The 108632-nt window shown below is 39.6% G+C and overlaps 6 protein-coding genes across 10 annotated transcripts; 2 read left to right on the forward strand and 4 right to left on the reverse strand.

Annotated features, from left to right (window-relative positions):
• Positions 1 to 11382: 11382 nt before the first annotated feature.
• Positions 11383 to 33177, forward strand: erich3 (glutamate-rich 3). Its single transcript, XM_061738950.1, has 14 exons — positions 11383 to 11526; positions 12906 to 12999; positions 13990 to 14115; positions 14229 to 14300; positions 15286 to 15414; positions 19053 to 19208; positions 20107 to 20313; positions 22990 to 23170; positions 23269 to 23455; positions 25514 to 25722; positions 25847 to 25987; positions 26194 to 26529; positions 29600 to 29704; positions 29787 to 33177. The coding sequence occupies exons 1-14, from the start codon at positions 11507 to 11509 to the stop codon at positions 33092 to 33094; spliced, it is 5271 nt and encodes a 1756-aa protein (XP_061594934.1). The 5' UTR covers positions 11383 to 11506; the 3' UTR covers positions 33095 to 33177.
• Positions 33178 to 33611: 434 nt separating this feature from the next.
• Positions 33612 to 56504, reverse strand: tnni3k (TNNI3 interacting kinase). The gene is made up of 25 exons (XM_061737628.1): positions 56369 to 56504; positions 55223 to 55331; positions 55011 to 55096; positions 54599 to 54696; positions 53508 to 53618; positions 53334 to 53432; positions 53047 to 53185; positions 52697 to 52841; positions 52507 to 52611; positions 52327 to 52421; positions 52088 to 52237; positions 51923 to 52006; positions 51782 to 51838; positions 50901 to 50993; positions 50755 to 50812; positions 50466 to 50660; positions 48021 to 48125; positions 47877 to 47929; positions 44165 to 44217; positions 43510 to 43642; positions 43053 to 43162; positions 38363 to 38422; positions 38093 to 38262; positions 34962 to 35041; positions 33612 to 34695 (listed from the first exon to the last, which is right to left on the reverse strand). The coding sequence occupies exons 1-25, from the start codon at positions 56406 to 56408 to the stop codon at positions 34616 to 34618; spliced, it is 2508 nt and encodes an 835-aa protein (XP_061593612.1). The 5' UTR covers positions 56409 to 56504; the 3' UTR covers positions 33612 to 34615.
• A 540-nt stretch (positions 56505 to 57044) lies between these two features.
• Positions 57045 to 62389, reverse strand: fpgt (fucose-1-phosphate guanylyltransferase). Its single transcript, XM_061737629.1, has 4 exons — positions 62186 to 62389; positions 61930 to 62097; positions 61755 to 61847; positions 57045 to 60116 (listed from the first exon to the last, which is right to left on the reverse strand). The coding sequence occupies exons 1-4, from the start codon at positions 62256 to 62258 to the stop codon at positions 58702 to 58704; spliced, it is 1749 nt and encodes a 582-aa protein (XP_061593613.1). The 5' UTR covers positions 62259 to 62389; the 3' UTR covers positions 57045 to 58701.
• On the reverse strand, positions 60391 to 73185 carry acot11b (acyl-CoA thioesterase 11b). Of its 2 annotated transcripts, XR_009783919.1 has the most exons (17): positions 73002 to 73185; positions 72128 to 72326; positions 71413 to 71482; positions 71226 to 71286; positions 71045 to 71146; positions 70820 to 70955; positions 70587 to 70740; positions 68939 to 69058; positions 68685 to 68823; positions 68539 to 68594; positions 66093 to 66159; positions 65925 to 66008; positions 65683 to 65816; positions 65248 to 65379; positions 64041 to 64167; positions 63568 to 63955; positions 60391 to 60954 (listed from the first exon to the last, which is right to left on the reverse strand). XR_009783919.1 is itself a non-coding variant. In XM_061737630.1 (16 exons), the coding sequence occupies exons 2-16, from the start codon at positions 72315 to 72317 to the stop codon at positions 63797 to 63799; spliced, it is 1731 nt and encodes a 576-aa protein (XP_061593614.1). In that variant the 5' UTR covers positions 72318 to 72326; positions 73002 to 73185; the 3' UTR covers positions 62779 to 63796. The 2 variants fall into 2 exon arrangements, 1 of the variants encoding a protein (XP_061593614.1); XM_061737630.1 differs by lacking the exon at positions 60391 to 60954 and having other exon boundaries at positions 62779 to 63955.
• Positions 73186 to 75215: 2030 nt separating this feature from the next.
• Positions 75216 to 92016, forward strand: ssbp3b (single stranded DNA binding protein 3b). Of its 2 annotated transcripts, XM_061737632.1 has the most exons (18): positions 75216 to 75387; positions 76053 to 76125; positions 76288 to 76349; positions 76437 to 76521; positions 85144 to 85233; positions 86374 to 86448; positions 86679 to 86741; positions 87477 to 87540; positions 87623 to 87696; positions 87870 to 87934; positions 88018 to 88066; positions 88331 to 88366; positions 88464 to 88518; positions 88606 to 88670; positions 89986 to 90064; positions 90255 to 90283; positions 90376 to 90477; positions 90622 to 92016. In XM_061737632.1, exons 1-18 carry the CDS (start codon positions 75332 to 75334, stop codon positions 90649 to 90651), a joined length of 1152 nt encoding a protein of 383 aa, XP_061593616.1. In that variant the 5' UTR covers positions 75216 to 75331; the 3' UTR covers positions 90652 to 92016. The 2 variants fall into 2 exon arrangements, with proteins under 2 accessions (XP_061593616.1, XP_061593617.1); XM_061737633.1 differs by lacking the exon at positions 86374 to 86448.
• A 2486-nt stretch (positions 92017 to 94502) lies between these two features.
• Positions 94503 to 106515, reverse strand: dio1 (iodothyronine deiodinase 1). Of its 3 annotated transcripts, none has more exons than XM_061737635.1 (5): positions 106350 to 106515; positions 100115 to 100338; positions 98901 to 99044; positions 97808 to 98007; positions 94503 to 95631 (listed from the first exon to the last, which is right to left on the reverse strand). In XM_061737635.1, exons 1-5 carry the CDS (start codon positions 106379 to 106381, stop codon positions 95566 to 95568), a joined length of 666 nt encoding a protein of 221 aa, XP_061593619.1. In that variant the 5' UTR covers positions 106382 to 106515; the 3' UTR covers positions 94503 to 95565. The 3 variants fall into 3 exon arrangements, with proteins under 3 accessions (XP_061593619.1, XP_061593620.1, XP_061593618.1); XM_061737636.1 differs by having other exon boundaries at positions 106310 to 106424; XM_061737634.1 differs by lacking the exon at positions 106350 to 106515 and having other exon boundaries at positions 100115 to 100697.
• Between the last annotated feature and the right edge of the window lie 2117 nt (positions 106516 to 108632).

Below are 108632 nucleotides of genomic sequence, written 5' to 3' on the forward strand. Positions count from 1 at the left end.
GATCTATGGTGGAGTGTTTATCATGATGCTGCTTAGCTCAGAAACAACAATCTGCGTGCGCTCACTTACTTTCTATTTGTATGCAAACCATTTTCAGTGTAGCAGCTCTATATGGAAAAGGGATTCTGCTCGTTCTCTCTGCAGGGACTTTGCAGGAGGGGCAGCGGTCTTAAATAAAACAGTTTGGGCTGCTTTGCAGTAAAAAGCACCCTAGCCTTCTTTTTTTTTCTATATTCCAGTATTTTTTTTCACTTGTTCAACTATTCAACCCTTTTCAAACAGACAGACTGTACCCCCGCCCAACATCCCCTTGCAAGATCCAGTCTACTCCCACTCACATACACAAACACACAGAGCAAAAGGCTATTTTCTGTCTTGGGCTGTTGTGGCAGGATGAAAGTCGGACCTGCCACAGCATGAGCCTTCAGCAGTATCGCACCATCGCAGAGGGATAAAGGAGTTAGCGTGCCTCCATCGAGATGTGTCTTGTTCCACCTGGTGGAGATGAATGCTCTTCATCAGATAACTCAGCTCAAGCATTGCTGCAGAACAGACTTCTCACCATATAGAAGGAGACTTTGAACTCAGTAAAAAAAAGGTCTGACAGGCAGCTCTGTTTTACCGTTGGTGCCGTGTCCAAATGGGGAGGTCAAAGATGTGCAGATGGAAATTATACTATTGATATACTACTATTTTATCTAAGAAAACAAATGATCTTCCAGACACCCCAGCGCACCATCTGAAGCAGAGCAGATATAGATGCAGACATTGGGAAAGATTTAAATCTTAAGTGTGTAACAGTTACATGTTTTCATTTTTAGTGTTGTACGGCTGATTTCTTAAATGTTTCGAGTGATGTGGACCAGACAAAAACAATGCCTGAGCTGTCAACACACAGACTAACTTGTTCTACTGCTTCGCCTCTTAACATCTGACTGTAGGAGGCTGGTGAAGGATATACAACACAATCCATCCTCATATCTGAGAGATGAAGTGATTTCTACCTACATGCCTGCTTTGACTTTTGGGCCACAAGTCTGAAGTATTATGAAAACAAAACCTGAACTAAGACGACCACGTCTCTGTAGCACATAAAAAAAAAATATCTTGAAGGCTCCTAACTGAGTGAAATGACCTGGAAGCACTTACATGGTTCTCATGATAACAGCTTTTAAATGCTTCCTTTATTGTTTTCCTTAACATGGGAAACACTTGGGAATCCTATACGAAAGGGAAAGAAGATACTTCTGCATCACAATTGATCAGGGCCACATCATTCAAATAATCCAACAGTTCTTTTAATTCAGTTGTTTTAACAGTGCAGTTCCATGTTGGTGCATGTTGGACTCTGGCAGGGCTGCCATTTGTCACCGGTCCTGTTCATAATTTTTATGGACAGAATTTCTAGGCGCAGCCAGGGGCCGGAGAGGATCCGGTTTGGGAACCACAGGATTTCATCTCTGCTTTTTGCAGATGATGTTGTCCTGTTGGCTTCATCGGACCGGAACCTTCAGCATGTGCTGGGGCGGTTTGCGGCCGAGTGCAACAGGGATGAGAATCAGCACCTCCAAGACCGAGGCCATGGTTCTCCATCGGAAAAGGGTGGCATGCCTTTTCCGGGTGGGTGGAGAAGTCCTGCCTCAGGTGGAGAAGTTCAAGTATCTCGGGGTCTTGTTCACGAGTGAGGGAACGATGGAGCGTGAGATTGACAGACGGATCGGTGCAGCGTCCGCAGGTATGCGGTCGATGTACCGGACCGTCGTGGTGAAGAAGGAGCTGAGTCGAAAGGCGAAGCTCTCGATTTACCGGTCAATCTACGCCCCTACCCTCACCTATGGTCATGAACTTTGGGTAGTGACCGAAAGGACAAGATCGCGGATACAAGCGGCCGAGATGAGTTTCCTCCGCAGGGTGCCTGGACGCTCCCTTAGAGATAGGGTGAGGAGTTCGGTCACCCGGGAGGAGCTGGAGAGACTATGTCTCTCGGCTGGCCTGGGAACGCCTCGGACTCCCCCCGGAAGAGCTGGAGGAAGAGCTGGAGGAAGTGTCTGGGGTGAAGGAAGTCTTGGCATCCCTGCTGAGGCTGCTGCCCCCAGACTCACCCCACCAGACTCCTGCTCCGATCATACAGAGACCGGACAGCCCTTAGCAGAGGACCCCGGACTCCATACTCACTGAGCACCCCCCACAGAATGGCACGAGGGACACGGTCAAATTCCTTCTCCAGATCCACAAAGCACATGTAGACTGGTTGGGCAAATTCCCATGAACCCTCGAGTACCCTGCGGAGGGTGTAGAGCTGGTCCAGTGTTCCATGGCCGGGACGAAAACCGCATTGTTCCTCCTGATCCGAGGTTCGACTATCGGCCGTAATCTCCTCTCCAGTACCCTGGCGTAGACTTTCCCCGGGAGGCTGAGAAGTGTGATCCCCCTGTAGTTGGAACACACTCTCCAGTCCCCCTTTTTAAACAGAGGGACCACCACCCCGGTTTGCCACCCCAGCGGTACTGTCCCCTTCCTCCATGCAATGTCGCAGAGGCGTGTCAGCCAAGACAGCCCTACGACATCCAGAGACTTGAGGTACTCAGGGCGAATCTCATCCACCCCCGGTGCCCTGCCACTGAGGAGCTTATGAACCACCTCAGTGACCTCGGCTTGGGTGATGGATGAGCACGCCTCCGAGCCCCAACCCTCTGCTTCCTCAGTGGAAGGCATGTCAGTCGGGTTAAGGAGATCCCCGAAGTATTCCTTCCATCGTCCGACAATATCCCCAGTTGAGGTCAACAGCTCCCCACCAGCACCATAAACGGTGCCGGCAGAGTACTGCTTCCCCCTTCTGAGGCGCCCAACGGTCCTCCAGAATTTCCTCGAGGCCTTCCTCCATGGCCTCCCCGAACTCCTCCCAGACCCGAGTTTTTGCCTCCAGGACTGCCCAAGCTGCGGCTCGCTTGGCCTGCCGGTACCCATCTACTGCGTTAGGAGTCCCACAGGCCAACAAGTAGGACTCCTTCTTCAGTCTGACGGCATCCTGTACTTCCGGTGTCCACCACCGGGTTCTAGGATTGCCGCCACGACCTTGCAACCACAACTTCGAGCCGCCGCGTCAACAATGTAGGAAGAGAACATGGTCCACTCGGACTCGACGTCCCCCGCCTCCCCCAGGATCTGAGAGAAGTTCTCTTGGAGGTGGGAGTTGAAGATGTCCCTGACAGAGGGCTCAGCCAGACGTTCCCAACAGACCCTCACAATCCGTTTGGGTCTGCCCGGTCTGTCCAGCCTCCTCCTCCGCCAGCGCATCCAACTCACCACCAGGTGGTGATCAGTTGACAGCTCAGCCCCTCTCTTCACACGAGTGTCCAAGACATGCGGCCGAAGGTCAGATGAAATGACAACAAAGTCGATCATTGACCTCCGGCCTAGGGTGTCCTGGTGCCACGTGCACTGATGGACACCCTTATGCCTGAACATGGTGTTCGTTATGGACAAACTGTGACTAGCACAGAACTCCAACAACAAAACACCGCTCGGGTTCAGATCGGGGAGGCCGTTCCTCCCAATCACACCTCTCCAGCTATCACTGTCATTGCCCAGGTGAGCGTTGAAGTCCCCCAGTAGAACAATGGAGTCCCCAGTTGGAGCACTATCCAGTACTCCTCCCAGGGACCCCAAGAAGGCCGGGTACTCTGCACTGCTGTTCGGCCCGTAGGCACAAACAACAGTGAGAGACCTTTCCCCGACCCGAAGGCGCAGGGAAGCGACCCTCTCGTTCACCGGGGTGAACTCCATCAAAGTTTGAAATTCTATTTCCAAATAAAGAATATTGAGCCCTCTAGGGTGAAATGAGGCCTGTAATCAGCCTACAGTTTACCAGACATCATCCATGAGAGTGTGGGTTGGTACATTAATGAACTTCCCATGAGAAACTTGCAAATCATTATTGCTCTGGATGTGAAACGCATGGTGAAGAAAATGTCCAAGTTTTGGAGCAACTTATGCAGCCATGAAAACTATTTCTTCCTCTGGAAAGGCCTTACTCATTTAAGAATGAGCACAAAACTATATTCAAGGGTCCAGATGCTGCAGTCTACCCAGTCAAAACAGTACGTCCCTGAACATTTTAATAGCAAATATTGTAGTTTTTTATTTAAGTATTGAGTTTATCCAAGCACCAATCATTTAAATTCCACACTGAGGCTCCTGCCGAACTAGGACTGGTTGCAATTCCCTATAGGGAATAGATAGAGTCAATCTCCATTGACTCCCATGTTAAAAAGTCCAACTTTAGAGTAGAAATAAACACATCTACAGCCTGGTTGCAAAACCGTTTTGGTCTAAATCGTTTGTTTTCACGTTCATGAAAAGTCTGACGGAGGTAATTTTTAAAAACATTTTTTTGTACCACGCTATGAGAGTTTATATATAGCATTATTTAGTTCTAATGTGATTGATTGACAGTCGGCTCAGCCAATGGCTAGCCACTGTCACTTCCTCACCGTAATCATCATGCGAGGGAACCAGCTGTTTGTATTAACTTATCTTCGGTTAAACGAGATGGTCATTTCTGATTTCACTGACACGTCAACAAACTAAATGGTATATCCCGCTGTAAATGTCTGATGGCAGCTCTGCAAGTATTTTGGCGGGGTTTGGCTAAAAGAGCTAGGAGCAAAGCCAACTTTGATTGACATATGGTGGGCGTGTTTCTGCAGACCTTTAAAACATGGGCTTAAAAACCGGCCCTCAGAAACTCATGGGTCACGTGGCCTAATGCTTTTTTCCATTGTTTTATACAGTCTATGGTTTAAACAATGCAAAAAAGTTCAACAAGAAGTTTAATTGATGAAGATGCCGAGCATCCAGCATGAGTAAGTAATGTCATCCAAAGAAGTGAGGGGCATTTGGGAAAATCCTCTAATTTGCAACTTCCACATGGACCTTTGCTTTCATAAGGGCTGCAACTACTCATTTCTTACATTGAAATCAGTCCAATGTGAGGTGGTTTACAATTGACACAACCAGTTTAGCATGACCTTTTCTCCTTGCTGTAAATGGGCACTCATTGATTCCAGAGGCGGAGGAGTTGAGCTGGAGGAGGGTAGAAGTTGAGTTGGGAGGTGGGGATGGTGGTGGAAGGAGGGTGGCTGGGTGAAAATCACAGCGGTGGAAATGGCAGTGCGGTGAAAGAGGGGCCTGATTACACTGGGACGGCAGGCGAGAGGGAGCAGCATGCTCAGCCCAATCAGAGTGACATAAGGAAAAAGTGCTCTTATCAACGAGTAATGGCCCACTTGACAATCACACAGGCACAAAACTGCTCTATTTAATGCTGATTGCAAAAACTGCTCCCCCTCGTCACCCCCTCCGCCCCCAGCTCCCCATCTGAGAACGGCATGACTCCCCCGAGATCTCCCTGCCACCTCCCAGTTTACAGCCAAGACCTTTTCCTGAGTGGAATTTATAATTGTGCCTCCTCCATTTCCACACTAATTGTTATTGTAAGACGTGCGTTGTGCATCAGGTATTAAGCGCTGGTGAAATGTCTTCCTTGATTACTTGGTTTATTGTCAGCAGCACCTCTAGCTCTTCCCTGCCGGTGTCTCACCTACCTGGTTGTTCGTGTCCACTGGTCGGTGTGAGATTCCTGCAGCAGCTACACCTGTACAAAGAAAGGTTACTCAGAAAATCCCACAACAGATGCGCTCTGACTTTCAAAACATGGCCTGTTTCAGTTCCAGTCTGCTTTTAAAAAAAGATAATTAACAAGGACCTAAGGGTCATAATTCATTTAGTAACACTTTAGCACTAGAAGCAGTTTTAGGATGTAAAATGGCAACTTTAATACCCTTCAAATATTGCACATCTTTTTATATTTTAAAACTTTAAAATTTAAGTAATCTTAACGTGACACTAAAGAGTTATATCAAGTTTTACTAATTTTATTTAATGTTTGTGTATTTTTTCACTTGAAAATAGTAATAATGAAAACATAAAAATACTAGTTATGACGGAATAAATCAAGCTTTCTTTTCTCTGTTTAGGTAATAGCTGTGCTAATTGCTGTTTAATGTTTTAGATTTTACTTTTTGTACCTTCCATGAAGGGTGGAATTGAAAAAAGATTGTTGATGTTGTAAACAGAGGTTTCTGACTGATTGATAAGAAAGATGGACTCAACAAGCAAATAATAAAAAAAAGGATATTCAAACTGATTCAAGAAAATTAAAACAGAGAGTGTGATAGTCCAAGGAAGGCATTAGAGCATGATGACAGAAACATTAAAGAAACAGAAAAATTACAGGAAAAGAAATTACAGTAAAACCAAAAGAGGAGACACAGAAGCCAATGTTTGTAACAACGCTGTAAAAAAATACGCTGAAGAAAGTAGGATTTATGTACAGAAAAGCCAAAAAGCAATACATTATATAATATATATATTATATTATATTATATTATATTATATATAATGCATAGCTAAACAGAAGAGAACAACATTATAGTGTTTTCAAGAGAAGCAGTCATTTTTGTGGATTTTAGAAGATAACCACCATAAATTCTGCAGCAAAAACGTTGAACTTATTTACTCATTGTCGTACCCTTTTACAGGACGTATCAACTCTCACATATTGCCAGAACAATTATAAAAAATTGGAAGTTGGGCAATATATATATATTTATTTTTAATCCAAACTAAGGCCTCTCATAAACCTCTCTTAAAAGCTGAACAAGGGAGAGAAGGGTTTTTTTGGTCATATTTTTTTAAATTACAGAGTACATCAAAATAAACTTTTTGTCAAATGGATCAGAAAAAAATGTCCTTTCAACAATTATTTTATATGTTTTGAAAGGTTTTAGTTTAGTTTTGTTTTTGTACTTTTTTTTTCTAGGGATTTGATTCATTTTACTTTTTCCTTGGGATTTATTTGTATCAAATGATAGAAATCATGCTTTTTGCAGTTATAATGACTCTGTAATGTATGCCCACACATCTACTTTATAAACCCACATACAAGCAGGGTATATATTCCTCACCACATAAATTATTGTTGGGTTTTAAAGCTGATTCAACTGTGTTATCAGAAACTTTGATCAACATAATTCAAATACAACCATGGACTCTGTCCCTCGTCACTGACTCAAATCAAGTACAGCCACGTTTTTAATTCTGATTGAAAACTGTGATTATATGCTAAGAAAATACAGTATGATCATATTTCTTTTGTGCTTACTGATTTCTGTTAATGAGGAGTCCCATGACAGATAACTTATCTTATTTATGTCAAGACATATGAGGAAGGTTGAAGAAATGAAAAGGCTGTTAAAGAAGTGAAAAATGAAAAAGACACCAGACACTTTCCAGACACAGCAACAGTTCACATATTGTGTTGATCAAAATCCCCTCTATATAAGGTTTCACCTCTTATACCACGTGAGTACGTTTAAATTGTAAATATCAGGACATCATTTAAATCATTATATATTTTGAATATGCATCTCTGTTTTGCGACTTCGATATTTGATCAGGATGGTGTGCCAAATGACAATAGATTCAATTCAATTCAATCTTTATTTCAGACTCAGATAGGTCCATATAGAATAGAGAAATTATCTGATTCTACAAGGAATTCAAAGACATGGAGCTCTCTCTACTGGCCAATACAGGTAACAACTGTTTAAACATATGGGAGCTAGATATATAATCACAATCAGAATCAATGTCAGAATCAAACGAAGCCACCACAATGAAGTAAATGAGAAATATAAATGATATACGTAGAAATAATTTACACAAATGCATCAGTCAATCTTGTCTTGCAACAATAAGTATGTCCCAAATATGTTTATTTGCTATAATGTAATGTAAATGTTAAATGTACCCACTACGGAAAAAAGAAAAGCTGTAGTGTGTATACAGGTACGTAACCATTGGATGATAAGTCATATGTTTTCCTAGAATCATGCAAAAGTCTCAATAAATAGAATTGACACCTTTATAGGATGACAACCTTTATTTATTTACTCATCAATGTCATCAATCCCCCACGTAACACATATTGTGAGGTTCTGTGAAGCACAGGAAGAGAACATCTGCCTGAGAAGATAAAAGAAAATATAAAAACAAAAACAGACACGGAGCTAACTGTGCTGCTGAGTATAAACTAATATCTTTACATGCAATAATAATCAGGAAAAAATCCAAAACAAAACAAAGACATTTGAGCTGGTCTAATCAAGAAATCCAAACATCCACATCTGTCATTGTTCAAACCTTGAAATAAGACTCACAAATGTTTCCGAACCTCGCAAGTGCCCCTTTGAGGTGTTTAGCTTTACTAAGCAATACGCCCTCAGCACAACAGAGCTGAAGGGGTGAACTGATCAGCTTCAGGCCAATTTGCTGATTATTACTGAGCATTAAATACTCTTCTAAATATACATTTTGAAGCAGGTTTTACATGTAGAAATATCAGTATTACTACTGAAGTATCATTGTGTGTCTTCAGAGTTGTACACAGTGATTGTAGCTTCGAATAATTTCTTCACTGAAAATAAGTTGTCCTCAGACTACAGCTAAACTTCAAAAGTAATGAAAGAGGTATCATTTTTGTACAATGAGATTTATAAATGAAGACATTAGTTTGTCTGTGCCCTTCAATGGGTTGGTGACCTCTCCAGGGTGTACCTGCCTTTCACTAGAAGAGAGCTGGGTTTATCAGTTTGCTCAGGTTATATGCAATAATAAATATTACCACAAGGGGGCAGCAGTGCTTTGACGGATCACCGATAGCTAAGGAAGCAGCTAAAAAAAAAAAGAAAAAGAAAATTATAATCTGATAAAATCTCAATCTTTTCTCATTAAAATCTTAAAATTCTATTAATAATATTAGCATCAATACTAGTGGTAGTAGTATTACATCGCTCCCTATTCTTAATTTGAAACAAAACACATTTTAGACCTCTTAGAGAAAACATATTAAACAAGATTCCATTTAACATGTGTATTCACCAAGAAGGTCTGAGTTACACAAACCCGCGGTGAAATAAGTGTTGTTGGTATTTTTTTTTTTTTTTTTATTTTTTATGTTAAGTTGATGAAAATCAAGAGCAAAATTATGGAGCGCTATCTTAATGATTATAATCAGTAATGATTGTGAGAATTTACATATAAGAAACAGAGAAGGCAGCAGTTTATCCCTCGGTCTGCAGGAACATGGACAGAGATGCTGACAGAGTAGAAGTGATGTCTGGAATACTCAAATATGAACTTTTTAGAAACACATTTTCATTAAATTATTTTTTGAGAGTGTTGAGAAATAAAACGTTAAGAGAGAGGGAGCTTTGTAGGTCTTTATGAAAATGTGAAAGTAAATTAGCTGACATACCGGAGTCAGCCAAACATCTTGAATCCCTATTACTTGTATTTGAAGAAGAAATCCGGAAATCACTGTTGAAACATTACTTCTTCTTTTTTTTTTACAGAAATTTGTTCAGAGAATTTAAATTATAGCCAAACCTTTTCTTTGTATAGAAGAATATGTAATGAGGGTTTATTATATTAGTCGTTTATTCTATAATAAATAACCAAAGCTATTCTATTACAACCAAAGATTAATTTTAACATTAAAATGCCTATGTAGACAAATCTTCCCAGTGAACATGATGCCTTAAGAAGTGATCTGATTGCATACGATGTTTCCAGTTGATAAAATAAAATAAAAACTAGTTGTATCTAGAATTGATGACTAGATGACTGTTTGTAATCAGGCACGTTTGATGATGTTTTAGGTGTCATAATAGTCTTCAGACTTTAAAATAAAAGTGGAAAGTATTGATAGTTGCCAACCTTCGCAGTAGTGGGGGTCAGAGAAATACAACACCAAAAAGGGGATACATCTAGACATTACTGGGTTCACTGAGCATGTGAAATGTTAGTCTATGACAGCATGACAGGTTGCAAGGAGAAAGCCTTATCTGCCTAAAAAGAGCAAAGAGGCACAACCGAGGTTCACAAAAACTGCATCTGAACAATGATCCCTGGAAAAATGTCCTGTGGATGCAGGAAACCAAAGTGGAGTTGTTTTGACCATAGTGCTCAGAGTCCATTTTTAGGAAAAAAAAAAAAAAAACTCAGCAGGAACACTTCTTACCCACTGCCAAGCACGGGGGTGGAGATGTGATGATTTGAGGATGCTTTGGCACCAAAGGACCTAGACACGTTGTAGTCACTGAGTCGACCATAAACTCGTCTGCACACCAGTGTATTCTTTCAGGGAATATGAGTTGATGCCTTCAGGCAGAAGGTATAGGTTGCCAAGCTGTAAACTTAATAGATTTAAATTCTCTTTTATTCCATTATCATATTATTAGTGTGTGTGTGTGTGTGTGTGTGTGTGTGTGTGTGTGTGTGTGTGTGTGTGTGTGTGTGTGTGTGTGTGTGTGTGTGTGTGTGTGTGTGTGTGTGTGTGTGTGTGTGTGTGTGAAGGGCGGAATGTGCAATAACGTGTGCTGCTGTATGAATAGAGGGATGTGCAATAATGATTATGCTGCTATATGTGTAGAGGGAAGTGCAATAATGTTGCTGTAGCAAGGTATTTTTTGTGTAGAGGTGTTTTTCAGGACATTGCGAGGGGGCATGCAAAGAGCGGGGGGATATGACGATGTGTTTTTGTTTATTGTGATTTTATATGTTTTGTTATATATGTGGTGCCTGGAGTCTCTAGTTTTTGTCCAAGACAAATTTCTCTCAAGAGAGACAATAAAGATTATCCTTATCCTTATCCTTATCTTGAGGTAAATGTGGGGATTTATGTCAAGCATGACTTGGTGGAAATCAGGGCATAGATCCAAAACACACCAGCAAATCTATGGCCCAAAAAATGATGAATCAACATTTTATAAAGCCCCAGTCAAAGCCCAGACCTTAATCCAACTGATTTTTTTTTTTTGATTTTTTTTTTTTTACCTTTTGGTGAGACCTAACAGCTCTGCATAAGTAAAAGCCAAAAACCAACTCATTTGTTGTCCTTATTTATTTAAATTTTTTATAAGAATTATTAGCTACTTTTGCACACAACTGTCCGAAAAATCTGATATGTCAAAGTTTGTATAGCTCAAAATGTGTGTGGTTGCGTGTAGCCCTGTGCGTCTGTGTATTACAGTTTCCAGGCATAATGGCTGATTTATGGTTCCACGTTAAATCGACGCAGAGCCTACGGCGTTGTGTACTCTGCGTTGGTGTAACGCGGAACCATAAATCAGGTTAAGGACCCTGAAAGCGGAAACCAGGCTCTGGCCGCGTCGTGACGTGGTCTCCATGGCAACCGCCAGGTGTCGTCACCTCGGTGGTGGAGACTTGCAGCTCCAGCGCAGCTCACAATCTGCTGCTGCACTTTAACAACTCTACCTGACCTGAGACTGTACTGGCTATCCTCCAACAAGACCAAGAAGAGTCCGCGGTCTTTTATAGTCCATTATTGGGATTATTTCAAGCAGAGTGCGAACTGAAAACCATGAGCCATCACAACCCAGGGTAGGAGCAGTTTAATCTCTTCATATTCAATAACGAAAATAGCCGTAAGATTTCAGTGAAACGATACCACCACCCCATGAAATCTGTTAATATTTACCCTTGTGTTGCTTTTTGTTATTATTAACTTTTTTTCTTTTTTAATTTTCTTTTTTTCTTCTTGCAAACCAAAATATAAATTCACTGATACTTCAACAGCCAGAGGTAAAATGTCCTGCAGTATAAACATCTCTGACTGAAGGTAAAACAAAATCTCTAGGCTAATACTTAGGGTATCGTGTGTATTGATGAAAAGCTTTTATTAAACTTAAAAAAAAAAAAAAAAAGTGTGATCACTATTTTGAAAGAGACTGCCTGCCAATAGGTATTGTATTTGTTGTTGATTTATTTGTTTAATTATTTGTGCTGCAATGTATCTACGTTAAAACTGACAAGACTTTATAAATCCATTGTGTTCTGCATTCACAGAGAAACACTGTTTTTTGGTCAAACTGAAGTTGCTGTGCGGCTAAGCATTAAAAAAGTTTTAAAAACCCAGTGGATTTCCTAATTGTTGAATCATAAAACAAGTAATAGTAAGTTGTTAAAATGAAAACCACCTCAAACTCCCAAATTATTTTTCAAATATTATAACATCAGTAATGATGATTCAGTATATTAATAAATGACTTAGGGCTAGTTCTGAAGCATTAAAAATAGCTTTTTACTTTATAACGTCAGTGTATTTTGTCAGTAGTTTTACATGGATGCATTGTTTTCATTGCAGGATTAAGCAGAGTACTTTTACATTGTGACTTTAAGACTTTTACCATGTTAAAGCTTTTATTTTGAAGTCCTCCATCCATTCAGATTTTTTTTATTTAAAAAAATATGTATTTAACCTTTATTTAACCAGGTAAGTCAGTTGCGTATTCACTTGCAATAAATGTATTGATAATAACTATGCATGTATGAGGCAGGTGCTTTAGGTCCAGGGTCAAAACTACAGGCAGATCTGAATAGCACAAGCACCAAACAAGACAGGTGCACAAAGGACAGGCCTCCAGGGTCAAGTGTGCTGTCCCCTCTAATTCCTCTGCGCAATCAGACACCAGTAACAGACTCTGGTTGTAGGATCCTGTTGTGTTGTACACAAATGCTGGTGGAAATCAAATCTGCATTGGGGAAAAAAAAAGCTTCCCTTAGGCATCCTGCTCTCAGACAAGTTGATGTCTTGTTAATGAGGACAAGAGGACAACTGCCAGGATACAAGCATGAGCTGTGTCCCAGTAAACTATTTGATTAGCTGTAATCAAGATAAAGTTTAAAGTCTAGACATTCTTCATGAAACCAGGCAATGCTAATGTTTCTTTTTGTGTTTTCACTGATGTTGTTGTCCACAGACTTATTTCAGCCTACAACAGCCTCACAGACAAACATCTTGCAGAGTACTTTAGCAACAGTCGAATCAGGAGACACTTACAAAGAGCAGGACTGGTAAGTTAACACCGTTATTCAGTATAATTAGCTTTCATATAAGACATTTCAGGATACCTGTACTATTTATGTCAGTAAAAGTCGTCTTGACCAAACTCCGCTTAGGGCAGGGGTGTCAAATGTGCGGCCTGCGGGCCACATGCGGCCCGAGATAGATTTTCATGCGGCCCGCGAGAAGTTTCCAACGCAAAAAACTGAAACGTTAATTGCTAAAAAGGAAGGCATAAATAATTGCCATGAATCGCAGCATATCCGATAATATATTTCTTCTACAAATCCATCGTTATTCCACAAATAGAGCAGTTTTCGCCATTTTTTTAGTTTTCTAGAATGCATTTGCCGATTTTATTTCTTTGTAGATGGTCGTTTATTTTTATTAACTGACTACTATTATATCTTTCACAGGAAAAATATCACTGCTAAAAAAGATGATAGAAGATATTTATTCGGAGAATTTCAGTTTTGAATATGAGGATAGTGACAAAGTAAAACAGTTAAAAGAGAAGTGCTGACTTTTTCGGCACACTGGCGTAAATATTCGCGCCAATTTTTAAAAATAAATACACTTAATTGTACTGGAAAAATCTCTAAATCACAAAGAAACACTCTCGGATGTAATAAGAAAGATTTTGCTTTTAATTAAATTTCCTATAAAAAAGCAAAATATAAAAAAAACATACTTGTTTCTGTTTATATTTGTAAAATTATATTAAAAATATCTTACATAATTTGGAAAAAAAACAAGACATTTCTAGAAAAGAAATATATTTTACATAATTAGAGTGTAAACAAAGTGCATATTTCCTTTAAAATTAACTAAACTGATATTGGATTAGATAACAATAGTAAAAAAAAAGAATTAGAAAAAAACATTTTCGCACCGTTTTTTGTTATTTTGAGCGTGCGGCCCGCCAGAAAAAAATTGGTCAAATCCGGCCCGCCAAGCAAAATGAGTTTGACACCCCTGGCTTAGAGTATTGTTGTCATCAGATCACCAGGAGTGGGCGTATTGTTCCAGACAAGGAGTACAGATACAAGCTGCTTCAGAGAGCCCACCAGAGACATGTCCGAGAATGCCTGGCCCAGGCCATCTTCCACAAGGTGCTGGAGATGGAAGTAGGTTTGTTTCAAAGAGTAAAGCAGTTTGAAGAAAAAAATAATCACTGCCTGCTAATTTGTGATTCTGCTCACATAATAAGTGATGCTAATTTGTCCCACTGCTCCCCCAGCGTCTCCACCAAATCGAGATCAAAAAGAGGCTGGAGGAGTTGGCAAGGAGGGAAAGAATGCACAAGATCAAGGTACATCATTTACATTTCAACAGCCCATGATGATCTGTTTTCTAAACGGTCTCTTAAATTACATGAAAAAATTGTTAAAAAAAAGAGTTAGAATAAATAACAAGAATAAAATGCAGTGTCTTTAACCAGGGGCATCAATTGGGTATGGCAAGGTATGGCAGCCGCCACACCTTGGCTTCAAGGGAAAATGTAAATGTTTGTTTTTTAAATAAATTTATTTACTCTGTGTCTATTTGTATTGATTATTCTATTACTTAATACATATAGAATAACTACAAATGCAAATCAGAACAACATGATCGATTTCACTAGTTATTATACACTGCAAAAACTCAAAATCTTAACAAGAATATTTGTCTTATTTCTAGTTAAAATGTCTAATTTGTATTAAAAAAAAATCTCATTACATTTAAGACGAGACTCAAAAACAACCCTTTTCACCTGTTTCAAGTAGATTTTCACTTAAAATAAGAAGAAAAATCTGCCGGTGGAACAAGATTTCTTTGCTTATAATGAGAAGATAAATCTTTTTCTACTTATTTGAAGTGAAAATTTACTGGAAACAGGTGAAAATTGTCAAATAACAAGTTATTTTTCTGGTGATGACTCTTGTTTTAAGTGTAATGAGATTTTTTGACTAAAAATGAGACATTTTAACTAGAAATAAGACAAATATTCCTGGTAAGATTTTGAGTTTTTGTAGGCTGCATTTGAAAAAGTTCCAATTTCTTGACCACACAGATAAGCTACATAGCAGACTTCTGTGATGAGTATTTGCTGAGCGTGTTGATTGATATTCTAGTTAAGTTCTGTAACCTTGCCATACCTTAGCTTCGACTGAATTGACGCCACTGTCTTTAACAAGTACAAATTCTATACATCAGTGACAAAAATAATTTAGTCTAAATACACTTCAAATTTGATCTGAACTCTTTCAGTGTAGCTACATATATAGAGCATCCTGGTAAATTATCTTGTTTGGTAGGTGGAGCGTTCTAAAAGGTGTGAGGAAGATATTGTTCGCATCCTGTCTCCACACCCACCCACGGGTACCAGGAGTATCCGCAAACAGCGCTCTGGGCTAGTGAGGGAGCCCTCTGAATCCTCTGGTTCTGTGAGTACAAACGTACTTATTTCAGTTGTTTGACTGCATTGCTCTGTAACAATAGGTTTCATATGTCGTAGCCTGTGAATGCAACACTGCAAGTGTACTACAAATGGCATGAACTAGGCTGTCTTCATCACACAAATCAGACTTATATTTTTAAGTGCAATGAAAAGTTAAACATTACTCTTACAGTATACTCTGAGAGTTAAAGATAATTAGAAAAAACCTGACATTTATTAACAGTCTCTTCTAGGGATATTAGTATAATCTAAATCTATGGGTCAGAGCTGTTTACAAGATAAAATATTTTCCTTAATTTGGATAAGGTCACATTTCATCATGAGTCCAAATTTAATCAAAATCAGACATCAAATGTAGTCTGGACAGCCATCCTCATCTTTTCCCTTTTGGATACAAATACCAAGTCTGGTTCCTCTGGATCCAGCTTTGACTTCCAGAGGGCAGTGCCAACTGAAGCAGGAGAACCTGTGTCTGGACGTCATGGATGTAGAAATATAACCAAACAGAGAAACAAACTAGATCTTAGCAAGACTAGTGTCAACAAAAGACACACAAAAATGCCAAAAAAAAGGACAGTTGTCAGTTTTGAAGTAAAAACTTGTTGATCCAAGGTATTATTAACGATTTTGCAGTCATCTTAGTTTTCAACAGGAACTTCTGTATATTATTTGTGAGTGTAGTCAAACATACTGAATTGTACTTTGTGTTCCTAAATACATAGTGTGTGAAGAACAATTGTTCCAAATGTTCTAAGTGTGTGAAGAGTCGTTCTAATGTACAAATGCTATTGTGTTCTTACCGGAAGTGACAAAAGAAAACTTTCTACTTCAGAAACTTTGTCCCTGTTACCACCAAGATTTGACTTTTCATCAATTTTAAATTCCAAACAAAATGAACCCAATTTTCCTTGTTATATGTGTCACAGGGGTGGTTCAAGTCCCCAATTAAATACTTTCGAGGGTGAGCAGCGCTTAGTAACCCACAACAAAAAGCAGGAGTGCAGCAACAGACATTTATTGCTCCAAGACGGTTATAAAATCAGGGGTGGGGGAGTCACTAAAAATAGAACCGTTTCTAAAATGGCCAATCCATAAAAGGTTAAAAAAGGTTAAAGATGAACAGTCTCAGTCTTTCTGGGCTCACTGTCCTCCAGTGCCCTCTCAGTGCCCCCTCCCTGTTGGCCCACGCCAACAGGGATCCCCGGTCCGAGTCCGCCGGGGGCTCCCCAACCACCTGGGCCCCCATGGGCCTCTGTACGTCAGTCCATCTAATCTTGTTCATCAACTCTCGTCCCTCATGGGCCTCTGTCCGTCCGTTCAATCTCCCAGCTTCTTCTTCTTCTTCTTCTTCTTCAGGTTTATTGGCGGCTGGCATCCAGTTCTCCGGTGCATTACCGCCCTCTTCTGGATCATTCTCATGGTCCAGCCTACTGACACTGATTCATACCCTCATTCTCTGTTTGACTATATTCTTTCAAATAATCTAGTGTCTCTCAAAAACTCAAGCAATGCCTTCACATGTTTCCTATTCTTCATTCCTAATATACTTTTAATATTAATTTCCTGTTCTTCCAATTCTATCAGTTTATTATTCATAGTTTCCCTTTCCATCTTATATCTCCCACAACTGAGTAAAACATGCTCTATAGTCTCATCCTCTTGACACTCTTCACACAAATCTCCCAGCTTGAATGTCTGCCTTGAATATATAAGGGGAAGGAAACCCTCCCCTCGTTCACCATTGGTCTGGGGGGGCCAGCCTGCAGTGGTTTATTGGCCACTGCAGCTGTCTGTCAGGATTCAGTTGATTGTGTTCAGCTGTGTCTAATCAACTCAAACAAAAGGTAATTGCATGCCAACTCAAAAACAGAAGAAGTTACATTTCAAACAATAACTAGACAAAGCAACAAAACATGCATGCAAATAAAATGTTACACTAAAATTCCAAAACAATAAAACGATTAAACACAGCCTGACACTCAGCATGACATATGTCTAACCTGTCCCCCTTTTTACAAGCGTAATGCTGCACTTTCATTGGACGTGTGGAAAGTTTTCAGCATTACACACTCAGTTTTCTGATGATTGAGAGTGCAGTAAAGATAAAATTAGTGAAGATAAAATTATTGATGTGAATGCACTCATCTATTCAAAATAGTGAGTGTACAAAACAAGTACGATATGGAATCAGGCAGTGTGCATAAAGCTCACCCACGCCCCGTTGCCATTGTTTCAGTATGTTCTGTACCAGTTAAAACAGCTGTAAATGGGAGGGGTACCAGTCCCATTTCATGGGACAATTTTCATGAGGTGAGTGTGTATAGCTACCCAGGCTGCATCTGATGCGTCAAATCAAATGTCCAGATTCGCAGCTAAACCTGAAAAGTGGGTCACATATTTTTCATAAAAAATTTGATCAATAGAGTGATGTCACTCGCATGTTCGTACAGTAAGCTGCAGTAAGACTGGAAAAAGATGGAGGAGCAAATCTCTGCGTACCAGAATCTCTTTGTCTCACTGAACAGAAGTTTTGTTCATTAAAAGAAAAAAATGCTTGTGTTTTTCAATGTTTATGGAAAGCAATTGTCAAATTCTGGTATGATTCGAATAAAATGATGGGAATGATATTTATTCTTCCATGTAACTCAAATCTGGTTTGATGTTGATAATTATATTTTTGAGGTTAACATGAAAATGAGTAAAAACAATATATAGTATTACATGCAAAATAAAAATCTTTTCTGTCAAAAAATATATTCAGCTTAGACCAGTTTAGACATCCAATTTGTTTTTGTGAGAAAGAGAAGAAACATTTGATCCCCATACACACATCCTGCATTGTTGACTTATGTCATCAATGCTGAATGTCTATCTGCAATTAAAATTATTTGTTCATGCTGCTAGCTGCCGTATTCACACCAAAATTGACGGCTGAGTTTAAAGGCAACATCGGCAGCTGTTTGCTCTTAGGCTGACAAGTGTTCTTAGTGAGGTAGTTGGATTAAGAGCATTTTATCAGTGAAGCATAGAAAGTCACAGAGCTTGAGTCAGAACACACAGAGCCAGTAATCCTGTCCTTGATCTCAATGTTTTCCCCTGAGACATCTTCCACTTCTCAAGTCTGCAAACATCTCACACCTCAGCAGGTTTAGTCTTTATAAACACGTGCCTGGAAATGTACTGGAGAAAATGACAAGATAGAAACACAACTTATGTTTAATTTGCAACCACATGTTGCCGTCTTCATTTATCACTAACTTGTTAAAGGTTCCTCTTTTAAAAAAAAAAATAAAAAAATACTATAGTAATTGAAACTTCATAGAACCTAATTTGAAAACTAGTATGCCACAACAGCAAACTATATAAAGTATGTCACAAGTAATATATATATATATATGTATGTAGCATTTAAGTGTATCATGCATATATTTGCAAAGGAAAAACAGGAACAAAAGATAGTAGAGTAGTATATCAAAACGCAGTGACTATGTTGCTTTTTAGGAACACAGTTGCAGTTATTGTGTCATGTGAGACAGAAAGTCACTTTTACAGGGTTAGAGTGATACAATCACTATACCAGCAATGCATGTAATGAGCAGCCTGCAAACTTTATGGTTGGTATAGCCGAGCTCGTCTCGACCCAATACGGCTCCAGGGAAGATGCAGAGGCCGGTGCGCCTGAAGCCCATCCACAGTAAGAGCACTACAGCTTCAGCTCGACGTGGCTCGTACAGACTGCAAGAGTCCTGCCTTTACAACGACCAGCTGTTCAACAGCACTGTGAGTGTCGCACTGAAAAAAATCTAATTTATTAAACTAATTTTAAGTCATAATTTATGTAGCCAATGTTCAAAATGCCTTCTCGTTCAGTATTTTTTAGACAGTATGGACACATGATCATATTTTTTAACTTCATTGATTATACATTACATTACACATCTGTTTCTAAAAGGCACACTGTGAGACTGCCAAGCAGTCTTACATGTACTGAACAAGTAGTAGTAGGGCTGGGCGATATGGACCAAAAGTCATATCTCGATATTTTCTAGCTGAATGGCGATACTCGATATATCTCGATATTTTTTCTGTGCCATAATTGGGGTTTTCCCCAAAGCATTATAGCATAGCATCTCTGTTAGCTTCTTTTTCTGAGGCAAACCCTTTAAAAAACAGTCAGTTTTAATACAAAGCCTCGTGCCAAATGTCACACAGGTACTTTTATTAACAGAGGTCTGCACAATATTAAAATGTATAAAACAAATGATATAAAAATAAACTGCCTGCATATATAGAATAAAAATGCTTCTTGAATAAAATAAAACAAATATCCCTTTCCTGCATAACAATTAAATTAAAATACACTGTGCAAATAATACAATGTAGACAGTAACAGGCAAACTTTTCCACTGAGGTTGACAGTTGTGCAAATAACAAAACATTTGTGCAAATCTCAAATAAAACATTCAAGTCAATTTGTCACAAAATAAGCTATATCAAAATCATTAAAAAAAATATTTTTTTTTTTTAAATAATCGATATAAACGATATTGTCTCGTACCATATCGCGTTTGAAAGTATATCGATATATATTAAAATCTCGATATATCGCCCAGCCCTAAGTAGTAGTAGTTTTTTATCATTTGCGCACATGTTCAGACTTCATTGACTTCTCTCCCAGATGGATGAGTCCCGCAGATGTTTGGCCACAACGGAGGCCTCCAATGGCACCTCTCCCTACTCCCTCCCAGTCATCAACAACTTTTTAACACCAGTACCTCCAGCCATGAAGAGGAAAGAGAGGGGGGTAAAGGTCACTCCCAGCAGCACCATCAGAGGCCGCCGACTGCGCACTGCCACTGCTTCCACTGCGACTGACGTCAGTGAGGTCTGAAAATCTGTTTGCCTGGAACAAACAAAAGGCGTAGTCTGTGGGGATTTAATTACCGGTAGTATAACAAAGTTGTTTCAAAGGAGTTGACATAGAGTTTAGAGAATGTAATTTATTTTTCTGTGTGGACACATTTGCATGTGTGTGTATGGTAAGTTTGTATGTCTACACTCCTAAAATGCCAAAAAGTGAAAAAAGTACGGAACTACACTGAGGAACATTTTATGTTGCAATGTGTTTTGTTTTTGCAGTGTCAGCATGCAAAATATCAATATCGCAAAAACAAAAACAGTAAATAATAGTCTTATTTTCAAAATGCCTATGCATTCACCCTCTAAATGTTGCTTTTGTATTTGGCCAATCAGGTTAAATGTTACCACCCAAAATGCCAGTCTAGATGTTTAATTACATGAAGAGGGTTATTATTGGTGTTGTTCAGGTTTTGATGTAGGTGCTGTTAACAAAACTATGTTACTAACATGAATGCTGCTGTGAAGTACAGAGGGATTTACACCATAAACTTTGTTTTTACCTGCTGCAGGTTATTTTTTCACCACAGTTATCACATCCTAATATTGTTGCATTTCCCAGTATCATGCAGCCCTATTTTAAATGGGGCTAGATTACTGTTAAGCGTGGTATATTTACAAAATAAACTTAGAGGGAGGGTTAATTTAACAACAACATTCATATTCATATTCATAACAGTCATATCAAGCTATTTTAAAGAACATGTGTGATGGGAAGATCACTTAAATATTCAGTGAAATCTAATCAAAGGAAGTCAACAAGTCAAACAAAGTACAACTGTAATCTTGTAATGTTTGATGTGAACGTGTTTCTTCTCACATAATGCAAAGCGAATGCATGATATGAACTCATAGGCCTACTACTGGAGCCTCGAGAAAACTACTTATCAAGGAAAATTGAAAAAAATAAAGCTCCAGTTTGCTAAGCAACATAAACATTGGTGAAGTGCAAAATGTGGCCTGGGGAGGCCAGATTTACCCCTCATGAGTGGCAGATGAGGGCAGCACGGTGGCTTAGTGGTTAGCACTGTTGCCTCACAACAAGAAGGTCCCCGGTTCGACTCCCTGGCCCGACCTGTCCTCACCTGAAAATAGCTGGGATAGGCTCCAGCGTGACCCTGCAAAGGATAAAGCGGGTATAGATAATGGATGGAGTGAGAGATGAAGTGATGCACCCACCATCGAGCCCCTAGACCAGGGGTCACCAATCCTGGTCCTCGAGGTCCTCGGTGTCCTGCATGTTTTACATGTTTCGCTGCATCATTGCACCGTGATAAAAGTTTAGATTTCATTAAGAGAATTGTGTCAATGACACAATGACCACACTGGTGCAGATCCTGGTGACAAGCTGATGGAGATCGATTAATTAGAATCAGGTGTGTTAAAGGAGAGAAAACTCTAAAACATGCAGGACACCGGCCCTCGAGGACCAGGATTGGTGACCCCTGCCCTAGACTATGCAGGTTCATCATTTCTGGTTTTCAAGGTCCTGCGAGGTCTGTCCTCCATATTTTAGATGCTTCCCTGCTTTAACATACCTAATTCAAATGAATCGATCTCCATCAGCTTGTCACCAGGATCTGCACCAGTGTGGTAATGACCCACTCATATGAGTGAAGTGTGTAAGACCTAGGAAACATCTAAAGCATGCAGGACCTTGAGGACTAGTTGAAGACCCCTGGCCTAGACCATGCCAGCCAGTGGGGGTGGTGTTACTATCTAGGGTTGTTTCAGATGGTTAGGTCTAGATCGGGGGTCGGCAACCCAAAATCTTGAAAGAGCCAGATTGGACCAAAAACACAAAAAACAAATTTGTCTAGAGCCACAAAAAATGAAAAGTCTTGTATAAGCCTTAGAATGAAGGCAACACATGCTGCATGTTTTTATATTATATATTTTTTTTTATTATGCACTTCGAGAAAAAAGTCAAAATGTCGAGAAAAAAGTCAAAATTTCGAGAAAAAAGTCAAAATGTCAAGATTAATGTTGAAGTACAAACTTGAGAGAAAAGTCGAAATGTCGAGAAAATAATCAAAATTTCATGAAAAAAGTCGAAATGTAAAGAAAAAAGTTGAAATGTCGAGAAAAAAGTCGAAATGTCAAGATTAAAAAGGAAAGGAAAAAGGAAGAAAAAAAGAGGAAAAAAGGAAAAAAAGAAGAAAAAAAGGAAAAAATAAGAAAAAAAGAGGTAAAAAAAAGGAAAAAAGAGAAAAAAAAGAAAAAAGGAGAAAAAAAGAAAAAAGAAAGGAAAAAAAAGGTCAAACATTTTTGAAAAAGCTCCAGGAGCCACTAGGACGGCGCTAAAGAGCTGCATGCGGCTCTAGAGCCGCGGGTTGCCGACCCCTGCTCTAGATTCACCAGTGCAACAGACCTCACAACCTGAAAAAAATGAAGCGCTATGTTTTTCCATCAACAGATTTTTGTCATCCACATATATCCACACAGTGCAATCTGACAGTCCCGGGAAGCACTGGGCTCATATTGTGAAAGAGTGGTTCAGGGAGTATGAACCATCGTTTTCACTCATGGATTAGCTGCCATAGAATCCACACTTTCACCCATTTAGAATCTGGAGATAACTTTATTCTGGAGTCTGAATCTCCCATCAATTTTTCTCTCTCTTTTTATTTTTTTTGTCTTTTAGGACCCCCCATGGCTGAGAACCACTGTTCACCAGAGCCGAGTGTGTGTGAACATGGTGTATTTTGGCAAAACGCTACACCTGTCCCATGACCTGAATGACATGAGGGATGAGGTTAAAGTGTTTCAGCAGCACTGTGGAGGGGAAAACCTTTGCGTGTACAAAGGAAAGCTGCTTGAGGGAGGTAAGTCTGGGTCAAATAAGACAAACCATAGGCAGAGACATGTCACAGGATCTGGGATAGCATGTTCGCCTCATTTGTTTTCTTGATCTCGTCCTCAGAGACTTTTAAGTTCATTTCAAGGCGGCACAGAGGTTTCCCCTTCAGCTTGACCTTCTTCCTGAACGGACTGCAGGTGGAGCGGCTGAGCTCCTGTTGTGAGTTCAAGCACCGGAAAGGCTCTCGCCTTGGCGGCAGGCATGGGCACTTCGGGCTTTCTAGCGTGGAGGGTGCATCTCCATGTTACAAGTAAGATGTTAAAGGGGACTTATTATGAAAACACATTTCCTCTTGCTTTAAACTATATAAAGTGGTCTCCCCTCAGCCTGCCAACTCAGAGAAGGAGGAAAGCAACCAAATTCTGCAGTGTCTGTACAGCCGCCTGGATGAGCCGTCCAGTGTGATGTGGGTTCTACGAGCCGTTCTGCTCCCTTTCGTTACGTAACGAAAATGCGATTTACATGGTTACAGCAAAGATCCTCTATACAGAAGATAGCGCATTACCGTTACTGCCAATGGTATGAAATGGTAAACACTTCCTGTCTCCTAAGTGGGCGTGGTCGCCCCTCTCCCCACATCGTTTTGGAACAAACAACACTAGATACAGTACAACTTTCTTCAAAAAAGACTTAAATAATAAAAATAACAGTATTATTAAGCAAAGAAGCAAGTTTTTATTTCGTTTTAAACTTCATTTTATCCGATGGGAAAGCGATGAGAGCCAAATCTCGCGAGAGTGTGTTGCTCAGACAGAGACAGGTCTCAAACAAAGTTCATTTTCTCCTAATCTGTCGGTCTGAAAATTGCCATTTTGGTGTCAGAATGTTCAGAAGGTTTGTGGCTTTTGGAAAATGGGTCCCATATTTACTTAGGTTACTATGGGGCGAAGGAATTGGTAATAATCTGTGCTCACGTTCACTTTTCCCACAGGATTCAATAGACTCAGGACCTACTTCCTGTCTCCTAAAGGGGCGGGGCAGTCACGTGACACAGATACAGGAAACCGAACCGTAGTGGCTGTCTCGTTTATTGAACGTCTCTGGTTACAGGTTGGCCTCCGATGCGTGAAACCACGCCCACTGTCACTACCTGATGTGAGTCCGCTACCCGATTTGAGTCACGCATGCGCAGTCGCGTCCAACATGTGCATTTCAGTGGAGAAGTAGTGTTGTCATTACCCAATTATTGATTAAAATGAGCGACTTTAATGTTTTCCATTATCTCCATGCCTACATGGAATCCGGAAGTTTCATCCTAGTTTGGGAAAAGCTGACAAATGGAAGATTACTCGTTCTATGAGTAATTACATCTTGAAAGGTAATTTGGCTATCATGCTTAGCTATGCTTGCTAAAAATAATATAAATATTTTTTGCCAAAAATAATATAAAGATGTTTTGCATCAATACCCTTATATAGCATAACATTACCTGTTGTTGGACGCAACTGCGCATGCGTGACTCAAATCGGGTAGCGGACTCACATCAGGTAGTGACACCCACAACTAACTCCGCCGGCCAGAGCTTCCGCCATTTTTTCGTAGCGGTGTATCGGGTCATTCAGGCAGCCAATCAGCACAGAGCCTCATTATCATAGCCCCGCCCACTCAGAATTCTGCATGGCTCAGAGGCTGAATTTCTAATTCATTTAGCAAAAACAATCCAAAGCTTGTTTTTAAGACATTCAAGGCCTGTTTAAAATAGGTACCCTTTAAGCTTAAAGGCACATTTAAGCCCTTAAAAAAATTGTAGGATCTGTTGATTATTGTGGTTGTTGGAACATATTCCAGCTGACATGGAGCAAGAGGGCCCACACTTTTGACCTCTGTGGTCATGAGCTGCACTAGTTAATCTAACCTAACGTGCATTTTCTGTCTTGAAAAGTGAAGCCAGTGTAGAATTTGACTGTCTTGGCACGTGTTTTGATCTCATCGCTTGGTTGTAAAAGGCACTTATATACACTTTTAAAAACTAAGCGTACACTACTTGACATATAACTTGACACAACATAAGAGAGTTAGCAGGTTGTAGGTTGAAGAACACAGTGAGGCATTTAGCTGCAAGATATTTTACTCTGGATTAGGTTGAAATTACCATTCTTCTGCTAAAACAGTATGAGACACACAGAAAAAAATGTAACCCCCAAATAAAACCTCTCTAACTTTGTTTAGGAATTTCAAAACATTGATATGCATGTATAGTTTTGTACTGCTGTCAGAATTTTTTTTAAAGAAGTACTTTGTGCTGGTTAATGGACAGAGATGAGACCAGTGTAGATCTGACGTAAGCAAGAGTTCTTGTGAATTTCAGGTGCATCATTGCAATGGGACTGGACAAAAAGCCCACTCCTCCACCAAAGAGGCTCAGAGGAGATTGTCCAGAGGAATCAGCCATGAGCTCAAAACATCCACCTGAAATGGAGACAGAGAGGACTGGGAAGTGTGAAACCAGCCAAACATATGACACGGAGACTCAAGTCCCAGAACAAACAGCACCAGCAGAAGACAAAGTCAGAGATGGTATAATTTCACAAATATCTGTATACAAACTAAAGCATTACTTCCTCATAATTAAAGGTTAGCAGATTGTTTTGCACAACATGTAAACTAATGTGTTTTTCTGTCTATGCTTCTGCTTTTTCAGACTACGAAGAAGACTTTGAAGCAGATGAAGGTCCTTTAGAAGAGACACCGGCTAAAGAAGAGAAATCACCTACTCCATCTAGTGACACTGAAAAGCAGGTTAAAGAGAAAGATGCCTCTGAAACTGAGGACGAGATGGATGGTGGGTGAATTGAAGGCTTCAACACATAAATCCCAGTAAAATAGATCAATATTCAAAATATTTATAGTCATTAAGAAACTAAATGACCAGATCCAATGTTTAATTTTCCTTCTTTGACAGTAAATACTCATTAGCATTAAATGTATATGTTTGAGGTTTGATCATTTTTGTTGTTTTTCAAACGTTTCTTCTTTCTCACACAAAAGACATAGGGTCTGATTCAGGCTCCTCCAGCTTGTCAGGCAGCGATCGGGAGGAGAGCGATGCTGAAGTCATAAAAGACGAGGATGAGAATCAGACTAAAGAGGATGATCGAGAAGAAGCTGCTGCTCCAAGAGACGAGAACGATGAAAGAAATCCTGAAGAAACTACTGCTAGTGGGGCAGAGTCTGCTCTGGCCAAAGCCTCAGAAACCCAGGACAGTGCTGGTGAGAACAAAAAGACCAGCCCCCCCTCTGGGAATGAGCATAAACCCAGTGATAAAACATCAGCAGACCAAAAAACAGTAGAGAAGAGCAAATATTTGGAGGAACAGGAGAAGGGTCAGTATAAACCCATAGATGCAGCTGTAGAAATTCACCAAAGTAAAAGTAAAGGTACAACTTCCTCCTTTATAAGAGAATTTTCACTATTATCTCATCTAGGGCTGCAGTCAAAAGCATCCTATTTGAGTTTGTGAGCTGCAACTACATGTAGATTTGAACATGATTTTAGTAAAATGTTAAAAAGGCCCTGATATAATTGAATGAATAAATGAATAATATTCATTGTCACACAGCAACACTGACCTGTGACATTATAAAACAGTTAAACTAAGGTGATGTTTTTACTTTTTAATCATAGGTAAAATAATTGTGTTACATTGTTTTCTCTTTCTTCATATATGTGGGGATTTTGTGATGGATATTTATGAATCAGGCGTAAAATCTAATATAAAATCTCATGCAGAAAAATATATGTATTATATATTTTGTTGGAACATCTCTTGAAAATATATATTACACATATTTTTCTGCATGAGATTTTTTACTAGATTTTACGCCTGATTCATAAATATCCTTTGCAAAATAATTATGCAACATCGGATAGAAATAAACTTTGTGACATTGCATAATTCTTTTGCAATGCTCACGTGCTGATAATGGAATACACAAACTGTTTTTCTTCCTTTACGATGATGATTTGCATCCTTCCAGGTTGCAGATCAATTATTAAAATAATGCAGTCTTCTTAAGGAAACTGCTTAGTGAATCTGTTTTTTATTTTCTTTATTATTTTTTTTATTTAATGAAGCAATGTAAACTAATTAAACACATATGGGCTTCCATCCATCCAATAATTTCTGCTTGGGTCTCAGGCTCAGCCTGAGCAGAGGTCAGACCCCCCTCTGCCGGGCCTCTTTCTCAGCTCTTCTGAAACATTCACACTCCAGCCAAGAGATATCATCTTTCCAGCGTGTCCTGTGTCTGTCCCCGGGCCTCTTCCAAATTGAACATACCTAAATCACCTGCCCAGGGGTCATCCCAACCAAATGCCTGCACCACTCCAGCTGGCTTCTCTCGGTGTGGAGGAGCAGCACCTGGCCAAACATCTTACCCTGTCTCTAAGGGAGAGTCCAGCCAGCTTTTGGAGAAAACTCATTTTGGATGCTTGTATTCACACTCTCATTCTTAGCTCACTACCTACAGCCAATACTGGAGTTGAGGGGGGATGAGGGGGGATGAGGGGAGATGAGGGGGGATGGCATCCCCCCCTGAAATAAAAACGGTCAAAATCATCCCCCCTGTAAAACTGCCATCCCCCCTTTCCATCCCTTATGTCATTTCATCAATGAATGTGGTTTTACTGCTATTTCAACATTTAGAGTCATCACCAGAAAAATAACTTATTTGACAATTTTCAACTGTTTCAAGTAAATTTTCACTTGAAATAAGTAGGAAAATCTGCCAGTGGGACAAGATTTATCTTCTTATTACAACAAAAAAATCTTGTTCCACTGGCAGATTTTTCTACTTATTTCAAGTGAAAATCTACTTGAAACAGGTGAAAATTTTTGTTTTTTCCAGTGATGAGTCTTGTGTAAGATTTAGAGATTTTTTTACTAAAATGAGACATTTTAACAAATAAGACAAATATTCTTGTTAAGATTGTGAGTTTTTGCAGTGATCCATTTTACTTATCCTGTGAAGGACAGAGTCATATTGATAAGTTCAGAAAAGTGTTTTTTATTGCTGTGTTTTGATGTATTTGATGTAAGCCCAGTGAATATTTAAAGCTTACAGAAGGCTGCATTTAACTGCTGCTATGTCATTCCTGCAGTATTTCTGCAGGTGTTTTGGTCACTGCTATTATTTGTAATATATTATATTATTTGTAATCAGCACAAATTATCTGTCCCCATATGATAAAATCCACCATCCCCCCTGATTTTTTTTTACAACTCGAGTACTGGATACAGCTAATGATAATAGGTGAAGGTTGGCCTTAGATCAACCGGTACAACAGAGAGCCTAGCCTTTTGGCCCCGTTCACTCTTCACCACGACAGATAAGTCCGTATAACTGCAGATGCCGCGCCGTTTCTCCTGTCGATCTCGTGTTCCATTCTCTCCTCACTCATGAACAAAACTAGCCAAGGAATCTAGACATTCCACGAGCAAATGTAAATATGCTTTTCGAGTACATTATTCTTGAAGTGGGTCTGATCTATCAGGCAAGAACAAAAACCCCAAATACTTAAACTCCTCCGCTTGAGGCAACCCCTCATCCCCAACTCAGAAAAGGCATTACACTAATTTCTGATTGAGAATCATGGTCATGTGGGCAAATGGTTCAAAAAGCCAAAACATGCAGTTGTAAAGAACTGCTGAAGCTTCATGTTTTGCATAAACCCAAACAAATATATCTTTATTTTTTATCTACTGTCAAAAAATGAACTCATACATTCTATAAAAATTCGCATGGTTAAATTGCTGTGAGAATTGTTTCCACTGAACTGTTGAGGTCTGAAGTTAAGTGATTCACTTGCCTCCTTTGAATATTTTATGAAAGAGCAGGCTTAATATAAAAGGTTTGCTTTATGTTTCCATTTTGGTAGTGTACTGGTGTCAACATCTAACATTTTGTACGTTAGTTGATTACTTCATTTCAAAGTTTATTTAGACGGAACAATGCATATTCATGAACACTACATTAAGCAGTGTAAATACACCAGGTTTAGCAGAAATGCTAGTTTCCACCCACAGTCCCCACAAACAACCAGACACACTCACACCTACACCTACGGGCAATTTAGAATGATCAATTTACCTAGCATGCATGTTTTTGGACTGTGGGAGGAAACCCACGCAAGCACGGGAGAACATGCAAACTCCACACAGAAAGGTCCTGCTGGGCCTGGGAGTCGAACCGGGGACCTTCTTGCTGTGAGGCAACAGTGCTAACCACTAAGAACCGTGCTGCCTGCCTACTTGTTTTTTTCTGGGCAAATTAGAGACATTAAATGGCTGTGTGTTTCTGCTGTGCCTTATTAATTTAAACTTCTGTATATCATAGATCAGTCTGGTGTTGAAACGTCTGTAATCACATGTTGCATGTGTCTGTCTTTCCTCAGTAGAGTCCATCCTGAAGGCCCAGTGCAGCTCTGAACCTGAACTCAGTGATGCCAGTACTGAGGAGGAGGAGCCCTCACATAAAGGTCCTGGACAGGAAGACAAATGTATCACTTCTAGCTTTTATATTGAATTAGCAATCTACACTTCACCACATGTTTGTATACCAGGTCTTATTTTTGTTCACAGGTGAAACTCCAGACACGCTTGTTACCTTTTCAGAGCAACAGCAGACACCTGTAGAAGAGATCAAATGTGAGGAAACTGTTACTAGTGAAGTGGTGCAGAAACAAGAAGAGAAACACAATGATGCAGAGCAAGAGCCTTGTGACAACAGCAATAGCACCAAAGATGACAAGGTTACGGGGGCCGAGGAAGATGAAAGTGCCGGAGAGGATAAAGCCACTGCAGAGAGAGAGAAATCAGAGGATCAAGGTGAAGCACAGCTTACTCTAAGTGAGGAAAATATGGCACAAGATAACAAGATGGCAGATCCCGTTGAGGAAGCTCAATCTGCTGATGCTGCAGAAGAGAATGCTGAAGAAAGGGAGGAGAAGAGTACTGCAGAGACTGAAATACAGCCCGACAAGACGGGGCAAAGGGCAAAAAGCAAAAAAGAGGATGACTCATCAGTATCAGAGCCGAGTGAAAAGACTGATGAGGCAGTCGTGCCTGATAATGCAGAGGCGGAGGCGGAGGCATTAAGGGAGACAATGGAGATCAAAGCAGAGTCCTCAGAGGAGCAAGACGTCCTCAGCTGTGAAGAGGCACCTGAAGCCGGCACAGAGAAGAGGCTGCAGGCAGACGGCGAGGACAGAGCTGCAACACCACAAACTGTAGTCAACGCAGAGAATTCAAGCAGCTTGCCACAGGAGCATGGAGACAGCACAGTTCAAGAAACAGCAGACACAAGCGAGGAAAAGGGAAGAGATGAGAGAGGTGAAGATGAAAATAAAGAAGCTGCTGAACAAATGTCAGGAGCTAACGATCGTATGAACGAAAGTCGGCAGGAAAAGTGTGAGCCGGGAGAGGAGACGATGGAAAAAGTTGTAGAAGAACATGAAAAGATAAAGAAACAAAACTCTGAGAATGAGGAGAATGAGGAAGAAGAAAAACAAACTCATATCAATTCAGATGAGACAGAAGATGAAAAAACCCAGGAAAATAATAAAGCAGAGGAAGAGGGCAATGATGAAAGCAAGACAGATGAAAGTATTTCAAAAAAGGAAAGCTTTGCAGAGGCAAGTGCAAATGATACAAATACAAAAGGTGAAGAAAATAAAGAGGAAGCTGAGATTACTCTTGATGAGGAAGATAAAGTAAATCAGGAGAACATAGAAGAACAAGAAAAGACTGGCAAAGGAGAGGATTGTGAACATGTTGAAAATACAAAACTGGAACCTGAATCAAAGAGAGATAATAAAAGTTATGAGGGTGAAGAAAGAAATGAGACAAAAATGCCTGCGGATGAAAAAGATGATGAAGTAGAAAAGCCAGAGGAAGATGATAGTGAAGACAAAGTTACAGAGATTAAAAATGATGAAGAATGCGAAGAGAAAAAAGATGCAACCGAAGAGACCACAGGAGAACCTGAGATTACAGAGGAACCTGGAGTAAGTGCAGAAGCAGACTTGGATCAAGAGAACCTGGAATTATGTTCGGCCAATAATGTAGAGTCAGAGGACGCCGGTGGCACTGAAGCCATTAAAGGAAAAGAAACAACTGAAGAGACACAAAATATATCAGAAGTTGAAAATGTTGGCGGAGACACTGAAAGATCAAGTGACAAAGGAGAAATTGATGCTGAAAATGGGGAGATTTCTGTTGGATCTGCAAGCAAACTTCAAGAGGATGAAGAAGAAATTTTAGACAAAGAAAACACTGACTTGAAAACATCAGGTGGAGGTGAAGAAGTGAGGGACACAGAGGAGTTAATTGAAGGTGATAACTCGGAACTTAAAGACGTGATTGTAGTGCGTGGAGACACTGCTGAAAAGCGTGAGGATGTTGATGTTGAGTCGGAAATATCTGGTACAGAATCAAAATTGGACCCTACATTAGGTGAGAGAAAAGCCAGGGAGGAAATGGAGCCTGATAAACGTGGTAATAAGTCTGATCTCAGTCATCGAAACAGGGAGTTGGATTTCATGGAAAATAGCGGCCTCACTGAGAGCATCATCGATGAGGCTGCTCCCTCAGAGGATCTGGAAAAGTCCTCCATGCTCATAGCTGTTGATGTAGGAGGTTCAGCTAACCAGGTAGATGAGAAGACGTTTGAGTCCAAGACTGACAAACAGCCTACGACTAATGAAAATGCAGCTGGAACCGACCTCTCTGCTGCAGACGGAGAAAATCGAGCGGATACAGAGGATGCGAGCAACGCCTCTGAGGAGGGAGCGAGCGTGCTGTTCAAACCTCAGGCACAAAACAATAAGGCGGATGACGCACAACAGACCAACGCTGTAGATGATGAAGAAACTCCAGAGGCCTTAGTGAGAGAAGTCAACATAGATTTGGTCACAAACTGGATAAACACGCACCAAACGTCAAAGTTTTTTGAGACATATGTCGAGCCCTTAGAGGATCTGAGGGAAGATATTTCAAATGCACAAGGATCCAACTCTGACGATATAAAATCATCCTCCACAGAGCTGCCAGGATCAGAGAGCATAAGAAATCGTGCACGGATGTCTGGAGATGAAGAAGAAGTGCACAAGACAGTAGATGAAAAGGAGAGAAAGGAGACATTTCACATAGAAGCTTTGCAGTCAAAGCTTGAAGACGTTCATGGTGACGGTAGACAGTCTGAGATTGACCCCACCGAAGCCACACTTCAGGCGGAGAAGACTGAGGGGAAGTTTCCAATGCTAAATGAAGACACTGGAGACAATGACAAAGAGTGTGTGAAAAGGATGGAGAAGTCAGAGGAGTACAAGGGAAGCAGGGAACCTCTAGGAGAAGACGAGGCTCAAGCTGGACAAACCTCACAAGAACATGAGCGACATGGTTTTTCTAAATCTGATGTACAAAGCTTGCCAGGCTCTCAACATTCTGCAGTCAGTGGAAAACCTGAGAATGTTTTTGACATCCGAGGTGGGGAGAGCACCACCAACACTGGCCAAGACCTGAATGCACAGCAAGCGACAACCGAAGCCTCTTTAAAACCAGAAGGGCATCATGTTGAAATGAGTCCACTGAGAGATATAAATGAAAGCAGCGACAAAACCGACACACAAAGCCAGCAAGTTACACAAATAACCAAATTCACGACTTCTCTATCTCTCGATGGAAGTCGGGATGAATTCCACGGTGAAAAAATCCACCGTAAAGCGTCAGAAGGGAGCTTTATCGGGGGCAGAAGAGACGTGCAGCTGATCCAAGACATCAAACACACACTCAGCAAAGACAGGCTGAGCACGTTCTCAGTGGACGAATCGTTGTTCGGCCACACTTCATATCCTTTACTGACAAGTGCGAGGACTGAGAGTCGGCATTAGGTCTCCTTCGTATAGAGCAGGGGTCAGCAACCCGCGGCTCTTTAGCGCCGCCCTAGTGGCTCCTGGAGCTTTTTCAAAAATGTTTGACCTTTTTTTCCTTTTTTTCTTTTTTCTTTTTTTTCTCCTTTTTCATTTTCCTTTTTAATCTCGACATTTCAACTTTTTTCTCGACATTTCAACTTTTTTCGCGAAATTTTGACTTTTTTCTCGACATTTCGATTTTTTTCTCAACATTTCGACTTTTTTCTTGGGATTTTACTTCAACGTTAATCTCGACATTTCGACTTTCTTCTCGAAATTTTGACTATTTCCTCGACATTTCGACTTTTTTCTTGAGATTTCGCGTTTCACCATTTGCCTTCATTCTAAAGCTTATACAAGACTTTTCATTTTTTGCAACTCCATATGGCTCTTTCAACATTTTGTGTTGCCGACCCCTGGTATAGAGTAACAGTGAGCTACAGTGATGCTTCTCTTCCTTTCATACAAGTTAAAACACTTCAGATGCATAGACAATCAGATGTTTGTTTTATTAGAAGCAGCATTTCCAGTGATCATAAAATGTTTCTCAAACATGTAAATGTATGAATCCATTAGGACTAGTTACATGCGCTTTCAAGTGTTTTTTGTGCCTCTGCATTTAAATGACAACAGCTCCTTTAACAGCCTTTATACTTAATTCACAAAAAAACAATATGAGATTTCTACTATTACATAAAATGTTTACAACAGACCATGTCTTCTTATTGTTAGTAACAACAACACATAGATTGAGTGTGGTATCAAGTAGAGCTGCTGCCATCTATTAGCTGTAAACAGATACTCCTCTAGTCACGCTCAGAGTTGACTGAATAATTCATAGGTGTCAGACTCCCGCATCTTTAGTTTGCCTCTATTACACTTTACATTTCCACCTACTGGATCTAAGCACTCCAGCTTTCAGCAGAGTTCTGTAATTGAAACTGTTAATGAACATTTCACTCAGCTCGCTGACATGATTGTACAGGGACACTATCCGAGCATTAGGCGGATGATGATTAGTTGGTGATAAAATCATGAAATGTCTAAAGACTCTTGCTCCTAACACTACCTCCACTGGAATATTTAATGTTAAATATGTATTGTTAATTAATCTCATGTTTAGGGGTAGGATGGATTTGCGAAGCTTCTTCCTTGAGTGCATCTGACACTTTTGTGTGATTTTGTTGATTATAAAATAAAATAAAGGATATTGGCAGTTTCTTTCTATTTTGTTTTGCCATCCAAATGTATATATTTATGTATTTCATATTAACACAAACCATGTAAATGGAAACAAAAACTAAATTGGAAATATAAATGTGAAGAGAAAATACAAAACCATGATGATGGAAAGGGGGAAAAAGATACTTGAACATGTGGGACAAGCGCATGCTTGTCCCACCTTTTTTTTTTTTTTTAATTACAATGATCTTACAAAACGTAATGGTGTCTGAATGAATGAGGTCACGATGACAAAAGGTCTTGAATCTTCACGTGAGTTCAGGTACTGTCCTCGAAGCTGCCGCCGCTGCTGAAGGAGGAGTGGAATCTCATGGTGCTCATGGGATCAGAAACATACCCTGAGAGAGATACAGCAGCAACACAATCATCACAGTCAGCTTCTCCTGAATACTTTATGGCACAATCAGAGCTATTGCTTAGATATTTGCTCAAAATATATATTCATCCTATTCTGCTGTTTGAGTCTTGCTGTTTCAGGAAATACATAACTACAGAAGTGAACCACACTCATTTCATTGTTGATTCTTGGTCTTGTCAGGGATCTCACTTCCCACGTCTCTGCTTTTAAAAACAAGAACTTTATGTATGCAGTGCGCAGACGAACCGTTTCGATCGATGGGAGAGAACTGCATGTTCCTCCTGAGTTCCTCCAGCGAGAGGCCACCAGAAGCTCGGCGATCCTCGCTGAAAAAGAAAATGAATAACCTTAGCTGCAATCATGAATCGGCTGCAAAACAATCTGGGGGCAGGAATATGCACTGGTGCAGTTACTGTACATGCAGAGAGACAGGTGAGAGGAGCCCAGAGGTGGGTAGAGTAGCCAAAAATTGTACTCAAGTAAAAGTACTGTTACTTCAGAATAATATGACTCAAGTAGAAGTAAAAAGTAGTCATCCAAATAATGACTTGAGTAAAAGTAAAAAAGTACTTGATGAAAAAACTACTCAAGTACTGAGTAACTGTTGAGTAACGTCTGATTTTTTTTTTTTTAACACAGCCATTCAAACAGACAAAAGTACAAAATAATCATCTTCAGGCAAATGAAATCAATAAAATAAATTAAAATTAATAAAAAATAAAAAAAATTGCTTAAATTAAAATAATCTTAAAGTAAATTCAAGTACTTTAATAAATAAATAAAATAACAGAATAAAAAAATAAATTAAGCACAAGTGACAAATGTCAATGTTTGCTGACAAAACATGCAAAAACAAACATTTTTCCCAAAGAATCACTCAGTGATGTCATGAGATTGACGCGTACGTGGATAAAAGGGATAAAAGAAAAGTAACAGCTCAACGTAGCCTAATGTAGCGGAGTAAGAGGAACAGTTTCTTCTTCACAAATCTACTCAAGTAAAAGTAAAAAGTATAGTGATTCAAAACTACTCCTAAAAGTACAACATTTCTCAAAACGTACTCAAGTAAATGTAACGGAGTAAATGTAACTCGTTACTACCACCTCTGGAGGAGCCTTATACAAGCAGAAGACATGCAGCATGTAATGTTCTTCCTTAGTGTCAGACTGCTCTAACTTTGTGCAGGAGTACTGAATCCAAAAATGGTGAGCACAGAAAATAAAAATTGCAAATGAAATAAAAGAAAATCCTTTATGGTCAGTGACATTCATTTATTGGAAATCTATTTAATTGCTCAGAATTTGAACCTTGTGGTAAAAACAGGTCTCGTCCAACTCTCCATGGGGCGTCAGGGAACTCAACAACCCAACATAATAATCCCACTTGATGTTGCTGGGTTCATAGCGACTGTTACCGGGCTCTGGCTCTTTTACACATTGAGCAGAACATTTAAGAGAGGCTTTGCTTCTATGTCCAGTTAGCATACATGCTTTATATTGCATTTACTTTTTTTTCCCTGTTTTGTTTCTTTTTATTTATTTGTTTGGTATCCAAGTGACACCGCTTTTGCACAAATGTAACTTAACCGGTCACTGGGGCAACACTTTTACAACAGTTTGCTGGGACAAAAGGCTTTGTGCCACAAAAAAACCAGACACCATACGTGAGGAATTTTGGTTAGCAAAACTGTAGGAAAAAAGCATGAACCGAAACTCGATCGAGTAAAGCTTTTATTGCCTTTTTTAATTTATTTTCTTCTTTTTATTTTTCTCAGATGATATTGGAAGATGAAAAGATGAATATGTCTGTGATAACAGTGACATTTTAAGTTTAATCACATAAATAGACGCTGTCTGTCTATTGCTCTTGGGTTTCCTGTGTTCTTTTCTTTGCAACCTCTGTTCTTTGTTTTGTTATTTGTGGTTTTTCTGGATGAGTCTTCATACATACATGTTTCTTTTGTGAAGCATCTGTTTTCTGCTTATCTCAGTATACTTATCATCATATCACGCTCTGGTTTGTCTGGTTTGCTTTGTTTTATCGTGTACTGTTTTAAATCGTCCCCACTTTTGCCTCAGTGAGGGCGTGTGTGTGTGTGTGTGTGTGTGTGTGTGTGTGTGTGTGTGTGTGTGTGTGTGTGTGTGTGTGTGTGTGTGTGTGTGTGTGTGTGTGTTATAACTTTTGTTTGAGTCCTTTCAACACCTCCACTTTGACAGTTTGGTCCACAAGAGCAGATTTTTTTTCAGTTAAATCGTCAAATATGTCTAAAAATACCAACCACAACAAGTTGATTAGAAAAAGAGACGGTTAAACGGTTAATCATAAGTAATTGGCCCTTCAATTAACTGGTTTTGGAGCTCTTTCCTTGCATTTAAATTCTTACAGAACAACCATTTACTTCACTTTATATGTGCACCACCAACAACCAGTACTCAAGTTGTAAAAACAAATCAGGGGGGATGGTGGATTTTATCATATGGGGACAGATAATTTGTGCTGATTACAAATATTATAATATATTACAAATAATAGCACTGACCAAAACACCTGCAGAAATACTGCAGGAATGACATAGCAGCAGTTAAATGCAGCCTTCTGTAAGCTTTAAATATCCACTGGGCTTACATCAAATACATCAAAACACAACAATTAAAAACTGTTTTCTGAACTTATTAATATGACTCTGTCCTTCACAGGATAAGTAAAATGGATCACTGCAAAAACTCACAATCTTAACAAGAATATTTGTCTTATTTCTAGTTAAAATGTCTCATTTTAATAAAAAAAAATCTCCTTACACTTAAAACAAGACTCATCATTGGTAAAAACAACAATTTTCACCTGTTTCAAGTATATTTTCACTTGAAATAAGTAGAAAAATCTGCATGTGGAACAAGATTTTTTTGCTTGTAATAAGAAGATAAATCTTGTCCCACTGGCAGATTTTTCTACTTATTTCAAGTGAAAATGTACTTGAAACAGGTGAAAATTATCAAATAAGTTATTTTTCTGGTGTTATTTTTCTGGTGATGACTCTAAATGTTGAAATAGCAGTAAAACCACATTCATTGATGAAATGACATAAGGGATGGAAAGGGGGGGTGGCAGTTTTACAGGGGGGATGATTTGGGCCGTTTTTATTTCAGGGGGGATGCCATTCCCCCTCATCTCGAGTACTGCCAACAACTATCCAAAGACAGCCTGTGTCTTCGTCCAAAGAAACATCAGCCACACTCCATGGGAGCTATAAAGCTGACCAAGACGTCATGTAGAGACTTCCGTTTCTGTGATGTGATATGGCCAATGACCATTGTGCAGTAAATTATTCTCAACCTCTCAACCTTGGGATGTCTAAGGAGGTGCTTGAGCTCTCCTACCTCTGAGTCCAGAAGGCGTAGGCACGAGTGTTGAGAGCGTACTCCAGTTCAAAGCGAGAGCGTAGGGCGGCCACGTGGCTTCGGCCGGGTCCTCCTCGCCCCAGCAGGCAGTCCGAGGAGGAGCAGGGCGACAGGGAGCCGCTGCTGTTGCTGGAAGCTGGAGACATCAGCTGTGGCACACAGCACCAGAAGTGAGAGCATATTATTATAGAGGACTGAGTTAAAGCAGTGAGAATGAGATGAATGGAGAATATCAGGGATATTGCTGACCTCAACGTTGCACAGACATTCCTCCAGGTTGGAAACTACTTCTGAGAAGTCCGGCCTATCCTGGTATTGGAAAAAGCAAAAAACAATCTTTAACGGCATCAGTCAAATCCAGTGGCGTCAATTCAGTGGAAGCTAAGGTATGGCAAGGTTACAAGTCACAGAACTTAACTAGAGTATCAATCAACACGTCCAGCAAATACTCATCACAGAAGTTTGTATGGAGCTTATCTGTGTGGTCAAGAAAATTGGAACTTTTTCAAATGCAGTCTCGCTCACTGCAAAAACTCAAAATCTTACCAGGAATATTTGTCTTATTTCTAGTTAAAATGTCTCATTTTTAGTCACAAAATCTCATTACACTTAAAACAAGAGTCATCACCAGAAAAATAACTTGTTATTTGACCATTTTCACCTGTTTCAAGTAAATTTTCACCTTTAATAAGTAGAAAATCTGCCAGTGGGACAAGATTTATCTTCTCATTACAAGCAAAACAATCTTGTTCCCCTGGCAGATGTTTCCACTTATTTTAAGTGACAATCTACTTGAAACAGGTGAAAATGGTTGTTTTTGAGTCTTGTCTTAAATGTAATGAGATTTTTTTTTTACTAAAAATTTGACATTTTAACTAGAAATAAGACAAATATTCTTGTTAAGATTGTGAGTTTTTGCAGTGTATAATAACTAGTGAAATCGATCATGTTGTTCTGATTTGCATTTGTAGTTATTCTATATGTATTAAGTAATAGAATAATCAATACAAATAGACACAGAGTAATTCCATAAATGTATTTTAAAACAAACATTTACATTTTCCCTTGAAGCCGAGGAGTGGCGGCTGCCGTACCTTGCCATACCCAATTGACGCCCCTGGTCAAATCCCAACTGGACTGTATGTTCCTCTCAAGTCCACCCACGTGATGCAAAGGTGAACTCTGTTTCTAAAAACAGTCCCTTAGATCTCCTGCCTGGCTTTGATCTCCTGCACCCTGACCTCCATACCCAGCTGTTCAATTAAACATGTACAGGCATGAAAAGGAAACTTCACCCTTTATCACTTCTGAGGTTTTATATCTTGTAAATGAAAGATGCGGTGCGTCACATACTTAGACAGTGGCCATTACCTTTCTGCAACAAAATAAAACCAAGATATAAACACACAAGAAAATGGAAAAACAACCTACTATAATTATGGGGTGAACTTTAAAAGTGCATGCTTTCTTGTATTTTTTTATTTAATACTTTAGTTTCTCCAAATACTTTTGCCACAACATAACACCTTTGAGTAAAATGCAAAGGGTTACTTCATTTGATTTAATGCGTCACAACCAGTACTCGAGTTGTAAAAAAAAATCAGGGGGGATGGTGGATTTTATCATATGGGGACAGATAATTTGTGCTGATTACAAATAATATAATATATTACAAATAATAGCACTGACCAAAACACCTGCAGAAACGCTGCAGGAATGACATAGCAGCAGTTAAATGCAGCCTTCTGTAAGCTTTAAATATCCACTGGGCTTACATCAAATACATCAAAACACAACAATAAAAAACACTTTTCTGAACTTATCAATATGACTCTGTCCTTCACAGGACAAGTAAAATGGATCACTGCAAAAACTACTCAAAATCTTAACAAGAATATTTGTCTTATTTCTAGTTATGTCTCATTTTAGTAAAAAAAAAATCTCATTACACTTAAAACAAGACTCATCACTGGAAAAAACAACAACAACATTTTCACCTGTTTCAAGTAGATTTTCACTTAAAATAAGTAGAAAAATCTGCCAGTGGAACAAGATTTTTTTGCTTGTAATAAGAAGATAAATCTTGTCCCACTGGCAGATTTTCCTACTTATTTCAAGTGAAAATTTACTTGAAACAGGTGAAAATTGTCAAATAAGTTATTTTTCTGGTGTTATTTTTCTGGTGATGACTCTAAATGTTGAAATATCAGTAAAACCACATTCATTGATGAAATGACATAAGGGATGGAAAGGGGGGATGGCAGTTTTATTTTTATTTCAGGGGGGATGCCATCCCCCCCTCATCCCCCCTCATCCCCCCTCAACTCGAGTACTGACAACCACTACATTTCTGGATGCTCCGTGGTAGCGGTGACTTTTTCAGGATAACTTTTGCTTGTAATGAGAAGATAAATCTTGTCCCACTGGCAGATTTTTCTACTTATTTCAAGTGAAAATTTACTTGAAACAGGTGAAAATGGTCAAATAAGTTATTTTTAGGGCCCGAGCACCTTCAGTGCGAAGGCCCTATTGTATCTGTAGGAATTTTTTTTCTTTTTCTTTTTCTTCTTCTGACGGAAGGAGGGCCTTTTTTCCCCCTAAACATGCCCAAAAAGTCACCAAATTTTGCACGCAAGTCAGGCCTGGCGAAAAATTTGATATTTAATGGTTTACATTAATGGGCGTGGCAAAATGGCTCAACAGCGCCCCCTTGAAAACTTTGTGACTCAAGTCCCACAATACGGTTTGACGTACATGCACTAAAATCGCTACACACCTGTATCAGTACACAACTTAAAGAAAAGTCTCTTGGCGACATGGCCGAAACCGAACAGGAAGTCAGCCATTTTGAATTAATCGTGTCACTTTGGCGCAATTTATGCCATTCCTTCGGCAGTTAATTCAGCCCGAACCGTAACGTGCACCCAGGTGTGTTATACATCAAAACGTGCGTCTCCATCCTGCGACAACACGCATTACTTTTCTCTTTCAAAAGCGTTACCGTGGCGACGCTATACGCCAAAAAGCGCGCCCACCCTTCATCTGGTTGGTTCAGACCGAAAAAACTTTGCGCCTCAAGCCCCAGAATACGGTGTGACGTACATGAACGAAAATCGGTACACACCTGTATCATGTCGCAAGAAAAGTCTCTTGGCGCCATGGCCATTTTAAACATTCTGAATTAATCGCGTCATTTTGGAGCAATATGAGCCATTCCTTCGAGAATTAATACGTCCCGAACCGTAACGTGCACCCAGGTGTGTTATACATCAAAATGTGCGTCTCTATCCTGCGACTACGCGCAAAATGGCTCAACAGCGCCCCCCGGAAAACTTTGTGCCTCAAGCCCCACAATACGGTTTGACGTACATGCATGAAAATCGGTACACACCTGCATCATGTTGCAACTTAAAGAAAAGTCTCTTGGCGCCATGGCCGAAACCAAACAGGAAGTCAGCCATTTTTAATTTATTGTGTAATTTTGGCGCAATTTATGCCATTCCTTCGGCAATTAATACGGCCCGAACCGTAACGTGCACCCAGGTGTGTTATACCTCAAAATGTGCGTCTTCATCTTGCGACTACGCGCATTACTTTTCTCTTTCAAAAGTGATACCGTGGTGACGCTAGACGCGAAAAAGCGTCCCCTTCATCTGATTGGTCCATATTTGATAGTTCTCCAAAAGTCACCAAATTTGGCATGCAAGCCAGGCTTGGCGATAAATTTGATATTTCATGGTTTGCATTAATGGGCGTGGCCTAACGGCTCAACAGCGCCCCCTAGAATAATTTTCTCTGCCATAACTTTTGAAAGGTTTGACATAAAGAGTCGTGGGTGGTGTCATGGGACTCGGTATTGAGTCCTTGACCATAATTGGTGAAAATTAGCCCCGCCCCTTCTTCTGATTGGTTGTCCCTATTTCCTGCTATAACATTTGAATGTTTTGACATAGAGAGTCGTGGGTGGTGTCATGGGACTCTGTAATGAGTCCTTGACCTTCATTGGCCTGAATTAGCCCCGCCCCTTCTTCTGATTGGTTGTCCCTTTTTTCTGCTATAACTTTTGAATGGTTTGACATAGAGAGTCGTGGGTGGTGTCATTTCTGATATGCTTATGGGGGGCGGTGGCCGTGAGTGCGAGGGCCCGTTCATCGCTGCTTGCAGCTTTAATTCTGGTGTTATTTTTCTGGTGATGACTCTAAATGTTGAAATAGCAGTAAAACCACATTCATTGATGAAATGACATAAGGGATGGAAAGGGGGGATGACAGTTTTACAGGGAGGATGATTTTGACCATTTTTAATTCAGGGGGGATGCCATACCCCCTCATCCCCCCTCAACTCCAGTACTGCTTATAACTAAGTAAATGTTTTCTTTTAAGTAACAGTCAAGAAATATCTAACGTGAAAAAGTAAAAAAGTTAGTTAAAAAGCCATGAACTGGTTGGTTTTATTAGTAAAAATGAGCTCTTGTTAAACGAAAAATGTCACATGAAGCTACACTGAACACGAACAGGTGGCAGATCGGTCAGCCTAAACTGGCAAACATGTACGAGATTGATCCCAGATGCAGAAACGTGCCAGCATGCTCAGCCAAGAATTAATATGTCTTAATTGGGCCGAGAAGAAAACACCGGCAGCTAATTATGAGCATCAGAGCACAGTGGGAAGACCATCCAGATCCTGTACGCTCCTAAATGCGAACAGCCGTGCAGTAATGTATCATCTGGGGACGGCTCTCTCTTGTTTATCACTCCTGCATGTGCTAAAAGAGCTGATGACTCAGCACTGTTCGACTCCCAGGGCTTCAGTGTAGCTAATGACGAAGATGAGATGATAATATAATCTGGTTTAAAATCCCCAAAACTTTTCCTGTGAGGTTGTACTGTGCAGTGCAGCATAGAGTGGATTAAAGAAAAAGTAAATTCAGGGTGTTTACCTCTGGGGAGGAGTTCCAGCCTCTCATAAGGAGCGCAGAGATGGGTTTGGGGATGGAGTAGCCAATAGGAGGCCGGACATGATGATAGGCCATGTCTGCTGCAGCAGCAGCTGAACACAGAGAAACATCTTCATTTGAAAACTGGAAAATTGCACAGCGTTACCTGACTACTTGTTTGATCCTTGCTTGTGTTTCGATCTTGAGAAACTTTGTACTTCTTGATATTTAGCAAGCTATCACTCTAACTTTAGATGGTGAACAACATTAAACATGATCCAGATCTGCACAATGTGTCAAAATTTTAAAAAAAAATCTCGACTTTTTCTCAAATTACTGTTGTGATAGATTTGGGACCCTGAAAATCAAGCCAATATTTGAGAAATCTTTGTATCAGGTATGTGTTTCATGGACATGTAACAGAGGTTTGAGCTTTAATGAGTATCTGATGGAAAATGACCAGGTTTCAAGTGGGCGAACGGGATTTCTCCAGTGAGCAGCTCCCACAGACAGAGGGCGTAGCTGAACATGTCTGCCTTCACTGAGTAGCGTGTACACTGTGTGAACACCTCGGGGGCCATCCAGCGCAGGTTCTGCACAAACACACATGAAGACGGAGACAGGTAGATGCTCGGCTGACATGAGGAAACTGATGACTTTAGAGAACAATAAGATTTATGTATTTTTTAATATAATAAATCTAGCTAAACACACACACTCATAAAATAGGTCCCAATTACTGACATAAACAGTGTGTTCTAGCAAGGGCAAGTAGTTCGTCACAGCATGCAGCTCTCAAGAGATGCAACACACTTAACATCAAACTGCAGGCAAAGCAATATGTAGCACCGACTCAGCACATTTTACAAAATCTGCATGAAGGCAGTTTTTCTTTTTTAGGTGGAGGATAATTGACGGCATGTGCCAGCAGAAGCTCCAGTTTGAACGCCTGTAGATCAACAAAAACACCTTTGTTTTTTCTCCAAAGTAACGTATTCCTCTAAGGATGCTGCGGCTGCACAGATATCTGGCTCAAGAGGAATGGAAAACTTGTATGTTAAGATTTTGAGTGTGTCACCATATACTGTAAATCAAAATGAGAAAACAGCACTGACCCCTGGCTGCTTGGTCATGTTATCCTCGTTTACAGATTGTAGAAATCTGGATTCTGCAGAGGAAGCGAGGGACATTCATGGGTTAAAGGAAGGGTGACTATAAAGTCAACAATATCCCAACATCCACTTGCTGCTGTTTTACATTTAATGTCACCATTTAAAACCTGCTTTCAAGAAGGCTGAATTGCTCTGTTAAATCTAAATAACAGTTTGAATTTGATGCCATCAACACATTTTCTAAAGAGACGATATATATAACATATCACAAACAATTAGCTTCACCGCCATCGGGTACCATTATTTAGTATAGAGTATTTGTACGTAAAGATGGGTAGATGTTAAACACAGAGATTAGTGTGTAAATCATTCAACAATTTAAAAAAGGTACAATATACATATAAGCATCAAGGATTTTTCAATTTCCTTTATGTACGGTAAAATAAGATTAGACTTTATTGATCCCACAAGGGGAAATGTGTGCGTTACACCACAGCTCGAGTACAAAAAAAAGCTTCAAACTACAAAATAAACATAGAAAAAACAAGGAAACAAGCTGTGAGCTGGGGCTAACAAGCTGCCTACTGTGGCACCATCATGGTAAAAACAACCCACCCACCCCCAAAATAAAAATAAAAAAACATGTGGGGTTGAGCAAAGGTCTTACCTGCAGCAGACAGCATTCACAGCACTCTCAGTTTGGAGAACCAGGGAGGAATTCTGATGGTTAGCTAGACTAACAGTTTAATAAGAACACTGTTTATGTAGTATATACTAGGACCACAACACTTTTGCACCAGTCACACAAATTGGTCTGACTGTTTTGTGGCATTGGCCACTTTCCAACCCGAATGGTGTGCCACTTCCACGACAATATCCAGTGTACAACTTTTACTTTTACTATAGTATAGTAATACAATGCAAGATGTAAACAATTGCACAGGCTGCAGCATGCAGGAAAAGCCTGGACGTTGTGCTATCTCCGGTAAAAAGTTCCCACTGTGCAACTCTAGCAATGAGGCACTGGAGCGGGAACTGCATTAGCCAGTGGTCGTGTTACCTGCTTCCACTTGTGCCGTTACACAGGCCCTTTCATGGTGGCACACTGTATACTAACAACAACCACCACCATACCAGTGTGCAGTAGATTCACCACACGACACTACAACAGTGTTCTTCAATCCAGGTACCGTATTTTCCGCACGATAAGGCGCACCTTCAATGAATGACATATTTTAAAACTTTTTCCATATATAAGGTGCACCGCATTATAAGGCACACTAAATATATGGTAAAATACTGTACTATAGTGTCTGGGGTTGAGTTACGTATCTACATGATGGAGCTGCACTACAGGAAATGCTACAAAATCCTACAGCAAATGTAAAAAAAAAAACAAGAAGAAAAGTACCGTATGTCAAACTTTATTAACAAAATAAAAACCAGCTTTGATCCGTCTCGTCAATGTCGCCATTATGCGAGTCAGTGACATCTGTGACGATTCCTGACGTTTTTAGCACCGTTACTTCGGCAACACCAACTACATTACCCACAATCCCCCTATCTACATCCCTTTTTTAATTCTCTCCTCAGCCCCCAGGTTTATGAACATCTGCACCTCAGAGTTGGATCACCAAACAGACGTTTGTGCTTTATAATAAAATCGCCGCAAGCCGCCAGTTGCCCTCGCGCTGACTCCTGCTTCCTGATTCAAACCGGTCCCCCGACCAATCAGTGGCGTGGAGGGTGGTGACGTCAGAAATAGTCCCTGCTTAGCCCGGATAGAACCTCGCCAGAATGGTTACAGAAAAAGTATCGGCTTGGAGCGGCTCTACCCGTCTCAGCCCCTAGTGCAAAAGCGCAAGACGGGGCCGTTGCGGGTAGAACCGAGCTGAGGCGGCACTAGTGCGAAAGGGCCATTATAGTGCGGAAAATATGGTACTCAGAACCCACTGCTCTGTATGTGTAAGGGATTTGGCCTTGATGTTTCCCTGCTCCACCAGACCTGATTCAAATGAATGGATCTCCATCAGCTTCTCATCAAGGTCTGCAAAAGTATGTCAATTAACTAATGTAGCATATTGCATGTGCAGCGCGTAGTATGTGGATTCCAAAAAGGCCATGGTTTTTCAGGTGGTATACTACATACTAGTGACAAACACCATACCAGGACGCAGTACATGCTATATATTGTAATGTATGGGCAGTAATTTGGTTTTGAAACAGTGATGGTGATGTGGACAGTAAATAATACAATTTTCACTCTAAGCATTGCAAAATTTATGAGCTTTTAATTGTCTTATGAGGTGAAAATTGGCACCTCTACGGCTTTCATTCTGAGCAGCTGTTAGCCTACCTGTTAGCCTCTCAACCTGTTAGCCTCTCAACCTGAGAGCGCTGTCTACTGCAGGTATCTCATAAGTTCTCCATACATCCCCTGCTTCTAACAAACACAAATATTCCTTTAAAAACCCAACATAACTCGACTTGCAACAGACATGCACACATAAATCAGTCGTGCTGTCTGCTATCACATGGCTAAACCTTCACTGAAGCAGTGGAGCCCTTGTGGAGATTACCAAGGCTAATAACTAAGGAATGTTAAAAAAGAAAAAATGATGAAGTCAGCTGAACAACAAACACAGCAGCAAATATTCTGGAGCATTTACAGTAAGTGAGTTTGTGTTTTGAAGGTAGTGTGTTTCTGTTTGAGGAGTTTTCCACTGGCCTGTACATCACTTCCCACACATCCCCTTTGTGAATGTGTACAAGTGCACAGTGTTGATATCAACACAAAGACAGTCAACAGCGTCTTCATCTGGCATTCTTCACATGCCGAAAACAAACCGCAGGGTAGTTTATATGACTTAAGTATTTCTTATTTTGAGATCAAATCCCCAGTCATGCTGTGATGCTCATGTCAATGGCATGCTGGCATTTATGCACAAAAAGGAAATTATTGTTAGATGTTGTATTAAGGCTATTTTTCAGTGAAATGTTGATAATAATATTTTTTTATGTAAAATTGTGAAAAACTATTTTATCAAGAGTACATACTTCTATCTGAAAATTCAAGAACTTTGCAGAAATTTCTGTATGCAACCAATAAGGCTGAAAAATTGTAATAATTATATACATGTAGAAATGAATTTTCAACACCATGACCAAAGAGCTTCTTACTACAATTATAAAGTTGTTTTATTGTTGTTGTTTTTTTATTTCCACTCAAAATGAAGAGGTAATGCAGCATAGTAACGTGAGTGCTTATTTAGAAAAATAAACTGTAAAATTTCACAGTTTCAATCACACTAGTTTTAATAAATATATCTTATATGTATAAATCAATATATTTAAAGGGAAGAAAAAAATTGCCACCAAGTAAGATATGATTTTTAGGTTTGATTAAACTTTACTGGGGAGGAATTACAGCTATTGTGGCCCCCAGTGACAATTACAGGATGGCATTCAGTCCAAAACCAGAGTGAAACAGCAGAATTACGGGGGGTGCTATATTTTTGGTAGACTAACGCAATAATGGAAGTTTCATCTTCAAGTGTTTGCTCAGACTGGCCAACATCAACAACAATAAGCTACTGATGGACTGCGTGGAACAAGAAGTAGTGATTCCTTCTTGACAAAGTTCCAACATAGTCACAATTAACTCCAAACAGATCGGATGCATCAACATGTAGATGCAAAGATGGGTATGCCTCACCTCCAAAATCAGCAACCACTGCATGTCCATCCTCGTAAAGCAGGATGTTGTGACTGGAAGGAAGACGTATACTCTTTGTAATGACAGGAGTTATTTTCGACAACCGCTGCATCCTCCCACATGTGTTATTACAGTCGCTCTGACCTGTTGAGGTCCCGGTGGATGATAGGCTGGGTGAGGTTGTGCAGGTACTCCATGCCCTTGGCCACATCGATGGCAATGATGAGCTTGGACTGCAGGTCGATAAGCCTGTCCATTGACACATCATTAAAGCAGAAAACACTTAGTGCCAGATCAATGGACCCTGCCAATCACACACGGCACTTTACACAGATCAATAGGACAGTCTATGAAGGCAGCACCTGGCCACACAGTTAGCGCAACACTTCATCTGGATCAATGATGATCCTGGCCGAGGAGAGGAGATGATGAGGGGACACTGTCCGAGACCTGAAATAGTCAGGTGTCTTCACTGTACAAGCAAGGGCTTCTTTAAGGCACCAAAGGCACTTTTTCTTTTTTAATGTTGTTCCAGGTCTCTCTGTTTATTTCAGAGGTGGCTTAATATAAAATACTCTTGGATGGAGAACTATACACAACAAAAGCTGTGCAGTATTTAACTTTTGTTAAGTTGTTGAGTCATATCTTTGATCCTGAAGTTGTATCTATTAACTGTATTTGTGTTTGTTTATTATTTATTTATTTACTTTGTTTCTCCTTGTACCTTTTTTTATTTATTGCCTAGTTTAGGTAATTTTAATTGATTTCTTAACATTCTGAATATGTTTTAGTCTTTTTTAACTCAACAAGTAGTATTTTCTTCTAAAATATTCATTTCATTTGAATATTTTTTTTTTTTTTAAAGAAGTGTGATCTTGCGGTCTCCTACGGAAGAGTATTAGGGCCAGGCAGGAGAAAAAATATTTGAGAGTGGAAGATTTTTTTTTATTGTGCACTTCGAGAAAAAAGTCGAAATGTCGAGAAAAAAGTCGAAATTTCGAGAAAAAAAGTCGAAATGTCGAGAATAATGTTGAAATACAAGAATCAAGAATAAATCAAGAATAAAGTCAAAATTTCGCCTTTTTCTCAACATTTCAACATTATTCTCGATATTTCGACTTTTTTCTCCTCAACATTTCGACTTTTTTCTCGAAATTGTGCTTCAACATTAATCTCGACATTTCGCCTTTTTTCTCAACATTTCAACTTTATTCACGAAATTTTGACTTTTTTCTCAACATTTTGACTTTTTTCTCGAAATTTTACTTCAACATTATTCTCGATATTTCGAGTTTTTCCTCCTCAACATTTCAACTTTTTTCTCGAAATTGTATTTCAACATTAATCTCGACATTTCGACTTTTTTCTTGACATTTCTACTTTTTTCTCGAAGTGCACAATAAAAAAAATCTTCCCCTCTCAAATATTTTTTCTCCTGCATGGCCCTAATACTCTTCCATAGTCTCCAGTCCTTACAATCAACAAAAAAAACCACCCAAAAGCTGTGTCTTAAATCACTCCGTGCTCAATTATATAGCGCATTACACATGTTTGTGCTGTCTGAATATGTGGTGATATATATACAGTATATATACATATATATATATATATATATATATATATATATATATATATATATATATATATATATATATATATATATATATATATATATATATATATATATATAAACCGCACCCTAATGTCTATGCATGGCGCATATTTTTCACCCACAGCCATAGTAACTTTGCACTCCTACTAAAAGGTAAGATACCATCAGTGCCAATGAAATTAGCTCACAGAGCTACAGTGGACATCGTGGCAGAGGCAACTAGGAGACCCAGGAGGTTGTGACAGAAGATAAAATGAGCAAGTGACCAGCAAGAGACCAAACTACAGTAAATGTTTAACTTGCCCCCTGAGATTGAAAAACAATTAAAATGTGAATAGGCTTCTTCATGTCACTTTTATCTCCCTCTGGTCATTTTGTGTGACTTTGTGGTCATCTTGGATTTATTGTATTACCTTTTTTTGCCTTGTTTTGGAGTTGTCTTCTATCTGGCTTTTTTTCTGTCTCTTTAAAGGTATTTTGCACGGGACAGATCTCATCCTAAAATCTGATTTTATCTTAAATTAATCCTTATTGTTTGTCATGTTTCTAGTTGTTTTGTGTCTATTTTTTATCCACATTTGATGCCATACACTGAATTTTTGTATATCTTTGTTTTAATTCTGTGTTTAATTATGATCTATTTTTGTTCATTTTCCGATCTTTGCTATTGGTTTACATCTCTTGTGTTTTTAGTGTATGTAGTTATTTTGCAGTCTTGATTCCTACTGGCGTCTGTTTGTGTCTCCTTTGCTGTATTTTTGCATGTTCTATGAATAGGTTCATCTGTACTAGGCATTAAATTTGCACTGATTGCTGTCCATTTTGCACCTACTCACTTGTGTCCTTGTTGTCAGTGTACATCTCCCCCTGGACGTTTTGTGCATCTTTGCAATAATTTCTTATGTCCGTTTGTGTTCACTCTGCATTTTATTTTATTTAGTTTCCATTTCTTCTCTATGTAACATGAACTTTCTCACCTCTTCTGCTCATGTAGCAGGGAGAACAACGAACCTCCTGAGATGTACTGGGTGACTATAGCAAACTGACTGGGGTCATCAAGACACGCCCCCTCAAACTGGATGATGCAGGGGTGATTGAGGCGACAGAGGATGGAAACCTCCCTGCAGAACATATCCACATCTGACTTTGAGCAGTACGTATTGGCTCGATACCTGCGGAGAAGTGAAAATCGAAAGTGTTATCATTTGTCTATTTCTTCTACCGCCGAATGGATCCAAAAACACTTCAGTGTTGAAAAGAAAATACCGTTTTATGGCGACAACTTTGTTTCTGCATCTGCCTTTGTAGACTTTCCCAAAGGAGCCTGTGCATGAAATGCATACCCTCATCAATAATATTATCTGGTTGTAAACACATTAGCTGAAAGGAAAAACTAACAGGAAAGGACCTACCAGATCCAATAATTTCATTAAACTCAAGCTCAGACAGCTGAAGGTGGAAATGAGATGGAAGGCTCGCTCTGAGCACCAGAACCTCTGCCTTCTCTGAAAACACAGTTTAAAGCCTCATTAACTCAGAACAGAAAGAAACCATTTTTGTATTTTCATTCACATACCCAGCTGATGACAACATTCATTTAAACACAAAGAAGCTTAAATTTGACAATGGACATTGGACGGTCTGTTAATTTAATTGGTGTAGTTGCACTATATGCCAATTTATACTATATATATTTAAAGAGTATTACAATATTTGCCTTTTCATGGAAAATATTATGAAAAAAAGTCAACTGCAGCCATCCCATATTTTTAAGTCCACCCAGCTAATCTTCATTAGCATGTTGCAGGAGAAGGGGATGGTGTTCAAATCAAGTCTCTGACTCCACCCCCTAAAAGTAGCTGCTGTGAAGAGAGCTAAAAAAGCATGTTGAAAAGGAGGCTGCAGTACTCAATGTCTGCGGTGTTTTCACCAAAATGTGAAACAGACATGTCATTAAGGCTTTGGGAAATTCAAACAAACAGCTCTGCAGCCTGTTGGGATGAATCTTCTCCCATCTGATGAAGGGAGATCTTTGGTAGTTTAAGGAACTGATATTGTGTCCTTTTTGAGTACATTGCTTTCTAAAAACGTTAAATTCTTACTAATCAAAACCATTTCTTGCACATTAGGCTATAGATGTATCTTTAATTGTCTTCCCCCTTAATATGCCAGATAAAGACAGTGTCATGATCAGCACCTAAGGGCTTTCTTTTGGCAATAGGACACCATGTGTGCAGTCATGTCTCATGACATGATAAGGGAATATTTCTAGCACTTAAGACCACCTCAGTACCTTTAGTCATGCTCTTAATTTTTCCAAGAGGAGATGGGACAGAAACATAGGATCCATCTGTAAGAAAACCATATTCAGACTTTGATTGACGGATTATGAGGGATTTTAAAGCTGGTAATGATTTATCTGGCAGTGACTCACCCCCTCCTGGCTGAGAGTACTCATTACATGGAGAATCATCTGGACGCTTGTAGTGTTTTAGCAAAGTAACGATGGCATCATGACCTGAAAGACATGAAGGCAGAATGCCAATAGACCTCTTGCAGACCTGTCTCGACAGGCCAGCTCATATTCACACCAACACACCTTTTTCATAAGCCCACATCAGGGCTGTCTGCTCATCTTTCTCTCCGCTGGACCTGCTGGGGTCACAGGCAACCAGGTTCATGTCTGCCCCGTTGTCCAGCAAGAACTGTACTAGGCGGATGTGGCCGTGGAAACAGGCGCTGTGTAAAGCTAATGGTGTCACAGCACACATGAGAAGATGTTAACTCAGTGTGGATTTAGTTGGACAGGTGAACATTTGAAAGCATGTGAAGGGTCACCTGTGTGTCCGTCTCTGCCCTGGTAGTTGATGCACACGCCGTTCTGCTTCAGCAAGAATTTGACCATTTCTATGTCTTTTCCATAGGTGCATGCACTGTGAAGTGACAAATGCATTCATTATCATTCCAAGGCTGCGGGGATCACAACTCAGTAGATGAATCAGCTTTGCTTGACCGTACCTGTGAAGTGCAGTCTCACTGAATATGTTCTCCTTCGAGAGACTTTCTGCACCAGAAAACTGTACTATCTCCTTCACAACTGCAACTTTGCCATTATAGCAGGCCCTATAGAAACACAACATCCACTGCTATGATTTAAGTCACTATACCAATAACTTATAGAGGACATCTGTGACTGAAAACCGTTTACAAGTGTAAGGGAGTGTCTCCATAGATGTTGACGGAGTGAGGCTGCACTTCAAAGTTGCCCATAAGAAGGAAACGGGCGATCTCATGATGACCAAAACGAGCGCAGAAGTGGAGAGGGACGTGATCTTCATTGTCTTGGGCATTTACTGATGAGAGGAGCGGGAACATTAGAGGAAGATCAAAAATCATTACAGTAGTCACATTGGAATTAACCCCCTGGTCACTTTTAAACAAGTAAATCATCGGGTTTAGACTGTGGAGGTATGGAAAATATATATTAACCTGTGTAATTATGTTTGATTGGCAGACCATTATCTCAAGTAAATGTGAACTTGGATTCTTGGGTCTAACCATTAGCTTTGCTCCCATCACCCATCAGCAGCTTGATGATGCCAAGAAAACCTTTGGCTGCCGCCAGGTGCAGCGGCCGGTCACCCACTTCCCCACTCGCATTCACATCTGCCCCAAACTTCAGCAGGAGCTTTGCCAGCTAGGAAACCAACAACAAAAAAAACTTGAAATAAATGTGACTTTTGGATTCACACAAAACTGATCTTGAAAAAAGTGATTATAGACAAAGAAATGGTTAATTTATCAAGTTTATTTCTATTAGACAAGAGCTGGTCAGAGCTTTTCACCTGCTCGTGACCACTGTAGGATGCAATGTGCAGTGGGGTGAAAAACACAGCATCCTGAACGTTGACATAAGCACCGTGTTGTAGGAGTATGTCTGCAGCCTGGGGAGGTTGAAAATGACCAAATATCAGTCCACAAACCAGAGCAGTGCACATCTACTGATTGCTCTCGCTTACCTCATGATGCCCAGCTAATGTGGCAACATGCAGAGCCGTCAGGGCCCCGTAACCCAGCTGCTGTACATCAGACCCGCCATGGAGAAGGGCGGTCACTAACTCTGCGTTGTCCTGTTGGGACGCAAGCAAAACAGGAACACACCCACAGGTTGAACTGGTCTTCACTTTCAAATGCAAAACTGCAACGTTACATCGTCAACAATGGAGCGAACATAGGGGCCAAGTTTGTACTTGCACTCCACCATGTGGTAAAACTAAAAAGCTTTCAACCAGATAACCAATCAGCAGAGGTGGGAAGAGTAGCCAAAAATTGTACTCAAGTAAAAGTAATGTTACTTCAGAATAATATGACTCAAGTAGAAGTAAAAAGTAGTCATCCAAATAATTACTTGAGTAAAAGTAAAAAAGTACTTGGTGAAAAAACTACTCAAGTACTGAGTAACTGTTGAGTAACGTCTGATTTAAATTTTTAACACAACCATTCAAACAGACAAAAGTACAAAATAATCATCTTCAGGCAAATTAAATCAATAAAATAATAAAATAAATTAAAATTAATAAAAAGTAGCTTAAATTAAAATAATCTTAAAGTAAATTCAAGTACTTTAATAAATAAAATAATAACAGAATAAAAAAATTAATTAAGCACAAGTAGCACAAAATTTCAAGCCTTTGTACTTTTCTTTTTTAACCAGGCAGAACTACAACAAGCCCAGGAACTCATAGAAACTCTGTGTGTGTTTGAGTCTGTGTAAATGTGACAAAACATGCAAAAACAAACATTTTTCCCAAAGAATCACTCAGTGATGTCATGAGATTGACGCGTATGTGGATAAAAGAAAAGTAACAGCTCAACGTAGCCTAATGTAGCGGAGTAAGAGTAACAGTTTATTCTTCACAAATCTACTCAAGTAAAAGTAAAAAGTAAAGTGATTCAAAACTACTCCTAAAAGTACAAAATTTCCCAAAACGTACTCAAGTAAATGTAACGGAGTAAATGTAACTCGTTACTACCCACCTCTGCCAATCACACACAATAAGATTGAAATAGTGATACATTGTGATAACTCCTAGTCTTTTATTCTCTTCACCTTGTAAGCTGCTAGGTGCAGGGCAGTGAAACCATTCCTGGTCAGTCTGGAAGGACGCAGGCCTTTCAGCATCAGGGTTCGCATATGTGCACTGCTCCCTGGATAAACATGATAATAATCATTCTTTGAAGTAATACAGTATTTCACTTCTTAAAACCATATGCTGATTGTAAATTAAATAAAAAGGTGGAGGACTGAGGAAAACTTGCTGAATCTCTTACTGCTCTATGGGATTTTTTCCCCCCCACCACCAGTTATGTTTAAGCTCATTTCACTGTCACTGTTTACTTTCAAGCTGCTGACACCGTAAAGGTCATACAGACAATAATGTCAGTCAGCAACACAGTAATCCTTCCTTCCACTGTCACATTTTGCTGAGGAGTTATTAATAGATTCCAGTAGTCATGCATACCTCCACACACGCAGCAGAGATGCAGCAGCGACAGCCCTTTCTCTGTGCGATAGCTCACGTTCACCTTCTGAAACGCCTCATCCGAGCTGAGCGACAGAAAATCAACATCAGTCGCTTGTGAAAATGACAAACCCACTGACATGGGAAAAGGAAGTGAGCTGGGAAGGAAACACTAGCAGTTTATGTAAGATCTTGTAAGGATTGTTTGTCACCTGAAAGCAAGTTTAAGGTCTGCCTGCTGACTGTCGGGAAGATGGAAGTCGTCCTCCAGCTTCTCAGTGATTACAGAGTAGGACTCAGCCACCTTCTTCTTCCACTCATCTTCACATCAACATCATCAGAACCAAAACATAGTCATTTCAATTACATTGATTATCATAATATACGTGCAGGAATATTCTGTAGCAATACATCCCAGATTTCTACAGAAGTTACTATGACATAGTAGTTAAAGTGTTGCAGCACCATGCTAAGTCATCATTAGCAGAGGTGTCAAGTAACGAAGTACAAATACTTCGTTACCTTACTTAAGTAGAAATTTTGGTTATCTATACTTCACTGGAGTAATTATTTTTCAGACGACTTTTTACTTTTACTCCTTACATTTTCACACAATTATCTGTACTTTTTACTCCTTACATTTTAAAAACAGCCTCGTTACTCTATTTCATTTCGGCCTTTAAAAAACACTATCCAGTTAAATTGCTCCATCCGGATAGAGTGAATTTGGTTGTGGTTGTTTCAGATGTTCTTGTCCAGTTTTGTTCTTACATCCGTTCCCTCAGATTCCTGCAACTAAACTTGGATGTACATTCCAATAAAGGTTAGGATAAATGATAACATGCCTCTGAAGTTTGACTTTTTGCACCATTACAATACTTATAGGCAACTAGTCATCATATCTCCTGCTCTCTGAAACACATGTTAATGCTCAATAGTACACATATATGCTTCTTTAATATATTTGCATTATACTAAGATGCATTCATTTACAATGGCTTTTGTCCTTAATGGCTTTTTCCCCCCTTACATTACTTTTACTTTTATACTTTAAGTAGTTTTGAAACCAGTACTTTTATACTTTTACTTGAGTAAAAAACTTGAGTTGATACTTCAACTTCTACAGGAGTATTTTTAAACTCTAGTATCTATACTTCTACCTGAGTAATGAATGTGAATACTGAAGACACCTCTGATCATTAGTAACAATAAAGTGTTTACATTTATAAAACTGACGGTCGCTAAGCATAAAACTAATTTTCCTCAACCCTTTCTCTGTCTTTACCAGCTTCTCAGATGTGTAAACACAAATGCTAAAATATGATAATAATAAAAAAGAACAAGCTCTTTAGCATTACCTGTACACGTCTGAGACGGTCTTGATTTGTAATTTCCCATCGAACAGGTCCTTTTCTTTTTCTATGTGCTGTGTAGTTTGGTGAAGCAGTGTAAGGGAGGAATACAGTCAGTCACTCTGCCACAATTGAATATGTCCAGATAAAGGGGGATCATGTCTGCAAGCTAAAAATAGGCACCTCTGAATGGAATGCCTCTCGACTCTGACAGCTGATCTTTCTCCACTATGTAAATTCACATGCAGCATGAAACAAGAAAGCTCATTGGTGTCTCCTGTCCTGCACAGACTGATGGGAGAAAATGGTAATGATTATGATAAAGATGACCAATGATCTTTTTTCCACAGCACGCATTTTGACATGCCTCTCCATGTTCAACATGAACATCTACCGCTGCAGTTCAATCTGTTCAAAACAGAACAGTTCAAGTCAGAGATGGATGGATTGAGTTAATTCAGTCCTTTCATAATGTGTCAAATTTTGTTATTCTTTTTTCAAAAAAATATTTTCCTTAACTCTAGTGGCCTTGATTAACAGTAATCAGACAAAACAAATTGGGGCAGAGAGAGGGGTGGGACATGCAGCAAAGGGCTTCAGGCCAGGACTTGAACCTGGACCGGCTGAAGGACTGTGGCCTCCGTACGGAGAGCATCTACATCTACTGAACTAGGTGCGCTGTTTACACTCGTTTTATTTATTTCATTTAATTTCATTTCAATTTTATATATTCCATATCATGGAAATGGTTGTTCACATACATGTTCCATTCCATGATTGAAAAGGGGCAAGAAGAAGAAAGCCTTATATTACAAGCCCCTTTCTCAAAAAAATAAAACAATACATATGAAGATGGTCTGTCCGTCTGTTCAACAGACGCTGCTTATATAATAATAAAAAAAAAAAGAAAAAAACAAAACAAAACAAAAAATAAGAAAACATACACAATAACTCACCAACAACACCAAAAACAAAAAAACAACAAAAGATATTTTACCCGTTAAATTCATATTGCCTGATTATGTTGTCTTTATACAATTTCTTGAACTGGTGAATATTTTTACAATTCTTTAAATCAATTGTTAAGGAGTTCCATAATTGTACACCACATACTGAAATACACATTTTTTTTTAAAGTAGTTCGTGCAAACGGATGTTTAAAATAAAATTTCCTCCTATGGTCCTTATTTTCTGAACTAAACGCAAAAAAACTTTGTATATTTACAGTTTTTATACTTATGTTATGGCTATTTGCCTTTTATGTACAGTTCCTTCCTTCCTTCCCTTTTCAGAGTTTGCGGAAAAAAGAAAACAAAGCATACATTATACATATACATTAGGTACATAAAGAGTAACATCTGGGGGGGTGGGGGGAAAAAAACTTAACTAAAAGTGACTATTTCTTTCAAAATTACATATTCTACAGTTTTTTCTTTTATGCTCTTACAAAAAACACATTGGCAGTCCATCTCTTTTTCTTGCTAATAAACATCATTAAGTACATCATCATATTTACATAATTTCTGTCTGATGTCTTTGGCAGAGATGCTGTTGGTGGCTGCAGGAGCAAGCTGAAGGGAATTACTTTCTTTTCCCATTTATATACACCAACAACAACAAAAAAGCTAAGTCATTAGAAGGCAACATTGTACAGTTAAATCAAACTATTGTAAGGTCAAAAATACCAATATTTTCATGCCACCTTTTAAAGCCTTTTAGGGTAACGTTCACTACCCCTGGCTGTTTGGTTAGCATTCCCTGACAGTACACATGGAAGACAATAATCTTGATGCAAACGTTTTTACATGGTCACAGTAGGGCATGAAGCTATCCCAGCTGAGAAACAGGGTACGACCCCAGACAGGCAACCTGCCCATCACTGGGCCAACGCAGAGATAACCAAGATAAACAACGGCACATGCTGCCAATCCAAATATCAGAGGAACTTGTGCCTTTTAAAGGAGGAGCTTTGAGGACATAGGAGCTAAAAGAGGGTGCTTCATATTAGTCACGAGAGAAACTGTGAAGGTGGTTGATTTTTCTTTGTATATAAAAGTATGTAAACACATTCAAAGAAGCACTGAAAATAATGTCACACACCTATAAACCAACATATGAGCTCTTTAAAAATGCAAATATATTGCCATGTTCTTAAAAAGCCAAAAGACAAACTTTACAATCAATTATTCAATATAATTTTTTATGACAAAATCATAATATTGCTGACAATTTAGTTATTAGTCCGGATATCAATGAATTACAGAAAACTATGCCATCTGGACTCAAACTGATCACAAAGACATTTACATTTGATTTACTGATGTGCAAAAATTGGTATTTTATTTGCCTGCTCTCCTCTGTTTGATGTCGTCATGTAGTCCCTTCCTGAACTTCAACATCTCCGCCAAGTTCTTACACTGTAAACAATCCTGCATTGAAATGAGTCGTATGTTTTTTGGTAGAGGGCTTGGAGAGCCACTCAGGACGGCCTGCAGCATCCTGAGAGACATTGAGAAGGAGCTTTGCTGCTCAGAGCAAACAGGAAACAAACAAGCGCTCCACAAACTACAACTGGACGCATTACCAGAGAACTTTAGGGCTTCATTTTCAACCCCCCAGATGGACAGGCACTTTGACAGGCTGAACCCAAAGACCTCCAGCTCTTCCAAGTAAGCAGGAGCATCCACACTGTGTTTCAAGTTGTCCTTAATCCCAAAAAAGACAGTAACAAATGCAGATTGATTCCGGTGGGTCACACACAGAGAGTGCATGAAGGCTCCATCAGGTACTGAGAGACCCGGACTGACCCAGCAGCTGCTGATGATTGAGCCCTCACCCACTGACACACCGGCTTCCAGTCTAGAGTACTCCACCACTGATCCAGATCCCACACGGCAATCGGGATCAAGGATGCTGTGCATAACACAGCGCTCAGAGGAGCCCTCGGAGTGCTGGTTTACATGCACGCTGAAGGCAGATGACAGGAAACCCAGCTCACTCCTCAGCACCTCATCCTCAGTCAGGTGAAAGAGGTACTCTGAAGTAGTTCCAATGTGAATAAACTTGGAGTTGTTGAGAAGAATGACATTCAGAGGTGTCCCTTTGAGGATGTGGAAGATCTTCTGGCGGATCTTGACCAGACTGCTCTCCTCTTTGGTGACATTAGCAATGTTGCTTGTGTACTCTATCGTAGCTTTAGGGCCCAGTGCTTGAAGGAAGTCCCCGTAAGCATCAATCTCACAGTCCAAAGGTCCCAATTCTTGCAGTATGTTCAGGAGAGAATTTGCAGTATCAAAGTGGACATAATATGCACTGTCTGTGTAGACAAATTCAGTGTCAGGCACAGGAAACAGTCCGATCTGCCCCTTACACACAGCTCCACTTTCCCGCATCTTAGTGACGCTTGGCTTGTGCAGAAAGTGCAGACAGGAAGCGTTCTCCATTTCTGAGGAAAAGGACTTCTCCTGCGAGTCCAGCACAAACACACCATGGGTAGTTCCCACAGACAGCGGAGAGGGGTGGGCTAAAGCTGTAAAGCCGGGTTTATCAAACTTTACACTCTGGCCGTCCTCTACACTATAGAGCTCAATGTCATCTGCACACGTCACTAGGATACCAGGGTTCATCTGTGATGGGAAATCCACGTACATGGCCAGTTTAAGCTCCAGCATCTGGTAAATAGGGTCACCCAGCGGCAAGGCCATGAAGATCTTTCCCAGAGCACTAGCACTGGGTAGACGCTGACTGAACCCACCTGGAAGGTGAATACAAGGGCAACTATTAAAATGAGCACAGTGCATTTTGTACAGGATGTTAGTATGTGTGATGCTTTGTACTTTTTAATTATAAGGTTGTTTCATACTTTCCCTAAAATGTTATGTTAATAACAATCTTTTTTTTTTTCTTATTACAGTCACATTTTATGTTCATGTCCTTTATTCATCCTGATTGGGGAAATTCAGTGTTGCAGACCGCTGTATAAAGTAAACACACTATACACATAACCCAAGACAAAAATCACACACACACACACACACACACACACACACACACACACACACACACACACACACACACACACACACACACACACACACACACACACACACACACACACACACACACACACACACACACACACACACACACACACACACACACACACACACACAGCTCAAAAGGACATAATCCAATGCGTGTGGATTATGTCCAATGTGTTTACAGTTAAACATTTATCAAAGTGGTATCCACACTCCTCACATGCCCTCATACAGGTCTCATCTCACACAGAATTCAGAAATATATATAATCTCAAAATCAAACAGCACTGTAAACATTATATTCCTATTGTTTCAATAAAGCAGCTCAAAGTTTCGTTTAAGGATTACCCAGCTCATATGAAAACGGAATACTAACATCAGTTACTGGCACTACCATTAAAATTATGGCTATAATGATAAAACTAACATTGCATTAAATATTCAAAACTTTGCACTAAAACATTTTCAGTTTATCAACAACTATAATTGACAAAATAATCTTTACTTGAAATACTGGCTTTAATAAAACATAAGCAGTAAATCTTAGAACACCTCTTAAATGTGCTCTTTTGCCCCATCCTGATTACCCTTCTGAAAATATTTCCAACACAGCTGTATAAAGTAAACACTATACTATATTTTGTCGGTTTTGTGTTTTGTTTGTGTTTTTTTGTTGCAGATTTCCAGTGCTTGACGTGTGCCTCCGTGTGTTCCTGCGTCCTGGATTGGCAGTGGATGTCGTACCCCCCCACCCCAAAAAAAAAAAAAAATCACTGGGTTTGTATGTGTATATTTATGTATGTGTATGCATATGTATGCGTATATATATGTATATATATATATTAAATATAGTAATAATGCACATATATATGCCTTTGGTTTCTACCGTCATGGTATCAATCATTAATATGTGTGCTGACAAGGTAAAAAAAAAAAAAAGTAAACACACTATACACATAACCCAAGACAAAAATCACACACACACACACACACACCATCCTTATTTACATATATACATAAAAAATAAATAACAGTGCAAAAATAAAAGAGCATAATACATATAATATATATACACATATTATATACACACACATATATATATGTATATATATATATACATATGCGTGTGTGTGTCTATAGTATTTTTCTTTTATTCATGTAGATGAGTTATTGGCCTTAGGACAGGATTGGGCATTTAACCATCTTATATTATTATGAAATATAATTTGAGACCAAAATATTAACGATTAAATCAACAAATGGTTCATATATGAATAACTTCAATCCTACCAAAGATAGATTACCTTTTTTTTTTTTTTTTTAGTAATGGATAGAAAGAGAAGTGGGCGCACCTGCGTGTATCATGATGACTCTCAGGCTGCTCAGAGTCCTCCCGTAGGCGTCACTGAGCTGCTGCAGGGCGCACAGCGTGGAGCCCCCATTCCCTTTAAAACACCAATAACAGGGCTCAGATGTTGAATATAAAGAGAACAGCTACATAATTACACCCGTGGCTGTCTGTCTCACCTATCTTGGATCCAGGGGGGTCTGAGAAGACCTTGTACTGAGTTCCGAGAGGGAGCTCTTTCCTGTGTATTTTGTCACTGATCTGTCGCTCGTACGCCTCTCTCTGGCTCCCGTCCACAGCCGTCACCACCACCACGTCCCAAAACTCACCCGGCTGCACCTGTCGACCTGCACGTAGACCAAAAAAGTGGTGTTAATTGAACTCTAAGGGTGCCGTCTGTCAGATGAACACAATGATAATAAAAACCAAACTCACCGCGCAGGAAGTTTAGTTTCCTCAGTTTTTCTCTTGTTGCGGTTTGTAGCTTCTTGGTACAGTCCTGGCTCATTCTCGCTTCCAGTATAGTATATATTTATATTCGGTCGGTAGGTACGTTTATTTCTACTTTAGTGTTGCTCTCATGGATCTATTATATGGTTGCTCTGGAGATAAAGTAGGTTTGTTTGACAGACTCCCGAGTTCCGGGTGTGGTCACGTGGTACGTTGTGTTTAAACAGGGTGCGCATGGGGACTTGTGCGCATGCCCAGTAAAAGTACTTTTGTGTTGTGATCTGCCCCCTGTTGTTTATTTTAAATTTTATTACCTTAAAAGGTGTAGAAAATAATGCAAAGGTTAAAACACACACACACACATAAATTATCCAGGCATTTAGTGCTCAGATTAGATGGTTCCCGATCAAGAAAGCTTATTTGTTAAATCAAGTGGGCAGTGCCGACTTCAGATGGCCACAGCTCTCTTACTGAACATAATCTTGAACCAAAGCTAAGCACAAGGGACACTGTTCAGTGAGTACTTTGCAACAAGCATCAAGGCAAACTCAGAACACTACAATCAAGACTTTCACAGATATTTTAAACAGATTTATTTTAAAGTTTTACTGGACTTTTGCACGGTATTATTCAGATGGATTATCTCAGTCTTCCTCTCCATGTTTCTGTCTCTGCAAAGCAGCTGGAACATAACAGGTTGACTGTAGGATCAATTGATTATTTTGTTTTTGATTATTTTGTTTTTGTTTTAACCTGTTTGAATAAATAATTAAATGAAATGAAATGAAATGAACTAATCCTGAAAAGGAAGCTCAATCAGCTCCAAAGACCTTTAAACTTCAGTTCAAGTTTTACTCTGCCCCTGCTACCCTAAGATTCAGAGGGATAAAAAAAAAAAAAAAAAAAAAAAAACAACCTCCGTCTTCCGGTTAAATTGTCCACAATAGCTCAAAAGGACATAATCCAATGCGTGTGGATTATGTCCAATGTGTTTACAGTTAAACATTTATCAAAGTGGTATCCACAGTCCTTACATGCCCTCATACAGGTCTCATCTCACACAGAATTCAGAAATATATATAATCTCAAAATCAAACAGCACTGTAAACATTATATTCCTATTGTTTCAATAAAGCAGCTCAAAGTTTCGTTTAAGGATCACCCAGCTCATATGAAAACAGAATACTAACATCAGTTACTGGCGCTACCATTAAAAATATGGCCATAATGATAAAACTGACATTGCATTAAATATTCAAAACTTTGCACTAAAACATTTTCAGTTTATCAACAATTATAATTGCCTAAATAATCTCTACTTGAAATACTGGCTTTAATAAAACATAAGCAAGTAAATCTTGGAACACCTCATAAATGTGCTCTTTTGCCCCATCCCGATTACCCTTCTGAAAATAAGCAATAAAAAAAACAACAAACAAACCCCAGAAACTATACACCCATAATTCCTTGTAATCTCAGTGTGCAACAGTCGCATTGAACTACAACGTTTTATAGAGAACTTAAACTCCACAGCAGTGGTGAAGCAACATAAAGATGCCTCCTTTTACGACTTTTTCTTCTTATGTGATCATTGTGTCAACATGCAGATGGTGGGGCAGCGGCCAGGCTCTCGATATTAGCCTCCAGGAATCGGCTGCAGGCGGAGAAAATGCTGCAGGAGCTGGAGGAGAGGCCGGCGATGTCTGTGGAGATGTAAGGGAGGACACCTGGTGTGGCCTGGTTGTAGTAGGTGAACTGAAACAAAAACACAGGATATGCTATTGCATTTGGCACCTTTGATTCTGCACGTGTAAAGTATTGTGAGCTTCATTTGGCCAACCTTGGTGACAGAGCTGGACTCCTCCCAGATGGTGAAGCCGGCGCAGAGAATCTCTTCCCTGTTGTACTCATCTGTGGGTGGGTGAGTGGGTAAAGTGATGGAACGCAGAGCAATCAGATATGGGTCCCTGTGAGGGACAAAAGAAGGCGGCATCAAGAAACTATGAAAATAAAGTCCAGTTCCACAAACAAAGGTAATATGTTTTAATTTAATCATTACTCAACTTGTTTCTCAAAAGGCAACAAGTTGATTAGATTATTGAAACTGTCACATTTAAAAAATTGGGTTCTTTTTATTTAGCATTTAAAAATTGCTAAATTTTGGAATAAGCATTACTCGAGTTGAGGGGGGATGAGGGGGATGGCATCCCCCCATGAAATAAAAACGGTCCAAATCATCCCCCCTGTAAAACTGCCATCCCCCCTTTCCATCCCTTATGTCATTTCATCAATGAATGTGGTTTTACTGCTATTTCAACATTTAGAGTCATCACCAGAAAAATAACACCAGAAAAATAACTTATTTGACCATTTTCAACTGTTTCAAGTAAATTTTCACTTTAAATAAGTAGAAAAATCTGCCAGTGGGACAAGATTTATCTTCTCATTACAAGCAAAAAAATCTTGTTGCACTGGCAGATTTTTCTACTTATTTTAAGTGAAAATACTTGAAACAGGTGAAAATTGTTGTTTTTTCCAGTGAGGAGTCTTGTTTTAAGTGTAATGAGATTTTTTTTACTAAAATGAGACATTTTAACTAGAAATAAGACAAATATTCTTGTTAAGATTGTGAGTTTTTGCAGTGATCCATTTTACTTATCCTGTGAAGGACAGAGTCATATTGATAAGTTCAGAAAAGTGTTTTTTATTGTTGTGTTTTGATGTAAGCCCAGTGGATATTTAAAGCTTACAGAAGGCTGCATTTAACTGCTGCTATGTCATTCCTGCAGTATTTCTGCAGCTGTTTTGGTCACTGCTATTATTTGTAATATATTATATTATTTGTAATCAGCACAAATTATTTGTCCCCATATGATAAAATCCACCATCCCCCCTGATTTTTTTTTACAACTCGAGTACTGGGAATAAGCAATTTTTGTTTAATATTTAAACAAGTCACAGGACTTTGCATTCTGCATTTACATTGGGAGGATAAAAATAGATATAAAAAAGCTGCATAAAAAGGTCAAAACTTCATGTTACGACACCTGGAATCACATGGCTTCCTCCTAGATGCCAGCAAGATAAAGTCTTTCCCTTTGCCCCCTTTACTGACAGAGGGTGTGACTACACGATAGAGAATGTCATCCTCATCCACCTCCTGGATCACCTCACACTCCCTGCCAATGAAACACAACAAACAATTGGAACTGAAAAAATAATAATACATATATTCATATTATTTTTAACAGGTCGTAGGTTGAGAACAATCCTCTGTCACAAGTAAACACTCGAGTTACATCACTTAGTTTTTCAAGGAACATGAAGTGCAGATGAATGACTGCAGCCATTGACTTTAGCATTTTGTTGGTTTTCAAAAATACACTTATCGTGGAGAAATTCAAGGTTGTTGTGGTGTGGGACTCAGTCAAACACCTACATAGTGACATGGTGATAAAAAAAAATCAGCGTATGTTACTGACTCATAGTGTGGGTCCCATTGTTTTCTCGTCCTCAGGTCCGACAGGAGGTGGAACGATTCCTCTGCAGGGACGTTGGCATACATCTCCACCTTGAAACACAGCATGTGGTTTTCCTCCAGCGTGTACAGCGTGACCTATGAGTACAACAGTTGTTTTTATAAAGGGGATTTGTTCTATGTGGAGAATCCAGCAGCTGCAACTGTCCAACAACCTTTATCCTGGATAGCAACGCAAACACCAACCTTACTCTTCTCTGATGTTAGCACCCAGTTTTTCCTGGTGTCCATTAGTTTCAGTGCTGATACATTGTTGTAACTCAGGTACATCTGGAAAAAAACATCAAAAACAGTTGTCTGAACCCATAAGCTCGACTGTGATATCTGATCAACTCTTATCAGCTTGTATTATACCTGGTTACTTGGATCCCAGGGAACAGACAAGGGAACTTCAGTTTGTTTGCATGAGATTATGTATTTCCTGTGAACATGAAAGACGGCAGTCATACACAAAGATACAAACAATAAGGACAGCAAGATGAATCCAATTACCGACTTCCTTTGTATTCCAAGACAATGAGCAAAATCAGCCATCAACACTTCAGCTGGGAATTTCTGCTTTAATCTGCATCTACAGCCTCACAAGGCGAGGTCAGACAGCCTCTATGATCTAAGTAAAAGATAAGAAGAACCAATCCTGACTACACATGCAGAGGTGTTTTAGACTAAAACTGTATGTGCTTTGAAGAACCAATGCAATGAGAAGCTACTGCAAACAACATGGAGAAGTTGGCACAAGCTACATGCAGCTGACAAAAGTCAGAAGAAGGTTTCACTGTCATTGGGAAGATTGCGGATCCTTTGTGCTCCGTTTAGAGTTGTGAAATCATCCCCCCTGTAAAACTGCCACCCCCCCTTTCCATCCCTTATGTCATTTCATCAATGAATGTGGTTTTACTGCTATTTCAACATTTAGAGTCATCACCAGAAAAGTAACACCAGAAAAATAACTTATTTGACAATTTTCACCTGTTTCAAGTAAAATTTCACTTGAAATAAGTAGAAAAATCTGCCAGTGGGACAAGATTCATCTTCTTATTACAAGCAAAAAAATCTTGTTCCACTGGCAGATTTTTCAACTTATTTAAAGTGAAAATCTACTTGAAAACAGGGGAAAGTTGTTGTTTTTTCCAGTGATGAGTCTTGTTTTAAGTGTAATAAGATTTTTTTTAAACTAGAAATAGGACAAATATTCTTATTTTGGGTTTTTGCAGGTATCCATTTCACTTATCCTGTGAAGGACAGAGTCATATTGATAAGTTCAGAAAACTGTTTTCTATTGTTGTGTTTTGATGTATTTGATGTAAGCCCAGTGGATATTTAAAGCTTACAGAAGGCTGCATTTAACTGCTGCTATGTCATTCCTGCAGTATTTCTGCAGGTGTTTTGGTCAGTGCTATTATTTGTAATATATTATATTATTTGTAATCAGCACAAATTATCTGTCCCCATATGATAAAATCCACCATCCCCCCTGATTTTTTTTTTACAACTCGAGTACTGGTTGTGACGCATTAAATCAAATGAAGTAACCCTTTGCATTTTACTCAAAGGTGTTATGTTGTGGCAAAAGTATTTGGAGAAACTAAAGTATTAAATAAAAAAATACAAGAAAGCATGTGTGAACTTCGAAAGTAACTTTGAATAATTTGACCCCAAAACAGCTGTTTTAGAGTTAAATTATTCAATGTTCCACACATTTATCATGGGGATACAGCAAATATCACTAAATATGTCTCGCAACCTGTAAGTGTATTCTCCCTCCGATGCTCTCATTTAAAAAAAATGTTTGGAGCATGTTTGCAAGGAGACTAAATGAAGGTCCAAATGACTAAAAACTTCCACCAGAGAAAGGTGCAATCAAACGGCAACTGAGCTCAAAATCTTTGCTCAGAAACTCTGGAAAAGATCCACGCAGAGCCATTTGGGTGAACACACACACACACACACACACGGTCAACAATAAGCAGGAGACCCTGTTTGTTGACATTTAACTTTATATATTTGTTTCTGTTGCATTAAACCTTCTGTGTAGTAGCATTACCATGTACATCTAGTTGATTTGTGTGAAAGAATGCATTTCCCAGGTTGAAGTGGCCTACATAAACAGGTCCTCAGTATACTCTTCTGCTGTTCAAAGGCAAGCCAAAAAACGTTACCTTCCTGCGGACATCCATTCTCAAATGCGATTTCGTTAAAAATTCGGTAAAAATGTGGAATCATAAAAGGCGTGGAATCAAACCTAAAATAATGGAAAGCCATGAGAATTTTCTTTTTTGGTGCAAAAATATCATGACTGGACTCTTTTCTTTTCCCCTATTTCTTGTGAATGCAACATCGGTAGTGCAGCACTAAAAGCTGCTGTTACAAAAACGAACTAACTAATAAAAAAGCTGATTATGGAAGAGGTATGGTGTTAAACAGTTGAACAATTAGCTTATTGTTCTTTACACACCCTGGACCAAAGTCTGCTCGGCTGGGATTTGATCCTCTGCCAAGTCATTTGTTTCTGCAAACTATTACAAGAAAGGAAAGCTGTGACATGAAGCCATAAAAACATCATTATTGTAGCAATATTTCAATATTACCCAGTGTTTTTTACACTACAGCATGTTATATAGCTGGATTTTTAATTACCTTTACATTTATTTGTGTATTATTTATGGTGATGCCACTTTGTTCAGGTCTATTGGGAACTAATTTCTGCAGATGACAACATTAAAGCAGTGCCAACCTCTGATATCTACCTTGAATCATATTCAGTGCAGGACAACCCCTCGCTATTTAATGAGATGCTGACCTGTCCAGGCGAATCTTCTTCCTAGCTATAGCTTCCTTATAACGTCGTTTTCCATCCTGTAAAGCACAAAGAAAACTTACTATGATCCTTACAAAGAACGTATATTTTCTTTCCCACTTTGACCTGATTCAGCTGATAAAACTTACCACAAGCTCAGGTCGTATCCGTGGCAGTGTGCGTGGTTTTCTGTCCCCATCAAGCAACTCAAAGGTCATAAAGGCACTGTTTATGTGTCGCAGAGGTTCCCCACCCTTGTACGCCTCAGCACAAACTCCCACCTCCATGCTGGAACACAACATGTGTGCAGAACACACACCCCGTAAATGGAGGAGTTTTGCTTCATCAAGTTTTGTGTGTTGAACATTATTTCTGAAATGTGTTTTATGAACTTGAACTTCACCTGTTTTTGAAGGAATTGTTAACAATGGCTTTCACTACCAGTCGGTCACCGATGTGAGAAGGGCCACGAAAATGGAACATGTCGATAGTCCTCAGCGTTGGGTGGGCGTTACACAAGCGGCTGGAATAAAATACAGTGATAATCGTGGGGGTGTCTTTGTAGTCTCAGAAAACAAATAACAGTTTATGTTTGGAAACTCACTTATTAACTTAGATAGACAGACAGACGTCATATTAGGGCTGGGCGATATTTCGAGATTTTAATATATATCGATATATTTTCAAACGCGATATGGTACGAGACAATATTGTTTATATCGATTTAAATTTTTTTTTTTTATGATTTTGATATAGCTTATTTTGTGACAAATTGACTTGAATGTTTTATTTGAGATTTGCACAAATGTTTTGTTATTTGCACAACTGTCAACCTCAGTGTAAAAGTCTGCCTGTTACTGTCTACATTGTATTAATTGCACAGTGTATTTTAATTTAATTGTTATGCAGGAAAGGAATATTTGTTTTATTTTATTCAAGAAGCATTGTTATTCTATATATGCAGGCAGTTTATTTTTATTTCATTTGTTTTATACATGTTGATATTGTGCAGACCTCTGTTAATAAAGGAACCTGTGTGACATTTGGCACGAGGCTTTGTATTAAAACTGACAGTTTTTTTAAGTTTGCCTCAGAAAAAAATGAAGCTAACAGAGATGCTATGCTATAATGCTTTGGGGGAAACCCCAATTATGGCACAGAAAAAATATCGATATATATCTAGTATCGTCATTCAGCTAGAAAATATCGAGATATGACTTTTGGTCCATATCACCCAGCCCTATGTCATATCCCTGTTTATAATATGTAAAAAATATTTTAAGGGGTTAGTAAAGTCAGGGGCTTTTGATTACTGAGATGACTGTCAGGCGTGACTGGACACTGCTTTTATTAACTAAAGCTCAGGGATATTTTTTAAGTCTGATCGCCAACGTGCGTTTGTGAAAATTTACCAAATCACAAGCAAACAAATTATGTACAAATGCAGGAATTCAGTACCAAAGCTGACCTCTGCAGGAGTGGCTAAATAGTAATGACGATTATGAGTGTTTCTACAAAGCACCAAAGTAAACAGCCCTTTCCCAGCCAAACAAAACTGCTGAGGTTACAAATACCGTTTATTTCTTATGTCCACTTCCAGCGGAATATTGATCAACAGTGACACGGATGCTACTACTGTTAACATAATATGACTTAACATAGATGTCTACTGTAGGTCCAGACAGTATCTGGACCAGGCTGGCTTGCCATCACTGATAAAACGAGGAATTCTGAATAATAATATTAATTATACCAACTGAAAAAAAAAAAAGGCAGGAGACAAGACATTAATTAAATTTTAAATGAAACAACTCCTAAAAACACTCAATCTTTAACACACTAACACCCCACAGTTGGTGGATTAGATTATGAGGAATTGACAAAAATTCCATTAAGCTGCTGTACAGAACGTAACAACAGCTGACTGAAACATTTAGCTCTATTATTTCTTTTTTGTGCAAATTTGAAAATAATTTAGATCAGAATCTTTCTTTAAAAGCAATCCAATTATTCTTTTTAAAACACGTATAATGTTAATACTAAGTGGATACCTTGCAGCAATGGTAGCCACATTCTCCATCCAGGCCATGATCTGGCCTCCAAATGTGCTGACTTGGTGGTTGGCATGGGGTGGTAGCACCAGCTCCACACTCTCAACTCGTGTCCGCTCAGCTGGCACGGCGTCCTGGTACTCCTGGCACTCTCCTGACCAGAGGGGAAAAAACAAAAATACTTTATTTTCAGATTTTAAAGTGCCGACCATGATAACACCTCGTGTCCATACCCAGCTGAGCCGTGCTACTTTCCAGTAGGTCTGTAATAATCTCGGCGTGGATGAGCCTCATCCTCCTCCGCTCCGCTGCCAGGCTGTACTCCAACTGCTCTATTTGAGTCCGAGGAACCACCTGCTTCAGCTGTACCTGTGAACACAGACAAAACCCCTGGAGATCCACGACCAGCTTCATCAAACTGCTATGCTCGCCTGCCATTTCCTCTCTGCCACTTTTACCTTCGCAGCTCCAGTTCGTCTGGCAACGAAGGTGGCAAAGGCGTGGCACACCCTCCACTGCCTGTCCGTGTAAAGGTCTTCACAAGTCACTAATATGCCCACCTGAAATTAAAACAACCACATATTCATTACATATAAAATTAACCTTTGCAGCTAAACCTGAGAAAAGACATCAACTAACCTCCATGCTGGACGTGAAGGCTCTGTTGACTTTTGCTATGATGTTGACAACATTTCCTACCCTGCAAGAGACACCCACAGAAGCTTCTCTTTACAGTCAAGATGGAGTGATTGTAGTCAACACGATTAGAACCATTTCAGGTGTGAGGAAGAGGCTTTTGGCAGGTGTAATGCAGATAATACTTTACCCTAATGTGTGGTCAAAATGGATGTCGTCCACTGATGCAGTGACACACGAGCAACCAGCATGTCTCTCAGCTGGGAAAGAAAAAAAAAGCAAAATAAAGGCTTCTGGAGAGGAATGTGTGTAAGTATAAAAAGATGTACTAAAAACAAAAAACATGAGTGAGACAAATAGCCTCAGATATGATGTCAATCTGGCCAAATACCAGCAGCAGAAATATTCACTTACTGGGAATTATCTTTTCTTTATATTTTGAAACATCTAAAAAATAGGCATGAATCCCCTGAATGATTCTCTCTGTGTTTTTGCCATCATGTCCACTATGAGCAGCACATTAAATCCATCATATTTCCATATGTATTTTACACTATAACAGAGAAAGTTAACTGTTACAAAATGGAACAAAGAAAGCTAACTTTTTATGGTTCTTGGCTGATGTGCTCTCTTTTTTCAACTATTTTGCACATGTTTTTGTTGATTTTACAGCTCTCATTATCGAAAGATGTCTCTTTTTGTTCTGTAGTTGTTTTTTTATTTTTGTGAATCTATATTGATAAAAAAGTGTTTGTGCGTGTGTGTGTGTGTGTGTGTGTGTGTGTGTGTGCGTGTGTGTAATGGTTTAATCTCCACTTATGCTGCGAATAGTCAATTTGTGTCATTATGCAGTTGTCACATTTCTCGTTATATTACGGTGACAGTATGTCGGACACTTTCCCCACCAGATAAGCAGGCCGTGGAGTCCATCCACTTCAGCAGCTGTCCAACGCTCAACTCCCCGCAGTGATTGGCATGGCAGGGCAGCACGATCTGACTCATCTGCACCTGAGTGGGATTTCTGGACGCTTCCCCAGTCTCCTGCATGGCCTGGAGCTCCAAAATGGTGTCTGCTCCTTTTTCCTCTGAAGTCATGACGCAGGACTACACAGACAAGGACACAGGAATTCAACTTGATGAAAGACATGCCCCCTTTTCTCTTGAATGTTTACATATAAAGCAATACTGAAATGAAAAATGCATCAGTTATGACAGACGGAAATTAAGTCAAGTTAGTATAATTTCACTTAGCATTAAAACAAAGATGTAAAACTAAAGAGTTGTGGTGGCATACATGGACAAAGTCAAGACCTTGTAACTTTGTTCACTATCAAATGAGAGCTGCACCCTCTTGGTTTACTACACAACTTTGAAAACTTGCAACTTGACTTCTCTGAAGAGTTGCTCAACAATTCTTTCTTCCTCATTTTAAACTGGTGGATTGGAAAATTCAGGCGATGTTAACTTATACACCAACTTTGTCAAGGTTGTGACCTTTTTTTTCCAGACAAAAACCTACTTGAAGGCGCGTTGATAAAATTGACATTCAGGGATACAACCTCTGCAGCTCCAGTAGGGCGCACATGCAGTCATGCAAGTACGTCCTGTTGCACATGCATTTCTTTTGATTCTTGACACAGACAAGGCACATGCCACTGTAAACGTGTCAAAACTTCACAAGAAAAGGAGACATGGAAGCACGTTTACACAGTCTTTGTAGTTTGACACCAGCACACACCCAAAGTCAGACTTAACAAACACTAACACGCGAGTGCTTACTTGGTTGAAACTTTAGTGCTAAAGCTGACGTCGAGATAAAAGTCCTGTGCGTTTTCGACAAGCGTCGTTTGCGGTGCAATTAAAATAAAAGCTGACAAAAGGGCGAGCTACAGGCCGAACAATGCCTCTTTATGACTCCTGCTCCGCAACAACATCACCGACGGATTTACAGAATGAGTCGCTCCACTGAGACGCCACCTCCTCCGGTCAAGTATGGGCAGCTTTTAAGGTGGTACCGGAGGAACCGCTTAAGGCTGATTTATGCTTCCGCGTTACACCAACGCAGAGCCTACGGCGTAGCCTACGCGGCGACGTAAAACGTACGGTGCGCGTCGCCGCGTAACAATGGCGTAGCCCCTGCGTCGATTTAACGCGGAACCATAATTCAGGCTTCATTCACTGGAGAATCAAAGTGTCATTCAAAAGCGTGGACAATCTTAACTCAATTACATTTTTCAGATGGGCTTAATTGCCACAAATGATCAATTATGTCAGGGCACTTTGAATAACAAACCTTTAGAAAAAAAAAAAAAAAACCTCTCGGCTTGCTTGAAAAATAGCAGTAAAACTGAATGCAATTTAGTGATGAATAAAATCGCAATTTAGTAATGAATAAAATTGCATTTCAGAGAATTGGCACAATATGGGATCAGAAGAAAAACTTTACTGATCCAGAAATAAGCTTTTTTTTTTTAAATGTGCTTTTACGTAACATCTAATAATGTACTCTATAATATCCAATGTTAGTATTTTCTAATGTTTTATTGTATTTCTATGTTCTTATGTTTTTATATTTTTTGTCATTTTATTGGATTCTGCCTTTTAATTCTGCTCCTGTAAAAGCACCTTGTAACTGTGTTTGGAAAGGTGCTATACAAATAAAGCGTATTATTATTATTATTATTATTATTATTATTATTATTATTATTATTATTATTATTATTATTATTATTATTATTATTATTATCATTATTATAATAATAATAATAATTATTATTATTATTATTATTATTAGTATTATTATTAGTATTATTATTATTATTTACAACACACTGGACAATATAAAAAATGTATAAAAGAATACAAAATACTAACGTGGGATGTGAATTTTGAGTATACATTATTGGTAAGTATTCTAAATTAAAATATTGAACACTTCATGATTAAAATAGCACAGAGGGTAGCAGCTGTTGTTTTGGACCAAAAATATATAATAGTTTGTCATGTTAGTGTAACAGTCAGGCATATGAACTCTTACTGTCCCTATACTGTTGAAATACATTTAAAATATAAGTGTAAATGGAGCGCCTGTTTCTCTGAACCCGCTGTTAAAACCCTACACATGGTTTCTTAATTAAAGAAGAAAAAAATTGAACTAGGATGTGAGTTGAGTTTTCCTTGCTTGAATTAGCAAGGTTTTCCCTGAAAAATATCTTGTCTGGTTGGCAGGAAATGTTGCTCCAAATATTGTTTAGATATTAGAAAATGTATTCTATCAGTAAGATTGACAAAATATGAGGACAACTTTAAAAGTTTCCAGTAACTTTCAAGTGATTTCAAGCGACTGTGGGGGGATCAGTCAGTCTGACCAACAACTAACTGGACTGTGCAATAACCAAGACAGTGTAATAACTTTGTGCAATATTACACAACACTTTTCTCTCCTTATAATTATTTTATGGCACTGCACTTTCTATTTTTATTTTTATTTTTACTTTTATTTTTATCTTTATTTTTAATTTTCTTATCTTTATATGGGTGTTTGGCTTTTGGGGTGTTTGATTTGTAAATGACAGTGTTGTGTGTGTGAGATGGAGATGACAATTTCCCCGAGGGAACCTCCCAAAGGGATTAATAAAGTTGTCTGAATCTTAATCTGATTGATTTAAAAATATATATAAATGCTCATTTTATGTTTAAATAATTTTGTAAAGTCAGAACATAGGCTATGTATAAATTATAATGCAATCTAAATGGGCTATATTTTAAAAAGAATCTAATAAATAAACAGGGATTTGGTAAAAAAAAAAAAAAAAAAAAAAAGACGATTGCATGGGAATCCTGAATTTGTTCCTTTAATCGAGTTCATTAACTACTGCTTCTACCAACGTCAAAATGTATACAAGTATAAAAAGGCAGACCTTAAGGCGATTACCTCGTCCTGATTGGCTGTTGAGGACGTCAGTCACGGAGGCCCCGCCCCTTCCACCGGGACTAAGGTTGGTTGAGTCGTCGGCTAGAGGAGTGCGCGAGGCTCGCGGCCGCGATGATCTGACAGATGAAATAACGAAAAAAAGAAAGAGAAGGCGGTCGTCCTCCCACACAAAACAATGTTCCCCAAAGGCAAAGGCACGCCGGTGCCGTCGGACAACCAGGCACGAGAAAAGTAAGCTCAGAACCGTGAATGATTGAGTGTGAAGTTGCGGTGTGTTGTGTGCCGGACAGGCCGATTTCCTCCTGCGAGGCTGGGATTGAATGAACCGCCTCGTCCGCTCGCCATTCCTGCTCTGCTCCGTCTATTAACACTTTAACCTTATTGCTCATTCTTTACGCGTTCCCATCCGATTCTGGGGGCTGTTTTGGCCGTGTTGTAGCCCGTCCCTGTTTTTAATTAAATATATGTGGGTAGTTATTGAGGCGAGAGCGCGGAAGGAGAAACAATAACATGGTTTTCTGTGTTGCGCTCTCTTCGCCTTTATTGCCCTCAGCCTCATCCCTGCCGTCAACACTGCACAACAGGCTACTATTACTACTATTATTATACATGCTCTGGGTTTCACGGGGCTCAGTTATACTGCTGTTTTTAATTTTTTAATTTAAATTTTTTAAATAGTCTCTTTCAACACTCTTTAATTCACTGAATCGTCCATAGGCTTGGCTTGTTTTGTAGTCTCTATTTAATTTTTTGGCATGGGGCTATTAGGCAGCCATTGTTCACAGGGCCTGTACCGACTCTTGTCTCTCAGTTCACCAGTACAGGACGATTTAACCTGCAGGGTTAGTCGTGTTTGTTGCATTTAACCCCTTAAATCATGTTTTTGTTCCCTCCAGGTTGGCTCTATACGTCTACGAGTATTTGTTACACATAGGAGCACAGAAGTCTGCACAGACCTTTTTATCAGAGGTATGTGGAATTTGGGGGAAACGTTCAAATTTATATCCATGTCCATTGTTTAACACTTTTTTTTTAAAGTTATTTAAATGTACAGCATTATGGGGTTTCCAACAGTTACGTTGAAATGTGTTTTAATTGTCTCTGGATAATTGTTGCAATCCTGTTGTTCAGATCCGATGGGAGAAAAACATAACACTCGGAGAACCCCCTGGATTCCTACATTCCTGGTGGTGGTAAGTCTTGTCTCTTTGTTATGTAACGCATTGTCCAGGGACTGTTTGTGTGTTTTTTGTTTGCTTCAGGATCTCCCTTGTCTACAGTGTTTTCTGGGACTTGTATTGTGCTGCACCAGAGAGGAGAGAGACGTGTGATCACTCCAGTGAGGCAAAGGCCTTCCATGATTATGTGAGTCATTTTTACATGAAGCTGTTGCTCTGTCTTCTTTTCATGGAAACAATCATTTTTCTCTCCAATCTAAGACAATGAAAAAGGCATATCACTCATTCAGGCTGGGGTTGTTTTGGCTGATTTTATTTAGACAAAGTGTTTATTAACACGCAAACGCCATCAAAATGTCCCTTCCCAAGAGTGATACATCAGCTACACTGGATGCTCAGTCACCTGAGATATAATCATGACCCTCCTTGTAAAAAAAGCTAGACCGATTTCTATTTATTTATTTTTGCAGTGCCGGTCGTGATGTATTCAGTGCTGCTGTTCTTAACTGTATGCTATTCAGGATGCTTTTTTTTTTTCTTAATTTGTTGGTGGGCTGAATGAGGCATCCAACAAGAGCCATGAAGGCTTCTGGGAAAATGATGCTGATGTCAGCATTTCCTGAGTCAGACCTGTCAGTGCGCTCCCCCAATTCAAGCTCTCTGCCGCTTCGGTGAAGAAGAAATAGAATCAACTGCGTTCAGCACATCATGCCAGAATGTCTCTGTATGGCTTGATTATTGTTATTTTTTTTTTTAATAAAGCTGCAGCTGTCCACAACCATGGCAGCATGAGCACATTTCCTATACGCACATGTGTTACTTGCATTGTCTTAGTTTTAATTAATTGAACAAGTGAAGAAACAGCTTGTACATCTGGACTTTGTGACATGTCACTCAGAACGTGTGCTTGATCTGGTAGAGCGTTGCTCACATTATGACTGTACTTCCACATTTGCATGGTATAGGTGTTTTGCATCTTGGTGATTGTGCTATTTAAGAGATGGGTTATTTTTTGGGGGGAAACTGTTTCCTGCTTTAAGTTACTATTTAAAAGGAACATAGAAAAAGGTACCTTGTGCAGTTCAAAGCGAGCGGGAACTGCTTGTCTATGGCCTTTGGCCATTCCCTTCCATGCATCCCCTGCCCTCATCTTCAGTATTAGATTAACTCTGTGTAGTTCATGTAGATAAGAAAATAATTTTGCTAAATTGGTGCAAGAAAGGCATTTCTAGGTTAAAAAGTCATCAAAATGATTGTTGCTGAACCCAATGTGTTGGTGGGTCAGTTGCGTACCAGGAAGCAGAGGGTTAAAATGGAGATGTTGCTCCTGTACTCAGCAGATAGGGTAGTCAGGGTAACAGGCCTCCTGATCTGGCAGGTGACCTGGGATCCAGGCGAGAGGCTACAGTCGGGCTTTGCCCTTTCAGCAACCACGTTCATCGTTATTGCAAGTCATCCATAAGGACAAGATAATTTCGTTTATTTGCCTGTTTACTAGGATAACTTAAGCTTTTGCTTTTTGTGAAAGTGTAACACTTTCAAAGATGATAATTTTCTTTGATTTATTTATTTTGGGCGGAAAAAATTTTGTTACCATGTAAGACTGTTGTTAAAACGGTGTCAACATCACCAAGAGTAATCAGTAAAATATTTGGAAACAAAGCATAATCTTTCAGATTGGGTGTTTTGGTTTCACTTGAGTAGTTTTCTTACCTTTTTTTTTTTTTTTTTTTTTTTTTTTTAAAGCATTAATCAAACTAGGGAACAGTATTAATGCTAGTGTACACTGTGTGCTGCTGCGGCGCTTTAAGAGCTTCTGTGCGGTTAGTTCTCCCTGACATCTTGTGGTTGCCCTTCGCTCTGGTGTTGGCTCCCGTTGTGATTATTGGGGGTCAGGCAAGTGTGTGTGGACGGTTCTAGTCCTGGGACCCAAGCCTTTTGTCTCAGTGTGGGGGAGGTGAGTTGTACTCTGTTAGCCAGTAGTGCTTGCAGAGCCCCAGCGTATTCACGGCGGGCCTGCCGAACACTCCCCACGGGCCCTGTCGCCGTGGTGCAGCGGCTGATTGATGGCTGTCACCGAGCTGAGGGCAGATTGGAAAAAGGAAATGGGAGTGGCATTGTGGCATATGCCCAGCCACAGCAGAGGTACTAAGGGAATAAAAAGAAGAGGGGGGTTGGGGTTAAGGCGAGGAGGGAGATGAGAAGTGGAGCGGACTTGCTAGATGTGTCTGGAGAGAGAGAAAGACAGCATCCAGTCAGGATCCAGTGGGTTTTATGGTGTTGATTGATGGTTAAACATTTACAGGCTAAACATTCAGGCTGGTTTCTTTTAGGTACTGGTTCCAGTGGAAGGAGTGAGGCTGTTAAGAGCGTACTAACTCAGGGGTCAGCAGTTGGGTGGTCTCTCCTGTGACATAAACACCTCCGTCGTTTCTAGTTCATTCTCTTTAAAATGTTATTTCTTCCTTTTTTCTATTTGTCTCCTCCTTTGCATGCCATTTCTTTTGAACAGTTACCCCAGCCAGCCTCTTGGACATCCTCATGCTCTTACCTTTTTTTTCATCTTTCTCCTCCCCTCCCCCTGTCCTCACACCCCCTTTGTTTTTGCAAAAGGAGCACAAGCACATCCGCCGTTACTCTGCCCTTTTGTAACCCCCTTCAGTGATCCATGTATTTGCTTGGCTGAGATAGCTTTTCGTGGTTTTAAGTACACACATGTATATGTGCTGAATCATGATGGGGGAGGGGGATGGTCTGGCAAGAACGTCCCCTGGGTAGTTGTAAGGAAGGCCCCAGACAAGAGACCCATAGCCTCAGGCAAGGCTACAACATCTGCCTCTTTCCGGTACCAGAGAATCTGTGGAGAGGAGAGCAGAGGAGAGGGTTATTTTCACCAAAAAGCAGCACAAGGCTGATTGGGACAGTCCACAGTTGAACCAAGCACAGCTGTGGGCTTCGGAGGAACACGATAGAGATCTAACATTGCATGCCAAGGATCTTACAATGCATGCAGCTTTCTGGCTGAAACTTCTTAGCCAGACTGAAAAAAGGGGTTTACATTGACATTTTTCCACTATTTTGAGTTCAATACCTTGCACCTTTTGTCTTTTTGGTGGCTCCATTTCAAGATAGAATGCTCAAAAGTAGGGGATTAAAACACAGTTTTTCATTTTCATTATGAAAGAAGCAGAGTGGTTATACATAAGTATTGACCCATCAGCAACCTATAGCTGTAGATCAACCTCTGTATGTATTAAACTTTGGCCTCAAATGTTAATATTAAAATATAATGCACCCTTTTCCTGGATTAAATATCTTTTTGAATGTTATAAATGTGTTAAATGGTAATAGATATACTATTAAAATGATGGCAAATATTTCTATAAACCTTTTTTAATTAACACCAATTAAAAAAGCAATGCAGAGTGTCTTTTTCTCAGTAGGTAGTATCTAAATAAATGATCTGTGTCATTTAAAGAGCTTAAGCCACTGAGGTGAGTTTGCCTCCTCCATGGTTGCTGAAGCTGGCCTGACGCTACAACATTTTTAAAATCTGATTTCCAATTCTCTCAGTTTGATGACAAAAACCCTCGATCAGAGGCAAATTTGCATGGTTTACCTCCGATTCATAAATATCAATATGGGAAATGTTGATTTCATACACAAATTATGTTTATTTGCTGCTGAAAAATGTGACTTTTCAAATGCACCTTAAACAATCCTAATAATAAAGGTAACCACCATTCAGATTCATATTCTGAATGGGATCATTCAGAGCACAAACTAAAATGAGACATGTAAAACATTCAAGACAACATGTCAGAGCATCTGTTTTGTCTCGGACTTGGCATGCTGTAAAGAATTGACTTCTACCAGGGGTGGGTTTGGGTTATGAGCCATGGCTGGGTTAAAGTTTTGGATGCATAAATTTACCCATCTTTGATGCTAGACTGACACCTAGCTTAATAAGCATCTGGAACTGACAGTAACTTCACATCTGGGTTGCAGGCAATGAGAGAGCAAGGAATACAATGAGGCCACAATGAGAAAGTGAAACCTGTGATGCAAGGGGGAGATACTGTACTGTAAGAGGAAGCCCATACATGGCAACAAACCACTAGTTTGGCTTCTACCGTATGTTAATTTTTCAATGAATGACTTTTATTTTCTGTCTTTTCCTGTGTCACATTTCATGCAATCTTTGTTGCCAAAATGTGGTTAGGAGACCAGGGCAGTCATCAGATCGATAAGCCCATTCTGGTGCTGGTCAGTCACATAGTATGAACACCACAGTGACTTCAAGGCTCCCAGCTACAAATGTTGTAGTCTGAAGTTAGCCTTAAGTATGTCTACTTGTTGACTTGGATTTCAAAATGGGTCAGAACGAGAAATATGTATGGTGCAAGTGCGTTAAATTAAAGCAGTGATTTGTTAAGATTGGGTGCATAAAAACATTTTACTGAAGGTGACAAGTCAGAACTAAAATAATGAAGTTTTAAGCTTTAAGAATACCTCTTTGTGTATATAATAAGACTATGTATTGGTTACAGTACTTGAACAGATTCTTAGGCCCTGTCCCAATACTCCCCCTACTCCTACTTTTCAGCCCTACCCCTAAAGAAAGAAAACGAGTGTAGTGGCTATGAATCTGGCCCTACGGATCGAGGGATTTCAGATCCTCACTAGCTGAACTAGAGCCAGAAAAAATTTCCCAGAATGCTTTTCGTCGTCATTTGCGGACTGAATAAAAAACAAATAGGCGGACATTTCTTATTTTTTAGTGAATAAAATCAATATTTTGAGTTGGTTTCTGCATAAAAATGCGTTTTAATTACATTTCTAGCGAGAAATATATATTTTACTTTCATAATATTCACTCAGTGAATGTACATAATCACTGGTTTGCCCGTTGTTGCGAAGTCTTTTTCAAACCTCGCCAGAATAAAGGCTGATTTATGGTTCCGTGTTACACCAACGCAGAGCCTACAGCGTAGGTTACGCGGCGAAGCGCGCCGTACGCTGTACCCTACGCCGTACCCTACGCCGTACCCTGTACCCTACGCCGTAGGCTCTGCGTCGATTTAACGTGGAACCATAAATCAGCTCCCGAACCGGCAGGCAGAAATCCTGAAATTTTCGGAGCAAATTTCTTAACAGGCGTAGCTGCAACTGTTAGATTTCATCTATTAAACCAACATGTATCTTCCTAAATGATTTATTTCAGCCAGCGGTAATTCTCCACAGAGCTGCAGGTTTCTCTCCCGGGACGACGGCGCAGGTTGACCCAGCGATCACGTCTGTACGTGAGCTGCTGCTGCTGCTGGTCCCCGGACCGGCAGGTCTTATCGTTGCGGAAAACATCAGATCAAATTTCTTAACAGGTGTTATTTGGATAAACTGAGCCCAGGTTGGGGATCTTAACGGTTACTTTTACGCCTGAAAAAATATCAAAACTTAAAAAAGTGGCATATTAACAGCGCCACAGCTGAAATTAAAACAGCTTTTGGCTCTCAGCTTCCTGATTTTAGAGGTGGTGCTGAAAGTAGGAGTAGTGGGGGTATTGGGACAGACCTGGGAAGATTTCAAGTGCCCTAAAATCTGTGGCTTCTTTTTTAGGGGTAGTGGTAGTGAGGGAGGGCTAGTGGTAGAAAGTAGGGGGTGTATTGGGATTGGCCCTTAGTTTAAGACATTTGTCTTGAAGGAGAATTAAGTTGCGTGAAGAAAAAAAAAAAAAAAAAAAAGGATAGTGTTGAGAAGAAAAAAAACTTTCCATTTGACAAGCTAGATTGTAAATGAAAGACTGTTCTTATGAACATTTTTAAGTCTAATTTAATATAAGAATTATGTGGAATGCATAACTTGTATGCACTCCTAGAGTTGTATTTTGTTATTTCTATTCCGTCTACTTAAATTCATTATTAGAGTATACAGGGTATAATCCAGGGATTTAGCTTAATCTTTCTTCAAACACTCACTGTCATCACGGTAATACTTTTACATGACATCTAATATTCAGATGTCCCCATAAACTGATGGTAGAAGTTAAAGGAAAAAAACACCACAAACTTAAGATATCACATAAAGAGGTTTAATAGATATATGTTGTGTTAATATGCACTTTCTAATGACAAACAATTCCTTGCAAAACTTATTACCTACCAATAGAAACACTTTCTGATGTATTATGAATTAGATGGATCATTAAAGAATTGTAAAACTTTATTTGAAAAGTTCCCTTGTGGCAAATGTCTTACATTTGAATGATGTTTGCTCTCAAATTTGCTAAACTGTCACTCTAAAATCGTTGTTGATGCATGTTTGTCTATCTGTCAGTAAGATGTTCATGGTTGGCTTTGTTTCTCCGTCTAGGTCTGTGTGGATAATAAACATCTTTTATATCTTTACTTAGTTCACAGATACAATCAATTGAGATATTTTCACGTTTCTTATTCAAAACCTCTGCGTAGCTTTATCAGCATTTTGATTTTCAGCCTATCTTGCTGTGTAAAAGCAGTATACCTGCGTTATACAGAGAGGAGAAAAGTCCAACAATGACTGCAGGAGAAGTAGAGCGCTCCACACAAACATGCTCACATCCTATGGTGCAATTCTTCAGAAAATAATATTCCTAAAGTATCTGCACTGATGAAACGGAGAGCTGTACAGTTTTTCAAAAGCCTTGCTTGTCAAACTCACAAGTCTGTGGTTTTTATACCTACTTTTGGTGTTACGTTAGGGTTGGGTATCTTTGCAAAGTCTGACTTCAGTCTATGCAGTCCATGATAGTTGGTTAACACTATTGTTAAAATTATTCAGAGCTACATTGTCTTAATATACCTCATGTTTGTCAGCCTCTTCGTTGAAGAAGTAATGTTATAGTAGGATTACCAATATTAATTTAGAGCTTCTGCGTGTTTGCACCTTTGCTGGGCCATGCAGGTTACATACACAATTGCTGGATGGCTCTTTTCCATCTCTGTTTCTGTGCCGTGAAAGGTGTGGTTCTGACATCATCCTCCAACTTGCATATAGATGACCTGTCTGGGCACTTCAGATCTGGAAAAACAGGCTGTTTCTATATATGCAATTACTCTTGTTACATTTTTACTTTTCACCAGCTTTGTTTAGTTAAAGCTTCTCTCATCGTGCTTACTTTGGCATGAGATCAAAACAGTATTTGATTTCTTCGTGTAAAGAGGGTCTATGTCTATATATGATTTGACTTTGTATACTACAGATAGTCTTAAAGTGGAACAAGAGTACGCTTGTCATGTTCAAGTAAGGCTACAGTGTTTGTTCAGGGCTCATACAAACAAATAAAGCAACAGCTTTCACAAATGTGCCATCAACCACGTTGTTGTTGTTATTATATGCATACATTCTGTTGCTAGTCTGATTTTTAGCAAGAGTAAAATCTACTTGTCAGAAATAAGAAACTTTGAGAGTTTGGATTTGGTATAGAGCAATATTATAACGTTAGTTTGTATTTCAATGTTTCAGTTTGGACACATAGCTTTAAACTATTACCAAGTAGGAATTAACCCAATTTGTGTAGATTTACCAAAATAAGAGTGTGCTGTTAACTATCCACATGGATAGATTTTATGTAAATAATACAACATACCCTGATATCGTTATGAAGTGCTGAGTTGTGTACTCGGCATGTAGTTTTTTGCATGCTATTGTCATTTGTAACATTCAATATGATACAATTTTTACACTTTGTTTTTGACATTCCCAGGCCACGTAAGTTGTTAAGTTCCTCTGACAAATTTTCATACATTTGTGCTTGGTTTTTAAGTGAAACATAAAGAGGAGCTGAGATCTCCACAAAGTGATGCTCTAATATTTATAGCATTAGGTTGTTGTAGAAAATCCGCAGATGCTTAAGGATTTGTCCGCGTTGCACCTAGCTGACTTTTCAACACCATCCTGTCACACCACCCGCTAAAGAAGTGGGATCTGGGCTGCCAGTGAGTGGGCTGGTCTTTGTGGGGCCTGAGGAGATGTGACTTTTCGCTGTAGCCTCACTTCTCTTCCCATTGAGGTATTTCACAGTGGCCCTGCAGTGGCAGCCCGAGCAGATATAATTAGGGAAGGTGCAGTCGATAAAAGGGAGTGTGTTGGTTATTGACCAGTAATGTCTGTAGAGCTGCGGGGCTCTGGAGCTTCATGTGAGCATGGATGCTGATACATCCATTCTTGTAGTGATAGTTTGTTGTTGTTCATTTACATCTACTCTACAATATGAGCAAGCTGCACATTAACAAATGGTACTAAAGGCGCTTCTCTCTTTTTGTTGCTGTTCTCTGGAAGCTAAACCCCACAGCTCTGAAGACATTAGCTCATCTCAGATTGCTGTAGCTGTAGGGAAGAAAAACTCAGTCAATTAGGAGCGTGTGACCGAAGCAAATGGCACATTAGTGAATTAGGGCTGTGGTTTGAGCAGGAAATAGGCCCAGCTTGCCCCTGCTGTGCAGCAGCACTTTGGAGCCACTGCTTCAGTGCATCCCACTGATACTTATCTGATCCACTGGATCCTAATCAGCAGGACTCAGACCTCAATAAAGACCTCATTAATACCTTATTGAAGTCTTAAAGGATGGCAGGTCACTTTGGTAAATTATGTTTAAACAGGAAATGCATAGAATTGTATTCACAGGTCTGGACAAGGGTTATGGACAAAGACTCCAAAGACTTTTGAATTGTGGTGTTCTTGTTGGACCAAAAACAGACAAACGTTGCATTTAGTAAGGCCTCCATTTGTGCAACTGAAAAAGGTTTTATTTAGTTTTCCTCTTCTTACTAGAGTGCGGCAGCAGCCCCCAGCCCTGTGATGGGAGGGATGCCCCCTGGTGAGGGGATGGCAGGAGGACCAATGCCACCCGGCTTTTTCCAAGTAAGTCCATCGCTATGCTGAAGACTGCTGTAAAACGTACTTTATTAAATCCATACATTGATTTTTACTAGATATTTTTAAGTGTCTTTAGTACTTTTTTTTTATTAATTTCCCCTCAATAAAGTGTTTTTTGAATTTTTATAAACTTAAAGCAGGAATTGTTAGTTATCATGCCAAATGTCTTAATTTCCTGCGTTAGGAAAAATCAATATTGACATTTCACTGCTTGTAGCTTTTGGTGATGTGATCAGGGTTTTTGTCTGTATTGTAGCGGTATAGGTTTCCACAGTGGTGTTTGTATTACTGTTGTCTGTTGTGCTCTGCTTAGTGCACTCGTAGTAAACATCATAGATATTCTATCAGGCCCATCCTGTGCTGTAAACAGCATGGCGTGGCTTGGCCATTTTCCCTGATGGAGAAATCGAAAGGTGCAGCACCTTCTGTAATTCAATATCTCATGAAGATAAAGCCTTCGCAGGCACCTGTGTGTGTAAGTGTCTCATTAGAGGTGGAATGAAACTGATGTTGCTCTTCCACTGATGGAGCAAACGATTCCCCAACAATGCCACCAGTTTATTATAAACTAGAAGCCACAGCAGTGACTCATTATATTATAATACTAAATCCAGAAAGATGTTGGCATCTATAGATGAGCACATGCGCTCGTTGCAAAAAGCAAAGGAGGGGGCTCAATTATACCCCTCGCTCTGTCAGATCAGCAACATTAACGGCACAGTGCTAGTGTTTAGTGTTGTTATTATAAACCTAATTGCATAGAGCTTAATTGATGCTCTTAATTCAGGGAAATTGGCACTGATAACATGCTGCATGCAGCAGGCTTCTCAATGTCTTGACTGACAGGCAAAACAGCACACATCCTCTCCATCTCTGTCTTTGGTTCCTCGTTCATTTGTTTGTTTTTCCTCCGCTCCCTTTCACGGTTTATTACTTTGAATTAGCATAATGTTTTTGTACATTTTGGCACCACACTGGTCCTTGCGCTCCAACTGTCCTCTGCCCTCCAGTAACCCTGCTCCTCTCTCTGCTATTTCATGCTCTGTCTTCCTCTCTTCACCTCATCATCCCTTCTGTTCCTGTTCTATCCTCCTGCTTGGCTCTTCATTTTGTGTGACGCTGCAGGGTCCTCCTGGTCCCCAGGGCTCTCCTCACCCTCAGCCTCCTCCCCCTAACAGTATGATGGGGCCACACAGCCAGGTAACGCTGCTTTTCTTTCCCACTTCTTCTGTCGTCTTTTTCTCTTGTTTCGCTATGTGCATTCATGTATGAATCTTGGTTCTCAGAGCTGATGCTTTATGCTTCTGCATTCTTCTGAGCTTATAATGCCCATCGCAGAACAAGAAACTTAGAAATTAGAACTTTTTTTGTTTTCTTTTAAGAGAAATATGTTTTGGAAATTTCAAGGATCAACTGTGTTTATGTTTTAGTCCTTCATGTCGCCTCGCTTTGCTGGAGGCCCAAGAGGTCCACCCATGAGGATGGCCAACCAGGTAGAGCTAAAACCATGCACTCGCATCCACTCACTTTCACACAAAACAGTTTCAGGGCTGTTTAAAAGTCAGCAAGTACTCTGGAACAAGTTGTTTTTGTTATGACAGCCAAATTGCTGGCGTATAACCAGGAGACCTAGGGCTGTGCGATTAATCGATTTTTAAATCTAAATCGGATTTATTAATCAAGACAACGTTAAAAAAAGGAAAATCGGAAAATGGATTTTCCTTTTTTGCAGCTGGCTGCATTACAGACAGAGCTCGTCTAGTCATCTTTGTTGTGTCAAGAAAATTGTAAATGTTGTCACTTTACTAAACTCAAGGAGGATTTACAGTATCTTTCAATTGCACTTCATTCCCAATAGGGAAATTTGTTTGCTATTTTTCTTTAAAAATAAAGATAAAATATTTGAAACAATTTATTCCATTGTCTTTTGTAGTTTTACCAAAAAAATCGAAATCGAAAATCGGTTTTTCAGAGAAAAAAATCGGGATTTTATTTTTGTCCAAAATCGCCCAGCCCTAAGACCAGGTTTCAGAACAGTTTTCTCTTTACTACGCTAGACTTGCGCACTATTGATATAAGGGGCCGGAAGTGGATTTTATTTTGACCAATAATATAAGCAGTGTCAATTATGTGATACGTGTTGGGCAAGGGAGGATAACGGTTGGTGAACAAATTGTATATATTTAAAACTGCAGTGTCATTGTAATCTTGTGTTTTATCCCTAATAGCCACCAGGCGCAGGGCCCGGTCCTCATCCCATGTTGCCCAACATGGACCCCACACGACCACAAGGTAGGAATCAGCGCTGATTTGACTGTAACTCCATCTAAAAGTCATACATAACGTAAATCTGTTATCCTTTTTTTCTTTCCAGGCCATCCTAATTTAGGGCCAATGCAGAGGATGAGTGGTCCTCGAGGCATGGGGCCTATGGGGCCCGGCCCTCAGGTACATGTCTTGTTTTGTAGAGAACATGCCACCAGACTATTCAGAAATCAATATCCTATTATGTGTAAATGTTTTGTTGACTAATTTTGATTGCATTAATGGCAGCATTTGTGGTTTTCACAGAATCTATGCCTGTGACGTTTTAAGTGTTTGATTTTTGGTTATCATCTCAGAACTTTGGTGGGGGTATGAGGCCTCCTCACAACAGCATGGGTCCTGGTATGCCTGGAGTGAACATGTGAGCCAGCTTTTCCTATATATTGTCATGTTTTTCACTTTAAATTTCAAAAAGAAAAACTAACCTCAGTTTTTACTATTTAGGGGCCCTGGGACCGGTCGGCCATGGCCCAATCCTAACAATGCCAACTCTGTAAGTAGGAGTAGTGTACACACACACAGGATTACTGGTTTAGATTGTTTTCACTGCTCTTTTCCAAGCTGTGTAGATCTAGTGTATCCCATAGTTGGAGTCCGGGATGTAATTGTAGTATTATGTGTCATGGTTTTCACAGAGAGTTAGACAGCCAGGCATAATGGTATTAGGATGATCAAATGATGAATGATGACAGTTTGAGGTAAATCGGGGTTTTGCACTCCCATTTCTGGTCTGTAATGTTTGCGTCTTTGGTTTCAGATGCCTTACTCATCACCCTCTCCTGGTGCATACGGGGTGAGGACACATCCAGATGTTTTATACATTTCATACAATGTGTAATACTTGAAAATGCATAGCATGTTATTAATAATTTGTGATCTCTTCTCCAAAGGGGGCGTCTGGAGGTGCAGGTCCTCCCGGAACTCCCATCATGCCCAGCCCTGCAGGTGAATGCTTTGCTGATCTCTTTTTGTTCTTCTTTTTTTTTTTCTTTGTCATCAGAAACTAAATGAATCATTGCACATTTTTTACAGATTCAAACAACTCTGGTGACAATTTGTACACTATGATCAACACTGGACCTGGCAACAGAAATAATGTGAGTAGTTCGTCATTTCTCCCTTCATTCTGTCGTAGCAGTGGTGGACTTATTCATTAAGAGTTAAGTAGGACTGCTATTAAAGTTACATGAAGTTGTTGGCAAAGAGCAAAGATATGTGTATTAAACTGGGCTCACCTGCTCGTTTATTTTCTCAAAGTTTACAGTTAGGTGGTTGTGGTGTGCAGATGTTTTTTCTGAGCGACTTTCTGCCAGTAACCAGATAACTATCTCTTGGGGGTCTTCATTTATTTATATAAACAACTTCTAAAAAAACTAATTTGATTGTTGCAAAATGTGATCATGAGCGAAACTTCTTGTTGCATAGATAAAACTGGTCTATGTGAAAATGATTTCAGAGATAAAAGGGTGAGAATTTTGGTCCTTGTAAATCACATATGGAGTATTTTCTAGTGTTGCAGTATCCATCTAGCAGTGTATAAAATTGATTTTTATGAGATCAAAGCAAATGCATTTGTAATACTGAGTTCTGTTTGTGAGTTATTTGATATGACAGGCTACTGTTACAGTAACACTCTTGAACTGAAATGATCATACCGAGATAACAAGCATTTTCAGCAAGAAGAGGAGATGAATCTAATGACTTTGAGCTGCTTGAACTGCTAGTGCTCATTTGAACATTTCTCCTGTTTGTAGGTTGGAATCTAAATCAAATTTAGCCATTGATTACTGTAGACTACTCAACATGATCAATTAATTTCTTTAAAAAGAAATGTTAATGCAAGCTGGCAGCCTGCGCCCAGCCCTCATCTTTGAGTTTGCATCTGTGAAAATTCTGATCCAGATTTCTCGTTCACAGCCGTTTATGCCAGGTTTTGTTAAACTTTTGGTTCATACTTTAGTCTAGCACATTTGAACTCGTGTGGTTGTGCAGTAGAGCCACCACCAGACTGCATTAATTCCCTCTCAGAAGCGGATGCCATTTTTCTCTTAATATTCATGGCCTTGAGACATTGGATATTATAGCTGCAGAAGTCAACACTCTGCATTGATGCAGCTCAAGAGAACTATAATCCTCAGTGACAGCAATATTTACTTCAGAGGCAACAGCATAGGAGTAAAAGAGGACATTTAAAAACACTGCTGGTTCCCTGTGACATCTATACATCCATCCATCCATCCATCCATCCATCCATCCATCCGTTTCCTCAGCTCTTGCCTTGCAGATCCACAACAGTATTTTTCAAAACTGTGTAATGGGTGGAGGTTGGAATCAGCGCAGGGGGGTTATGTTACAGTTTAATGTGATCTATGTATTTTCTTTTTTTTTTTTTAACCGTGTCTTGTCCCTCAGTTCCCGATGGGCCCTGGCTCCGACGGGCCCCTGGGAGCCATGGCTGGGATGGAACCACACCACATGAATGGATCACTAGGTAACACTATCCTGTACAACATACTGAGCTAACGCAACACAGAAGTGTTTGACTTTCATTAAAAATAAATGTACAGCGGATTTAAAGAAGGGCCACTTCATGAAAACTAATTTCTCATCATCTTTAAGTAAGAATGTTTGTTTTTAGCATTTTTCAAATGCTTTTCTCTATTTTGTTTTTAACTGTGCAGGCTCTGGTGATATGGATGGAATGAATAAGGTAATATATATTTATATATAATGATGTTCAGTGTCTTTGCACGGATGGGTGTTTTACATTTATTAAACCAAAAATGTATTCCTTGTTTGTAGAATTCCCCAAACAATTTAAGTGGCATTAGCAATCCTCCCGGGACCCCGAGGGATGACGGAGAGCTGGGTGGAAACTTCCTTCACCCCTTTCAGAACGAGAACGTGAGTCTCTTCTTCTCTGTTGCTTTTTTCCCGTTAGCAATAGTGGACTGTCAACCAAGCGGCGAAGGTGGCCGTTTGATCTAGGAGGAGTTAGAACAACCGCTTTATGACTGTTTGTCAATCATCTCCCCTGTGCTTCCGCAGTACTCTCCAACCATGACGATGAGTGTGTGACCACCCCCCTTCAACCTCCACCCAGCATTATTGCCATCATTCCTAGGATCTGAACTCACAACAGGACATGGCCAAACACATCAACGCCAAAATCAGGGACAAGCACCATTTTGGTTCTACTAATGCCAGAATGCTGATTGGAGAAAAACATCAAATTGTTTGCGACTACTGCTCCTCACTCAAAAAATGAAGGACAATTTCTCCATTTATCACCACCCCAAGTGTGACAAAACCAGCTACTGAAATGCATACATGACACGTTTTATGTTTTTTGCAGAACTCCCCCTCCCCCAGTCCCATCAACCTCCTCAGCAAACAGGAAAAACATGATTGAAGTTTACCTCTTGTACGTTTTAATGATTGCTTTGTGGTGCAAGATGTGCAGGAAATGTCAGCTTTTGTCACTGAACACTGGAGAGTGTGCATATGCATTATGAGCTTGGAAAGTCTTTGTCTCGTCATTTTACTCATCGCCATGCATACTGTCTCACAAATGTCGGTTGGCATTGGACTCTAATTTTGCCTTTTACTCAATAGCCACCTTTATTAATAATGTACTGTTCTTCCCAAGCCCACCCTTCTATTTAAAGAGATTTTTACAGATGAGAATATGTGAATGAAATATGGCATTTATTGTGACGACCTTTCAGAGCACGTTAATGCTCAGGTAGTTCTTAATATGTCATATTGATCCAATTTGATCAGTTTCAGTTTCTTATTGTTGACAGTGAAACTACTCTGCACTCTGAGCTGTTTAATTGAAACAGGCGGACTGCTGGTGCGTGCTGTCAAGGGAAGCCAGACTTTGGCAGAAGTGAGTGCATGAGTGCTGAGAATCTGTGTACAACATACTACCTAGTGCTGCTCTTCTCTATATGGACACCTGCTTTAAGATGTGGTGTGTATCTCTTTATCTGCCTGTGCTTAACACTCTGTGCTCTTCATTGTCGTAGCCTTCTGTGTTATGTCTGTTTTGGTTGAGTTATGATGAAATGGCTGTGGATGAGTTGCCCATTTTGATCTCGTACATATTGATTGTTCATATCTCCCTCCTGTATCACTGGTCGTCCCTTTGGCCCCGCCCCCTTTTTTGCCCACCCATATATTTTTTATATTTTGATACAAACTTTGACTACATATATTGCCCCAGTTATTCAGTTAGTCAAAGCTTTTTAAACTGATTCTAGTTGGCATCATTATAAACTTAGCAGCAGTCTTGTAAATGTGATGAGAATTTTTGTTTCTTTTTTTTTTTTTTTTTCCTGTGAACATTACACATTATACACATCTGTCCTATGTTGCCTTTATTTGCTGATATTTTTTTATTTTAAATTGAGGAAAGATTGCTTGTTAATATAATTTTACAATAACTTAACTCATTGTGTGAATTGTTTTTATTTTGACTTCATTTAGATTCACTGCCTACTGTAAACTACTGTCATTAACTATTTAACCATTGATGGTGGTCCATATACGGGTTTTTCTTTTCTTTTTTTTTTTAATATATCAAATCAAAAACATTTCTTTAGTACATAAAAGTTCACATTGAAAAAAATTACACGTGCAATTGTCCAAAACAAAAAAGGGAGTGCCTCCTGGTGTCTGGTCTCATCAAGAGGATTTATTCCACAGCCCACCACGTCAGCAAGAGGAAATCTCAGAGTATGACCTTCGATATTGAGGAGAAACTGTTGCAGCTTGAGCTAAGGGTGCTCCGTCAGGATGGTGGGAAGTGATGACTGATCCATTTTTATCACTTATCTAGCAGACTGATCAGAGTTCTGCATCAAACCAATAGCTCTTAAGCCCCCCCCCCCCCAAAGGGGTGTTAGTTAACACACTTTTACCATTCTGCAAGATTTACTATTGTTTAGTCCTGTTTTGATCCCTCCTGCTGTATCTTCCGTTAGTACCTTCTTGAGTTTCTTACCTGCCTCTGCCGTGACCTCCACTCACCTCATCATTGTTTATGGGTGACGGTGTTGGACAGCGATAACCTGACTACTCTGAAAGTTACTGGCTGGGTTTTGCTGATATCAGGCACGGGAGACCTCGAGAACTAGACAATGCTCCCTAAAAGAAAGCAAATGTGGCTTCAAATGAAGTGGAAACTGATATTTTCATCAAATAGAAAAAATAAAAAAAATGGGAAAAAAGTCTTTTTTTATATATATATATATATATATATATATATATATATATATATATATATATATATATATATATATATATATATATATATAGCCTTGAAGCAATATGTGCTTTTTTTATTTTACCTTCAATGAGGGGAAACAGTTGTTTTGGAGCTACTCGTCCTCAGACAGCAGGCGTTGTTGCCTGTTGCCAATGAAATTACCTGACTTAATGTTCCTGCCTGTTTGCCTTGGATAACTTAATACAAATGAAGTCATAAGCCATGACATAACATAGTAAGTTATTTGATCAGCATTGAAAATATTTATTTTTGGGTGGAGATGTGCAAGCATACCACAGATTCCTGTCAAAGCTAGACTACTAAAGGCAAAAGAATTGGGGGGTTGGGGGTCTGTGTTTGATATCCTGCTTGTCTCACGATTGCTCCAGATACAAAGCATGCAAATGATAGTCAGGAAGACGCTGGCCCTGTGAAGGAACAAATTACAGAACAAAGGTCATCCAGAACTCACCCAGAATGTAGCTTTGCAAATAAACCTGATCATCTGGTTGGCATTAGTGCGAGGCCAGTCGTCTGTCAGTGCCCAGCCAACCTAAGCCAGTTTTCATGACTCCAGCAGCTCCAAAAAGTTTTTCTATTTCTGACATTAAGTCAAGATGCATTTTATTGTTGGTGGTTTTAAAAAAAAAAAAAAAAAAAAAAAAAAAAAGGGCAGTGAGAACCAACTAAAAGCTTTACAAATGATGAAACGAGTGAATCTTTCATTTAGAAGGTATTTATGAGACTAGAACTCTAGGCTCAGCATATTCACGCATTATTCCTCTTCTGGTGAGTCATCTTTGTAAAGAATATGCTTCCTGCTGAGTCTTATTCCCAGCATTTTTCTTTTGCTTGTTCAAGTATTTTTGCATCCTAATAATACACTTGATTTATACACAAAAAAAATAATCTCTCAAACACGACTGACAATTCATGAAAAAACTGTTCATCTGTTGCATTTATGTAAAGATCTGGTAACTTCATCACCGTGAAGAATGAATAAAGTTTGTGGCATTTATATAAAACAGCTGGAAAAGGAAAAAAAACACTTCAGTTTAACAACCAGAATGAAATAAAGCCAGATATTTCAGTTGCTTACTTTACCCTGCCCTCTGGTGGACTTCAGTGCACCCTTCATGTTCTGCAGAGACATGCCTACTTACCTGAAGGAACGAAGAGTTTTCAATTTTAGTTGGAATCTTTAATGTCTGCTGTTGGGAGGATCTGACAGGGTTCTGGTTCCTGTCTCAGCGATAGGAAGCTGGCTTGCCTCGACAGGATGTGGCCTGGCTGGGCATGAGCCAAAACTACTGTCTGCCTAAGGCACGCAGTCAAAAGGGAAACCCGGAACGACACCAACAGCCTTGTTTGCAGATTTGCTAGCATTAATCGACCCTATATTCCATTTAAATGTATCTTATTTGGCGTCTGGGTCCTTTTATGTTCCATATATTCAGATATGACCCACTAAATATACCACTGAGCTTAATTTGTTGTTACACAAATTATTATTGCAAATTATTATTGCTAATATTGCACAAATTATTATAGGAAAAGTTTTACTGAGGGGATGTATTCTAAGGATTGATTTTCTGTATTTTAGGAATAAATGTTTGAAAATAAGCTACAAAAAACAAAGCTGGAAATTGAATTCTCCCTGAAAATACAAGTCTTTTATTTTATTATTTTGAACTCAAAGGACTTACTTCATATAACAAAGACATTGAAAAGCCACAAAAGCACTTATTTGAACGTGTACAAAACATTAAGGCCATAGGATGCAGAAATCAAAGTAAATATAAGAAAGTTAAGCATTAACTCACATCAGGATCTGAATGCAACTCAAATTCATTCAATGCATGCCAGACTGCAGTTGGGTAATCTGCATACCATGCCACTCATTTATTGCTTCCAGGAAAATAGTAAACAACCACATTCTTGGTGTAGTTGGAAACTCATGTGCAAAGACATTAATGCCCTGAAACCACACAATGCAATATTGAAGATGTCTGTGGCTTTCCAAAAAGAAAAAGTATGCGTCATGATGTTGCTGGAGGATAAAACAAACACTCTGATTCAAATTAAACTCAAAGCCTTATTTAAGGATCATGCATTACATGTGTAAGGTGATAAATACTCCTATGTAATTCAGAGAAGGCCCACTTCCAAATAATCTTTTATCAGATTACAGTTTCCAGAGGATTGCACTGTAATCGTCATAAAAGAAGCAGCCTTGCATAGAATTACTTTGGAGAATTTATACCTGAAAATAAATCATTGTAAATTTATGCTGAACATGGTGGCAGCGACACTGCAAGTGAAAAATGAGTAATTTCTCAGATATAAATTGTAAACTTCAGCATTAACAACAAAGAGGGGGACACGTGACATCCATCCAGCTTCAGACACAATTCCTGAGTGAACCTTTATCATGTTTCACTCCATCTGGCGACAGAGGCCAATGGTTTAATCTGTAGCCGTCACAAAGAAACACGAGCTCAGTTCAAGCTCAGGGCGCGTTTTGTGAATGCAGGAGGGCAACACTTGTGCATGTCCAAGGATTATATTTCCCATTCAGTGTTTGTGGAGGACCTGCATGCAGACCGAGTAAAATAACATGACTACGATACAGAATTAACCAAATAAGCAACAAACTTCCTTATCAGACTGATGGATGATAAAAAGAAAAAAAAAAAGAAAAAAAAAAAAGGTGCAGGCTCTTATTTCATCTTCTCCAGGACAGAACGGACCTCCAGTGGATTGTAGCCCCAAGGCCCCATCGCCCCCTGAGGACAAAAGAAATTAAGAATGTAACTAATGCAAAATAGATATGTTGAATACATTTCATTGAAATAAAAAGGAGAATACAAAAAACAAAACATAATTACTCATAAACAAAGCTTTGCCATGCAATCTATTTCTTTCAAAGTAACAAGGAACCTGAGCACATGCCAAGAATTCCATCATTACCTCTGTGTGTGTGTGTGTGTGTGTGTGTGTGTGTGTGTGTGTGTGTGTGTGTGTGTGTGTGTGTGTGTTTTTTTTTGTTTTTTTTTTTCCACTGTTACTTAACACGCAACGGCATGATGTAAAGGTGAAAAATTGCAGAGTCACTGCAGGAACCTGTACACCCTTATATCCCTGCACTTTACATATTTAAATAGGCAAGAACTGGCATTGAGGGAAAAAAACGTTTCTGTAAAATGTAAATCACAGTGTAAAGAGTTGTCAAGAAAAACAAAAAACAGATTTAACTGAAATTGGCACAAATCCCCAAACGTCTGTGTTTTGTGCCGGTCGTTCACCCCCAGTAAACTAAATCTGTTTACTGACGTTGAGCAGTGTCGTAACATCGGAAACTGTCTGGACATCCGAGAGCTGGAATTCAGTGATATATTGGGTCAGGTGGCTCAGTTGGTAGAGCGTTAGCCCATGAACCTGAAGGTCAGTGGTTCGAGTCCTAGTTCCTCCTGTGTCCCCCGAAGTGTCCTTGGGCAAGTCACTGAATCCCCAGTTGCTCCCGGTTGTCAGGCCAGCGCTGTGTGTGGCAGCTCCGCCGACAACCGGTGTGTGTGTGTGTGTGTGTGTCTGCAGTGTAAAGCGCTTTGGGGCTGTAGGAGTACAGCTGGAAAGCGCTATATAAGTGTAAGCCATTTATCATATCAACACATTTTGACATCTATAAACCTGTAAATCAAAAAATGTTTCACTCAAAACCTTTTCTCAAGCTTTATTAAGAAAAAAAAAAAAAAAACTATACTTAAATCCCTGAACTCCCCCTGCACTCAAAAAGTGATTCAAATGATCTCTGAAAAAAATGGGGTAAATATATAGAAATATTATATTTAAAATGCAGTGGAATTGTTATTTTACCAGTTAAGGCTGATTTATGGTTCCGCGTTACACCAACGCAGAGCCTACGGCGTAGGGTGCGCGGCGACACACACCGTACGGCGCGCATCGCCGCGTACCCTACGCCGTAAGCTCTGCGTCGATTTAACGCGGGACCATAATTCAGGCTTTACTTCCAAGACGGAACGAGAGTCTTTCGTTTGGAGTGACAGAGAAGTGGAGTTACTTTTAAGTGTGACTTTAGAATATAAAACAGGTAAAATACAAGAAAATATTGACGGTTACAAACAAATTGTAAACACAGGTGTCACTCATGACGCTGGTGACGTTTCTGTTGCATAATGTGACGTTTTGAGCCTAAATCTCCGTTTTCCTCTGTTTAGACGCAAATGTGAAAACAGAGTTTTTGAAAATCTCCACTTTGGCCGGAGTTTTCAGAAATGAACATTTTTGGTGACTTTGAGCTCCGTTTTCGTGTAAACAAACGGCCAAAACGCATGAAAACGCCACCGTTTTTGCTCCGTGTAAACGGGGCCTGAGACAGATCACAAATTACAAACCCAGAGCCCCCCCCTCCATCAACGGCCGACGCCTAGCCAACAACCTGAGCGAGTTCTACTGTAGCTTTGACAAACAGAGACAGTCCTGATACGTCTCTGTTTGTTTGTCTGTCTGTTTGCAGCCCAGTCTTTCAGGGACTCCTTTGACCTATTTATCAAGCGATAGCAGGAATGTTTTCAGTGCAGGTCACAGGTCTGGACAGCAGACAGACCAGTCTGACACCCAGACTCTCTTACTGCAGAGTCGTGCTGTTGTAACACGCTGCAACTGTTTTCAGTATCTACTGGCTGAAATTAGTACTTTTCTTTGAAATAAAGGATGTCTTATTATATTTGATATGAACAGATTTTGAATCAACAGATATCCATTCAACATAAATTATTTACTTTGAGGTGAACCATTTCATGAACTATGCACTTCTGTGCTATCAGTGATGGTGGCATTTGAACTGGTCAACTCTTTAATCCACTTTTTGTTACCTTATGTAGTTGTACAAAGTTTTGAAAATACATGGTGGTTGTTAAAAAATGTAAAAACAAACAAACTGACCTTGTAGAGAACTTTCCCAGCATGCAGCACGTAAAGCCTCTCCGGCTGAGCTCCGTACTTCAGGGCGGCATCATTACTCATTTCATCGACAACAACAGGACACAGCGGTTCGTTCTGAACCAGGGTTTCAGCTGCAGAAAGCCTGTCCTCCAGGCTCTTGTGCTGATTGATGTCAAAATTGTTGGTGAAGGCCCATCCATCTGAGAAGGAGACAAAGTTGTTGTCATTTAAAAAAATGGCAGAGAATGCAGAACGGTAACATTTATTAGGAGGCTAAAAGTAACACTGTTTTATATTTAAAAAGTTTCACATTCTCAGTGTTCAATGCAGTTCTAAGCAGCTAGATTCAGGTCTGAAATTAGTTAACGTGCAACTCATAAAAAGGCTTGAATCAAAAGTGACAAATAGGAAACAGAATTAAAGATATACAATGAGCTGATAATGATAAACCAAGGCATCTTTTATATGTATAAGTTGTGTAGTAAGTCTTTAAGTAAATACATCATCAGTGCAACAGTGTATTATTGCTATTGTAAAAACAAACAAGTTTATCAATAGAAGCAATATTTTTATAGCTTTTCTGCACCTTCCATCTGGAACTCATTACAAAACACTCAGTGAACAGAGTGAATGAATTCACTAGTGTCTTTTGGTCTTTTAAATCCCTGATCTTAAATCTTTTAAGCACTGCTTGTATCTGTTTTAATTGATTTTATTGTTACATTATTTATTAATTGTAACATCATATTTGTTTAATTGACTGCTCTTTTGTTGTTCTATTTTTGTCTCTGTCTTTTGTTTTTACTTTTGTATTGCTCGACGTCATTGTAAATGAGGGCTCGCCCTCAATTATTTTTTTGAGTTTAAATATATATATATATAAATATAAAAAACAGAGGACACAGAAAAAGAGAGACTGTTTTAAATACAATTAAAGAATAACATGATTAGACTGATGCAGTACCTGCTGAGTGGTGGTAACATTACTTGAGAGAAACTTGGACTAGTTCAAAAACGACCTGTGACAAAAATTGTTCACAAAAAGAGAGACCAAGTACACATTTCTCCATCTGGCTCCTGATGACTGACTCACCTGTTGAATGAGCCTCAGCGATGTAGATGACAAGAAAGTCAGCGACGTCGCTGAAATCCTTGACGAGTTGCTTGAACTCGTCTAGTTTGAACATAAACGGGGGTCAGGTACAACTCCCGAAACTCAACACCAGCGGTCTGTTCCCTACAGAAAACAAAAGGCGCACAATGGAGGCTTTCAATACTTGGTGGGACAAAGGGAATAAAAAAATTGAAAATAAAAAAATACAATTAATAAAATAATAATAATAATTAATTTAAAAATACAATGAATAAAATAAAAATGGTTAATTAAAAAAATACTAATATATATATATATATATATATATATATATATATATATATATATATATATATATATATATATATATATATATATATATATATATATATATATATATATATATATATATACACACACACACACATATATACATTATATATATATATATATATATATATATATATATATATATACACACACACACATATATATACATATACACATTATATATATATATATATATACATATACACATTTTATATATATATATATATATATATATATATATATATACATATACACATTTTATATATATATATATATATATATATATATATATATATATATATATATATATATATATATATATATATATATATATATATATATATATATATATATATATATATATAACACACACACACACACACATATATATACATATACTCAGTTTTAATACAAAGCCTCGTGCCAAATGTCACACAGGTTCCTTTGTTAACAGAGGTCTGCACAATATCAAAATGTATAAAACAAATGAAATAAAAATAAACTGCCTGCATATATAGAATAAAAATCCTTCTTGAATAAAATAAAACAAATATCCCTTTCCTGCATAACAATTAAATTAAAATACACTGTGCAATTAATACAATGTAGACAGTAACAGGCAGACTTTTCCACTGAGGTTGACAGTAGTGCAAATAACAAAACATTTGTGCAAATCTCAAATAAAACATTCAAGTCAATTTGTCACAAAATAAGCTATATCAAAATCATTAAAAAAAACAAACATATATATATATATACACACATACATATATATATACACACATACATATATATATATATATATATATATATATATATATATATATATATTATATATATATATATATATATATATATATTATATATCATAAACAAAAACACACCTTTCACGTATTTGCAGATGCTGGTTTTCTGCCTGTCCATGGTGATCAACGGTGAGTCTGGGACTTCTCCGCCCATAAAAGCTTCTTGTCCGAGCGACTGCCACATGTTTTGAAAGGCAGTTTTGATGAAGGTGAAAGACAAAAAAGTCCGACCCCAATCCTCAAACTTAAATCTGGGATTCTGGGTCATTGTTGTCTTTTCGCCCATTTTCAACATCAGGGTCCTGAAGAGGGTTGGTGAGAGAAACTGTATAATACTGAGCACAGGTGGGACTGCTATCATGCAGCAAAGAATACATGCTGCTTTGAAATAAACCACCAATTTCTGGAGAGACATGTCTGCTCTTTAGTGGAGACAGAACAACACTAGTTCACAACTCCACGGCGCTGCTTTAAATACTGTATGACTGATGCCTTCAGGGTCCTTCCTTTTGCTCGTACATTCCAACCCCTATAGGAAAATACGAGTTCCCGGACTGGTGGAGGATCAGCCTCGTTTTATTTAAAAAAAAAGTAACAGACGTGTTAGGATTTTATGAAATTGTTAAAAGTATTAAGGTTTTTTTCTATAAGATTGTACACTGATGGTTGCTCTCAGTGCAGAACCACCTCCTGTTTTTAGGATTAGACTGATAGCTAAGTTCTTCTTTAGGTGAGGAGGACTGTGAAGAGGAGCGGATGTTTAAGATTGATGGTTCCCCTCCTTTTTTCTCTGGGTTTTGGTTGTCGTAGATCTTTGCTGGGTTGGCATGTCGGATTAGAGATAGACAACAGAAAATATATGGCTGAAAGTGTGACATGTTTAAGTTTCTTTCACTGCAGCTGGCCTCCCAGATAAGGTTCAACAGATAAGGTTCAACATCGGCTCCTACAACGTACAAAACACCTCCCGTCTTCAGTATAAATATGACTGGATTGATGACCACAGTGTGCATTTCTGTCCTACCTATGTGGTTTGAGAAAAGTGTACCTCCGGCTGGAAAATATTGTGCATGATATAATAAAAGCTTGTATTAACTTTGATTCTATGTTATGGAGGATCTTCAGGCATGCTTGGACTGTTCACATCAAAGCCCAGAAGGCTGCAGCTGCAGAAGGAGGAAGCGTTCAGGAGTGGCGACAAAGACAGGCTCAAAAAGGCAAAGTACACGTTTAGCAAGGAGGTTAGAGTAGCTAAACGACTGTACTCTGAGAAACTACGCCAACAGTTCTCAGATAACGATGCCAGCTCAGTCTGGAAGGGACTGAGGCAGATAACAAACTACAAACCCAGAGCCCCCCCCTCCATCAACGACCGACGCCTAGCCAACAACCTGGCTGAACGAGTTCTACTGTCGCTTTGACAAACAAACGGACAGTACTGATACCATCCCCCGGGACTGCATTCACATTCCCCAGTTCCATCCCTCTAATGGCGCTTTTGCACTAGTACCGCCTCAGCTCGCTTCTACCCGCCACGGCCCCGTCTTGCGCTTTTCCACTACGGGCCGAGGCGGGTGGAGCCGCTCCAAGCAGATACTTTTTCTGTAACCATTCTTGTCGCTTTTGCACTAGTATCACTTCAGCTCGGTTCTACCCGTTTTGCGCTTTCGCACTAGGGCTGAGACGGGTAAAGCCGCTCTAAGCCGATACTTTTTTCTGTAACCATTTCAGTGAGGTTCTAACCGGGCTGAGCCGGGACTATTTCTGACGTCATCACCCTCCACACCGCTGATTGGTCGGGGGCGGGGCCGTCAGACGTTTGAATCAGGAAGTGGGAGTCAGCGCGAGAGCGGCTCGCGGCGATTTTATTATAAAGCGCAAAACGTCTGTTTGGTGATCCAACTCTGAGGTGCAGATGTTCATAAACCTGGTGGCTGTCGAGAAAATTAAAAAGGGATGTAGACGGGGGATAAGGAACGATCAGATCCACCAGGAGCTCTGTTTTTTTCTCAGCCGCTCGCGGCTCCAGCTGATTTCTGATCAGCGCCGACACAAACAAAGCGGTTGCGCAATCGAGTACGTCACAGCAGCTTCACCCCAACCTGCCCACTTCTCACCTGGCTGTGGAAAAACAAACGGGGACAAAACGGGTGGAGCCGCGACGAGCCGCGCCGCGCCGAGCCGGGCGGAGGCGGGACTAGTCTAAAAGCGCCATAACTGCACCCCCCCTCCTCCCCAACAGGGGCTGGAGCCTTTCCACCACTTCACACCCCAGAGGCCCCATCCTCCACCCCCCACACCACTGCGACGCTCCTCTCTATCCTGGAGAGGGACGTTAATAAGACATTCAAAAGACTGAACCCCTGCAAAGCAGCAGGACCGGACTCTGTCTCCCCATCCACCCTGAAGCACTGTGCCGATCAGCTGTCTCCAGTGTTCACGTACATCTTTAACACCTCCCTGGAGACATGCCATGTGCCAGCCTGCTTCAAAACCTTCACCATCATACCTGTCCCCAAAAAACCAAGGACCACAGGACTCAATGACTACAGACCCGTCGCCCTGACCTCTGTGGTCATGAAGTCTTTTGAGCGCCTTGTGCTGCCACACCTCAAAAAAACCACCGACCCACTACTGGATCCCCTGCAGTTCGCCTACAGAGCCAACAGGTCTGTAGACGATGCTGTAAACATGGCCCTGCACTTCATCCTCCAGCACCTGGACTCCACAGGAACCTACGCCAGGATCCTGTTCGTGGACTTCAGCTCTGCTTTTAACACCATCATCCCATCTCTGCTCCAGGACAAGCTCTCCCAGCTGAACGTGCCTGACTCCACCTGCAGGTGGATCACTGACTTCCTGTCTGACAGGAAGCAGCGGGTGAAGTTGGGGAAACATTTATCTGACCCTCGGACCATCAGCACCGGATCCCCTCAAGGCTGCGTTCTCTCTCCTCTACTCTTCTCCCTGTACACAAACAGCTGCACCTCCAGTCATCAGTCCGTCAAGCTCCTGAAGTTTGCGGACGACACCACCCTCATTGGACTCATCTCTGGTGTGGATGAGTCCGCCTACAGGTGGGAGGTGGACCAGCTGGTGACCTGGTGCAGCCAGAACAATCTAGAGCTCAACGCTCTAAAGACAGTGGAGATGATAGTGGACTACAGGAGGAACGCAGCCCCACCTGCCCCCCTCACCCTGTGTGACTCTCCAGCAGACACTGTGGAGTCTTACCGCTTCCTGGGGAACATCATAACTCAGGACCTCATGTGGGAGCTGAACATCACCTCCCTCACCAAAAAAAGCACAGCAGAGGATGTACTATGCAGCAGCTGAAGAAATTCAACCTGCCAAAGACAATGATGGTGCAGTTTTACACGGCCATCATTGAGTCCATCCTCACCTCCTCCATCACCGTCTGGTACGCTGCTGCCACTGTAAAGGACAGGAGCAGCTGCAGCGTATCATCCGCTCTGCAGAGAAGGTGATTGGCTGCAACCTTCCATCTCTCCAGGACCCTGAAGCGTGCAAGATTGCAGCAGACCCCTCCCACCCCGGACACAAACTGTTCCAGACTCTTCCCTCTGGCAGGAGGCTGCGATCCATCAGGACCAAAACCTCACGCCACAAAAAACAGTTTTTTCCCGACTACAGCTGTCCTCATCAACAAGGCCCCGGTCCCCCCTCTCCCCCGTCTACCACGGACTGCCCCCCCACCCCACACTACGTTACATTAACGTAATATCCCAATCCCGTAACTTTTGTACAGACTCATATCCGGCACTTTAAAAAACCCATATTGTACATTTCTGTTTATACATTTTATTTTATCTGTCCTAAGTCATCCTACGTCACTTTTTGTAAAGACTCATATCCGGCACTTTAAAACCTCATATTGTACATTTCTGTTTATACATTTTATTCTATCTCTTATATATTTGTTTTTATATTTTTATTTTTATTGTATTGCACCAATCACCACAACAAATTCCTTGTGTGTGTTAACAAACTTGGCAATAAACCCTTTTCTGATTCTGATTCTGTTCCCTGGTTTTCTTATGGTACACCAGACAAACGAACACGAGGATCTTTCAGACGTTAAGAATCCACAACACTTGACGTAACTATTCCGACTGTCAGAGCTGGTGAGTTAAAAATGTCAACACTCAACTGTTTGAATAAGAGCAGCATAGTTGTCTCACTGCCCTCTTAACTGCAATACTTTTTTTTTAGTTTTGACCCTCTCCTACAAGTCTGGGCAAGGACTGTAAACTAATTTCAGCAGAATTAAGGTTTATTGACTAGCGTTTAAACTTCTGTAATGCATTATTGTTAAATATAACTTCCTAAACATTTGTTGAAATGAGGACATTACGAGGTATTGGTGATTTTAGTTATTTTTCCTCTTTCATACCAGAGGATAACCACAGGAAGAAGCTACAAAAAGAATTAGAAAAGAAATGAAAAAAGGTGGGGACATCAAAAATGGCCGCTCTGTTTAGCACATGCACTGTTACACCACATGCTGCCTGTTGCTGAGCAAAGCTTCATCCCCTTCCAGTCTCACCCACAGCCAGTCACGGTGGTCACTCGTACAATAAACCACACAACATAATCTATTCTATTTCAAAGATGAAGAAATATAACTTGTAAGGTCTTTATTCACAGCTCAGTCAATAGAGGGCTAGCTAGGTGCAAAGTAGCAAAAGTGATGACAGCTAGCCATTGGTTATGCCAGTTGCCAATTAAAAGACCACCCCCCTTATATATCATAAGTTGGTTGCTTTTTTCGATGTTTCCTGATGTACAAAAAAAGATTTGCGTGTAAAGTTGGATATTATGAAAGCTAGCAATTCATTTAATTTCATTACACTGAGGAAGGCATTGCTGAGGAAGACCCAGACACTTCCAGCTGGAGGAGCCCGAATGTGTTTATTTACTGATTCTGTACATGCAGCCTTATCTGTCAAGTGACCCTTTTCAAACCTTCCCAGTCAGCTTCTCCACACATCAGCGCGCCAGACCCACGCACACCTTCACTGTCTCGTCCACGCGCCTCTCATGCACATGCACGCATGCATCCATTTAAAAGACCATGACACCTATAATATGAGGAAAGTTCACAGCATCATCTCCTCCGCTATAATTTGTAATTTAATCATGTACTGTGAAAGCAATGAACGTGACACATACACAACATCGAGTCACACGTTTCTGAAATGCCAGTTTTCTATATGTAAGGACACCTGTTTGCGGGATTATGTGCTCTTCCTTGGGCCACTATGTAAAGGCAATGGAGTGCAATTGGTGGCCTCCTTTTACGTAAATGTTACAGAACACCAGTATGTAAGCGCCTAAAGTTACATGCATATGGAAGAGTGAGCCCCTCACCTGCTACAGCCCCATGAAAGAAAGACTCTGTTTGAATGTATGAATTTCAAATGAGAGTGGAAGAGAAAGACACCATGCAAATATACACTCACACACAAAACTCTACTGGTTGACAGATGTATATCCGCTCCTGGTGATGGTGTATCCAAGCAGTTAATTGGTAGGAACAGCTTCAGGCTTTATTAGTAAGATGGATACAGTTGTTTTTGAGCCAGATTTGCAAAGCAGCCATTTGAAAGATAAAGCTGCAGACCTGTATCCTCTCTGGTATTTTTCACTGCAGTGCCTCCAAGTCAGGTGAATCCACATCCATTGCACAGGAGCATATTTGGGTGAGACATGGAGGCTCCCAGAATCTGACTTTGTCTATGACAGCCTTGATTTTATATGCAGACTCAAAGAAACAGAAAAAAAATGATAAAGAAGTTGGGGTTTGTGCTGAAGACTCATCTGAAGCTCCTGGAGCTGATCATGCAAAGAAGAATGTTGCATGAGTTGCAAAACACAAAGTACCATAATGCACATCTTATTCATCTGAAGTGAATTAAATTGAATGCACAAAACATGTCAAAACACACCATGTAGCTTCCTTCTGCTTCTTTTGTTTTTGCACCTAGCATGTTCTAACTTCAACTCATACTTTGTACCAGTTTCTTGCTTATCTCCTCATGCACATGTAATTTGGTACATGCAAATTAGCCATAAAGCCCCACCCTGAGAGAGGCCAGGATTGGTATCTCAGGAATTTTACGTGTTTGTCTGAACTTGCCTTTCTGAGGCTGTATCTAGTGCTTTACAGATCAAGAGACGATTCTATAGCTGAAGCATTGTTGGTTTATATCTTTTAATACATAACTTAATACCTTAATACAATGTACTTACCAGTGTTTATAAAAAGGGCAATGTTCAGTAGTTTGCCTACCAGTTTGAAAAGGTGGGGGTGGAGGACGTCATCCTGTACCTGCTGCACAAGGCTCACGCTCACCCTGACATAGGAACGCCTTCAGCACCATCCAGCCCATCCCACGGAGAGACAGGCTGAGCAGCGTGGGAGTGAACATGTACCAGGTTTTCTGGATTGTGGGTCATCTCACCAAGAGACCACAGTTTGTGAGGCACATGAGACACCGTGTTCTGCAGCACGGGCGTGCCACAAGGGGCAGTGCTCTCCCCCGTCCTGTTCACGGTCTACACATCCGGCTTCCAGCACGAGTCGGAGCTCTGCCACATCATGCATCTATCCATCTCTCTCTCTCTACTCTTACTACTCTTACTACTTACTTTTTTATTGATATTTTTTTTATTGAGATATCAGCATTAACACAAAGTAACAACTTTACATTCTGTCTTTTATGAAAAGTAAAAAAAAAAAAAAAAAAAAAAAAAGAAAATAAGAGCAAGTTATTAACAAGAATTACACAAGAATTAAACAAGAATTGGATTATTTCACATACCTGTTGTCCAAAGTCTGATCAAAGTTGTATTATATACTCTCTTCATTTTTTACCAAATACGTAGATTTTTTTTCTTTTCCGACCACATTAAAAAGTTTTAACGTCTCCACCCTGAACATGCGTGTATTACTTCAATCCAGTCTTCCATCATTCTGTTTTGAACAAAGATTATTCATTTTTAAATCACGGGTCCTAAATGGTGTGTTTTAGCATTAAAATTGATTATTTTCTGGCTAAATGTGCAGAATGTTTTTTTCATAAATGTTAATTTGGGAATATACATCACCTAAACATTAGTATTTTTTCCCCAGTAGTGAAAATGACTAATGTATAGTGAACAAAAGGGGGAAAACAATGTTTATTCACTGTGGTCATACATACATTGTGGCTATTTGCTTGCTCAGTAAGAGGCCAGCTGTCTGTCCTTAGACTATGACATTTAAGCCTTTAAAGACTCGGGTCTCACATTTATTGTGTTTTCAGTTGTTGCCTTAAGCTATTTCAACTTAACTGAAGAATGCATTTGATCATTTAATGTGAAATGGACGCACACTAACGATGATCTGTGCCAAAGGCTACCAAATAATTCACATGCGTTATCGCAGTTATTTTTCTCACAAGCACGTAACTGCCCATATATCCCAAAGCCTGTTGATACAAAAGGCATTTACAGCTCTCCTTGAAGGAATCACAGATGTTATATATATATATATTACATTAGAAATGTGTCTCGGTGACAGTGAACGAAGTGTGAACGAAAACAAACCCAATCTTGATGAAATGCTGAACATCACCTAGCTCCAGGTGGAAATGAGGTCTTAACTGACACAATGAAGCCCTTGACTACAGGTCAATAATGTCAATGTAAATACCTGTTAGTGTTTTAAGTCCCAGTGTCGACTCTTAACTTAGTTAGCATCGCTTGCTGCCTTTTTTTTCCTCTCTCTCTTTTTTAGCACAAACTTGTCAAACAGTACTAAACCCTAAATAACCCCCCCAAAAAAAGAGAGAAGTGGAACTCTACAGTTGTTGAAATTGAATATGTAGCGTGTCACATTTTGTAGTATTTCTTATGGACTGCATTATGTTTGTAAGTTTGAATTTTCCAAGTCCAATAGGTCGTTTTCCCGATCTTGGAATTTCAGTTCACAACCATCCTGACTTCAGAGTCCAACTTTTAGACACTGCACATTGTCCTTTTTAACCTTTTAACAGTGGATGATGTGTTGGAGTGCTGTTCATATGTTCTAGACATCAACTATCGTCATTTTGAGTTAGTATGGCTAGTAATGTCTAGCAGCAGCAATGATGCTTCATTTTCCAATCTTGTGAATGGAAACATGATCACTCTCTGCACAGATGAAGGGCATATCACATCACAGTAACCTAGTGATTCATACTTATCTGCATGAGTCATGATTTTTCCAACGGCACATAAAGGCAGCACGAGATCCACCTTTTTCCAGCCGCGTGTTTCCTTCTTTTTACCGTGGAAGTTACTGATCTCCCACAAAAACAGTCCTTCCTTGCCATTTTGGTAATATTCTATTAATGTATGAGCTTCTCATTTACACATGTTATTTGCACTATATTGTATGTTAAGTTAATGATATATTTTCTTTAATATGTTCCACATATGGCCGCTAGATTGCGCTGCAGAATCACATTTCCACCAGTGAAAGTTCAGGATGATCACCGGCTCTGAACGCTGGAGCTGAAAGTAGGACAAACCAGTTTAACGCGAGATCATA

This window comes from Cololabis saira, chromosome 13 (genome assembly GCF_033807715.1).
Source record: "Cololabis saira isolate AMF1-May2022 chromosome 13, fColSai1.1, whole genome shotgun sequence".
Lineage (NCBI taxonomy): Eukaryota > Metazoa > Chordata > Actinopteri > Beloniformes > Belonidae > Cololabis > Cololabis saira.

What these genes read in the sequence shown, in the direction of transcription:
- fpgt (XM_061737629.1), bottom strand. Translation starts at nt 62,258, where the DNA reads ATGAGCCAGGACTGTACCAAGAAGCTACAAACCGCAACAAGAGAAAAA. An exon ending in CCCCCCTGGATCCAAGATAG is followed by an intron (nt 61,848 to 61,929) that starts GTGAGACAGACA and finishes GGTGTTTTAAAG; the next exon opens with GGAATGGGGGCTCCACGCTG. An exon ending in AGTCATCATGATACACGCAG is followed by an intron (nt 60,117 to 61,754) that starts GTGCGCCCACTT and finishes TTCACCTTCCAG; the next exon opens with GTGGGTTCAGTCAGCGTCTA.
- erich3 (XM_061738950.1), top strand. Translation starts at nt 11,507, where the DNA reads ATGAGCCATCACAACCCAGG. An exon ending in ACCAGCTGTTCAACAGCACT is followed by an intron (nt 19,209 to 20,106) that starts GTGAGTGTCGCA and finishes CTTCTCTCCCAG; the next exon opens with ATGGATGAGTCCCGCAGATG. An exon ending in TTTGGAGGAACAGGAGAAGG is followed by an intron (nt 26,530 to 29,599) that starts GTCAGTATAAAC and finishes GTCTTTCCTCAG; the next exon opens with TAGAGTCCATCCTGAAGGCC.
- ssbp3b (XM_061737632.1), top strand. Translation starts at nt 75,332, where the DNA reads ATGTTCCCCAAAGGCAAAGGCACGCCGGTGCCGTCGGACAACCAGGCA. An exon ending in CACAGACCTTTTTATCAGAG is followed by an intron (nt 76,126 to 76,287) that starts GTATGTGGAATT and finishes CCTGTTGTTCAG; the next exon opens with ATCCGATGGGAGAAAAACAT. An exon ending in CATCATGCCCAGCCCTGCAG is followed by an intron (nt 88,519 to 88,605) that starts GTGAATGCTTTG and finishes CATTTTTTACAG; the next exon opens with ATTCAAACAACTCTGGTGAC.
- tnni3k (XM_061737628.1), bottom strand. Translation starts at nt 56,408, where the DNA reads ATGGGAAATTACAAATCAAGACCGTCTCAGACGTGTACAG. An exon ending in AGTGGTTGCTGATTTTGGAG is followed by an intron (nt 44,218 to 47,876) that starts GTGAGGCATACC and finishes CTTCCTCTGCAG; the next exon opens with AATCCAGATTTCTACAATCT. An exon ending in GTTCGCCCACTTGAAACCTG is followed by an intron (nt 43,163 to 43,509) that starts GTCATTTTCCAT and finishes CTCTGTGTTCAG; the next exon opens with CTGCTGCTGCAGCAGACATG.
- acot11b (XM_061737630.1), bottom strand. Translation starts at nt 72,317, where the DNA reads ATGACTTCAGAGGAAAAAGGAGCAGACACCATTTTGGAGCTCCAGGCC. An exon ending in CCTTCACGTCCAGCATGGAG is followed by an intron (nt 71,147 to 71,225) that starts GTTAGTTGATGT and finishes TTTTAATTTCAG; the next exon opens with GTGGGCATATTAGTGACTTG. An exon ending in GGATACGACCTGAGCTTGTG is followed by an intron (nt 68,595 to 68,684) that starts GTAAGTTTTATC and finishes TGTGCTTTACAG; the next exon opens with GATGGAAAACGACGTTATAA.